Genomic DNA, 121,896 nt, shown 5'->3' on the forward strand with positions numbered 1-121,896 from the left:
AGTGAGCCAGAAAGACAGAGTGCCCAAGCAGGGCAGGGCGTGTGTGCATTTGATAAAAACGTAAAATTAAGGTCATGAATACCAACGAAATAAAATAGTATAAAAAAAGATTTAAAAAATAAAAAAGAATCAAATATTTATTGAAGTGTTCAATAAATACGAAATAAAAAAAGAATTTAAATAATTAATATAACAATAAAAATTTTGTCGTAATGACTCGGCAGTTTCAAATATTTGACAGCATTTCAAGTCAAAAAATATATAAAAATATGCTTGATCATTTTTCATATTTAAAAAAAAAAAAAGAACGCTGAACGTATAAATATGATTATAGAGCTGATTAGGCAGCAGACTCAGTTCTGGAGTCAGTGGAGTCTTTCAGAGAGACACACCAAGACCAACGTACACAACTACACCATACTTTTTTATTATCTTTACCTCAATCAACTCAAAATACAATCGTTTACATCTGCATCGAGAAACTTCAAACTTTAAATTCTTTATTTCCAAAAATTAAGAACTTTATCTCAAAACGAGCCAGGTTCGTATACAATTTGTAAACCATATTGTTAGCCATTTACATTATATGAAGTAGGAAGAGTTCTTATAGACGTTCTTATGTATAAAACAAAGAAGGGTTGTATATGTGTACACATGCATGAACTCAGCTTGCGAGACTCATTATTTACAAATAGTTATGCCTCAAGCTTTTACAAATAGTCGAGTATGAGTGACTCATAGATAAATTTATTTTATACTTTTTAGTACAATAGAAGCTAGTCCCTTAAAAAGTATTTTTTATTAAAATGTTTTTTAATTCGATATTTTTATTTATTTATATTGAAAAGAATAAATTAAAATAATGTAATTTAAAACATCAAACCCAAAGAACTTGATAATTTTGAATAAAAATATGAAAATTAGTGTAAGATAGATATTATAAGCTATAACTATGGTACAATTGCTTACGATGCGATGCGATGGCAATATATAAATAATTTTAGGGTCAATTAAAAATAAAAATGCCTCCAATTTTTATTAAATATTTCATTTAATCGCATCAATGCATTTAAAAATAACTTGTACTTGTATTATATACTTATACTTGTATAGCTGTAGTTATTTATAAACACATATATCTACCTACTGAGTGTGTCATATGTAACTATACACTGAATTTATTCTGTTATTCATATTCCATTGTCATTGTATTAAGGTTGGTTGAGTTGAGGTGCACTCAGCCTCTGAAATTGAGGAGCTGATAAATGAAATTATCAGTGGAAAGGTGATAAAACACATATATGGTATCACAAAGGTTCTCTATAGCCTAAGTGTGTCCTTCGTGGACAGCCAATATAACCTAACCTAACCTCGTACATTATGGACAAGAGTAACTAGCTTCTGTATAACCTGTAGTATTTACACTATATGAAGATAAGACAGAATTTATAAAGAACTGAAACACGCTGTAGATAGTAATTTGATGAAATAAAACAAAATTGAATGAAATAAATCTTTTGAATGTTGAATAGAATTCGTTTGATAGAGTTAAGTTGGGACGTGTCAGATCTCAGATGTAAATATGGGAGTTTAGTTTAGTTTGACTCAACTAAACAGTACAGTACATTAACAGTACAGTATTAACTATTACCACATTAATAAGATGAAATACAGTGAAACCTGGTTAAGTAAAACATCAAGGAATCTGCAAATTTATGTCATTTAATACACTCTTAGATAGCCACACACATTTGTATATGTGCACTTAATTTGTACCCTCGTGGGTAAATAGTATCTAATGTTTACGAAAAAATGTTTCAAACAAAAGTTGTTCATTTCTGTATAAGGAACATTTTTTACAGTTTAACTTTTGTTCTATCTCTAACGGTTCCGGACCCATGACCCAATTGACCAATGGTGCTCATTTACGAACTCAGCCTTACTTTTTACGACCTAAGCACGCTATTTTTGAGTTGTCGTGTTAACAGCCAGGCAGACAAACAATCGTATCTTTACCAAAATTTTGTTTATAGCATCAATATTTGTAAGCTCTTGTTACAAACTGCGGACTAAACTTAATATACATGGTATAATAACGATTTTTAAATATTTCGGTAACATATACATATGTGTATAATATGATAGCAAGTAAGTAATATGTATATCAGTGAGTTAGTGAGTACTTTTACAATCATTATTATTATTAATATTAATATTAATATAATATATGTATATTCAAAAATAATACATAATATCTGTTTTTATTATGATTCTAAGTGAAGTTCAATGACCCTATTGAGAGCAACCAAATCAAATCCAACGCTGCGCTGTACTGACACTACTGACAGTGACACTGGCTAATATCTTCTTTATTTTAATCAACTCGATTGTATTTCAAAAAAAAAAAAAAATTCTTGTATATTGAATAAGGATTCATGGGTATTGAATCCTTGATCCACGATCAGACACATAGAATTTGCGTATTTTAATTGTTTTTGGTAAAATATTCGATATATAAAAAGAACAGGCGGCTGGCAAGTGTTCTCGAAAAAAGGGTTTTTTCCATGGAAATTCTCTTCAAATCTCTGAAATGAGCCGGGTTAAATAATAAGAAATTCGGGATAGGTATACTTTGGCACTGGATTCTGGATGCTGAATTAACCACATCGGATTTGTGTGACTGGACTTTTTGAACGACTCCTACCCCCCTTAGTACTCTACGTAACATTTTCTACAGCCAACGTCACAATTTTTATTCCCTGTCTATAAATAGTCAAAAATTTACCTAGCTAGGCCAAAAAATAAAATGGAATTGGGAATGAGTCGAATGATAACATCGTTTCAATGTTGGGTGGCAGATATTGGCCCAAGTTTGGTTTACGGTTTTCGTCCAATCCTTGCTGTAAAAGAAAAATTTGATTCGAGTCGAGCATCCTTTGAGTATTCAAAATTTCTAAGGTATATGCATTGGTACTAGGTTTATCCATTTAATACGAGATTTCCATAAATGAAATTTGAACCACTAAAATACCATGGCTTGGCAAAATAATACTGGCAAGTTTTGATTTCTTAGCCAACACCCGGACAAAGGTTGGCAAAACAAGATTAAATTTATAATCCTTGGTTAAGGCTCGCTCCAAGTTGGCAAATCAATGCTGACCCAACCTAGATTCGATCGTCAGCATTAGCAAATTAAAGTTGAGTATATATATGGAAATTTTTTGGAGAATCGATAGACTTTGAAAGAACTTTTATAAAATATCTCTACCCAAAGAACCAAACATTCGCTACAAATTTAAAATGCCTAAAGTAAATTGTTGTGACGCATCTATCAAAGTTCAATAAATGTAAATGAATATAAAAAAAATAATTTTTTATGAAGAATATAATAATTGCCTAAACTAATCCCCTTCCATATGCTTGAAGTATTTATCTGTAATAAACAGTACCCGGTCCAGCTACAGATGGTACAGCTATACATATTTAAATCACTTAAATGCACTTTAAAACACAAAACTTACTTAATTAATTATATTAAGAATTTAAAAATAGACCAAAATTATAAAATATTAAAAAATATTAAATTTATTTTATATTTTATAATAAATTTAAATAATCATCATTTATTACTAAATACACGAACGACTTATACTCATACTTATACTCATGGAATACCAGAATACTGACTCTGACTGATCTGCTACATTATAACAATTTTATAGCTGAGTAAAATGTCTCAAAGTACTTACAACTTACAAGTAACCATTTAGTAGCATTTGGCAATGCTCACGCTTTTATTATGGTTTGACATGTTTTTTGTGATATACTAGCTTTAGTTGAAGCAAGGCTTATAAATGAATCCTGGGTTTGCCAAGTCTTGGATAAAACATATACACGGTGTTCTGTTATTGACTGCAGATCGTGAGCCTACAGAATAAGCTCATAAAGACGAACAAAAAAGTTATTTACCAATTTTGGATCTGAGCTCTAATTTGGGCGCTACAGGTATGACAAAAATTGATAAATTTGTTCATTCACTGAATATCATTCGATAACCAGCAGCCAATGATAATCCGTAGATATTAGTAAATTTCGTTTAAAAATATTCAACTTAAGAAGGAATATCAACTGATTCAAAGGTGATTTAATGGAGAGTGATGTTAGTTATGTTTCAAGTGCGAATTTAGGGTTTCGCAAACGAAAAAACTAAAAATTGACGATGATCTTCCAAATTGACTCAGTTTAGAAAAGGCTTTAAGGAAAAAGACAAGATATTAGCTGATGAAGCGGGTAGGTAACTGCTAGTTCGTAATAGTAATTTATTGATTTATTGACAAGTTAGGATGACTTAAGTATAGATTGCTCAGCTCTATGAATGATAAATGTATAATAGTAATATAATGTAATAGTAATAGTATATAAGTATAAAAAGTATATTTATGAAATAGATATATATGAATTTAAAACGAATAAAACAAAGATAAAAATAAATTTATTGTGTCGTTTTAAACATTTTTTTGACGTATAGAGTTTACTTTTTTTGAATTTCATCAAAAGATGGAATTTCATTTGAAGAATTTTAGGGTGTGTCGTCTTTGTCGACTATTTCTACTCACAAATATCTACATATTACAAAGTACACACATGCATCACAGTTTTTAGTTTTACATGCGAGAATATCTACTTTTTAACTTGTTTCCCCTTATTTTTTTTATTCAAAGTATACACAGGATTGTTTAATAATGTTTAAATCACAGCGGAAATACTTCCTGTACACTAGTTTTGATCGATATTAATTGAACTGTAACTCGAAGCATGTAAATGTTTTCGATCGTTTTAAATCATGCAACAAATCTTTGAGCTCTTAAAATTTGTAGTCCATTTAAATGACTGGCCAAAGAACTGTCTTCAAGTTCTTACTGAAATACTTGGTCTCAAAGCGTCATCGAGGTCAGCATTCCAAAGATGTACAAAGTCTCTCAGAAGGTTAATTATTGTCGTCTCTTCATATTTATGAAATAACTAGCTGACTCGACAGACGTTGTTCTGTCTTAACTATGAATATTGAATTCGATATCGATACCTCTAGATGACTCGTGGAACCTCGTTTCACCTACAATTCATTTAATTGTAACTATTGATAAGCGATTATTAATTTTAACTAATCTGCAGATCCAATTCATTAATAGCTATACTATGCTCAGTCCATCCGCTAAGGCAACCCGTAAGCCCGTCTTCTAACTCAAACTTTACTACTATCTCTTGAATAATTATAAATAATAACTCAATCCTATTCAAATACCTTCCTATTCATAATTCTAGATAAATATGGTGGGAGCGCAAATAAATACATTGTACATACTAACATCTAATATAATGCATTATTTATATGCGTTTCCACCATTAATATTGCGATGTATGTAAAAAAATATTTTCTCGCTTTCTTGTTGAAATTTTTCCTGAATTTTCTTTGCTATAAACCTCACGGAGCCCGAGACCTTTCCAACGAATGCAAAACCGTGGAAATCGGTTGGTGCGTTCTGGAGTTATAGCGTCAGGAAGGAAAACCCGACTTATTTTTATATAGTAGACATCAAGCTGAAATTTTTATAGCGTGCAGAGGACGTAAAAAGTAAGGTCGAGTTCGTAATGGAGAAACCATGATAACTTTGAGTTTTATATTAAATTAGGGTATCTTTAAGCTTACTTCTGTACCCAAAAAATCTAAAGACTAGATAACAAATTACATGCCTGCAAATATTGTAGTTTGAACAATAATAGTATGTGAAAATGAAAGTGTTAAGATATTTATGAATCAGTCTATTGATTCGAACATTTTAAGTCATTTTTTATTATGTATTTTTATTATAAAATTATAAATTTTTTTTCAATTTTTTAAACATCACATTGAATCATTTTTGTTTTTTTTTTTTTATTAATATAACGACGAACGCGTAACATATCATATGTGTGGGGTGTGTGGGGGGAGGGGGGCGGTGGCGGTGGCAAGGGTGTGCATGGAGTCTCTCAGCATCTATTAGAGTGCTTTATATTTATTATGTTATGATGGACAGATGAACAGACAGACAAACAGACCAACAGACTAATAAAACGGACGAACGATGTGTTTTATTTTTTAATTTTGTAGGACGTTTATTTTAATTTGAGTATCAGAGTTTTTAATTTATTGGATAAAAATATAATTTATGTTCTTCCAAAAATATGAAATCACTTGAAGGAATGTTTGTACCTTCAGTTTTTTTTTTGGGGGAAGATAATATTAATATATAACTGTTCTTAGGGGTACTCCTTCGAAAAAATCGAAAAATTAATAAAAAATTTTTTTAATTTTTCCAAATTTGATAAAACTCATTACATAAGGTAATTTTGGTCCAAAAATTTCAAAAATCGGGAACATTTAACATTTAGACAAATATTTTTCGATTTAACGTCAAAAATCGATCTAAGATAACGTTTTTCTCCGAAACTACTGCCGCAATCGCCAAATGAATGGGAATTTTGGATTTTATGGGTCAAAGTTATCTTATAAACTGAGTTTTATCAAATTCCGAAACAAAAAATTTTTTCATAATTTTTCGATTTTTTCGAAGGGGTAGGTACCCTTAGAAAAATTCCAAAAAATCGAAATTAATTTTTCGTTTCCAATTTCGATAAAACTCATTACATGAGGTACTTTTGGTCTAAAAATTTCAAAAATCGGGTACATTTAACATTTGGACAAATATTTTTCGATTTAACGTCAAAAATCGATCCAAGATAACGTTTTTCTCCGAAACTACTGCCGCAATCGCCAAATGAATGGGAATTTTGAATTTTATAGGTCAAAATTATCTTATAAACTGAGTTTTATCAAATTCCGAAACAAAAAATTTTTTCATAATTTTTCGATTTTTTCGTAGGGGTACCCTTAGAAAAATTCCAAAAAATCGAAATTAATTTTTCGTTTCCAATTTCGATAAAACTCATTACATGAGGTACTTTTGGTCTAAAAATTTCAAAAATCGGGTACATTTACCATTTGGAGGAATAGTTTTCAACATTAAACGCCAAAAATCAATAAATGCTCATAAGGCGAGTGTTGATGGGCTAGTAATTAATAAACAAAGTATCAGTAATGATCAGGCGGTAACACGTACTGTGGACTAAATTTAAATGACAGTGTTTGTAAATGCTGGTGTATTGTAAAGACAGACCTCAGCCTCATAGACTTATATATATAATATAATAAATATAATACTAAACACTAGCTCGACTCGTGAAGAATTCCGCTATCGAAGTTACCGTAACCCGTGTCTACACATTACCCGTGGCTAAAAACAAGAAACAACAAATTTCGTAGAAAAAAAGGTGAAAATCAAAGTTCCTTAATAGGATATTCCACTATTTTTGAAAAATTACTTCAAAATGTTGATTTTGCTAATAAAAAGCCACCAAAAATTTATTTCGGAACAATACACAAACTTTCTTGCCAAAAACTTAAATTTTAAACCTTTTTTAAACTGTCAAAAACGCGGGCATCCAATTTGATGACGTAATATGGGTATCATTATACGAAATAACACAAATAAGTTTGATAGATATATTCATAGACATCTGATTATAATAAATATAAATACTTATTATCTATGTATATATTATACCCAACTGTCTACACTGAACTAATTGATGGTCTATGACTCATACCGATATGACATCACAGCAAGGTTTACCCGCCTTTTAGAATACGTGATATACAGTTTAAAAATTACGATTTTAATTTTAATATTTTAAAAGAAAAATGTGCTTTTATGACTCGAAATCAAAATATTTAAGTATATTTTTACATAAATATGAAATATAAATTTGATAATAAGGTTGAATATGAGAAGTAAATCATGCAATTTCATAAAGGAATAAGGCAGATAAGGGTAGAACAGGAAAAAACTTGGTAGAGTACTAATATATAAGATTTACATACTGTAGTGTAATAATAAAGTCATGACAAAGATTAAATTACATAGATTAAAAATATTCATCTTAAAACGACTACAACTCACAGAAATCATATTTTTGACATATTTCTGTTTATTTATTTATTTATTTTAAATACAATTATTTAACTTAATACGTTACGCTAACGCTACGTGCAATACGAACCGATCCTACATATAATGCGTAATATGTAATGCGCATGTACATACCTATCTATATTTCATTTATTATAAGTCTATTATTTATTTAAACAAGACATCTTTATTTCACTTCGTTTACATTCTTACTTTGCCAAAACATATCTTACAATTGAGCAAAAGAATAATTACGACCCATTCGAGAATTTGCGCATTTGTCGCCCTATTAGTTCAGTTGGTTAAGGCGTAATCAATTCCGTCCGCGGTATGCTTAGGGTAGCGGGTGCGATTCTCGTCGTCGCAACGAAATTAATTTAATTAATAGTTGTTATGGGCTGGTGTAGTGCATGGTATATGCATGAAGGAGGTGCACTCAGCCTTTGAAATTGAGGAGCTGATAAATGAAATTATCAGCGGAAAGGTGGTTGTTTCGGACAGTTTGTTAAAAAACTAATGTAACAAAATGAATAACAAATATCTTGGGTCGTTGTCCAACTTATTACTGTGTGTCCGAAACAGTAATGAATCGTAATTGAAATGAAAAGGACAATTTCGGAATAATTAGATTCAATGCGGGATAATTTCAGTGACTGAACGGAATGAAAATGTTGTCAGATTCATAAAATATCTCGAAAATTATTCATTTAATGGTCAAATAAACACGATTTTTGTAATTTTCAGGTCAAAATTACCTTAGAAACTTAGTTTTATCGAAATCGGAAACAAAAACTTTTTTTACACTTTTTGCAATTTGTAAAAATCGAAAAAATCATAAAAAATTCAAAAAAACACAATTTTTGTAATTTTTGGTTGGGTTGGGTTGGGTTGGGTTGGGTTGGGTTAGGTTGGGTTAGGTTGGGTTAGGTTGGGTTAGGTTGGGTTGGGTTGAGTTGGGTTGGGTTGGGTTGGGTTGGGTTGGGTTGAGTGTGGGTGTCGGTGGTGGCGTTGGTGGTGGTGTCGGTGGTGGTGGTGGTGTCGGTGTCGGTGGTGGTGGTGGTGGTGGTGGTGGTGGTGGTGGTGGTGGTGTCTGTGGTGGTGTCGGTGGTGGTGGTGGTGTTGATGGTGGGTGTAGGTGGTGGTATGGGTGTGGGTGGTGGTGTGGGTGTGGGTGTGAGTTGAGTTGGGTTTTTTTACAATTTTATTGATCATTTATAATGAATTTTTCCATACAATCTCAGTTTTCGGAATAGCTCTGTTTTTACGATTATCGAGATTACTGTATATCATATTTTAAGGATTTCACGCTCCGGGTGGTTACCCGGCTCGCCCCCCCTCTCTGGATTATTTTGTAATATTAATAATTAAAACTTAATTTAATTAATAGTTGTGATGGACTGTTGTAGTACATGGTATATGCATGAAGGAGGTGCACTTAGCCTCTGAAATTGAGGAGCTGATAAATGAAATTATCAGCGGAAAGGTGGTAAAACACATATATGGTATCACAAAGGTTCTCTATAGCCTAAATGCGTCCTTTGTGGACAGCCAAAATAACCTAACCTAACCTAACCTATGTAGGTACTTGCTAATGGTATATAGCTAAGATCTCGGACGTGAATAGTTTTAGAGCGATCCAATGTAAACGAATATTGTTCTCAATAAATAAAAAAGTTTTTATTTATTTGAACATTTCATATAAATTTTAATAAAATACAACTCAACTCAACTCAGTTCAAACTTCAAACTTGTTGTTTATTTATTTAAAATAAAATTATTTTTTTAAAAACATCAACATTTAAAAATTAAAAAAGTATTAGGTATGTAATTTATTTTTAAATAAAACGACACAAAAATATGAAACATTAAAAATATTATTATTACATATCAGAGACCAGAGAGTTGAGACTGTGAGACAGTGATCAGATTCATACACATTCAATTCTGAGATCTGTCTTACACGTCATTTAATGCCACATGAAAACTTTAATTGATTTTTATATTATTTTATTAGTTTTAAATGTCAGTGGCACACAAACAAAAATTGTCGTCAAAATAAACACCTAAAATTTTCTTAAGACTAAACTTAGTATACCTTGATATATTACATGTATACATGGGATAAAAAGTAAGTCAAATATTTGTTTTATTGTTTAAAGAATTAAATATTAAAGCTACTTTAACTTTATACTTTATGAATTAATTGTAAATTTAGTTTAAAAAAGACATTCTTCTGATTTAGTAGTCAACCCAATATGTGCGTACATTACCCACAATTTGTTTGATCAAGATATTTATTATGACATAACATAAAATTTCCTTGTTCTTACTTTAAATTATGTTTATTATGCTTCTGATAACTCACAGCTCAAATAAAACAACTCAAAATATACTCAAAATTAATGGAAACCTGAATCGCTTGGAAAAGGTTTAGTTTCCTAGATAACAAACACATGGTCGGTTGCATTTTATTTTAGTTTTCCCTGCCAATCAGTAAACAAATCATAACATGCGATAGGGAAAATAGTTCCATAAGCAACATGTTTAGAAACTTGCAACTAGATGTTAAGTTAAGATGTTCATTGTCCAATGTTTAGTGTTCAGCTATCAGTCATCTCAAACTCAATAGGCAGTCATTTGATGGACAAATCTAAACATTTCATTACCATTACCGTTCCACATGTGAATGCCATGCCATGCCAGACCAGTATATGCACTGTGCGATGCTAATGGGCTGCGTTCATCACACCTTCTAACAATTACATCACATATAGAATAGTGATGGCACGAATGTTGCATTTTGTACGCGAATATAAACTTTTAAATTAAGCGCTCGCAACTTAACTTAACAGTCCATTAAAACACCCCGTATAAGTCCATTAAAAGCAAACTTCAGTTCTGTTCTTATCGTGTGTATACGTACAACATACAAAGCATCTATTGTTCAAAACAAACAATGAACTGACGGAAACAGAACAAAGTTTAGTTGTTACCCACCGATACCGAATGATTACTACTTTTTCGCATTACCAAATATAAATAATATAACGTAGTACGTATTACAAACAAAGCATCTATTTTTGGAACTGACTATAATCTGACGGACACAGCCCACTATACAACACTTAAGGAATAAACTATAATTTTAAAAAATATAACGGATATTCGTCACCTCACTTTTATCATCATTAGTCATAATTCCAGTGTGCTAAGGTCTACAGATTTGACCGGGAAACCCCTATAAATCGTGTAAATTCTTCCTACTATCGTTCAGTAAACAGAAGACTCTTTTTTCGATTATTTGTTTCATATTTGGGTAAATTCAATAGTTATGAATATGAGCAACTTTTGTTTGAAACTCGACAAAGAAACCTTTGCTTCACCGTCACAAAATATAACGGATGTTTACTATAAATTGAACACATGTACAACGAAAAATGTAATTAATAATATACATTTTATATTTACAGTAAAACTATCCATTACGATTTAAAATAATATTGTTACAGTTAAATTTAAGTTCAGTGCCAAGTAACCCTTAAAAATATTGATACTACAAACAAAATTTTGATATAGGTGTTTATAAAATCCATTTCCGGTGGTCTGTCTGAATGTCTATTTGTCCGTTTGTCTACTCGTCTGTCCGTAAACACGATAACTACGCGAATACAGATCTCAAGCTGACATTTTTATGTCGTACTCAAGACTTAAAAAGTGACGTTGAGTTCGTAAATTGTCCTATGAGCAACATAGGACAATTGACTCTTGGGTCCTTAGAATCCATCTTATAAACCATTAGAAAAAGAACAATAAACTGTGATTTAGTGAAAGTGTCACCTTTCTAGTGACATTTGTCCCAAAAAATAATTACACTTAATAGATAAAGCATAGTACATAAATGAGGCTTTATAAATGTACCATTGAATATAAGGGCCGTAATTTTTGGTGCCTTAGTGTCGTTATTAACAATTTGACTGTAGCTGTAGGTTTTGTTAATTTATATATAGGTTTTACTGTATCTTTATAAATAAAAAAATATATAAATATAGAATTGAATAATTTATTTAACATTTCGTAATATTTAACAAAATAATTAATTAATTGAAAACGAACAATAGCCATAAAAACCAAGCAACGGTTCTTCGTTCAAACATCAAGTTTGGTAAACAAATATTTTTATAAATTCAATCATCTATCAAAAAATTTATCATTATTTTTACATTTACAAAACTCTTACAATACAAGACAATCATTTTGGGTCAGCTCCATGAATCTTTTTGGAAATTTGTATGGGATCTCTTCAAGACTTGTATTCTGGTACCTAAAATTTTTATACCATGTATATGAAATATACCAAGGTATACTTAGTTTAGTCCCAAGTTTGTAACACTTAAAAATATTGATGCTATGAACAAAATTTTGGTATAGGTGTTGATAAAATCACCTAATTAGTTCATTTCCGGTTTTCTGTCTGTCTGTCGTCTGTCGTCTGTCTGTCCGTCTGTCAACACATCATTTTATAATCGCAAGTAATCAATTTATTTTTAATTGGCATTAAAAAATAATTTTATATAAAATTATGTAGAGGTTATGATTTACACAGTTAAAGAATATTTCACGCGAGTACTGACGAGTTAAATTAAATAAATATTACATCAAATACAGAAATTTGGTATATTTTACAATTTTATAAATGAATACAGAGTTTTTAACTAAAATATTCTGGCATTGTTTTTGAAAGTAAGATCGATGTGAGATTAAAGTGGGCGTGCGACAAAGATGAAAATAGAGCCTAATGTTTGATATGGTGCAATAAAAATGAAAAATAAATAAATAAATAAATATGATTAAAATAAAATAAAAATTAATATTATTTAAGAATAAAAAAAAAGAATCAAAGAACCTAAATCCAAGAAAATAAAACTAAAACGAGTAAAAAAATAAAATAAAATCTCTGCTGCCAGTGCCTTTTAAAATGTCAAATCATTCTTTTGTTCTGTTCATGTTTTTAATAACAAAATGCCACAAAATATAACATGAGTGAGTCTAAAAAGATATGTTTAATACCAAAGTTGTAATATTTTAACTTAAAGCTTCAAGTCAGCAAACTGAGATTCATCACTAACATCAGCGCAGCAGTTTTTAATTTACTGAATACCGCTTATATTAAAATAACGAAAGTACGCGAACACTCCCGAAAATTTCCGAGATGAATATTTTTTGCTTCCAACTTTACTCTCGTGATGAGAGAAATTCTCTCAATTTCTGATGGACTTGAAAAAAATATATTACAGAGAACAAAAGTGACGGAGTTGCTTACGTCCTAGATTGAATATCTAGAGAAAATGGGTTTGATCTCCGGATTTTGTGTAATTAGTTCGATTTTTTCCATTTGTATATGATAATGAGTACTAGAGTAATACCCACTCGCTTCGCTGGCTTTAAAAGTAAAGATTGCTCTCGCTTATCCCCTTTCTATAACACTCGAAATAATGGTAAGGCTTGTTTTACACAGGTAAAATATATGTATGGTTTTCTATTTTTTTAATCATTGAGTATATCAGAAAAGATGGCCGTGAAATATGTTATATTGACTCTTTTTACAGAAATCTGTAATTTATAGTAATGTCAAAATAAATTAATTAAAAAAAATTATATCTCATGTGTTATTCTGATATATCAGCTATATTACTGTATAGTTTCATTAAAAACCATTCGCTAGTTTTAGTTTGAAAGCGTAACAAACAAACAAACAAACAAACAAACATGCTTACTTTCGCATTTATAATATATAGAGATGAGTATGGATTTGGTTTAAAGACTTTGGTTTTATAAAACTCTAAACTGAGATACTCAACATCTATAGCAGATTCTTTCTTTATGAACTGATTAACAATATGTGTCTTTATTTGACATATATTAAAATAGTATATGATTATCTTTGTTTACTGTGTATGTATGTATGTAAAGGTGTAGTCGTAGTCGTGTATTTATGATTAATCACTTTTAGTATAAATAAAACTACATTCCATCATTTTAAAAAGATGTATTATTTCATTCCAAATTTTTATTTTTATTGCCATTTATTCATATTACTAAAGTCTCCATACAAACTTCAACTTAATGGACTTAGTCGAGGTGCCTGGAGGGGTTCCAGGGATTGTAATTTTCAAAATATCGAAAATTGAAAATTTTGTTTAATTATTTAGCTTTCGATATTTCGAAACCCAAGGCACATCGAAAAATTTTATTCTTATTTTTCGTCTACATTCATGAAGTTATAACAAAATTCATCATCAAAGTTGAAAATAAGATAAAAATAATTTCAACCCTTAATCTACCCTGCTCTTACATCCCTTATATGGACGGTGACACTTAGTTTTTTTCTTTTCTAATTCATTGCTGTTTTCATTCATTCCAAATGAAAATTATCAAAAACTTCCAAAATATGTCGTTTTTTGAGATTCCTCCATAAGAGCCAATGTATTTTATATCGATTTTTAATGACTTTTTTCTTAAAAATTTGCACGGATACCTAAGCTGAAATTTTAACCACATATTCTTTGAGTAAAAGACTACCTACAAACAAATTTTGAGCCTTTAAATCAAACATTGTTGTCATGCTCATACATCCTTAAGTTTGTCCGTTGATTGAATATTTTATAAATTTTTGATTCGTTTTTGGAGTTAAAAACATTAAAAATGCAGAATGGTTTGATATTAGTTGGTCGTTTATATTGCTTTGATATTGAGTTCAAATTATTGAGTTCTCAAAATTACATTTTGATGAAGGAACTTAAAAAAAAAAAAGAAATATTAAAAATAGAATGAGACACAAATATAAAGGTACCTAATACATAAACATATACTACATACCTTAATACCTACAAACACACACCAACTGCAACACCACACGTTTGGTTTCGATTTGGCTTCGAATCGAATCGAATCGAAACCAGTTCAATACTGAATTTAATATCATACAAAAATATTGTAAAAATTGACTTGTAAACTTAATAATTATTGTTCATTTCATATTCATTGAACTCATCAATCTATATAAACAAGTGGAATTTACAAAATTTAAAAAACCCCCGACAAATGCGATTTAGTCCTTGTTAAGCAATTTTTGGAAACTTAGCTATAAAATGTTCTCAATCAAGTCGATTCAACCGTTTTAGGGACTACGATGCCACTGAGAAACACACAGACGCACAGATAAACACTTTAAACTTATAACAATCCTTCTTAAATCAATATCAAAGTGATGGTCAAGGACATCAGATGAGATGAAAAGAATACTTAGAGAGCTACCTTTTTTTTGGGACAAATTTTTGGAAATATTTTAATTGAAATTGAAATATTTGAGTTGAGTGCTGCCTGGATTCGAACCCACAACCTAAGTCTAAATGGACAAACAGCCTAATACACACGCCTTAGACTGCTTGGTCATTTAGGATCTCTTGTTTCAATTTGAAAACTAAATCAGAATTCGAGTGTGTTTCAAGTTATATGAAATAAACCATAAAATTATTATAAAATCAATAAATATACATTTAAAGAAAAAAAAAATGGAAAACAAAAATAAATTTAAAACAAGAAGAAATAAAAAAAAAAAGAGAATCAAATCTTAACTCCACATTCACATTCACAATAACTTATTAAAAATATTTTTTTAAATATAAATTCATCGATATTTTTTAGGGTATTGGTATTGGTATTGATATTGTAGATGAGGAATGAAGACAGGTGCGGGCGGTGAAGTGCGGCAAGCGAGGGGTACTCATTCTTGATCAATGTATATTTGTAACTGAGAAAGAATTATTAAAAATACAATATATTGAAAAAGGGCTGCTTTTAGTTTTATTATTTATAAGTCTTTAGTTTTAGTCTACAGGTCTAAAATACATCGATTCACTTTTTATATAAATTATATCTTGAAATATGAAAAATTATGTAATTTGAGCATTTATCATATCTGATTGCACATCAAAAAATAAATAAAACCCGACTGCATTCAATAAAAAACAATAAAGAAAAAAAAAATTTAATAAAAAATAGTTTTTATTGTACTAAAAAGTAGAAAATAATTTTATGTATGAGTCACTTATACCCAACTATTTGTAAAAGCTTGAGGCGCTTAATATCAAGAATGAATCGAAAAATAATTAGGCATGTGGAGTAGATGAGACGTTCCGATTCAGTTTTGATATTTTAAATAGAACGCCTCAAGTTTTTACAAATAATCTGGAATGAGTGACTCATAGATTAAATTATTTTCTACTTTTTAGTACCAAATTCGATTAAATGAATTTAGTATTTTTTCAGAGAATTTCTTCGATTTCAATTGTAACGAACAGGAAATGAGTCACGCATGAAAACGATTAATTTGAATATAAATTAATTAATATCAAAAATGATTCATAATTATTTAATTTTTAAAAACTTATGAGTAGCAAAGCTCCATCACTAAGGTCATATTTCAACCCTCGTTAAATATTGAAAAAGTTTCTGTAATAGTGTCCCATTTTTGACCTCAAGAGGTAAAAATTTCAAAAAAACAACCAACTCCCCTATATAGTTGATAAACTCAACCCATCAAACTCGTAATTATAGCAATACTCCGGGTTTATATAATTTTCGGTCTATTTTTCCGGACCTATTTTATCCGAAAACCACCCTTCTTTTCCCTTTAAAGGTTTTCAACCCTTAAACTCAACTTGAACAAACTGTGTAGGTGCATAAAATCTTAAAAATTGAAGAAAAATTGTTGAAACAAAGCTCCATTTTAATTCAATTTCAACGCTAAGATGTCGGCATCGCGAGTAAAAAAAATGTAAACCATATTTTTAAGGACTCAGCTGATTTTTTCATTGAATAAAAAGGTAAAAGATACTTTATTATTATATATTTTAAAGTGTTGTACTTACACGTGTGTGGTATGTGCATATGGTTTACAAGATTGTAAACAAACATTTCCGTTAAATATTATGTATTTATGGACGTTGAAAACTATAGTTCTTTATTCTATCATATCGCTAGATAGAGTCTTTCTTAGTATAAAAATCCAATAATAAAGTCTGCCTAGTAAACAACACTAAACTCTAAATTACCAAATTTCAGCTCAATTGAACTAATGTTGAACTACTGAAATTTGCAACACATCCCCACTTGCTTCCATTGACCTTCGATACAGTACCAAAGTGCAGATTTTCGGAGGAAATAAGACTACAATGTTGAATATAAATAAAGTTTGTTTTCGAATCATTAGTCTATAAATCAGTATAGATCATCATCCTACACTCTTCAAATTAGTAATAAACTTACTGTAGTACAGTAAAAACTAGTTATAACGACATCGATTACCAATCACTAAATTGAAAGGTCTTAAAATCGATCGAATCCGTATGTAAACACATATTTGCGTAATATCAGATTAACAATTTTGGTGGTTATAACCGCGATTTGTGCATTTTTATATTGAAATGAAAGTATAAATATATTATTTATCAAAAATTAAAGTTTTTCCCAAAACATTGGAATCAGAACAAAAAAAAGCAAGCAAAGACGATGTAAAATGGGCATTAAAATTGGGCATTAAATAAGAGTAGGACAGTAACAAACTTGCTAAAGTAATAATAATATAAGACAGTTAGTTTGCAAAATTGATTACTTAATGAAATACGTATTAATTAACATTAAGATAAATTTAAAAAAAAAGAAATAAACTTACCAACATACCGGAAATCATATGAGATTCACAAAATCACTCAACACAAGAAATTAATGTTCACAAAATCACTTGATACAAGAATGAAAAAAGGGATTCAAATAAGGATTTCTTTGGGATTGATAAATTAATTTGGTTCACACAATAATTTCAATTATTATTTGAAAAGTTCTTTTTTATTAAGCAGTAAAAATACTATAATTTTCGCGGTGTAATCATATTTCACATTAAACATTTTCAGACCTTAGGCTTACTCTTTGCAAATTCTGATAATAATGTCTTTTTAAGTCACTGACGATAAGTTACCGTTCACGTATGTATTATATGGGAAATAAAGTTCCATGTTGCTATTTTACTTTCCTTACATGACGTAAAAAACAAACGATTCCGTAATCAAATCTGTCTATACATGGTATTTAAACAATTATCCCAATCAATTGTTTGTTTTCACTTGTTTTTCTGCTTTTTATACTAGCTAAATCGTTAAGTATTTTTCGACATTTAATCTTCCAGCGAGTTCACTATTTATAGCAAGTACCGATAAAACAAAAATACTTGATTATCTTTTTTAGCCATATAATTAATCCGACCCTGATTTAGTCTTGTAATTAATCCGAACTATCAAGCTTTGGATTATAAGGTAACATTTATTACAATATTTCTTTTTTACAAGAACAAAAATTTTGATTATCAATGCAAATAATTATAGTTCGTACGATCAAAGTTGCGTTTACACCATTAAGTTCGAGATTGAACACAGAGTATTTAAACAATTTATATATAGTTGGTAAATAAATATATTTCAAAATAATTTTATTTCTTAAAATATTATTTATTTTGATAAAAATTTGTCAAATTTGGTTGTTTTTGATGATTTTTACATCAAAATAATAAACTAGTTACAACAAATTTTGTTATGTAATTATTTTTTATTACTTTTATCAAATATCAAAAATAATTGTAAATCTATATCATCATATTATTTTTGTTTATTTATAAAATAAAAAAGTGTGAATATTAATAATAACAATTAAAAGAACTAATTGAATAAATACTATATTTTAATATACGAGTTAATAAGGCTAATAATATAGTTTATAAGGTTTAAAATATTGAAACGATGTTGTTTTAACATAAAACAAGTGAAAACAAACAATTGACTGAGTTAATTGTTGAAATACCATGTACAGTATAGACAGTATATCCAATTGTCATTGGAAATAGTAAACAAAATTCAAAAAATTTAATTTTATTCGAACACACCCAAATCATATCCAATTTTAATAAATCAAGTATGAAATTATACTAATTTTGGGCCATTTTTTTCAAATTTGTGAGCAAATTTAACCTACCTATCAAAGTATTGAAAATAGTGGGATCCTGGTGCAAATATTTCGCAAACAACTGAATGCTAGCTAAAAACTAACATCAAAAATGGAAAGCTTGACCCAAAATTAGTGGGTTTCAAAAAAAATTCCATTCCAATCGGATAAAATTTGTGTGTTATATGAAAAAAATCGATTTTTTGACCTTTATGACGTCATGAAAATCCAAAAAATTAAATTTTGCTCTAGCATATCCAAATTTGAACCAATTTTAATAAATCGAGCATGGAAATATACTAAATTTAGGCCATACTCTTCATATTTGTGGTCAAATTTAACCTACCTGTAAAAGTTTTGAAAATATCGCTCATAATGACTACCAGATAATCATAAATGTTGATTCCTACAATGTCGTCATAAGCAATTGCCTGTAGTTTGTATAGTCTGCGCTCTGTAGGCATCTAAACTTCGGAGTGAATGTTCTAAGCCATCTGCACTGTGCATAATGCACCCTGCGTTCGTTGTACAGTTTTAGTTTCAGAGTCAGCTTCTGATTCAATTTAAATTGAATGAAATGATAATGAAACTTATTTTATTTTCAAATATGATTTTTAAGTGGTTTCTATAAATATTTTTTAATTTTTTTGATAAAACGTCTCAAAAACATTCTTCATAAAAAAGATCAAAGCCATATTTTTATTCAATAGATCTGTTTTTAGGAAATATTTACTCACTTTACAAGGTATCACAAAAGTACAACGAATTCTATGATATTCAATTCAAATTCAGAGATTTTTTAGTAAGTTTTCGATTAATGAACAGAAATTATAAAACTTAGAAGGAATATAATTTATTTACAATGATTGGTAAACAGAATTTAAGTCAATTAAAATGTCTAATTTTAATTAATCTCAATTGAATACCATATTTAATACCAGAATCCATAAAACTATAAAACCATACACTTGTTCCATTCCACAATATAAATTGAATAAAACTTTTGAAATACCCGGTATAATGATATTAAAAATACATTAAAATTGTTTTTATTCACTACAAAAAATTAACTTAAAATTTGTATACCATTAATTTTAATAAAATCGTTTCAAAGGTCAAACGAATCATATTTTTAGTATTTGAATGTTTTATGTTCGAATTTAGGATCCTTTACATTTATATTTTTTGGGCTTCCGTATTTATCGCACAATTTATTCAAAATCAGTGGCGGATTTAAGCGATTGGCTAGGGTTTTCCAACAAAATATTTAAATTATTATACCATGTATATGAAATATACCAAGGTATACTAAGTTTAGTCCCAAGTTTGTAACGCTTAAAAATATTGATACTTTGATCAAAATTTTGGTATATGTGTTCCTAAAATCACCTAATTAGTTCATTTCCGGTTGTTTGTCTGTCTGTCGTCTGCCCGTCTGCCATCACGATTATTCAAAAACGAAAAGAGATATCAAGCTGAAATTTTTAAAGTGTGCTGAGGACGTGCAAAGTGAGGTCAAGTTCGTAAAAGAGCAACATAGGTCAATTGGGTCTTGGGTCCGTAGGACTCATCTTGTAAAGCTCCTAGTACTAAATCTATAAAAAGTCAATTTTTAACCTAAAGATATGACACCTTATAGAAATTGCCCTCTGGAGTTTTGTTCTTAAATCCGCCACTGTTCCAAATTAAAAACAAAAAGAATAGGAGATAATTATTGAAACGAGTTTTTAGACCAAACCCATATTGTTTAAAATTTTCAAATTAAATTCACATAATTCTTAGAAAAAGTAATAAGTATTGTGCAGGCAAGCATTTGTGAAGATTGGGGGCTGCAGAGTAATAAAACGTTGGTATTGGAAAAAAAACACAAGCAAATTGAAGTTTGTTTGTTTTGTGTGGCGTGTAGCAAAAATCCATCGATCTGTTTAATTCATTTTTAATGACATTTTGAGTAAATATCATGCTTAGTGCTTTCTTAAAAAATAATAAACATCTTAAGTGGGTTACACCTCGTCTGTCATTCATTCAAAAAAATTATTGTATATTACTTTTCGAAATCGGTCAAAAGTACAAAAATTTGTCGCAAACTTGTTGACATTTCGTTGATGAGTATTAGCAACCCGAAAATTGAAAAAATTGACCCAAAACTAAGAAGGTGTTTAAAAAAAAATCCGTTAGAGATAGAACAAAAGTTTAAATATAAAAAATTTTCCTTATAAAAAAATAAACATCTTTTGATTGAAACATTTTGTCGTAAACCTCACTATTTACCCGTGAGAGCGCAAATTTAGCAAGAGAGCGCAAATATGTATGAATTATAATGTGACAGAGTAATAAACACTTTCTATACATGATATTTCTACAATTAACTCTGACAATTGTTTGTTTTCACTTGTTTTAATGCAAAAATATGTTTTTATTGAATATATTGAGCTCAAAATGGATTCAATTTTTGATATTTACAAAATTAGCTTATGGTTAATGATTCGATGAACACCCGGTGTTGTTATTAAAAACAATTGAATGTCTTTGTAGGTAATTATAAGTGATTATTGACTAGGCTAGCTATGGCTACAGCTAGGATTGGACACACCTATCATATTCAAATTAAATTCAAATATATTCAATTATACAAATTCTAGAATTCATTATAAATTTAATATAAATTTGTATAAGCTTTTTGGATCAAGGAAGTGACTTTTGGGGAAGTAACTTTTCCAGGGATCTCCACCGAAATATCACATTAATAGTTCATAAAAATTTTTGTTCTGTTTCATTTGATGCAATGTTTAGCCTCATTTAAAAGAAAACAAAATATTGCTGCTGATGGAAATAAAATTGATTATAACTCATGTAGACAATTCTTTTTGCAAAATGATTGAGCATAACCCACAAGAACGAATAACCTGTAACCGATTTCAAGCTAAAATTCATATCATTTAATAGGCATAGTAAGTATGTGTTAATTACGAATTTAGGAAATAATAGACCCAAAAAAGTAGGTCGAAAAAAATTTCTGCTTTAGTGTCCCATTTTTGAATGCAAGGACTCAAACCTTCAAGGTTTTGCCTAGGGTGTGGGCCTGCTCGAATTTTCCCGGATATGCGGCTTATACCAATCCTAGGAACACCTTAAGGTCTAGCCTTGTGCCAAGTTTAATCGAAATCGTTAGAGCCATTTTTGAGAAAACCCCAAAAATCCTGTTTTGGTCTAGAGGGAAGTATCCTTGAAAAAAGGCCTAAGGAAAAAATGCAAAAATCATCTGGAATTATGACCAAACTGAACTTATGTACAGAGTTTGAGAAAAATCGGTTGAAAATTGAAGGCTCCAGCTTAGTAACAGACATACCGACATACCGACACACCGACGGACGCAACATTTTCAGGGACCTTCAAAACGTGTATTTCCGTTGAAACCCCGAAATCAGATTCTTTTGTCGATTGAAATCAATCGCTAAAACATGGCATCTCGCAACCACAGATCTAAGTTTGATGGATTCAATTACGATACCTCCTCGATACCTTGTAAGCAACCTTACTAAAATATAACGACGACTGAATTTAAAATTTGTGTACGATATATGGTTGTAGGACTCAGAGGGTACGATTCGATACATTACCGTGAACTAAACTAGCAAAATAAAGCTAAAAAAAAAACGATTGAGTAAAAGACAATTTATTTACTGTATAAATGAGTTAAATAAACATGCATTGTTAAAATGAGACAGTTAATTACATCCAACATTGAATTGAATAGTAGATAAAGATAGATACATGCACAAACATAGAACTACACTACCTTATGATCTTTGAGTGTTAGTTGAGTCAATGCAGTATCACTTGCAGCGAATACATTTCATTACCATCAGTGAGCATGCCATTCATTAGAACCGAACTTTATTTGGAATCATCACAATCATTTTGTTGAATATTTCTATAAACTAGGTCTTCATATCAATGTGGTCCATGGTCCGCGGTCCACACATTCAATTTCCTAGATGATGAACTTCCCATGACTGCCTAAAACAATACAATATTATTTTATTATAACAAAGATATGAGCTCAAATTGCGTGTGACAGATGCGGAGACAATTCAGAAGAAACATCGATCCACTTTCTCTGTTACTTCCCGGCGCTCATACAGCAGCGAAGGAAATGGTTTGGTCCGGCCATAGTCGAACCAGAATAAATTAGGAAACTCAGCGCTAGGCGAATCCTGGGTTTCAGTACATCAGTTGGTTATAATAGCCACTGAAAAGCGTAGCGGGGATAGAGTACAAGGGTCTATTTGGCTAAGTGCTCTGAACCATTGCTTCGAGGCGCGATGCTCGAGCATGGCCCGCTAACCTCCATATCATACCATACCAAGAGCTTAAATTCATTAAAAACGATTGGATAAGCGAGTCCCTATAACTGGAACTCATGCTAAAGTTTTAGAACTTTGGTACTGAATTACCTATGTTAGTGGGACTTAGCAAAACTTTATAGCTGTGATTTTATGACCTTTATCTATAACTGAGACAGCGAGTGAATTTCCTATGTATTAACATCTTGAGAACTGAGAACTGAGAACACATCGTCTTAATTGTTAACTTACTTATTCTTATTCTACCCGCAAATTCCACACTTAACTAATTTTGAGCTTCAATGCCGTTCAGTTTTAGTTTTGCTTTACTATCTTACAGATATTTATTTGAAAAATGCTGAAACGAAGACTCAAATCGTTATCAGTACATGAAAAACTAAATTTAATATTTGTTTATGAAAGTGGGAAAACACGCAATGAAGTCTATGTCCAATTTAATGTGATTTAAATCTATTCTTTGTAGAATAACTCCGAATAAAGATAAAAATTCAATGACAATGTTCTGAACGACAAGAAAAACTAAATCGTGTACGTTTATAAGGCGTTCCTGGAATTGAACAGTGTTTTTTAACATGGGTCAAGAAACTTCGTAGCAAAAACGTTCCGGTAAGTGGGTCGATGGTTAAAGAAAAGGCACAAGAGTTCGCGTGAAGGATCGGTAATCAAAATTTGAGATTTTAATAACGATTACAAGAAATTGGCTGTATTGAATAGCAAATGAATAATGAATATTTTGTGGCTTGCTTGACTGCAGTATAAGAATTATATATTTTAAATCAGATTTTAGCATACATAGAGTGCAACACAGCTCAGCATCAGCATCAGGATCAGCATAAGAGTGAACAGACTCACAGCACAGCATCAGTGACCACCTAGTGTGAACTTCTATGCAAAATAATACTGGATTTTTATCTGACTTAACTATATACGAACGAATACAAATACGAGCAGAGCGAACAGAACTAAACAGAACTAAATACGAAATACTGAATACTGAGAGTTTGACTCTTTGAATTCATTTTAATTCTGATCGTTTTTTTTGTTAATTTTATTTTGCAAAAAAATAACACAAATACTTAAAAAATACACAGCTTGGAATCAATCTGTTTGTTTCAAACTAAATATGTAACTTTAACTTCACCTCTTTAATTGAAACCTTTACGAGCATGCTTAAAGAGCTGGTATCTCCATTTTTATTTCAAAACTATGGAGGGTAGCCATAAGGAGAACTATCTTAAATAGGAGTTAAAGTAAAAAAGTGTCCATCTAAAAACACCAAATAACAGTTACAAAATTGACCAGACAACTTGTTTAAATCTTTATCTTATTCTCGTTACTTTGAGCACTTCTTTTAAAACTTACACTTTTGCTACAACAGCGCCACCCTTATTTGCTGCTTTTTTGCGATGGACACTTTTTATATATAGAGATAGTTCTCCTTATTTCTACCCTCCATATTAAAACTAACTAATAAATGAGACGACTAAACTTTTTATACCATGCATATGAAATATATCAAGGTATATTAAGTTTAGTCCCAAGTTTGTAACTAGAGCTTAGAAATATTGATGCTGCCAACAAAATTAGTAGGTATAGGTGTTCATAAAATCACTCAACTAGCCCGTTTCTGGTTGTCTGTTCGTCTGTCTGTCAACACGATAACTCAAAAACGAAAAGAGATATCAAGTTGAAATTTATATAGCGTGCTTAGGATGTAAAAAGTAAGGTTGAGTTCGTAAACGTAGAGATACAACAAAAGTTTAAAGATAAGAAATATTCCTTATAAAAAAGTAAACAGCTTTTGTTTGAAACATTTTTTTGTAAACATGACTGTTTACCCGCGACGGCGCAAATTAGGTGCAAATTTTGTAGTATATGTGGTTATCTAAAAGTGGATATCTTTCTTTATTTACAAAAAACAAACGATTGCGTCATCAGCACGGTTTATACATGGTATTCCAACAATTAACTCAATCAATACCTTTACTTCTAACTATTAAATGGTATTAAAATGATGTAACTTAAAAACTACCAGCTCTAAACCTTTCACATTGTTAAATATATATGTATTTAGGGTGCGTTCACTAGACACTATTCACATATAATTATAATCATTGATAACACTAAGGCAAACTTATTGCCATAATTGCTTTAAAAATGCTTTTAAAAAAAAGAAGTTAAAAAACAATGTTTTGTTTATATGATAGCTCTTTACTTTGATTCTGGTGAACGCATCCTATTTTATGAATAAAAATACAACTTAATAATTACCATTAATTAATTAATTATCATTTTATTTATCGAATGAGAACTGATACCACCTTCAGCTTCATTGTGTTTGTGTCCACTGTCTTCTAATTATCAATGCAAAACCATTCAGAAAGCTACAAAAAATCTTGTTTTTTTCGTAAACATTTTTTATTGTAATTTTTTTTTTGTTAATTCAAGGAACCTGTTAATATTCTGACTTTATAAAGGGTTTTTCATTTCAAATGATAGAAATTTTATTCGTCATTAAAAAAAAGGATGTGTATATACTATAAATATACTTTATCATTTATCTACCATTGTCTATAGTGAGTGATATTTCGTTTATCGAATAACTTTTAAGGGATAAAAATTCACGTTTCAACGAAGTTCACATAATGCTTGATGATAAACTGACACGGTTCATTAAAAATTTCTTATCAAATAATAAATAGTCGACTCATATTGATTATATTTGAGCCAATGAAAATCATGTAATGCTCGGTAAGTTACGGTAGCTACGGGAGCGAGCGGAATTGCGCCCGAATTGAGCTAGTTAACTATATTGCGCTGGCCAGCGAAGCTTTTAGTCACACGTATTCTTTCAAATACAAACAATATAAATTGCTTGAGTTGAAAGTTTTATCATTTTTAATGAAAAACATTTTACCATAAGCAATTTTCTGTAAAAATATTCTTACAGTCCTTTGACTCTGAAATTTTGATAGCGTGCTTTGGACGTAAAGTAAGTTCGTAAATGAGAAACATAGGTCAATTGAGTCTTGGGTCCGAAGAATCCGTCTTGTAAGTCGTTAGGGATAGAACTTAAGTTCAAATGTAAAAAAAATGTTCCTTAAAATAAAAAAAACAACTTTTATTTGAAACATTTTTTCGTAAACATCACTGTTAACCCGTGAGGACGCAAATTGTATAGAATGTATTCTATACATGGTATTTCAACAATTAACTCAGTCAATTGTTTGTTTTCACTTGTTTTTACTGAAATTACTTGTATTTATGATTTTATGCAATATTCCGAAAGAACATGGTGCGAGAAAAATTTAACTAGAAGCAAGAAAAATTTCTTGGCAAAATAAATTTATTTGTTGCTTTAAATTATTGGTTTCATTTCAACTTTCTTGAGTCAAGGAAATCGTTTTTTCTATTGACGGTCTTTTATTAATTAGGTTGATCTAATATTAAATCGAACAACAAAAATTTATGATAATTGAGTATCGTGTCGAAAGCTGCAGTTGTTTATAAAAAAAAAAAGATATATAATAATTTTTTTTTAGGAAATTAATAAAACACAATAACAAAGTTTTAAAAAAAAAATTAAGGTTGTGGTCGGAAATGATGTCGAAACAAAACGAAACAGAATAAAAAAAAAATTATAAAAAGCAATTGTTTTGAAAAAAAACTAGTTATTTAAAAAAGACAAAATAAAACAAAAACAAAAACCAACATTGAACAATAAAAAATGATTTTAACGGCGAAATCATTGAAAGTGACTAAAAAACTGCACCTATTTCCGGCAATTTTCTAGAAATACATATTGTTCTTCTGAATATATGTTAATTCTTTATAAGTTCAGTCAGTGTTCACCAAAATAGAGACACTCAACGACCTGTGTAAACGTTGGTGGCTCGTTCAAAACTCATGTCACACGATTCATCAAGATCATCAATCATCGAACGATAGATCCAATAATTAGACGTAGAAACGAAGCACAAAAAATGATCAAAGTTCGAAAAATTTGAGGAATTTGAATCATTCGATTCATTAGACCGTCAGGAAATTTTGTGACCTAGTTTGATTTATCCATGGTATCCCCGTCGCCTCTTGGAGTTTTCGAGAAATTTGTCATATAATCAGTCCAAACTCGTTACAAGTAGATTTTTGGGATCGCTGAACACTAATATCGTGACAGAATTGGTCTCAGAGGTACCTTATGCAACGGTATCTCGATTGCACCCTGGAGTTTTCGAGAAATTTGTCATATAAACAGTTCAAACTCGTTACTAGGGGGTTTGGGGATCGCTGAATACTAATTTCGTGATAGAATTGGTCTCAGAGGTATCTGGTGCAACGGTATCTCCGTCGCCCCCTGTAGTTTTCGATAAAAACGTCACATAAACAGTCCAAGCTCAAACTAATAACTTTATAAGCTTCTCTGAGGCTGAAACGGAAAATGGATGATCTTATGGTGTAATTAAAGAGATGATGAAGTTTGGCGACTCACATCTATAAATGCAAGTAAGTACATGAATGTAAATAAAAAGATAATAATGTTACGATGGTGCGCCGGCGCACAACTTAAATGAGGGATATTTTATGAACTTTGATTTTTTGATCCATTATTTAATAATTTAAAAGTACTCTTGTTTATAATAATTACGACTATTTGTGTACATGTGTTTTATTGAAATTCAACCACAGGCACTGTCTGCCTCGATTGCACTTTTAATATACCTGTTCAATATACACGATGTTTTATGAAAATTATACTCCAAAAAAACAAATTTTATTGGTTTCTAGGACAACTCAAATTTAATTTGATGAACGAAAGGTTAATTTCCATGATACTACTCCGAAATGATACCTCTTTTAAAGATTAAGCGATAAGAAAATTAGAAAAACATTCAGAAAAATTGTATTTTCAATTTTGATACAAGTTCGTACTTTTAACACAAACATTGCAGAAATACGTTCGGTCCGTTTGACGAATGGGCGAATAGTTTTTGAGATATTGTCTAAAATCGGTCCAGATATTGCGATATACTAAATATCCAAAAGGAAAAAATTAATGCATATTCGAAATTTTCCACAATTGCTTATTAGGTCGTAAAAAAAAAAAGTCTGGGACCAAGAAGTCCGGGTTCGAATTCTGGTTCGAGTGTATTTTTTTCAATTCTCTTTAATTAAGATTACTAGACAAGATATTTGTCAATATTTAGTTTACGCCTGTATGTAACATATTATATCAAAATATAGTCGAATAGACCATGATGTAAATATCGTATGCATGATTAAAAGTTAACAGCAACAATAAGTAGTAAAAGTTATTCCTTATAAAAAAAATTAACAACTTTTAGACCGTCACTGAGTATGTATTAATATTGACTGTACAAATGAAGGCCAATATTGATACATAGTAAGCACCCGGTATTTGTTAATAAGTATATAAATATAAAATGCGAGTTGATGTCGTATATCTGTATCTGTTGAGAAAGGTGTGGTCACATATCTAATATTAATAAAATGTTATTGTTTTGTGACGACTATAACTACGAGTACGACTTCACTATACAAACATATCAAACTTTAGAAGAAAAAACTCTATTCAATTCATACTTAACACTAGACAGACTCAACTTACTTCCATATTTACGTACTTTAAAGTTTTCTAACTGGATTTGTACCAATATTAGGAAAGACACACTCAATGAACATAAATAAAATCATGATCAATTGGTATAGACCAATTTTTCTCGATATCGCTCCATTGTGCAGTCGCGTAGCGAGTTTTTTAAAACCCCCTCCCATCTCATTCGAAAACGATATAATATACTCGCAAATTAATTAATTAATAAATAAAGTCATAGGCTCAAGCAAGGTTTTAAATTTGAGACAAAAAATGTACCTAGTTGAGAAAACAAGACTAAATTTTGAAATATTTATGATCATTTAGAATTAGTTCAAAAGATACCTATTATTTATCTCTAGCCAATTCTGCGGGCATTTTGCGGCGTCTTCTTATACGTATTGTTGTATCAATTTCCCATTTTTCACAAAGAGATTTCGCTTTTCTTATTGCCTCTCCTCAGAGCTTGTCTCGAATTTCGACTAATTCATTCGCTAATGATTCAAGAATATATTTCCTTTTTATTTACGAATTAACATTTATTATATTACGATGAATTAAAAGAAAACTTCCTTACGTTTGATCTAAATAGAGTATTTGATTATTATGATCCCATATCTATCATGTCTAGTCCATATGTGATTGAGACAACTTCATGAAGATTGTTATTACCAGTTAATAGAGAGTTTGAATTAAACATATTGATCATTTTTATAAGTTATACCATATTTTTTGTTATTAGGACACTTAGGACACTAAAATCAACAGTACCTAATCTATATGTCGCTAGTTCAAATCCGACTCGAAGAAATCTAATTTTTTTTTTTAAAAAGCCTATTAGCAAGTATAAACCTTTAATTTTTTTGTGGTTGTGACAATCACATCTGTATTTTTTCATACTATTAATATAATTCAAAACAACAATATTTGAAATTTGTTAGACAGTAAGTATATTACTTTCATACAAACACTTCATACGTTTTTGTCAACTTCATAATCTCGATATGAGGTTGAAACAATCTCATAAGAACTTTTTTGTTCAGTGTAGTTGCTTTAAGTTGAAATAACCTCACATCTAACATGTGTATTTAACATGGCATTATAGTATGGCAGTAAATAATTATAAGCACGCGTTTAAATCAAGTCAAAGTATAATTTTTTTTTTTTCAAAAATAATTTCAAACGCATATTTTATTAAAAATAATAATAATTGTACTTCAAGTCAGTTTCAGTAAAGTATAGGTAAGTAAATATCATTGTGTTGTTTACCTGTGTGTATCTATGTATATGTATGTATGCGCATGCGCTGCACACAGACACAATCATTTTATAAAATTAAGTAGATAGGTATTATAAATACTGTAAATCAAACACATAATTCACTGTCATTATAATAAAGTAATACTGTAATATTGTAATATTACAAATATTGTAATATTGTACTCAGTCATTGTTATTTAATTATTGTTTATAACATTTTATGGTATTTTAATTGTACAAATATTTTCACTTAGACTTAAGACATTATTATTTTATGAATACTTATTTTTTACGTTTTATATACGCATGCGTATTAGATAATATTTAACATTGTTCTTGTACTGCATATAAAATTATTTGTATCACTTTTTATGTGGATTTAATTCCAATTAAATATTACGTATATTTAACTCGCGGGGTAACGAAAAATTCGATTTCATGTAGAATCTTAGAAATTGAGGAATTATTCCCCTAATTGTCAAATGAACCCGATTTTTGTAATTTTTGGGTCAAAATTACTTTATCGGCAGAGTTTTATCGAAATCGGATAGAAATTTTTTTTTTCGAATTTTTCGATTTTTTCAAAGGGGTACCCCTTAAAAAAATTATGAAAAATCGAAAAAAAAATTTTCTATCCGATTTCGATAAAACTTGGTATATAAGGTAATTTTGACCCAATAAATTCAAAAATTGGATTAATTTACCGATTGAGATCATAATTTTTGAAATATCGCCTAAAATTACTACAAAATTCGTGATATCTCAAAAACTACTAACCTGATCATCAAATAAATACGATTTTTGTAATTTTTGGGTCAAAATTACCTTATATACCAAGTTTTATCGAAATCGGACAGATAAATTTATTTTCGATTTTTCGAAATTTTTTTAAGGGGTACCCCTTTGAAAAAATCGAAAAAATCGAAAAAAAAAAATTTTTATCCGATTTCGATAAAACTTGGTATATAGGGTAATTTTGACCCAAAAATTACAAAAATCGTATTCATTTGACGATCAGGTTAGTAGTTTTTGAGATATCGACTGAAATTACTGGGAAATTCGTAATATTTCAAAAACAATTAATCCGATCGCCAAATAAATCCGATTTTTGTAATTTTTGGACCAAAATTACCTTATTTACAGAGTTTTATCGAAATCAGACAGAATTTTTTGTTTTCGATTTTTTCAAAGGGGAACCCCCTTAAAAAATTATGAAAACTCGAAGAAAAAAAATTCTATCCGATTTCGATAAAACTTTATAAAGTAATATTGACCCAAAAAATTCAAAAATCAGATCCATTTGACGATTGGGCTAAAAAATTCTGAGATAAAGCTAATAGTCGTATACTTATATAGTGCAGTTCTCGGACTAATTTTATACCAAATCGCGGAAACTTGAACCGAGTTATCCTTCATTTACACTAGAAATTCATAAAATATATAGATATAAATTTCTTGTTGAGATTGTTAGTCATTTTTCAAGAAAAATCTCAAAAAATTAATATTCCTACGTACCTAATTGAAACAAGACCACGATACTCGCAATAAAATTGTCTATTAGGGACATGCGACATGTAAATCATGTTGTATAGGCTACCATACAAGTTTGCATATCTATTTATTTAAAAAAAGAATAGTGGCCAATGGACTACATTCCAATGATTGACGAACGATTTGTTGTTTGGCAAGGTAGGTAATCGTTAAATAATCGATACGATTAAGACATGACGAATTTTGTGTCGCATGAACACGAGCACGTGTTTCGCTACCACAAAAAAACTAAATCAAACATATGTTCTGTAACAAAAAAAATACACAAGTGGTAACCGTATTCAGTGTTACGTCAACTCACAGCGACAACGTGCGACAGAGACAACTACATTGTACGTACAACGTGTACAAGCGCAATGGAACGATCAATGAATTGAAATAATTTGAACGCAGCCTCGTCATGTGTTGGCTGTTCCACTACGTCCACAATGTAATTCTGTTGTGAATTCAACCAATGTGGACGCATTCAAATTCAAAGAAGGTGGAGTTCATCGAAGCAACGGTACCAATCAGAGAACTGTTTATAATTTACTATGTAATTCATTACATTTGATTCTAATTCTCTTTATTTAATTCATTTTCTAATTATTTTAATTTATAATATTTGAAGAATTTGGTCATTAGATTGGAACTCAAAAACTACCACTTATATCACTACCTAGCTCACATTCCTTATTTCTACTGATTCAGAATCTGTTATTTATTTTTCGACTTACAAATTTTAGAAAGACTATTGCTAATAATAGGGTAATCCACTATTTTTGAAAAAGTACTTAAAAATGTTGATTTTGCTAATAAAAAGTCACCAAAAATCTATTTCGGAAAAATACACAAACTTTCTTGCCAAAAACTTAAATTTTAAACCTTTTTTAAACTGTCAAAAACGCGGGCATTCAATTGGATGACGTAATATTTGTATCACTATACGAAATAACACAAATAAGTTTGACAGATATATTCATAGACATCTGATTATAATAAATATAAATACTTATTATCTATGGATATATTTTACCCAACTGTCTACACTGAACTAATTGATGGTCTATGACTCATACCGATATGACATCACAGCAGGGATTACCCGCGTTTTAGATTCACGTGATATACAGTTTAAAAATTACGATTTTAAATTTTAATATTTTAAAAGAAAAATGTGCTTTTATGATTCGAAATCAGAATATTTAAGAAAATTTTTACATAAATTTTAATTTTTTCAAATTTCGTAACTTATTTTTGACTAACGATAATACCCTATTGAAATTACTAATCTAAGATTTTAAGGGCGTTGTCTGCCCTTAAAAAACACACAAATACAATCGTTAAATGGTTATCGCAACCGATAACCATAAAAAATATTAGTTACATTTATTGATCGTTAAAGCTATATAAGGTGACATTGATTGGATCCGACCCATTGGACCCTTTCAACCCAAAATTAGAATAAAATTTTTGATTAAATCGCATATAATTCAAAATTGATTAATTCTTGATTCAAATGTAAATTTTTTATTTAAAATTTATTACAAATATCAATTTATGGATATAATTGTAATTGTATGAACTATTAAAATGCAAGGGTGAACGAGGCATGTACTTTTTTTGAAGCCACAAAATAAATGATCAAACTAATTTGCATATTTAATATTTATTGATTTTGATATGGGTTCCATTCATTTCGATATAAACGGTATTGTTAGCATTTAATTCACATAAACCGTTACATTTGTAATATGTCGAATGTCGTATGTCGTTTCGTAACGCGACCCGACCAATTTTTATTCGTCTAATTTGCATAATTTTTTTTTATTTGTATTGTAAGGGTACAGTTTTTTTAAAAATGCACTTTTTTGGATACCAACAAATTATTTATCACAAAATCTCTATATACTATAAATGCGAAAGTAAGCATGTTTGTTTGTTTGTTTGTTACGTTTTCAAACTAAAACGAGCGAATGGTTTTTAATGAAACTATATAGTAATATAGCTGATATATCAAAATAACACATGAACTATAATTTATATTGATATATTAATTAATTTAATTTGACATTACCATAAATTACAGATTTCTGTAAAAGTAGTCAATATAAAATATTTCACGGCCATCTTTTCTGATATACTCAATGAATAATTACTATTATACATTTAAAAAAAATAGAAAACCATACATATATTTTACATGTCTAAAAGAATCCTTACCATTATTTCGAGTGTTATAGAAAAGGGATAAGCGAGAGCAATCTTTATCAATCTCTTCTTTTAAACCCAGCGAAGCGGGTGGGTATCACTCTAGTATAAAAATATTTTGAAAATAAGAAAATTTGAAACTGACTGGAATTTTAATTTCCGGTTAAAAAAGGAAGAGATTATTAAATACAGGTTTTATTGAGCTGCAGCAGGGTCAATTTAAGCTGTCTAAAAACTAAAATTATTAACGAAGAGTTTAGTTTTCTTTTCGATCGATAGAAAAAGCGGTGACACCCTGTAGTGGAACTCTGTAGTGGCCACCCTTAGGTGGCCACTTCGATCGCCCCCTTAAAGTGAGCACTGGTTGTAACTGTAGCCACAGGGTTCTAGTATTCAGTATCAATATGATTTGTTATTGGGGAATCAGTTTTACTTGGTAGTTGACGGGTCTGTAGGAGCCCTTCAAATTGACCTTCTTGTGTTTTAGATTGTTTTTTAACAATCAAGAACGTAATATTTTCTTGATTAGGTGACATAAACGTGACAATTTATTTCATCGAATATTAAAAAAATAAGTTTATAAATTAATTATAAATTTCTAAGAATTTACAACAATTTCTAAAATAAACATTTAAATACTAAAATCAAATAAAAATAATAAAATTAAGAAAGAAGGGGGGAAGGGGTAAGAGAGAGAAGGTGGGAGGAGGAGGGGTACTGTGAGATAAAAAAATATGAGAATATGATTATATGTAAATAATATTTAAAATTATTATGGAAACATTGATATTAATTATGAAATATTATTTTAAATTCTAAGTGAGTTTTCTATTCTATGACTAATAGCTATAAAGCGTAATATTTATTGTATACAGGTGATTTTAAAATCATCATCCTAAAGATATAGAATCTGCCAATGATGAGCTTAAATGGCCGAGCGGTCTAAGGCGTTAGTCTTTGCACGTTGGACTATTTAGACTTGGGTTGTGGGTTCGAATCCAGGCAGCGGCAGTGTGAACAATTTATAATTAATGGGAGTACAGAAGTGATCACATTGTCGTCGCTTGGATAAGAACGAAGTAACCGATTCCACCCACATCAAAAATGTAAATATAAAATAAATAAAGATTAACGAATAATGATGTGGGTGGCCTCTGTGATAAGGCGTATGTCGTGAAATCGGAGGTTAAACCCCCATTATTATTATTAATATATGCTCTCCTAAAGTGGAACGAACTTTTAAGCAACGACCTTTCATACTACCCAGAAGATTGGCAATTATTTGTAAAATTGTGTTTCTCGGCTAATCTACAAAGCACCACTGGTTGTAGGCTTTCAGTTTTAAGTTCATGCATATTTTCCTTGAGGGAGAGGGGTCTAGAAACCCCCAGTACCACTCAGAGAATTAGAAAATCCTGATAAAAGCCAACGATGACATCATGAAAATAGTAAATTACAATTTTCTGAATTGCAGTGAAAAAATTGCCATATAGTTCTGGTCGTAAATATTTTAGACACATCGTTTATATAAAAATTTCCGCTGTATAAAAATATATAATTTACCTACCTACGCGATATATAATTTGCAATCTTTAGATTGTTTTAGAAAAATATGTTATTTTTTTTTGCTGAACTCATCAAAATAACAAAAATAATTCATTTTTTTACTCATGATTTTACAGTAAAAATGCCATTATTGTTAGGCGTGGGAGGAATTTGAAATAGGAGACTTTAAGAATAAACAATTATTAATAAAAGTATACCACAACTACAGTTACAGGTCTTAAAGATTTTTAAGGATGAATCATAAGAATTGTGATATAAATAAGTTTTATTGTACAGAGAGATTATTGCTGTTGTATAACTACTTGAAACTACCGATAGTAACGATTAATCCGAACCAACTGATATTACAGACTTTTTGGCACGAGATTGGTGGGTAAATGGTAGAAATCGTCACGTAAGCATGTGAGATATGTTGTGTATGTGTGTCATATCCATGACAACCACTATATGTTCACCTACTCGACACTAATCAAATTCATTACTATTCTGTAAGCTGTCAAACGAAAACAATTTATAAACGTTAATTATTAATTAAAAACAAATTCTTTGTATTATACAGATTTAGAAAATTAAGTTTATGATAAAAGTATTTATTTAACGTTTACATGTTTTGAACTGGATCTAATTTTTTTGTTTTACAGACCATTTGGCGTCCTTTGTGACTAGCGCCGGGGGCATAATACACCCCCTTTGCCCCCTAGCTACGCCACTGCCCTCAGACGATTACTATCGATATTGGCTTCATAAACATGATTTTTGGTCAAAGAGCCAAAGTAATTACTAGTGATAATTATAACCATAATAATTCAGTAGCGAAAAAGATGTTTTGGTAATTTATGGGCGGCGAATATATAAAGACTCGATGGCATTAGTATAATGCATTCTTTATACAAATTTAGTCACTTATCGATCATTTTGAAAGTGTGCGACTAACAAGAGAAACAAAAACCGCTTTGCGTCTTTAAAATCAAAATTAAATTATAATTTTTGCTGTTGTTTATTTTTACACAGGAAATATGCGAATTGTATTTTTAATTCTCCAACAAAAATAATTGATAAAATAAAAATATATACTTAAAATAATCTTATAATTGCTTCTTAGAAATCATTTTCTAACTTCCATTCAAGTAACTTCCATAATGGGGTTCAGAGAATACACGATATTTTTTTCATATTTAGTCCAATCTTACAATCCAAAAGGTACTTCCCTGGTATTAACTGAACCGACACCATTATTCGCCCTCAAGAATCCCTCGAATTTGATTTTTTAGGTATATTTCACATAGTTTAACTTTAAATTAAATCTAGATCCATCATTCTGACACCCTGAACCCTTGACCCACTGGCTAGCAATTGGAATACTGTGATAAGAAAGTTTTTCAATGATGCCTTAAGTTCGATTCTTTTTGGAGTTTTATGGAACAAACAGTTAAAAATATGTATATGGAAGTAAAACGCGATGTGAGTGAAGTTAAATAAAAAAAAGTGAAAACAAACAATTGACTGAGTTGATTATTGAAATACCATTACACATACATACATGTCACATATACATAACTGATATTCCCATATAATACATACTATACAATTTACGCCTAATTTGCGCCCTGACGGGTGATGATTACGAAAAAATGTTTCAAACAAAAGTTGTTTACACTTAAACTTTTGTTATATCTCTAACAGTTTACAAGATTGTTGGGTTGAGTTGGGTTGGGTTGGGTTGGCTTTGACTTATGTTGGTCATTTTCGAACTCGACCTCATTTTGTATGTCCTTAGTACGGTGTTGCAGCTTGATATCTCTTTTCGTTTTTGAATTATCGTGTTGTCAGAAAGACAGACGGGCAGACGACAGACAGACAGACAGACAGACAAATGGAAATGGACTAATTAGATTGATTTTATGGACACCTTTACCAAAATTTTGTTCGTAGCATTAATATTTTTAAACATTACAAACTTAGGACTAAATTTAGTATACCTTGAAATATTTTATATACATGGTATAAAAAGGTTTATATATTAATATAATTAAATAATTTTAATGTTTATAATACATTTCAATTTTTAAAATGGTTGTATGTAATTATTTATTTATTTATTTACTTTTGAATAAACAAATAATTATAAATTATTCATATTTAAACATAAACATATTATCTTAAAGCGGCATATTTTTAATCGCTTACTCCTTTTTTTTATTTGCGCGCTAACACTTTAGTTTAGATTTAGATTCATTATTCATAATATTTTTAATTATTTATTATTATTCAAAATAAATATTTATTATTTAACTTTTGAAAACAATATTACTTTTTAGTTATTATATTAGAGACGTCTTTATTAATTATTTAGCTTTATTAATTACTAGAGTGATACCCACCCGCTTCGCTGATTTTAAATGTAAAGATTGATAAAGATTGCTCTCGCTTATCCCTTTTCTATAACACTCGAAATAATAGTAAGGATTGTTTTACACAGGTAAAATATATGTATGGTTTTCTATGTTTTTAAATGTATAATAATAGAAATAACACATTGGGTGTGTATCGAAATTTCCCAGAATTCACAGAATCAAATAATTATGGTATTGTATGTAACACCTTGAAAAAAATTAACTGAAGTATGTTTTCGAATTAAAAATTTATGTTTGCAGGCATAAAATATTTCGTCATTTCACTTAATGGCCAAACAAATTTAGACATTAAGTTAATTTTTTCATCCACTTAAGTAAAATGTTAATTAGGTTCCATGGAAATTCCAAAATGGTTCTTTTTAATCGACTTTAGTGACTTAATGAGTTAAAGCGTTGAAATTTGTTAGACAGTATATTACTTTCATACAAACAACTCATGCGATTGTGTCAACTTCACCACTCAACGTACGGTAGTTGTATATCACATTCGTGGCCCAATTCGTGGTTGAGACAACTTCATTACCTGCCTAACCTTTAACTAATTAAAAATCTATTGATAGGAAAGTTAGCATTAATCAAAATGACCGATTTACGACGCGATTGCTTCCAAAAAAAGATATTTTGTAATAATCAATAAAAATTTTACACATAAAAATGTTTCATTAAAAAGAAAAAACAATAATATACGTCATAATTAACAAACGATTAATTATGTGCGAAGAATATTAATTAGTTAACAAATATTTTAAATTCATAATTTATTAAAATAATAAATTTATAATTTATAAAATTATTAAGTACCTCAATCAATAATTGTTTTGTACTGAAATGAAATCGTACCGTACTACTTCTATGTAGGTTAAACTATTTGTGAAAATTCTCCCTTCTGAACCTGCTTCTCGTTTGTCGAGGTTTCCCGCTAAACCAGATCTTTGTCAGAACATATGATTTTTCCGGGTGATTGAAAAACTAAAAATAAAAAAGTAATTCACAGAATGGTTATAAATTAAACCTTTTTACATTTGCTTCAAATTTTTCAAAAAATAACTAAGAAATAAAAGACTCTGAAAGTCATACATTTACTGGTTTTTCCCATAAGTTACTTGACAGGTATGCATAAGTTTTGTTTTACAAATTCAGCTGCAGACAAATTTCAGGAAATTAAAAATATGAATTTGAAACTAATTGAATAGTTGTGGGAATTTAAATCAAGAGAAACACCTGTTAACAAATAAATCCTTAAGTGCAGTTGAACTGAACACTGTATGCATTCGTTTTTAAGTTGGTACACTTAACGTGCAACTGTCTTTTAAGGAAGTACAAGCGCCAAGGTAAGTTTAGATTTGTGGTTGAAATTATCTGTACCTTATTTTTAAAAGCACATTTTTCTTTTATAATTTTAAAATTACAAATCGTAATTTTTAAACTGTATATCACGTGACCTAAAACGTGGGTAAGTCCTGCTGTGATGTCATACCGGTATAAGTCATAGACCATCAGTTAGTTTAGTGTAGACAGCTGGGTATAATATATCCATAGCTAATAAGCATTTATATTTATTATAATAAGATGTCTATGAATATATCTGTCAAATTTATTTGTGTTATTTTGTGTAGTGATACAAATATTACATCATCAAATTGGATGCTCGCGTTTTTGACAGTTTAAAAAAGGTTTAAAATTTAAATTTTTGGCAAGAAAGTTTGTGTATTTTTCCGAAATAAATTTTTTGTGGCTTTTTATTAACAAAATCAACATTTAGAAGTACTTTTTCAAAAATAGTGGAATTGCTTTAATTTTTTCGTTTAGTGTGTAATAAAGTAAACGAAAGTGTGAATCAATTTCAAAACGTTTAAATACTTTTTTTAATTTTTTTTTATTTAAATTTAAAATAAAAATAAAAAGAATTTAAAAAGAATAAAAAATGAATTAAATAAATATTTGATTACAAAAGTGAGCTGAGTGAGCTGAGTTGAGCTTAAAAAATATAATTTTAACACCTTTTTTAGAATACACGTGACACTCTACTCAATCACTGACTTAACTCACTTAACTTCACTCATGTCAAGAATGTCTGTGTGTAAGACAAAGATAACAATACAATATATATATATATTTCCGGATGTGACTTATTTTGATGTCTTGAATACAAATTAGTAAGTACGTTCAATTTTATATGTAGTTCAGACGATTGAGGCCGAAAAATTGAATCTTTATGGATTCTTAGCTACCTAGACATCATGCGCATCGATTGTAGTATTTTATTGTATCAAAAAATTTGCAACTTATTTGAAAGTTGAAAGTTTTAAACAAAGTAATCTTGACCCAAAATCACAAAAATCGGACTTTTTTTTGAATTGGGCGAATAGAATTTTGAGATATCCATTAAAATCTCATTACCAAGGCTGATATTTTTGGCATTCTTTTAGATATAACCGAAATAGATACCAGTAGATTCATAAAAATTTTGGCAACTTTTTATAGAAAACTAGAGTAATACCCACTCGTTTCGCAGGGTTTAAAAGTAAAGATTGATAAAGTAACACTCGAAATAATGGTAAGGATTGTTTTACACAGGTAAAATATATGTATGGTTTTCTATTTTTTTTTAAATGTATAATAGTCGGAATTATTCATTGAGTATATCAGAAAAGATGGCCGTGAAATATTTTATATTGTCTATTTTTACAGAAATCTGTAATTTATGGTAATGTCAAATTAAATTAATTTTTCTTTTTTTTTATTAATATATCTTTATAAATTATATCTCATGTGTTATTCTGAAGTATGAGCTATATTGCTGTACAGTTTCATTAAAAACCATTCTCTAGTTTTAGTTTGAAAGCGTAACAAACAAACAAACAAACAAACATGCTTACTTTCGCATTTATAATATTTAAAGATTAGAAAAATAGAGTAAAATTATTATCAAAAAACTTTTCTCCAATATATGTATTTTCAAATTTTAATAAGTAGAACAGGATAGTGCCTGCCATTTGATGGCAGGTTATCTTTTTCTATTAATAACAACAAGTTCTGTACACAATTTTCAGTTACAGTGAGCAGATCTGTTGGCGCTGTCACGTGGACATCAACTTTGAAGGAAACAGTCTCAGATATTCAATGTTTTATATTTGTACTGTTGTTAAGCTATTTTTTGGCATGTAGCGACTGAATTAAATCAAATATTTATTGTTTCTATTTATTGAATTCATAAACAGAAATATTTAAAAAAAAAAAGAAATAAATAAATAAAATTTATTGTAAGAAGTCACAGCCCAGAAGAATACGTACATTGTAACACTTCCTTAATGCTGTCAATGCTTGCAGTCATGTTTTTTAAACGGAACCCAAACTTAAACGAATACAATTCACTTTTTTTTAGCCAAATTTCATCCGAACTATTGGGATGACCTTATACAAATATTCAAATGATCGAAGATATCCAAAGGCAGCTTCAAAATGATGGGGTACTTTCGGTAGTGGCAAATAAATTATGAAATTTGATAAAATTAAACTTAAATATTCTGATTTTAAGGCATAAAAGCACATTATTGTTTTTTTATATTAAAATTAAAAGTCGTTATTTTTAAACGGCATATCACGTGACCTAAAACACGAGCCTCCATGATGTGGTGTCATACCTAGGCAAAAATAATATACATTAATTACTAATTTGTTGATAGCTTTCATAGTAATTGTAGGGTATGTTACTATTAACTTTATTTATACATATAATAATTACATACACGACTGTTATTTTTACCAATATTACGTCACCAAAATGGCTGACTACGTTTTTGCGGGATTAAAAAAGATTTAAAATTTAATTTAATTTTATGGCAAGCGTGTTTATTTTGTCGGAATATATTTTTGATGGACTTTTTATTGAGATAATTAACATTTTTAAGCCCCGAACTAAAAAAAAAGGATCAAATAAGTTTGACCGCTGTGTGTGTGTGTCTATCTGCCTGTGGAATCGTAGCGCCTAAACGGATGAATCGATTTGGATTTTTTTGGTTTAGTTTGAAAGATTTTTAAAAGGAGTGTTCTTAGAAAGGAGTGCGAGCTTAAGATTCCGTACTCGATAATTTTGTCGGGGCTTTTATAAATTTTGTAAGTACTTTTTCAAAAATAGAATACCCTATTGTCAAGTTTCGACTAAAATAATGTAGTCATTCTCAGTATAAATTGTTATTATTTTCCAAAACTCGTTGCTAATTGGTTTCACTTTATTCATGCATTACAGAATCGGGAAAAATGAAAGTGTAAAAGAAAAACTGTCTACGATCCGATTCCTTAATGTTCCAGTATAATTTTTCAATTGGGGGTTGGCTTTCCCCAGTTTTTTCACTGTTTATCCAATCATGTTTACCCAATCCAACGCATGATGTAATTTTGGATTTAAAATAATTTCTTTTATTGACGAATTTTCCACAATATTTATCGAAAACATGGTAAATGTGATATTGAGATTTTATGACAGGTTTATGCATGCTTTTTTTTTTGTTATTATGTGGAGAAACATTGAACATTTAACAGCTAACATTTAACAGCTAACAGCTAACAGCTAACAACTAACAAGAACAGGAAATAAAATTATAATAATGCAATCATTAAATAATGTTTGTTTTGGTACAAAATAGTTTTTCACATTTTCAATTTCAATATCATTAAACAAACTTTGATAATGTTGCATTTGACATAAATTTATGTAAATTTTCTGAATATCTTTGCAAAATAAATTGTTTTGTGGCTAAAACTTTTATCATAATCGTATCGTTCGTTCGTTAACAACACACCACACAATCCAAAAACAACTCTCTCAACGTAAATACTTAACTATACATGTTAACCATAACCCATAGACTATTTACTTTTTAGTATAGACTTCACAATTATATGATACACTTGAATCTAAGGAGGTTAATAGAATATAAGGGGGTTTTTGCGGTCGCTGATCTCGTATATTCAGTCAAAATGTTTAATTTTAACCTCCCTCCTCTCTGTTAGCCCTCCGAAATAAAAAATATCTTTGCTGATGTCGAATTTGTGATCAACTTATATAAATAGATTCCCGAAAATTCAGCTTTTTAAGGTATGTTAATGGTATAATTTATTTAGGAGACTACTTATGTAAGTTAAAAGAGGAAAGGGTGAGATTAGGTTAGGTTAGGTTAAATTGGCTATCCACGAAGGACACACTGAGGCTATAGAAAACCTTTGTGATACCATATACATATGTGTTTTACCACCTTTCCGCTGATAATTTCATTTATCAGCTCTTCAATTATTTTCAGAAGCTGAGTGCATCTCTTTCATGCATATATCATGCACTACGCCAGCCCATCACAACTATTAGTTAAATTTGACGGTGGGAATCGAACTCTAGGCATAATTCGAACGGAATTGGTTTCACCTCAACTAGGAGGGAATGAAAATTGAATTAATTTGATTATAAATTCGAGATCAACGACTTAAAAAACTCTTACAGGCCTTAAAAAGAGTGAAAGTTTCAAAAAAATGGTATTCTTTATTTCTGGGGTCTACTTATGTAAAGTAAAAGAGAGGTAAGGGGTGAAAATTGAATCAATTGGATCATGAATTCGAGATCAGATCCTGAAAAAATTCCCTTATGATCAAATCAGGTTTAAATTTTCAAAAAAATGGACTTTTTTATTTCAGTGGTCTACTTATATGAGCTTTTTAATTTTTTTAATTCTGGGGTTGAATTTATTACCCCCTCCCTTCTTTAAGCTCATATAAATAGACCACTGAAATAGCTTATGAGCTTAAAGAGGGGAGGGAGTAACAAATTCAACCCGAAGCCAGCCAATAAAGTGAAAAGAAAATCTTCAATTTGGGGATGTTGAGTTTTGGATCGTTGGATCGGTAGACTTTGAGATCTATACCGATATGAAATATTTTTAGATGTGATGTATTATTAGCAGAGTTCGTAGCAGGTACTTAACAAAAAATCATAAATGTATAATTTAGCAATTTAATTTGTTGGAAAATGTTTTTTGAACATTTACTGAAATGATACAAAAATTTTTTTTATGATTAGTACACAATGATGGTAAATTGAACACAATGAAGTAATGATGTAATCATTGTAAGTGATAAGTGGTAAATGGTAAATGGTAAATGGTAAGTACTTTGTAATATTTTCATCTTTTCCAACGGATCGGTAACGTTGAATGTTTACCACTAAACGGTTTACTAAACTAAACGGTAAACTTTTCATAATATTTTGAAACAATAAACAATTAATCTTGATGTCTGATGCAGTCGTTGGTGACGATAAACGTTTAAATAGCGCACACGCCCACCCCATGTTCAAATATGCTAATTAAACATAAAAACTTTCATAATTACGATATTATACACACAAATATTAAATGTTACATCACTTTAATACTTACACTCCCTCAGCATCATCATCACCAGCACCCTACATCCCACTTTATCCCGAATCTGATATAATGTTATCTTCCTTCTCAACAATCACTAAAACAAACCTTCCTCGTATAATTTCAACAATTTTGGTATTTTTTTTTAAACCGATACACAGTGGAGTATTTTTACCAAATTTTCGGAAGCAAAATAACCTCCGTTTTTATATCATACGCCTTATCACAGAGGCCATCCACATCATTATTTGTTAATCTTTATTTATTAAATTACATTCATATTTACAATTACATTTTTGATGTGGGTGGAATCGGTTACTTCGTTCTTATCCAAGCGACGACAATGTGCTCAATTCTGCACTCTCATTAATTATAAATTGTTCACACTGCCGCTGCCTGGATTCGAACCCACAACCTAAGTCTAAATAGTCCAACGTTGCCCTGTTACAAATAATTTTACCGGGCAAAAGGGGGAACATAAACAAAAAGCTTTGAGTTTGATAAAAATGAAAAAAAAGTAAGTAAATTTGTTAAACCAATCCTGAACCAATCTCGTTTCCATGATCGAGATCTTAGGTATCGGAGCGTTAATGCCCAGTCTATATAATAATTATAAATATATAGACTAAACAATATAATTTTTAATATTCTGATGACAAGTTTGAAATTAATAAATTATTTATTTTTATTTTTTTAATTGTTTTAATAAAATATTACGTCACAAAGATTCAAAAAATTAATGGTTAAACATAAATAAATTAAAACCTTTATTTTGTTTGTTTATTTAAACAAAAAAAAAAGAACTAAGTATTTGAAACTTTTAAAAATAATCACTTTTGAACTTGTGTTTATTTTATCAAATTTATAGATCGATGTTTATTATGGCACGCTCCAATAATGCGTCGATGTCAAAGTATTGGCGCTCCAACACTCGTCTTCTTCAAAAATCAGTTTTTTTGTTGATACTGTTTCCAATTAATAAACTTGCAAGTACCTTTTTGTTTTGCACTTTCTAAATGCAACACTTTTAATTCGTTATCTACACGGAACATGGGTGTATGACGCTACTTTTCAGGTTTAGGGTAATTAGTTTCTTGTAAATGCGTTTTTTTCTCACGACACTGTTTGCATATCTGTGCATTGGTAATTTTGAAAATTTAGTATTAATTTAAGAAGTCAAATACTTGTTTTATTGTTTAAAGAATTAAATATTAAAGCTACTTGAACTTTATACTTTATGAATTAATTGTCATATTAGTTTAAAAAAGACATATGAAAATGTCGGCTCTACTGTCAGATTCATAAAATATCTCGAAAATTACTCATCTAATGGTCAAAAAAACACGATTTTTGTAATTTTCGGGTCAAAATTACCTTATAAACTTAGTTTTATCGAAATCGGAAACAAAAACTTTTTTTACACTTTTTGCAATTTGTAAAAATCGAAAAAATCATAAAAAATTCAAAAAAACACAATTTTTGTAATTTTTGGTTGGGTTGGGTTGGGTTGGGTTGGGTTGGGTTGGGTTAGGTTGGGTTAGGTTGGGTTAGGTTGGGTTAGGTTGGGTTAGGTTGGGTTAGGTTGGGTTAGGTTGGGTTGGGTTGGGTTGGGTTGGGTTGGGTTGGGTTGGGTTGGGTTGGGTTTGGTTGAGTGTGGGTGTGGGTGTGTTAGTGGGAGTGGGTGTGGGTGTGGGTGTGGGAGTGGGAGTGGGAGTGGGAGTGGGAGTGGGAGTGGGAGTGGGAGTGGGAGTGGGCGTGGGAGTGGACGTGGGAGTGGGAGTGGGAGTGGGAGTGGGAGTATGAGTGGGAGTGGGAGTGGGAGTGGGAGTGGGAGTGGGAGTGGGAGTGGGAGTGGGAGTGGGAGTGGGAGTGGGAGTGGGAGTGGGAGTGGGGGTGGGAGTGGGAGTGGGAGTGGGAGTGGGAGTGGGAGTGGGAGTGGGAGTGGATGTGGGAGTGGGAGTAAGAGTGGGAGTGGGAGTGGGAGTGGGAGTGGGAGTGGGAGTGGGAGTGGGAGTGGGAGTGGGAGTGGGAGTGGGAGTGGGCAAAATTTATGGCAAGCTGAATCGATTAAAAAAGTTTTAGTTTCCTAAGTAACACATCGTTGAATTTTGGGGTTGTTGCACATTTTTTAGTTTTACCTTCCAATCAGCAAACGAATTATAACGTGCGATTAGGACCATATTCATAGTGAAACCATTTCGAATGGGAGATCAACTGTCCTGATCCACCTTCTCTTTAGTACATCCATAGTGATTAGGTATATCTATGAATAATTTTGTTAAACAATTAATTGCATACTTTTGAATCACTTGGTATATTATTGATATTAATAATAAACATATTTATTGAAAAATTGAAAAAGAATTTTTTAAAATTAATAATCAATTCTGATCACATGATTACACCGTTTTCTAATTTATATAAAAATAATATATTTAAAAAAATTTTTTCGCCACGTTTTATTAAAAGTTATTGTTGTGTTAAGTCATACAATATTATTTATTATATATCATATGATTATAAAGTAACTAGACTTATAATAAATTTTAAAGTATTCACGTAAAAATGTGATAATTTTACAAGCTTTTATTTAGTTTAACAAGTCCCGTTGTCTATCTGTAATCAAATGTTGCAAGTCAAATTTGATCCACTTCCCGGTTTCCGATTGAGCTGAAATTTTACATGCAAGTTTAGTTTGGATAACAATGTATGGTAAGGTTGTGGCTTTCTGATTTTCCCATCGTTTCCACCATATTTGTAAAAGCTTGAGACCTTCAATTTAAAATATCAAAAATGAATTTGAACACCTCATCTGCCTCATTAGTTGTGGAGCATGCGTGTTTAATGCGTATATTTAAAAATTAAGGTTAGGTATTGTAAGTTGTATATGTAGGTATGATAAATAAATAGTTAAGTTTAAGTTGTAAAGTAATTAAGTTGCCCCTGTAAATTGTAAATTGTAAATTGTAAATAAGTAAAGTGGGTATTTCGTCATTTCCTGTATAAAAAATCAAATAAATAAATAATAAGTGTTCTTATATTCATATTCCTTGAACAATAAAAGAAAAAAAAATTATGATTTGCATTTAAATATATAATTTTTGTAGATATTTCAAATAAAGGTTCATAAGTATAAAAGTACGTATTCAATTATCTACAGGTAAAATCATTTATAAAGACGCAACATCGAAACGAAACGATTATTATGATCAATTCGCTGAATATCCTAACTGAACCCAAACATAAACATACAGCAGTAAATTAAGCTTATCAAGACAAATGGAAAAGCTATGAATCATATTCCGATCTCAGGCCTAATTCGAAAGATGTGACTATGGGAAAAAAAAAGATTTGTGCAATCACAGACCTGTCAAACTCATTGATTCTATAGGTTTATGAATGCATAAATCTTTCTATTTTTCCCATAGTCATATCTCCCGAAGTAGGCCTCGGATCGAAATTTTGTAAAGAACTTTTCCATTTGTCTTGATAAGCTTAATTTAATGGTATAATTTTCTGTCAACAATAATAGAACACCCCATATAAGGGGTAGTAGTAATAATCATAGCACTTTACAAAATCGATTTTATGACAATTTTCACGATGTTTTTAAGTGATAGCTGCTTTGAATATCGCTATAGGTGATTTAGACTGTAGTTATTAAAAGTATGTGCGAGTCCGTAAGTATTAAGTATTAAGTATTTTATTTATAAAAAATAAACAATATTATATATTATATATTTATATTTTATTTTTTAATAATTCAATTCGCTTTTTATAATTTTGATGTTAAATACGTTTATTGCATTCATTAATTATTCTATTATTGTTTTAATATTTATATATACAGTTAAACTGTTTCTCATCTTCATCATTCTAATCTGTATATTACTTTCTTGACTGTTCACTGTACTAAAACAAATTCACATACTCAAAAATTTTGTACTTGTACAAAAATCAAATAGTGACGATCGTATAAAGCGCCAATATATCCATAGATAATAAGTATTTATATTTATTATAATCAGATGTCTATGAATATATCTGTCAAACTTATTTGTGTTATTTCATATAATGATACCCATATTACGTCATCAAATTGGATTCCCGCGTTTTTGACAGTTTAAAATTTAAGTTTTTGGCAAGAAAGTTTGTGTAGTTTTCCCAAATAAATTTTTTGTGGCTTTTTATTAGCAAAGTCAACATTTTGAAGTACTTTTTAAGAAATAGTGGAATACCCTATTCAATCAAATCATTTTTTTACTGGTGAAGGTATTTCTAGTTAAACGTGACTGAAAGAAGTTTGACTGTAAAAAAATAATATTGAATGCGTAACAATTTTTAATTTACATCACATCCGATAAACATTCCTATTTATAGGAATCTAATAAAAAATTTGCCTACGTTTTTGTCACCATGAAAAACTATTAAGTATTTAAAAAAAAATCAATAATCATTAATAATACAATCAATAACTTGGATATTTTAATGAAAACGGGAATTTTTAAAACCATTTATGGTACTGTGAAGGTTCTTTTTTTGAAATTTTTTTAGTAGAGAGAAGATTCATTACTCAATTCGAAGCAACACATTCTGAAGGTCTTTTTTTAGTAGCACTTAAAAATGTTTTACAAACCAAAAGAAATCTATAAAAAAAATAATATTAAAAAACGAACCAATCAGTAATTGTTAAAATTTTTATGAGTTTCAGGTGAAACCAAAATATCTTATTGCCGAAATCGTATTATTATTGCTGCATACCAAATACCACTAAATATATATGGCACTCAATTTTTTCGGTTTTTTTTTTGTTGTGACCGACATATAGCTTTGACAAAACATTAATTTTCAAAAAATTTGTTTTTATAATTTCGAATTTTATGTGATTGAAAGAATTGGGTATTATCGTTAGCCAAAAATAAATTATGAAATTTAAAAAAAGTAACATATAAATCTTTAAGGATGTATGAGCATGGTACAAAATTCATCATCAAAGTTGAAAATAAGATAAAAATAATTTCAACCCTTAATCTACCCTGCTCTTACATCCCTTATATGGACGGTGACACTTAGTTTTTTTCTTTTCTAATTCATTGCTAATATGTTTACTTTCTATTAAAAAGTTTTTTTTTAATTTGTTTTCATTCATTCCAAATGAAAATTATCAAAAACTTCCAAAATATGTCGTTTTTTGAGATTCCTGCATAAGAGCCAATGTATTTTATATCGATTTTTAATGACTTTTTTCTTAAAAATTTGCACGGATACCTAAGCTGAAATTTTAACCACATATTCTTTGAGTAAAAGACTACCGACAAACAAATTTTGAGCCTTTAAATCAAACATTGTTTTCATGCTCATACATCCTTAATGTGACCTAAAACGCCGGTAGTCCCTGCTGTGATGTTATATCGGTATAAGCCATAGACCATCAGTTAGTTCAGTGTAGACAGCTGGGTATAATATATACATAGATAATCAAACGTTAGCATATCTTTAAATATATTATAATAGTAATAAATCCATTTTGATGACATTAGATCCATTATTGACGAGACAAAGTATATTTGAACATAATTACAGTATTCTGTACGCTGTATATTATGTCTAGGTAATTTAAATATTAGTTTTTAAACAAAATATGGATTAAAATTATTTGAAAAAACTAATTTACATTGATTTTTTAATATATTAAATATTTTTCATAATAAAAACCTGTTTTTTGATGTAATTTTTGTGGTATGATATGTTTTGGAGCACTTCTAACTATACACGTCTAGATGATTTTATTTTAAGTGTCACATTATGCAAATTTTTTCAAAATTATTTAGATCAATTAGATGAGTTTTTGATTATAAAAAAAAATTATTATAACTTGTAATTTTATTTAAGAAAAAAAAAATTATTTAAATTCTTAAAAATTTAATTAAACATTTTTAAGAAAACATTCCAGTCACTAACTTTTAATATCTTTTTTTTTTTTTTGTTAAATTTGTTAATCTAGTACAGAGGCCCTATTTAAGGGAAGCGAAACTTTTAACTTACAAGGATCTCTAAACTATAGGTAATTATAACTTTTTCGAAATTTTTTTCGATAAACGATCATAAATATTAATTAAAAAGAATTGAAAAAAATACACTCAAACAAGGACACGAACCTGGACTTCTTGGATTCATGTCAAGCGCCCTTACAATTAGACTATTTGAGTTCTAGACTGGTCTAATCTTTGAGTACCTTTGTCTCTTAAATCTAGGACAAAACTTGGACAAGGACTGACATAAAAACGTTTGGCAAACCAATGTTGGTCCATCGTTGGGTAAGGGACGACAAACCAAGCCTTGGCTTATTACTCTTGTCCAAGATCAGTATTGGCATAAAAAACAACCAACGTGCTTTACAAAAAAAATGGTCACCAAATTTTTTATTTCAAAAAGACTGGCACATTGGAATCATAATCTATTTAGGCGTGTACTTAATAAGGGGAGGGGTGATAGGCTCATAAGTTTTATATTATTAGCATTATCGGTAAAATCTGACTTCTGAAAAGAATGTTTTAGAATTTGGAGACGATTATATAATTTTGAATTAGAAGCATTGTAGTGACACCGTTTCTTGTAGGAGGTCTCCTCTAGCCATAACAATGTCAAAGTAAAATATATTTAAAATAAAAAAATCCAAAAGTTTCTATCAACAAGAAACTAAAAATATGGAAAAAATGTAAAAAATTCTGCACAAAAAATCGTTTCGATTGCAGCCACAACATTCGATAATTAAAATCAACTAAAAATTGATAAAAATATGTAAAAATGTTTTTGAATTGTTTTTTTTTTTTGGTTTTTTAAAAATGTATTCGTCCACAAACTGATGTTTGGAAGTTTGGATGTTTGGATCCTTATCGAAACACATGAGTGCAATAAAGAGACGATGAATACATGTGTTGTTGATGAGGTATTCGGTATATTTGGTGGTAGCCAGTGGTGGATTGTTTTTAATGGTTTTTTATTGTTTGTAACTCTTTGGTGAATTTTTAAAAACCAGTCTGTGCTGTGAATGTGACTCTGACTTTGACTCTATACTTTACTATATTCTGATCTGACTCTGAGCAGAGCGAGAGTGTACAAAACTGAACCCAAATGTACGCTTGTATGTTCCCTTTTATTTGACGATCAACTTCGTATCATAATATTGTATTTTTGGTTACCAGAACATTCAAAATAATCGAACCAAGAACCTCCATTGTCGAAGTTTCTCACAAAACCAGTTTTACACTTATACATCTACAGAAGTGGGAAATTTCAGTGACTGAACGGAATGAAAATGTTGGCTCTACTGTCAGATTCATAAAATATCTCGAAAATTACTCATCTAATGGTCAAATAAACACGATTTTTGTAATTTTCGGGTCAAAATTACCTTATAAACTTAGTTTTATCGAAATCGGAAACAAAAACTTTTTTTACATTTTTTGAAATTTGTAAAAATCGAAAAAATCATAAAAAATTCAAAAAAACACAATTTTTGTAATTTTTGGTTGGGTTGGGTTGGGTTGGGTTAGGTTGGGTTAGGTTGGGTTGGGTTGGGTTGGGTTGGGTTAGGTTGGGTTAGGTTGGGTTAGGTTGGGTTAGGTTGGGTTAGGTTGGGTTAGGTTGGGTTAGATTGGGTTAGGTTGGGTTGGGTTGAGTGTGGGTGTGGGAGTGGGTGTGGGAGTGGGAGTGGGTGTGGGAGTGGGTGTGGGTGTGGGTGTGGGTGTGGGTGTGGGTGTGGGAGTGGGAGTGGGAGTGGGAGTGGGAGTGAGAGTGGGAGTGGGAGTGGGAGTGGGGGTGGGAGTGGGAATGGGAGTGGAAGTGGGAGTGGGAGTGGGAGTGGGAGTGGGAGTGGGAGTGGGAGTGGGAGTGGGAGTGGGAGTGGGAGTGGGAGTGGGAGTGGGAGTGGGAGTGGGAGTGGGAGTGAGTTGAGTTGGGTTTTTTTTTCAATTTTATTGATCATTTATAATGAATTTTTCATACAATCTCAGTTTTCGGAATAGCTCTGTTTTTACGATTATCGAGATTACTGTATCTCATAATTGGTAAAACACATATATGGTATCACAAAGATTCTCTATAGCCTAAGTGTGCCCTTCGTGGATAGCCAATATAACCTAACCTATATTGTTCCATTAAATTGGCGTTAAATACGTTTATAGAAATACAGCAAGCATCAGATTCACGAAGGAAAAAAGATTCTATATTCCTGTTTCTCACTTTTATATGTTTTAGAGGGTGAAAATGACGTAAATGTTTTTTCGCTTACCCAGGTCTTAGTCATCCAGGTTTGACTGAATTTTTTGATTCAATTCAAAGAGTTCCTTGAAGGAACTTAATGATTGATATTTTTCTAATATTATAATAATTTCTTAACAGAGAATTTCCATAAGAAAACCTTGTTTTTCTTCTCCAATTTGGTTTATTTTATTATTATGCGATTTATCATTTTCAAGATTACAGAAAACGATAATCGCACAATATTTCAAAAAATTTGTAGCCAAGCAATCCTCTTAATTGTACAAAAAGGGTTCTTGTAAAAAATACACAAGTTTTTCAGACCAGAAGAAACCCAAAATTTGCTTTGTAAAAAGAGAGTGAGTGGTGGTAAACTTGTATGGTAAAATAAAAGGTGGCGAGATAATTTTTGAATACATTGTAATTGAGTGTTTGTGTATGTTTGTGAATACTGAATACTGAATACAGAATACACAGATTTTTGCAGTTGTGGTAGTTAAGTTATCCGTATAGTTTTGCTATAAAAATGTTGTAGTATTCGAATTTCAGCTCTGTAAAAATTCTCAGACAAAATAAATCATAAAACTTGTTATGGGCAGAAGCAAAGAAGTTCAAATATATTATTTTGGTTTTTAGCTTTGTTTAGTAATCATTCTTTAAGGCCATCATATTATGCCATACCATACCATACCATACCAAATATCAACGATTTACTTCAACCAAGATCGACTTCACTCCAACTACTGCTTGGATCCAAACACCCAAGTAATTAAACTAATTTGGGACTATTCATCAAATACGTCATGTAAACAGCGAGACCACGTGTGACATGCGACTATGGGAGGGAGATTGGTCTTCAAAGGAACTGGACTTTTGCAATTCGTTGCTAATTTCATTTTCATACTTACGGCTGGAAAAAAGTGTCGATTATGGAAAAGTAAGGAAACAACACAGATTTTAATGAAACTATTTGTAACGTGTTTATAGGGCCCCAAAAAACATTCACCAGCTTAACCGAGTTTAGGGGGCAAAGAGACCATGCGAAGGGCTTATGTAACCCAAAATTTTTTTAAATATAGGTATTTAGTTCCTGGAAACTATGCTAAGGAAAAAATTTAATTTTTAGCTACTGTCAAAAAAGGCACGATTTTTGGAAGCTGTGACAGAATCCGTGTTATCTGAAATTGGATTCGTAGCATATGCTCCCGTATGACTGAGTTATATTGGCTGAATTGGGGTCCTATAAACACGTTACAAAAAGTTTCAAAATCGATTCTGTTTCTCAACTTTTCCAATTCATCCCCGGCTTATTTATAGGAGGGGTGGGCTAGAACTTGTAGCGTTATAACTACAGGAAAGATGGAAGAAATTTGACGTAGCGTGATGACGGGGAAAGATGGGAGTTTTTAAAAAAAGCGAAAAATTTTGTTGATCACTTTTAAGTTATCAAAATTCACGTTTCAACGAAGATCACATACGTATCTCGACAAACAACCCGTGTTTTCGGCTCGGGGATAAAATAAAACTATTTTTTCCATATGTAAATGTACAACCATTGATTATGATTTGTTCTTGTGGCTATAACTAAAAATGCAGATCTTTTAGTAAGAAGTCTATAATGAAAGCATGACATTAACGAATAATGGTATATACGAAAAATAGATTAAATAGTTTGATTAATTTTTTCGAAATAATTATTTTTTGTTAATTAATTTACACAAAAATAAAAAGCCAAAAATAAAAGTAACCAAAAAAAAGAACACAAAATATTTATTTGTGGAAACATTTAAACATTTTGTGGAACAATAAATATAAAAATGTTGATAATAATTTTTGACAAATTTTTGGAATAAAAATTTTTTGATAAAAATTCATTTGTTCACTAAAGTGCATTGTACTCAGGTCCGTATGTCTGTTGTATCTGTCTGTCCGTCTGTCCACCACCAGTTTGCACACATTTGATTTTAATAGCAGACAAAAATATATATATTGAGGGGAGGTCATATTTATTATATATTACACACAAGCCAAACACACTCGCACTGGATGCGGACGCAGATCGTTTGGGTCGGACGGGCGGAACGGGCTCTGAACGGATCGCTCGAGACGAACGTTGTAAGTTGGACGTTAATAATAATAAAAAAAAAAATGTTGAAATTGTTTTTAAAAAACTGATGAAATATTTTTGAAATTTGTTTTTTGAATCGGCATTCTGTTTTTAAACATAAAAATAACAAATGCAATTGGTTTCGCTTTAATCTTTTATATGACGCGACGCGTCTGGATCTCTATTTTTTTAGAGACAATCCTTTAAGAGAACACTGTTCTTGTGTTTCTTGTCTATAATTTTTAAAGTGTATATCACGTGACCTAAAACGCGGGTAATCTCTGCTGTGATGTCATATCGATATGAGTCATAGACCATCAATTAGTTCAGTGTAGACAGTTGGGTATAATATATCCATAGATAATAAGTATTTATATTTATTATAATCAGATGTCTATGAATATATCTGTCAACCTTATTTGTGTTATTTCGCATAGTAATACAAATATTACGTCATCAAATTAGATGCCAGCGTTTTTGACAGTTTAAAAAAGGTTTAAAATTTAAGTTTTTGGCAAAAGAGTTTGTGTATTTTTCCGAAATAAATTTTTGGTGGCTTTTTATTAGCAAAATCAACATTCTGAAATACTTTTTCAAAAATAGTGGAATCCCCTATTGTGATTTAAAAGAAATTAAGAATATGCAATTTGCATAATCAATATGCAAATGATTCAAAACTTGTTACTCGGAGGTTTTTGGAGTCGCTGAACACGAACCAAGAAGAACGGTACCAAGTGCTCAAAGTACCTCTGGTACTCCAGGTACCCCGGGAAAAGGTATTGCTTAGTGTGACGATTAATGTTATCAGTTCGAACAATGTGAGAACATACATGAGAGAGAGTAGAAAAGGGTGAAAGAGTGAAGGGATGGGTAAAAAAATGCGCAAATAAATGAAACATAATTGATGAGCAGATGAGAATGCTTTACAACAAATACATATTTAAATAAATAATTTGTATTGAATAGGAATTACTGGATCTAAATAAAATGTATTACTCAAAAATCCAAAAAACAATTGAATAATACATTTTTACAAATGAAGGAATGTGGTCGAACAACCACGAACCACGAACAACGAACAAGCATACAAATATAATTAATAATGCCATCTTTCTTTAACATTCACTACGCTACGCCACAAGTACGGACTGCGGACTATCTTTATATTAAATCATACGTTCAAGTCCACTAAATAGATTCATTTTAAATTACAGAATGATACAAATTAATTACCAAAGATCTCATTTTCTGAAACCCTCATAATTTCTAGAAGTATAGAGAAAAATTTAAATAAAATTTACAAAGCCCCCTTGTAAGCGCTAGAGCCCTACAGGGGATCGGTAAGGCTAATTTGGATAGAACAAATCTAATCGAATAAGACTGATATAACAGTGCATTGAAAAATAATTGATTCTCGAAGTGAACGGTAGTTGAAATAAGTTTAAAACCCTCTGCTCTAAGCAATACCCCCCCCCGCTCAGTTTTGCGTGGCGTAAAAATAACCTTTTGTATCTTTTTTCCAGCCAGAATAATTATCAAGCAGAAAAAAATATTACTAGAACAGGAACATTTTTTACCTTAAACTTTTGTTCTTTCTCTAACGCACGCTGTAATAGCTTTCAGCTAGATATCTCTTTTGGTTTTTGAGTTATCAGAGTCCGTGTTGGCAGACGGCAGACAGCCGAAAATGGACTAGCATCAATATTTTTAAGCGTTACAAACTTGTACCTAACGTAATCCAGTGTAGGTAGTTTTAGTACCTATAACTGATTTTTACTATTTCGAAAATTTTCTAAGCACGATTTTTAAGAAAAACAAAATTGAATTAAATTAAAACGATAAAAAAGATGAATAGGTAAATGATATTGTGATTGGCAGAAATGATTGACCCAATTTAAAAAATGTACATTAAAAATTGGCAACCAGTCGCTTAAAACAAAACGATTTATAAGTGAACTTGTTTTTTAAATGCACGCAGAGACGCAATGCAGTCATAGTCATCCAACTGACGAATCAAGTACCTAAAATAATCGCGTATTACCTTCATCGCTATATCAATATCAAGGTAGAATGAAGATATCCACCAAGAAGGCACTTCAACAATTTTCTTAGCATTTTCACTTGTTCCTTATATGTTCCTTAAATCCAGAAAATCAGGTTATAATCATTAACAAATTAACGGATAAAATATATCGACCAACCCTATTTTATTGAAATTGAATAAAAAAAAATTTTTTAATATGAAATTCCCATCGATTTCATTGATCGTACGAACGACCCGACCCTTCAATAACAAAAAAAAAGTATCGATTTAAAAAAATATATCATAAATTTTATTTTTTGACCTAAAAAAAACATACTATTTTTTTAAAGGTCTTTTTTAGGATCCCTTTTTTCTTATGTTAATTAAGTTTTTTTTTTTTATTTAAAAAAAGTAAGGAATATATTATTTTGAAATCGATAACTTCTATTGTTATGTAAGTACTGGCACGAAAGTGACCTTCTAAGGGGTATGAAATCTATATGATATCAATAAGATATATTTTGCATATCGGTGCGGTAAGTTCTGGCTTCAAATCTAATGACTTCATAATGTAATTATACTTTGTCGCCAAAATTTGTGGAAATATAACAACGAAAAAAAGAGAACTCAATAAATATTTTCTAGAAATTAGAATTTCCACAGTAGAAAAAATATTCTTGAAGCAAGAAGAAATGGTATCAAGAAAAATTTTTTACCTACTTTCAAGCAAGTTTTCGTATTCATTTGAGTATTTTTGAGCCATGAAAATCAAACTTTCTAATCAGTTTTGCTGATAGAAATTAGAGTTAGACCAGAATGTGGAGTTAAAAATACGCTTTGTTGACATATGAACTTATTAGAGTGATACCCACCCGCTTCGCTGGGTTTAAAAGTAAAGATTGATAAAGATTGCTCTCGCTTATCCCCTTTCTATAATACTCGAAATAATGGTAAGGATTGTTTTACACAGGTAAAATATATGTATGGTTTTCTATTTTTTTAAACGTATAATAGTCATAATTAGTCATTGAGTATATCAGAGAAGATGGCCGTGAAAATATTTTATATTGACTATTTTTACAGAAATCTGTAATTTACGGTAATGTAAAATTAAATTAATTTTTAAATTTTTTATATTTTTTTATTAATATATCTTTATAAATTATATCTCATGTGTTATTCTGATATATCAGCTATATTGCTGTACAGTTTCATTAAAAACCATTCGCTAGTTTTAGTTTGAAAGCGTAACAAACAAACAAACAAACATGCTTACTTTCGCATTTATAATATATAGAGATAAGTACAAAATAATTTTAGAAGACCACTTTAATCTTATTGAGCATTTTACATCAAAAAAAATTTATTTTGAACTTTTTAGTTAATAAAGCGAGTTTTCTTAATAAGTTAATAATAATTTTGAAGAGTTGATTTGTGATTTGTGAGAAAGAATTTGATAAAATTGACCATAAAATGTAAATGGAAGATTACCTATACCGGTGTGCCAGTTCGTTGATGTGTTGGCGGGTTGGGGTGGGGTAAGGAATTAATATACTTTTTTTTATTTTTTTTTGGATGTATATTTTTATTTGTTTCATTTCATCACAAACTGTAAAGATTTATTTTCGATAAATGATTGATTCAGTTTTGTGTACGATCCTAGCATTAACATTTAGTCCCCAATGCTACATCCACATAACAAGAGTTCATTAGACCCAATAAAATAATAAAGTTTTTAACTAGCATTATAAAAATTTATTTATGTTTCGAGTCAATTTTGATGACTTTTTAACTTTTTTTTTTTTCTTTCATTTTTGATTGGTTGCCATCACTGTTTACTGTTCAACGTTCACTAATTCTATTTTTATTTTCAATCAATTTATTACACAGAAATTTTGTAAATTTAGAAATCATGATTTACCTATTATTGAATAATTAGAAAAAAAACAAATAATTGACTGAGTTAATTGTTGAAATAACATGTATAGACTGATAACATGTATGAATGCTAAAATATAATTATTAAACAAAATAAATTACATATTTTTCTGTATTAAAATTTCTAAATTGTTTGGTAAAATTACAATACATATTACAATTTAGATAACTGTCTGAGATTACCACAATAATCTTGTGAAAAGTTGAAAACAAGCTAAAAATAATTTTAAACCTAAATCCAGCTTGTATGTTTACTTTCTTTTCAAGAGTTCTTTTTTATTTGTTTTCATTCGTTCCAAGTGAAAATTATCAAAAACTTTCAAAATAATAGTTTGCGATTTTCAATGATGTTTTATACCTAAACTGAAATTTTAATTCTTTGAGTTAGAGTCCTATAAAAAAGTTTTGAGCCTTCAGATTAAACATTGTTGTCATGCTCAAACATCCTTAAGTTGAAAGAATTATATTTTCATGAAGAAGTTAATTTTAGAATGGGTCTGAAGTGGTGTCGACAGGACTATATGGATCGATCATCGACATGAATCTGTTTAAGGACTATATTGGTTTTTTTGTCAATAAAACACTTACCATTGGACCTTTTAACGTATATTTTAAAATAATTTATTGATTTCTATTCAAATCGGGTTTTTGCATAAATTTACGTAAAAAAAAGCATATAAAAAAAGTATCAACGATCGATTAGAGTGTTAATTTATTTATTTTTTTCAATCAAAAATAGGGTCTACTTCAAAAATAACTTTATCAGTTTTTTAAGAGGCATTAGAATATTTTAATTTGGATTGTAAGGGATGCAATTTTCAAAAAAACGTGTTTTTTTTGTAAATTTCCTAAAAAAAGAGAAATTATCTTACCAGTTATATTTTCAGGTACAATTTTTTTTTAAATTTTACATTTTTACAAGCTTTTATTTAGTTTCACCTGTCCCGATGTCTGTCTGTAATCAAATCTTCCCGGTTTGCGATTAAACCAAAATTTTCCATGCAAGCTTAGTTTGTATAACAATGCATCGTAAGGTTGTAGCGTCCTGATTTTCCCATCGCTTCCACCATATTTGATATATATACAGTTTTTTAGTCTTAAATTAAAAATTTTAATAAAAAATACTTTTTAAGGGACAAGCTTTTATTGTACTAAAAAGTAGAAAAAAAGTTTTATCTATGTCACAAATACCTGACTATTTTTAAAAGCTTGAGGCGCTTAATATCAAGAATAAATCAAAAACAATTCGGCATGTGGAGTAGTTGATGCGTTCCGATTCATTAAGCTTTTACCAATAGTCCAGTATTAGTGACTTATAGATAAAATTATTTTCTACTTTTTAGTACAATAACAGTTTGTTCCTTAAAAAGTATTTTTTATGAAAATGTTCTAAAATTGATAGCTTTCCTTGTATTAAAAGCTTTTCTCTGTCTTTTAAAATGAATATTTCTAACTTGTTCTAAGATATTAAAAAGTTTAAGGCCCGTATTAAGAGATAAGAATTTGTAAATATATCTTTTGAAGAGGGCATTAAAATATTATATTTTTATATTTGAATAAATTTTTCACTTAATAATTGAATATATTACACTGCAGTCACCACTTGATAAGGTCTGAATGACCCATATTAGAGTAGGTTACACCCAGATTATAAACAAATTAGTGAGTTTACAAAAGAATCTATATTTTGACTTTTTATTGACATATTGGAATATATTTATTTTGGTCCATTTAACAATAGGCTATTGTAGGTATAATAAAGATGACCAGGATATAGAGATGATCTCCATCTGATCCTTTTTAAATAAACTCACCCTTAAAGACATATCACATTTTTATTGTCCATTCAAATGGTCCAATTATCCTCACACTAAGCAGCTACAATGGTCAACAATGTTCACACGAGCGTAAACACAAATTATATTAAAAAAATTCTTTCAAAAGATTTTTTTAAGGAACAAAAAAAATTATTGTGATTTTAATAATTTTAAGTAAAAAATACTTTTCAAAATCTTTGCTTTTATTGTACTCAAATGGAAATTGATTTTTTTTTTTAAATTCGCCAATAAAAAAAAACTTGAGACGCTCAATAAATATGTTTTGTCTTAAACAAGACATGACTAAAATTTCGTCATGGAAATTTCTTGAATTTTGAAATTCTGTCATATCCAAGTTCACAAGATTTTCCAAGTAACATTTCACCCTGGAAAATCTTTCTCAAAAACGCACCCAACCTTTTTGGTTTTCCAGTTCAGCTTTTGATAATCGGATTTTCTTTTTCCATTCTAGTTTACTGATTTTTAATCAAAAAGTCACAACTTTTCTCTCTGAAGAAAAATTGCTGAGATGTTAATTCATACTGATGAGGACTACTTTGTAAGTCGAAATATTCAAGGTATATTGCAGTTACTACTTTTTCAAGGAGGTTTTTTTAAATTTTACATTTTTACCCACTTCCCGACAATCTGAATTATCTGAAACCTTATGGATGTATTAAGATGCAACAAGCACGTAGCCAGAAATTCCATTCTGGGCGGGGAGGAGGGTTGTTGGACTGAAATGATTCTTACTTCATTCATCAAAATCCAAAATTTAAGCTTTCAACAACTATTCTTTGGGTTGATTTCCTTGAATTCCCTAGAATTTCGGAGGGAGGGGGTCTTCAGGACTCTCAGCCGAATAAGACAAATTTAATTGGTGAAGGTTTCGGGAAAAACAATTTTTTGAACATGAACAGCAATTTTTAATCCTATTGTGATATTTTGACTCAAATATAAGATTCCAATATTGCATGGTTTTCCGGGGTTTTCCAGGGTGATCTTGTCCATGGATCCAATTATCAGCGGTCAAGATTGTTCACACGAGCGTAAACAGCAAAATGATTTTAATAAAAATTTTGAAAAGAACCTTTTTTTATAAATTTTTTTCTACAGGTATTTAAAAAAAAATGATATTTAGGGAATAAGAATAAAAAAAAGAGCGGCTTCCCAAGGCAGTAGCAAGTGAGACAGCAATATGATATTATAATTGTTAACAATAAAGATATAGGATAATTTTTTGTATTATTTTGAAATGATTGTTAAAAAGTGGGGATTGTTAAAATGTTCAGTTTGAATCTAATGCTGTTCAAGTATTTATTAAATGAATATGATTCAGTACGGACTCGACACGCTTGTCGACAATTTCCGTTTTATTTGAATGAGAGACTAACTACGAGTTCAGAGTCAGAGTGTTCAAGCGACGATCTCATTTTTAAACAATTATTTTAACGAAAGACAACAATTGAATGTTTAATATTCACGCGCTCAACGTCTAATTTTTTATTTACGGTGTGCTCGAGTGAAATCATTTTCTGTTCTTGGATCTTTTATGTTTTGGGTTTTTGAAATGTGACTTGTACAGTGATTTTTTGGTTTTTTTTTTGTTTTTTTTTTGATTTTTAATTGTTTTTTATTTGATAGTGAAGTGTAAATTTTTTGTTGTGGTTTTCGGTTTTATAACAATGCAAAAGGTTTGTTCTGCCTTAAATAATTTTTCTTTAAAAAAAAAAACGGATGTTTATGATAAAATTTTACTGAGCCGTAAACTCCTTAAAAAATATTTGACGTGTTTGAAATTGTGTAAAATTTTTTTGCACTACGCACGCAAAAAATTTTTTTATTTTTGCGTATGTTAAGAATTTGTGCAAAATATACAAAAAAAATATGCGATTTAGATATAACAGGTGTTTAATTAATATTCCACCAATAAAATTTTTTAAAACACTTGGAAATTTTGCTGAGATTAACAGAAAAATTTTATGTTAAAAATTTAAATTCAAAAATATTTCAAATAATAGGTGAATGCTCGAATTTCACCTGAATATTGCAAAAAAAAACAAAAAATTGTCAAGGAACTCTATATATGAATTTAATTTTAATAATTTTTCATAAATTCATTGAATTTTTAAGTGATATTACGGTGTGCGTATGACAGGAAGTTCATTGTACTCCTCGACAATACATAAACATTTTTCGATATTTTATTTTTACAAAAATTAATATTATTTTGACATTCGTATATTGACAAAAATTGTGCGAAGATATTGTGATTAAAGTTAAGCGCTTTGTTTTAAAATAATCGATAACCCTGATTAGAATAGCCTAAAATAAGCGCACGAACAAATTTCATGAACCAAAAGTTGATTTGATTATTAATTAATCAATTTTTATCCCACATATCAGTACTGGGAAAAAACCATTAAATGTTTCAGATTTGTTCAAATATTCACTTTTCTGATTTAATCAAGTTGTCCCTCGTTCGAACTCTAAATTAACATTCTATGACAAACATGATCTTGAAATTCGATAAAGAATCCTTAATAGAATTATTATTGATTACTAATCAAAGCTAATTTATACTGATCAGCATTGCGTTTTAAATGAAATACGCATTCTTAATTATTATTGATTAATTGAAATTGGAAAATATAATTTCCCTTCTGAAATAATTTTCGTTTCGAGACTTGAGATAATATGTTTCCGCATCTCAAAAAAAGAACACTTTGATCCAAAATTTCTATTGAATTTTGATGCGATAAGCTAATCTTTTTTACATATAAAAATTTTGAGACGATTTGAGAAAATTCGATTAAAACATTTTCTGCTTTCGATAATTTTTTAAAAATTATACTTATGATGACTACTTTGTATTCGAAATATATAATGAGCGCGTAATAATATTTGATTTATGATACAAGTAAATAGTATTTTATTACAAACTCGTAACGACGGCTCTGCTAAAACACAGTGAAATTTAATCTATATGGAAGTAACTTGAAATTTTGCGTTAGTAAGTTATGATTTGTTTTTCAATTTTTCTATATAATTTTTTTCACACTTGTATTAAAGCTATTTTCACACTTTTTACTAAATGCAACAAACAAAATTAATATTTGTCGAATATAAATATAACGTTACCTCATATTATTTTTGTAATTCAAAAATTTTTAAATCAAGCTTGAAATTATATTTAAATTATAAAATAACTTTCTGATTATGATAAATTTAGTTTCAGAAAATAGTTTGATACATATAAAATTGTTACCAAAACTTTGTCTTAAATTTAACAATCGAAGAATTCTCTCAAATTGTTAGATTAGGAGTAAACACAAAATTTGAAATTTCTCAATAATTTATATTTATAAATTATAAACAAATTTAAAAAAAAAACTTTTTAAGGGACAAGCTTTTATTGTACTAAAAAGTAGAAAATAATTTTATCTATGAGTCACTCATACCCGACTATTTGTAAAAGCTTGAAGCGCTTAATATCAAGAATGAATCGAAATGCCTAATTAATTCATTCTTGATATTGAGCGCTTCACGCTTTTATAAATAGTCGGGTATGAGAGACTCATAGATAAAATTATTTTCTACTTTTTAGTACAATCTTGTCCCTTAATTATATTAAGCAAAAATATAAATTTGAAACAATTAAATTGAATTATTATGTCCGAAAACACACTTTAAAGTTCAAAAAGTTGGTCTCGATAAAACAACTCAAGTATACGTGTCAGCGGAAAAACTCGCCTAACCATTGAAAATACACTCCTGGTGATTTTCACATCTTGAAATTATTTTATCAACAAAATTTTGGCGGAAAAACTTTTTCAAATATAGTCTCAACTATGAAAATGTTTCAACTATAATTTCAGCTGAGAATTATTGATTTTGATGACGTAAAGTAGGTTTGGAATCGATTGATGTATAAGATCTCACGTATAGACGTAACTGTAGTATTATAAATATAACTAATTTTGTACGTAACATATAATTAATGCCCCATTTATAATGCAGCGTTGAATTCAGTCTTTAAGTCTTGTATGCAGTTTTTTTAGAATGCACCTACTTGCAGATACTTCTGCCTAAGAATGATATCATGTTTTAAATATCGATATTACCTTTCAACAGTAGCTTATTTATATTTGTAATACTTTACCTATTGTGCGGTACGCTCGCTTCACACCTTTTTTTATACCTACACGATTACATACAATTATCGTGTTCGATAAACAAATCTGAAAAAAAAACAATCGATTTCTTTAATTCCATTATTTTTCTTCTAAAATTAGTTTTTCAATTATGAATAAATGTAAAATTTTCAAATCATTAATACTTTCAAGATGTTAACAGCTCGGTCTATGTCCTGGAATAGTCCTGGAAACGTCCTTAAAAATTCATAAATTCTTTAAATTTAATTTTTTTCGAATTCGTACTTTCCCATTTTCAAGAAAAGTGAATCTACCAGGGAATTACATACATAAGAAAAATTTATTTTTAATGATGATGATTTATCCTTAATTTATATCCTGAAATATTCCTGGAATAAAAAGTATAATATATATTTTTTAGAAATGAAATGTAATAAATGAATCTTAATCTGTCATCTTAGTCCCTCAGAAATTGTAAGAATTTCTCTCATCACAAAAGTAAAGATGTAAGCAAAAAAAATATTAAATTTTTAAAATTTCGGACTTTCGTTAGTTTAATATAAGTTAAACTCAGTAAATTATAAAAAAATTGTGATAGAAATATGTTAAAATTAGTTAAAATGAAATCAAACTATTTTTAATTAACTAGTACATTAAAAAATAAATTTATATAAAAATATGTAGAGGTTATGATTTACAAAGTAAAATAATATTTACTGCGTGAAATATTTGGCTCATGTGTAAAACGTGTGAGCAAATCTCTCATCACGCGATAAAAGATGACTGAATGGTTGACGGGTTAAAAAAATCGATCATTTTTTGAATTTTTGCTATAATCACAGATAATCAAAGAATTTTTCATCTGAAGAAGTTAAAGCCTAATTGAAAGGATCAAAATAAAAATGAATTCGACATAAAACCGTTTAGAATAGTATTTTAACGTCAACTATTTGAACTTTTCATCGTAAAAGTTTAAGCACTACCACTAAAGTCGATTTGTAGTATGGTTGCGGCATAACTTCAAGTCTAAGAGTTTCTATGATTCGTAAGTGCGGTAGGTAATTGATTTTCAAACAAAAGTTGTAGGTTAATCAATTTGTTTAATTATAGGACTGGTTTCAATTATAAACATAAAAAAAATCGATAATACAAGAAAATGATTGAAACATTATTATAAAACAATTGACTTAATGTAATTCACATAATTTTTTTATACCTATAGATGTCAGTCTCAGTCAGATCAGTCTTACTTAAGTAAGAAGTTCTTTCTTTTATTGACGGCACGTATCCGCAGTCCACTCCGCACGCAGCTCAGCACAAACTCGAAATGCATCTTTTTTTATTTTTTTTTTAAACGTACATTTATCTAATTATACGCAGCAAAAAAAATTGTTATCTTGAATCGTTGTTATTTTTTTTTGTTTTACTAAGGATGAATTTTTATGACACAATCTGTATTAATTAATGTGTAAAATTAATTAAATTAAATTAATTAAGAGATAATTTTTAATCAGTATACAGCTACAATGTAGTTGAAATACTTGAAATTATTTTCAAAGAGAGTACCCAACAGATTTATCTTGTAATTAAAATTATTTAACTTTTTTTTTTATAATCTTTTTTAACCGACCTGAAAAGAAGAGCATGTGATTTTTTGTTTGCTCTATTTTTTAATGTTCTTATCCGTAAAATTGAAATTTTTGATTTTACATTGTAATTTTACCAAAAAATATTAGAAGCTGTAAGCTGTAACAAACAATTATTTAGTGAAAAATACAATGGTTTGTAATTTTATCAAACTTTTTTTGTTACAAAAAGTTAGGAGCTAAAAATATTTTACATTACTGTTTGTAAAATTACAAAACTTGTATTTTGTAATATTACTAAAAAATATAGTAATTTTTTTGAATTTATGTCGCAGAATTCAAAAATTGGAAATCTTATAAGAGATATCTTATTTTCCTTATTTCTTTATCAAATTCCATGATTAACCCCTCATTTTCAAGCCTATTATGGCTAAGTTTGGCGAAAAATATACTCACAAACTAAAAATGTTCCGCTTAGGAAAGAATCCGCTGGACAAATAATTTGATAGCAACGAGTAACATAAGAGTAACTACGATTAGCTTTATTCATACTGATGATGACTACTTGGTAGTCGAAATTCAAAAAAAATCGAAATTTAATACCTACTGAGTCGCAAAAATAAATTACCCTAAAATTAACACCTACGTATATAAAATTTGAATTTAAGAAGAAAAAATAAATACGTCTTATCTTTAAAAAAGATAAATTCTCAAAAAATTGTAATTAGGTCATATAAAATTAATTTTAATATTTATTTAATTATTTCAAATATTTTTTTACCGAAAAGATCAAAAAACCGCTTACAAAATTGTGCGATGCCGGTAAATATTTACCATAACAACGTAATAAAATGGATTCGAGATCTCAAATAGAGCAGCGGTTTCGATTTAATTTTATATTTGATAAATAAACTAAGCTATAAATAATATTTTTTTATTATAAATGTAATTAACATATTTTTTGTCATAATTTCAAATCCGGTCATACAACAAACGCTTACTTACTTGACGTTCGCTATACTTAGTTTTTTTTTTAATATTATTTATCCGAGGGTTCGATATTTTTCACAGATGGCTTCAATCGAAAATATGCAAATTTTCTTTACATACATTACAAAATCATAAAACATTCCTCCCAAAAAATATATCACCCTTTTTTTAAAAATTTTATATTTACCGGGTGATCTAGGTCAAATTGTATACTGTTTTTATACTGTATTATACATATATGTAATATATATCAAGGTATACAAAGGTTAATCCCAAGTTTATAAAACGCTTAAAAATATTGAAAATTTTGGTATAGATGTTCATAAAATCACCTAATTAGTCCATTTGCGGTTGTCTGTCCGCCTATCATCATGAAAACTCAAAAACGAAATAAAATATCAAGCTGAAATTTTTATAGCGTGCTTAGGACGTAAAAAGTGAGGCTAAGTTCGTAAATGAGCACCATAGGTTAATTGAGTCTTGGGTCCTGCTGTCTTCATCAATATAAATTTACGTATTCAAACACAAAAAAATGGTATTTTTCATTCAAAAATGAATTTTAAAAGTAAGCAAACATTTTCTTATCGCTTGTAGTATCCGAAGGTTGTTTAAATACTCGAAAACGTGAGATTTTTACAAGCTTTTATTTAGTTTCACCTGTCCGTTGTCTATCTGTAATTAAATCTTGCAAGTCAAATTTGACCCTTTTGTCGGTTTCCAATTGAGCTAAAATTTTACATTCACATTTAGTTTGGATGACAATGCATGGTAAGGTTGTGGCGTCCTGATTTTCCCATTGCTTCCACCATTTTTGATATATATATTATTTAGTCTTAAATTAAAAATTTTAAGAAAAAGTACTTTAGGAGGCTTTAAATGAAACATTGTTATGATGCTCATACATCTAGTTTAATAATAAAATTAAAGAAATTGTAGATCGTAAATCTTGAAACATTCAGTAATTTTATTAAAAATAAAAATATATACAAAAAACTACCACCCTCTTATAATTTTTATTTTAAAAATAATTCGAAATACAAATAAAGCGATTTTTTAAAATAGATAAAAAGTTTATATGCAGTGTCCTTTGTTCAAATTTGATTGCATGACTCATATAAAAATAATCACACAAAGGGGGAAGCATCATCAACAGAGAACTGAGAAACAGAAACAGCTTCTTTTTTATACCATGTATATATGAAATATATCATAGTATATTAAGTTTAGTCCCAAGTTTGTAACGCTTAAACATAATGATGCTAGGAAAAAAATTTTGTCATAGCTGTTCATAAAATCAATCTAATTAGTCCATTTCCTGTTGTCCGTCCGTCCGTCAGTCTGTGGACACGATAACTCAAAAACGAAAAAAGATATCGAGCTGAAATTTTTACAGCGTACTCAGGACGTAAAAGGTGAGGTCAAGTTCGTAAATGAGCATCATAGGTCAATTGGGTCTTGAGTCCGTAGGACCCATCTTGTAAACCGTAGGAAATAGAACAAAAGTTTAAATGTAAAAAATGTTCCTTATCAAAAATTAAACAACTTTTGTTTGAAACATTTTTTCGTAAACATCACTGTTTACCCGTGAGGGCGCCAATTAGCCGTAAATTTTATAATATGTACTATACTTGATTATTAAGTTATGTATGTGTCACATGTATGTATGTGTAATGTGATAAAGAAATCAACACTGACTATACATGGTATTCCAACAATTAACTCAGTCAATTGTTTGTTTTCACTTGTTCTACATTCTATTTAATTCTAAATTCTCTGCTCTCTGCTACAGCTCAGCTCAACTCTTATTTTGTTTAAAATGTTGCATTTTTCAATTATATGTATTAGACAAAGACAAAGTGCGTGTTACATATATACTCGTTTCTTTCTTTTTTTCATAATTTCTTTAATGTTCATTTACATATTTTAAAAAATAAAAAATTATTATTTAAATTTAGGGGAAACTGCCATCAGACATGTTTCATTTTTTAAAGTTTTTTTTTTTAATGTGACGGTTAATTAAATCGATAGCGCATTGTCCAAAATCGAAACTTTATTTTTAATAAAATTTAATTTATCTCAAAAAGTGATTCAGTTCGATTCAAGACGAAGTCGATAGCTAGAAATTTGTTAATAATATAGGACTTCGGAGTATATCATAGAAATTCATAGCACAGAGTTTTATCAAAATCTAAAAAATTTTATTGATTTTTTCGATTTTTTTCTAAAGGAAAATTTTGTTGTTTCCAATTTAGATAAAACTTATATGAGGTAATTTTGACCCAAAAATTATAAAAATCGGGTTTATTTGACGATTGAATGAGTAATTTTCGAGCTATCGCATGGAATCGCTTTGAAATGAGCGATATCTTAAAAACTATTCGCCCTATCGTAAATTAACCCGATTTTTGAATTTTTTGGATCAAATTAGCCTTATAAACTGAGTTTTATCAAAATCTGAAACATAGAATTTTTTTTTATTTTTTCGATTTTTTTCTAAGGGGTACCCCTTAAGAAAATTTCATAAATCGTAAAAATTTTATTTGTTTCCGATTTGGATAAAACTTAGTTTATAAGGTAATTTCGACCCAAAAAATTCAAAAATCGGGTTTATTTTACGATTGAGTTAGTAGTTTTCGAAATATCGCATGACATCGCTTTGAAATGAGCAATATCTTAAAAACTATTCGCCCTATCGTAAATTAAACCCGATTTTTGAATTTTTTGGGTCAAATTAGCCTTATAAACTGAGTTTTATCAAAATCTGAAACATAAAATTTTTTTTGATTTTTTCGATTTTTTGCAAAGGGGTACCCCTTAAGAAAATTGCAAAAAATCGTGAAAATTTTGTTGTCTCCGATTTCGATAAAACTTAGTTTATAAGGTAATTTTGACCCAAAAATTACAATGGTCATGTTTATTTGACTATTGAATGAATAGTTTTCGAGATATCGCATAAAATTGCTTTGAAATTAGCGATATCTCAAAAACTACTCGCCTTATCATCAAATACACATGTTTTTTGAACTTTTCGGATCAAATTAGCCTTATAAACTGAATTTTATCAAAATCTTAAACATAGAATTTTTTTTTATTTTTTCGATTTTTTTTAAGGGGTACCCTTAAAAAAATTGCATAAAATCGTGAAAATTTATACGATGAAAACCAATTTTGGTGTGATTATTTATAAAAACGACGCCAGTGGTAGAATAACCTTAATAATAGTTCATTTTTAGATTTGAGTTTTCAAAAAAAAATTTCTTGATTCTTCTAATGTTAAATTTTAATTATGGACAACGTAAAAATTATCCAAAACGACTGTACACTGTACACTGTACACATGTACAGTATGAAAGGGGTGAAACTATCCCCTATTTTTTAATTTTATTTTTTTTAAATATATAATTTTAATAAATTTGGGATTAAAATTTTTAGTATAAAATTCATTTATATAAATCAGATCACTCATATGGAGTCCTCTGAATCCGAAATATCAGATGCGTTCGTAATATTTATAGAAAAGAATGAAAAATAAATAAAAATCAGTCGTCAGGCATTTGATTAAATTTAATGCAAAAAAAGGGGTAGGTTTTTAAAACCCCCTTTTAAATTGTAAAACTTTATTTAAAAATTATTATTATTAAAAACTTTTTTGTATAGAAAAATATTATTAATCATTTCTCTTTTTTTTTCTAAACCCGTCATACAAATACGTACAAACACACCCGGTAATTATTAACATGTTTGTTACGCTTAGAAATAATTATTTAAGAGATAATCAAAAACTATAAAAGATGGTTAGTTGAAAATTTGTAGATTGATTCTAATTTCATACTAAACTCATCTGATTACTGAAATTTTAAATTCAGTAAAATTTTGCGAGCAAACTCTAGAGTGGGACACCGGCCTCTTCCTGCATCCACTTTGGCGACGCCCATGTTTTCTGGGTCTAGAATTGCCGTTGAAATACTGTTGAATTTATGAAATGTTCAGGTCAAATATTTTTGATTTGAGCGATATCCACAAAGAACTGGTATTATAAGGCTCAATGCACGTATTTGACATATATTAGGGATTAAGGTTTATCCAAAATTAATCCAAATTTGATTCAGAATTTGATACAACTAAAGTTCTTTTTATCTGCAAGTCAAAAAATGTTTAACTTTGATTTTTGATTTAATTTTGATTTAATAAAATTTGTTTTTCGCCAGAAAGTCCGAATTATTTTTTAAAATACGTAAAAAAATGTTTTGATTTAAAAAACATATCACACTTGTTAGCATGTTTTACTTAGCGCGGTACAAACAATACGCGATGCGATACAAGAACGCGAATGAAGTTAAAACATATAACGTAGTCTAAACGCAACGCCAAAGTATATGATTGTCTTGCACACCTTAGATACACGTGTGACGTGACGTGATCATGAGTGGATCTTTGTAGTCCGTGGCTGCGTGCATGTTGCAGGTCCAATAACACGCATGTAATTCTGTCATTTAGGACCCGTTTCAATCACTTAATTATAGCTGAACTGAATTGAAGTTAAAAGTTAAATAAATAAATAAATAACTACAACCTACTGTTTAATTTTTTTTTTTTCAACTCCACACAAATTGAATACTAATTAGGTAAAGAACGCAACGCAACGCTACTATCGTATGGTTTATGTACCCTTTGTAAATATTTGTGTACCTACACGGACGCTACCCATTAGGTACCTACTACCTACCATAATCATTATCGTTACCTACCTATTATGATTATTACTCAATTCATTTGATAATTCTTATCTTTTAAATGTTTCTTTAAATACTCAAACAAGATTTCTTTAATCATACCGTCACCGTCACCGTCGGGTCAATCTTTACATCTTTATATCCCTATATATTATAAATGCTAAAGTAAGCATGTTTGTTTGTTTATTTGTTTGTTACGCTTTCATACTAAAACTAGCGAATGATTTTTTTTTTACAATTGAAAATTTCATTTACTTTCGAAAATCGAATATTCGAGTAATACATATAGATTTTAATTTTCTACGATTATAATCCTTTTTATATTATGCTACTAACGATTCAGTAACAAAAATCTTAATTTCAGAGTAACAACGAAGATATTTTAATCTAAAAAATAAAAATAATCCTCGCAAACATGTTAGTTTTAATAAGATGGTGGAAGCGCAAATAAATTTAAATTACACAGTAAGGATGGATATGTTACATAACTTAATTGCGCTTCCACCATCTATTTACTATATCTTTAAAAATATACATTATTATACATTACTTAATTATAATTTGCAACGCATTAACAACTAACAAAATAATTATTAAAATACCCTACATATGCTGGAAATTTCATTGTTTGAACTGTTTGTATTTAATATAAAACACGGCGAATTACACAATATACGCCGTGCAAAAGGCAATAGAAAAAAACGTGAGAAACAAAATTGAACTTGGTTTTTAATGAAACTGTACAACAATATAGCTGATATATCAGAATAACACATGAGATATAATTTATAAAGATATAATAATAAAAAAATTTAAAAAGATATTAAGCTGAAATTTTTATATCGGGTGTAGGATTTAAAAAGTGAGGTCGAGTTCGTAAATGAGCAACAAAGGTTAATTGGATTTTGAGTGGGCAGGACCCATTTTTTAAACCGTTAGAGATAGAACAAAAGTTTAAATGTAAAAAATATTAACAACTTTTGTTTGAAACATTTTTTTGTGTTAGTTAATCGGGTCTAGGTACAAATATTTAAAAGAAATGTGTATTATTTATATAGGTAGGTAACGACTTGTTAACGATTACAGAACTACATACCTAGGTATATCTGTTCTGAGTTTCAACAATACAACCATGAAAGAATATTTTTAACAATGAAATGCAGCTATTGTAGTTGTAAAACTGAAATGAAATTTTGAGCCTTAAAATCTAACATTGTTGTCATGCTCAAACATCCTTAATGCAAAAAGGCATCTTGTGATTTGTTCGTAAATATTATGTCTTCAATTTATATAGATATTGTTTGAGAAATGTTAAGAACGGTCATTTTGAACATTGAAATACCGAATAATATAATTTTTAAGCTTGCCAAAATCCTAAAATTATCTTTGAACATCTTTTGACAAAATTTAAGTAATTACCAATTATTTCATTCTAACGCCTTAATTTTTAATTGTTCAAAATACACAGAGAAAACAAGGATTTCTTAATTCAAGAATACTTGAGCCAACAATATTTATTTTTGAAAATATTCTTTGAACAAGAAAAAATGTATTTTAGACTAGAAAAATTGAAATTTTGTTCTTGTTTCAAGCAAACTTTCAGTTTCCTTTTAATATTCGTTAACCCAGAAAAACCTTCTTTTTAGATGTTTTAAAAAAGGCGAATGTTTAAAAATTTTGAATGAAATGAACTAAAACATAGCCTGTACTTGTTGCTTCATTTTAAAGAATTTGTTAAGACATCGCAGTCTTTACGTGCGTAGCAAAGTTTTATTATTATTATTTTTATTTTCAAAAAAAAAAACATTTGTATGAAATAATATTTTTTAAAAGTTTTATGTAAATTTGAATAAAATATTTATTCATATTTGAATAAATATAATAAGATTTTAAAGACTTAGAGGTTCGTTCATTTTTATTTTTATTTTTATTTCATTTTTTATAAATACAAAATACAAATACACAAAACAACATATTAAAATTACATTCAACAAAGACAATTATTATGCATTTATCTCATTTTAATAATTGTATTCAAAACGATTTTTATTTTTTTTTTTAAATATCCAAAGATTTCATCCACCACATATTGCTCCAAAGCTATACCTTGTGTCTATTGTTTTAAATTTAGAATTCTTGTAAAAATTATTTTTAATTCCGTACATAAAATGTTCCTAAACTGTACAAAATTTCTTACCAAAAAGTATTAGAAGCTGTAACTTTTTAAGAGAAAAGCTTTTATTGTACTAGGTTAGGTTAGAGTGGCTGTCCATGAACCATTTGGAACTGTTTAAGAACAGCAGGAAGGCTTTGACGTCGACTGACTTTAGGTCGGAGAGGTCGTCAAAGAGAGGCTAGCTCAAGTAAGTCCATCTCCTCATGACAAGAGCTGGATAGTGACAGAGAAGATGAGACATTGTCCTCACCACTATGACAGCTCCTGCAGTAGCCGTGATACACTGCCAGGACTAAGTGTTCAGCATGCTTGTCGCCCAGCATAGTGCCCTGTGATAGCCGCAACAACTTTGGGTACAGAGGCCCTTGGAAGTGATATTCGGAACGCCTGCGATTGTACTCAGACCATATCTGTCTTGTAGTACCACAAGTACGTTCCCTCCATTTATTGTACTAAAAAGTAGAAAATAATTTTATATATGAGTCACTCATACTCGACTATATGTAAAAGCTTGAGGTGCTCAATTTAAGATATCAAATATGAATCAGAACACTTCATCTACACCACATGCCTAATTATTTTTCGATTCATTCTTGATATTAAGCGCTTCAAACTTTGTGTTGTGTGGTGTATGGAACCTTTAATGTATCGTGTATGATACACACTTAACAATATTTATTAATGTTGTTTAAAATAGTTTGCAAGCAAAAAGGTTTATTTGCAATTCAAAATAGATATCAATAAATTATTATGTAATGCTTAGGAATAATTGTTTACGAAAAAATAAATATTGTTTTGAATAATTTTATTTGGTTGAACATTTTTGTGGAAGATAATATACTAAGTATATAAGTATAATGTCTGTGCTGACTGCTGAGTGCTCAAAGATCAAATTCTTATGTAATTGTCTGAATATTTATCTACGATATTACCTACTAGTACATAGAGTTACCAGACAGGTCAAACAAGAAGAATTTTAAAGCGAAGTAGGCGGGTATGATGCTAGTAGGTAAATATAGTAAAGTGAACTTTAATGAGACATTCTTGATTTTGAAACATATGGTAAGGTATGACATTTGTCACACCTTATGAAACAATTGAAATTCATCACATATACATATTGAGTTTCATTTCAGCACTGAACATTAACATTACTTATTACTTATTTATTGAGACGTAATCACTGAGGCTTTAGAGGGGGCAGCGGCAGAGAATACATGGGGGACAACTCAAACGACAACTTTAAAGAGAGGGGATACATTACTATTATTATTATTATATATATATTGATTAGGGTATTTAATATTATTAATTATTATTAATAATAAAATAATACAAAATACGTAGATTATGAGAGATATATGATTTTTTTAAACAAAAATATTTTTCAAATTACACTATAATTTAATGTTTTTAATGCGGTCAGTGGAGGATCCACCCATATTGACGTAATGTGCATGTCCTGCACTTAAATAGACCTTAAATCGCTCAGACAATGAATCGCTTCAATTAGTTTTTAGAAAAATTTTTGAATCGTATAAGTTATCCTTTTCTATTGGATATTTCTATATCCAAAAATCTAAAGAGTGTGATAAAAAACTATCTAAAATATTTAGACAATCTTGTAGTTTATAAAAATACTATCAAAATATAAGGTTATCGATGATATCAAAACAAAATTTTAATTTAATTATGAGTTCATCGAAGATCCATCATTTGATGAACAGAGACGACTATAGTTAGAGTATTCATGATTAAAGAGAGATATCTATATTATCAAATTTATAAGTATCATTTGCACACAATATATTATATATTTTTGTAGTTAATTACCGGTATATTACAATTGTTAGTTTGAGAGGGCTAACTTCATAAAACTTGAATAATAATTACTTGAAATCGTGAAATAAAAATGCATTTACCTTCTTGTAAGAACAATTAAAAATAATTATTAAATTAAAATAACAAAAACTTAATTAATTAACCTAAAATTGTACAAATTTTCCCTAATTAATGAACAAAATTTATAGAAATCGAATTAATTAACTAACACATTGTTTACAGATAAGTGAAGCGACCGTTATAGGTATATAATTTTGTTTAAATTCTCACAATTCTACTAAAAAAATTATTAATTTAAAAAAAAAATATAATTCATGAAATTATTTATGATTATTCAAGAAATTCAACTAAAAATTATTTTTAAAAAAATTAAAACCGTTTTTCCTTTAAAAAAATTCAATATGCTGATCAGGAAAGACAGTTAACCTGCTGTTTCCCTAAAATCGATTCAGCCGGACAACAGTCCGAAAAGGTAGAAATATTGTACCCTGTATATAGTATGAGATCGTACCCTGAATCGATTTTACAATATAGAAAAAGAAAACTTGAAAGGAAATCGAATTATTAGAATGATTATTTTCATTGACTATAAAAAATTAACATTTGTTAGAATTAAAAAAAAAATAAGGTAAAGAGTTCACGTAAGAACAATGCAGTTGAAGGAGGCAATTTAATTGAAAGAAAACGCGACACTCATATTTTTTGGGCACAAAAGAATGCGTTCACTCTACAAGCTACATACTCTAGGAGCCATACTCGATCCATATTCGATGGATGTTCATGGCTATGGTGCCAAAAATTATAATAAATAAATACAAAAATTTATAGATACCTAAACTGAAATTTTAAGCACATACGCCCAATAATATAATTTTTAAGTTTGCCAAAATCCTATATTATCTTTGAACATCTTTTGACAAAATTCTGATAAGTAATTGACCAATTATTTCATTCTAACGCCTTAATTTAAGCAGAAAAAACAAAAATTTCTTAATTCAAGAATACTCGAGACAACAATATTTATTCTTGAAAAAGCATTTAAGAGAAAGATACTTTACTATTTGAGCAAGAAAAAATGTTGCTAGGAAAATTGCAACTTTGTTATTGTCTCAAGCAAATTTTCATTTCCTTTTAATATTATTGAACAAAAGAAAACCTTTTTTTATTATCTTATCTCTATATATTATAAATGCGAAAGTAAGCATGTTTGTTTGTTTGTTTGTTACGCTTTCACGCTAAAACTAGAGAATGGTTTTTTATGAAGCTGTACAGCAATATATCTGATATATCAGAATAACACATGAGATATAATTAATAAAAATATATTAATAAAAAAAATTTAAAAATTAATTTAATTTGACATTACCATAAATTACAGATTTCTGTAAAAATAGTCAATATAAAATATTTCACGGCCATCTTATCTGATATACTCAATGATTAATTACTATTATACATTTTAAAAAATAGAAAACCATACATATATTTTACCTGTGTAAAACAATCCAAACCATTATTTCGAGTGTTCTAGAAAAGGGATAAGCGAGAGCAAACTTTACTTTTATACCCATCGAAGCGGGTGGGTATCACTCTAGTTTTAATATAAAAATAAATAAAAGCTAGATGCAACCATGAACATCCATCGGCTATGAATAGTGGCTGGGCTCCTAGACTAACAGTGGCTGTGCTATGATAATAAAAAAAAATGCTGCTTAAATACTTGAACTTTAATAAGACATTAGTCGAACAAAAAATAAAAAAAATTTTATAGCAAATAAAATATCCCCAAAGGGCAGATTCTGAACAAGATGTATAAAATAAAAATGTATAGACTTATAGGTTTATACGTACGTTTGAAACGACCTGGTTTCAATTTTAACAAAAAATAATTTTAATTTTTATATTTTTTGTAATAAGTAATCTGGTAAGATTTCTCTATTAAATTTTGAATCAAAGTGTGAGCCGTTTTCTCAAAGTAAATCACAATTAAAACAATAACAATGCAACCTAATGTGATTTAATTCAAACCGGAAATAAATAAACGGTTACTCCTAAAAATAATTTCAATTAGTTTTATTTTAAAAAATCTGTATTTTTATGATAATTCTTACATCAAAAAAATGAATTATTTTTTTTAATTTTTGATGAGAAATTCTCATTCGAATTGTGTTATTGTAACAGCTAGAGCGCAGTTAATAACAGCTGGGCCATAATCTTAAACGCAACGCATGTGTTTTAAAAAAGAGTCGGTCTGTCTTTCTGTCTGCTGGTGTCTTTAAACTGTAAATTCAATTAAAATTTTGTAAATTTTTTAAAATTAATGAAACATTACAATTTATTGTTGGTTTATGACACAAAAAACAAATGAAATTGTTGAAATTTTTTATTTTATGAATTTATTTTAGAGATTCTGGAATTGAAATTATTCCAATATTGCGACTCCTTCTTTTGTTTCGATCATCAGTGTCGAATTAAAGCGATCGGCAAGGAATCAATTTCCCCCCAATGCTCTACCTTTTTTATACGATGTATATATGAAATATATCAGAGTATACTAAGTTTAACACTTAAAAATATTGACAGTCCAATGTGACAAAATTTTGGTATAGGTGTTCATTAAATCACCTAATTCGCCCCTGTCTGTCAGTTTGTAAGCACGATAACTCAAAAACGAAAGAAAGTTATCAAGTTCAAACTTTTAAAGCCTGCCCAGGACGTAAAAAGTGAAATAGAGTTCGTAAATGAGTAACGTAGGTCAATTGATTCTTGGATCTGTAAGACCCATCGTTTTAAATGTAAAAAATGTTCCTTATAAAAAATAAACAACTTTTGTTTAAAACATATTTTTGTAAATCGGACTGTTTATCCGTGAGAGCGAAAATTAGGTTAGAAACATTCATAAGTCATGTGTGTGTGAGACCACAGGCGTGTTATGTATACACAACTGTGGCTATCAAAGAGTGACTATTTTTCTTTACTTACTTAACGTTAAAAAAACAAACGATTCCGTAATCAACACTGAATCTATACATGGTATTTAAACAATTAACTCAGTCAATTGTTTGTTTTAATTTTTATTATTACTTTTGTTTAAATCTATGTATAGATAATTGTAGGTTTCTGTATTAAGTCACTGGGAGCTAATTTAGTGATTCTATGCACTTAAATCATTTTTCTGCTAGGAGAAATGAAAGCTTCATCGCCAAGACTAGCTGGAACATTAAAAGGTCGGGTTTCCAAGAAAGTAGATTTTTAATCATTGTTACCAGATTAGCTCCTTGCGGTATTTCACTCTGAAAGGCGATTATTTCAATTTTTCTTAAAACATTTTTGCTCTGAAAATTGGGCGTTCTAAATAAAGCTATTTTTTCTGTTACAGTAAAAAGCGAAAAAATAAAATCAAAATAAGCAAAAGCATAGCTGTAATCCAAAGTACAAAAAACCTTAAAAGGACAAAACAAAATTGTAGACTGATGTCTTTTGGAAATGTCGACATACGTTAGTAATGCTCCCCAAAATGAACTACACACCTCCGAATACAATAATGGACCGCCAGAACCGACCATATGTCTGGTGACCACAAGTGTAACGACACAATCCACTGGACAACATTCGGGACTTAGTTCCACACCCACAAAACGTAACAAACGTAAAAATTTTAAACCACGATGTTCAAATGTTCCTGACGATGAAGCCGATGCCGAAGAAGAAAACGCTCAAAATGAGGCGAAGCGACCGCGTAACGATGCTAGTGAATTCGATAACGACAATGAATTTAACAGTGATAGCGAAAACAGTGAAACAGACGTCCAAAACACGACATCGAATAACAATCATTTAAAATGTGTTCGGCGTCGAAAAACCACACATATAACGCGTCGCGTGTTTTCCAATTATTACGATAAAAATTCATCAGCGTTAAATTTATCATCGAAAAGTGATAACGACGATTGTTCTGATAACGATGAATTATCAACGGATAAATCCTCACGTTCTCAATTCACTAGTATCGATCATCTATCCAAATCGGCATCCGCAACTCAGCGTCCACATTCAATATGGCCACTAGTTGAACATTCCAGAATGTATGACGAGTCTCATGACAACGCCACGCCACATTTACAAATTCGACCACCACCGCCAAATTCTAATAATGCTACCGAATTTCGTGATTTTGCTGTGAAAACTGTTCGAGAATTGCTTGGAATTTATGATCTCACTTCGGAAGCGGAATGGATTTCCAAGCAATTACCAATTGGTGTTTTTCAAGGTAAGTCATTTTTCAAACTTTTCTTTTCTTAATACATTCAAATTCATCAAAAATTTTACTTCATATAACCGTAGAAAATTTCTAGGTCAAAATAGGAGAGAATAGTCGGGTATAAGTGACTCATAGATAAATTTTTTTTTTACTTTTTAGTACAAAGTAAGTTTAGTTAAAAGTAGTCTTTTAAAAAGTATTTTTATACCATGTATATATGGAATTTACATAGTATACTAAGATTAGTCTCAAGTTTGTAACGCTTAAAAATAATGATGCTAGGAAAAAAATTTTGTCATAGGTGTTCATAAAATCACCTAATTAGTCCATTTCCGGTTGTCCGTCCGTCTGTGGACACGATAACTCAAGAACGAAAAAAGATATGGAACTGAAATTTAAACAGCGAACTCAGGACGTAAAAAGTCAAAAAGAGGTCAAGTTCGTAAATGAGCATCATAGGTCAATTGGGTCTTGGGTCCGTAGTACCCATCTTGTAAGCCGTTAGAGATAGAACAAAAGTTTAAATGTAAAAAATGTCCCTTATTAAAAATTAAACAACTTTCTTTTGAAACATTTTTTCGTAAACATCACTGTTTACCCGTGACGGCGCCAATTAGGCGGAAATTTTATAATATGTACTTGATTATCAGTTATGTGTGTGTCACATGTTTGTATGTGTAATGTGATAAAGAAATCAACACTGACTATGCATAATATTAACAATTAACTCAGTCAATTGTTTGTTTTCACTTGTTTTTTGATAAAAATAACGGAAAGATAGTCGATTTATATTTCTGTAAAAATTATTGAAATAGCTGCGACGGCTGAGTTTGCACTTATACAAAAATTCGTTAAGTAGGATATAAAATTACAAAAGCCCCTCGATAAAGAAAAGGCTTAAGCCGTATGAGAACGTAACATGATGCCAATGTCAGAAGTTCACAGTAAAAAACGTAAAATTAGATCATATATATCTGTACCTGTATATTCTAAACGTCTAAACAATTGCATACCACGTTAACCCTGTGAAATCGTCGGTGAAAAATTGTGCAATTTTTTGTAAAAAAGTAGGGGATTTGAAATATCAATTACATAAAATACACCATCTTCATCTCAATTGGAATGAAATGGATAACAGAGACCATCCAATTCTATTCTCTTATGGTGCATCCTAATAAGGGCACGACCCCTCTTTTAAATAAATCTACTCATTTTACCCCAAAATACGAAAAAAATTACTATCGATGACAAAAGAGTGTTAAGTTAATATCTCTGTAAATCTATTGTCGAATTTAACCTTTTTAGGTTAAATACTTTTTTTTTGGGTTTTATACTAAATTTCACACGGTCTTGACAGGTAGTTTTTTTTTTTACCAAATTTACCCGTTTATGTAAAAAAACACAGCAGAGTCTTCTTTTTATCAACCCCTGCCTTTCGTAAGAGAGTAATAGTTTATTAGGGGAGATCAAATTTCATACAATCATACAATACACTCCAATTTTTTTTTTTTTGAAAAAAATTATTTTTTTTAATAAACCTGTGATTCCTTTTTTTTTATAAAAATAAAAAAAAGGAAATTTTAAAGAGTTGATTGATTTGTGTTCAATTTTGTAACGGTCTTTTTTATTGTTGTAAATTATTGGAAACGTGACCAGCGAACGTGAAAATTCGATCTCTTCGAATTTGTGTAAATTGTATATAATTATTTAAGGATGTATGAGCATTTAGTCAGAGAATTTGTGGTTAAAATTTCAACTTAGGTCCATGAATCTTAATCTCTCATCTATATCTATCCTTATCTATTGTGGGTGACATTTCGTTCATTTACTAACTTCAAGGTGTTAAACAATTTGAAAAAAGTTAAAATTTATGTAAAAATATATTAAAATATTTTGATTTCGAGTCATAAAAGCACAAAATCGTAATTTTGTAGCTGCCGTACTAAATGAATGAATATTTTCATGTAAAATGTGAAAGTTCCCAAAAAAACAATTGACATAAAATTTTTAATGATTATTCAAAAAGAATTTGTTGATTGTTATAAAAATTCATTAATGCTAACTGTTGATTTGTGTTGATTACGACTTAACGATTACGAGGTCGATCGATCAGTGATCAGATGCTGTGAGTATTCAGTGTTCAGTGTTCAGATGTCGGTATCAGTTGGTGTCAAAAACGGAACTTAATTAATTGGCAAAATTATTTTGTTTATTCAATCAACTGAGTGAGAAGTGACGGTTCGATTCCGTTGCAAAAATATTAAATTTAATAATCATATACTTAGGCAATGTGTAATTGTATATGTAAATGAATCGATCGTAGCACAGGTCATTCAACTGTTTTGATGGGTCCATTGTTTTAATAAACAAAAATTAATATTAAAATTTTTGTTCCAATTCGTGTTTTTATTTTATATTTTTATAAACATCAATAATTTATGTGGGAAATCTGGGTTTTTTGGTCACCTTCATTTCATTTCAATCTATTCGAACAATTATTAAGATATATTAAGTTTAATCCTAAGTTTGTAACGCTTAAAAATATAGATGCTACGAAAAAAATTTTGGTATAGGTGTTCATAAAATCTTCGAATTAGTCCATTTTCGATTGTCCGTCCGTCCGTCTGTCAACACAATAACTCAAAAACGAAAAATTATATCAAGCTTAAATTTTTACAGCGTGCGTAGGACCCATCTTAGGTCCGTTGGACCCATCTTGTAAACCGTTAGAGCTAGAACAAAAGTTTTAATGTAAAAAGTGTCCCTTATAAAAAAATAAACAACTTTTGTTTGAAACATTTTTTCGTAAACATCACTGTTTACCCGTGAGAACGTAAATTAGGCGCAAATTATATGGGAATACCTGTTACGTATGTGTGACATGTATGTATGTGTAATGTGAGAGTGTAATTAACACAATCTATACATGGTATTTCAACAAATAACTCATTCAATTGTTGTTTTTCACTTGTGTTCTTTTCAAATTATATTTAAAATTTTATTTAACAGTGTAGTTTGTAATTTTATTTAAAATGTTCAAAACTATCAATAAAGAAAGAGCCAGTGACAGACTTACTAGCACTAACGAGTAGTGACTAGTGAATAGTGAATAGTGAATAGTGGTTAGCACTAGCAGTGACTTAAAAATGATTTAAAATCTTGAATAAGATGAACGTCTTCACTTCACTAATATTTTAAAACATCATAAAAATATTTTTTTAAAACCGCTTCATCAATAAAACATATTTTTATTTCTTGACTGCCATATGTCTCACATATAACTCTGTGAAGATTTATATTTCAATTATTTTTTTAAAATCTTCATTTAATCGCTTATTATTGACAAGCTTTTATTATACTAAAAAGTAGAAAATAATTTTATCTATGAGTCACTTATATCCGATTATATGTAAAAGCTTGAAGCGCTTAATATCAAGAATGAATCGAATAATAATTAGGCATGTGGAGTAGATGAGATTCTCGACATTTTTCGCTTATTTTGACAAAAAATTTCAGCAGTATGACCTGAAAGCGAATACGATTTCGATGAAAAACATAGACTTATATGCATTCCTACAAAAAATTCTTGATAGTTATAAATAAATCATATGAAAGTATATGTGAAGTATTGCGTCGATGAAGATTCGATCTACATATTTTTAAAGACTGCAGTGTGTTAAACGTGTATTCATCTTAATAACGTATGAACAGTTTTACTGTACAGTGTACAGTGAACAGTGAACACCCCGCTGATATAACAAATTTTAATTACATATATAAAAATTTATTAACAAATATTATTGATTTTTTAATTAAAAATTAAAGATTTTTTTTTTTTCAAATTTTTATATATTATTGTCTTTGTTCCAAAAAAATTAATCAGTTTTTTTTTTGTATAATTATTTTTTTCATATCCGTTTATCGATCAAAAACAAAAATTTTTTTTATCATTGTTATTACGATTGGAACATGATTACTTCTTTATTCAGGAAATTTTTATACCATGTAATGAAATATACATAGTATATTAAGTTTAGTCCCAAGTCTGTAACGCTTAAAAATATTGATGCTACCAACAAAATTTGGGTATAGGTGGTCATAAAATTATCTAATTAGTTTATTTCTGGTTGGCTGTCCGTCTGTCTGCCAACACGATAACTCAAAAACGAAAAGTGATATTAAGATGAAATTTTTATAGCGTACTCAGGACTTAGAAAGTGAGGTCGAGTTCGTAAACGAGCAATATAGGTCAATTTTACTACTTAATCAGAAGTATGTCTTTTTTAAACTAATACTACAAGTAATTCAAGCATTACAAACTAAAAGGAGCGCTATATTTATAATGTATCAAGATACGAAAGAAATATAGTTCCTACTGGGTGTCCCATGACACTTTTTGATGTTTTTTCTTGGCTTGAAATTATAAAAGGATAAACGAAAGTTTCCTTGAAAGATTCTTACATCAAGAAATTTTTCGTACTTCAAGTAAATTTCTTCTTACTTCAAAAATATTTTTTCTTTCTTGAAATTTTAAAGTCAAATTGAATTTTAAGCATCTGTCTAAAAATAAATCATAATATAATCCAAAATTTGTTGTAAAAGGTATTTACGTAATTTCAAAGTAAATAATATGTATAAAAAGTTTTTTATGTAAAAAAAATTGGAATATTTAAAACGATCTATTCCGGTTCGGACTACCACCGTATGTGTATTGCAAAAAAAAAATAAAAAAATAAATAAATAGAAACCCTCGTTTTTTGTCTAAATTATATAATTTTTTACCTGTAAGTATTTCTGTTTTATTGAATAACAAAGGGCAAAAATCGGTTAATATGCGGTAAAAGGGTCTAATAATCTTTTTTTACACAATTCTTAAATATCACAACACAACCCCTTACTCAGAACCCCTTCGTGTCTATTTAAAATGTATGTGCTATGTGCTCGTATATCGTACGACTCACAAGCTTCTGATCCTCAATAACATTTGATATTTCTCATAGATTCTTTTATTTCCGGCTTTCTTAAAAAACAATGCACATATATACTTTTTATTTTTTTTTTTAAAGTTTTTGGGGAGGAATCGCTCGATTTGAATTTATGTAAAAAGGGTGAGTTTTAATCTTAAAAAAAAATCAGAAATAAAGTTAAGAGCGATTACAATTTTTGTAAATGTACCCTCTTAGAAAATATCTGGAAAACCTACAGAAACAATTTTTTTCAAAGTTCTGCAAAACTAATTTTTTAATTTTTAACGTATTTCTTTACTCAAGTAAAATTTACAAAATTTCAAAAACCCCCGACAAATGCGATTTATTCCTTGTAAACCGATTTTTGTAAACTTAGCTATAAAATGTTCTCGTTCGAGTCGGTTCGACCGTTTATGGGCTACGATGCCACTGAGAAACACACAGGAGCACTGATAAACACTTTTAACTTATCACTTTCTATACATGGTATTTCATCAATAAACTGAGTCAATTGTTCGTTTTCACTTGTTTTAAATACAAATTGAAAGTATACAAATATTTTTACATTTTTTTCAAAATTAATGGCAAGCTGAATCGATTGAAAAAGTTTTAGTATCCTAGGTAAGCTAAAAGTCAGTTTTTGGTGTCGCATTTTTTGTTGGTCTTTTTTGGTTTTATCTCCCAACCGACAAGGCAAAGAGAATGGAATTTCTAAAATGATAAATCAAATTCGATATAATTCGAATGATAGTAATCTTTGATCTAGAATGAAATGAATTGGTTATGGATGTGTTATCGCTGTTTATATCTAAATCGAAAAATAAGAATTATGAATTCCAAAACTTAATGAAATTAAAAATTAAAATTATAATTACAGATGTAAATAAGAAGTTTGTTCTCTTTAATATTAAACACATGTTGCGTTTTTTTTAAACACACACAAATCGCAGCTCAAATAAACAATTCATTTACCACCGGGTGTCACTCATCCAGCATCATCTCATGTTATTCAGATTCTATTAGCCCGAGGAACGAATGAAGTTCGCTGAATTCGAGCAATAAGTTGGATTTGAATGCGGTTTTCGGCATTCGATTCGTTAGAGCGTCAGGAATTGTGATTTAGCATAAATAATTATTATAAATTAGCATAATTCGGTTAATAGTGATGAAAAAGATTTCAAACTCGTTACACGGAGGTTTTTTTGGTCGCTGAACACGAATATTGCGATAAAATTGATCTCCGAGGTACCTGGTACACAGAATGAGCGTCATCTCCATCATTCATAATAAAATCAATCCAAACTCGTTACTCGGGAGTTTTTGGGGTAGTTGAACAAGAATATCGTGACGGAATTGGTCGCAGAGGTACCTGGTGCAACGGTATTCCCATCGCATCCTGGAGTTTTCGAGAAATTCATCATATAATCAGTCCAAACTAGACACTCGGGGTTTTTTGGGGTCGCTGAACACGAATATCGAGACAAAAATGGTATCAAAGTTACCTGAAGTCCAGGTGAACGGTATCTCCATCACCTCCGGGAGTTTTCGATAAATTCGATATATAATCTTTTAATTTCCTGTATTTTGTGAGATTTGAGGTGTGTGTGACACTCAATATAAATTTTTCTGTCTCTATCACTAAAATGAAATGCTTATTTTACTGGAATTATGATTATTAAACTATGAAACGTATATTATGGATTGATGATGATCAAACTGACAGACACACTGACATATAATAGTGTGTTGTTGTGTTTGTGTTTGTGTGAGGGGGCGTGGGGGCGGGGGTGCGACTAGTATGACTCTCATATTATGTATTAAAATATACGTACATATGAGAGAATGAGACTCAGAGATCGTCAGAAATGTTTTTATTAATATTGAGCTAAGCCACGCATGCGTTCTTCATTTTATGAATGTTTTAATGATGATAGACAGTTTTATAGCCACTTTTTTTTTTTTTTTAAATAAATTGTTTTTTGTCTTGTTTTTGATTCAATTAAAATTATGAATATTACTTATTTATTTAGTTTTTTTTTTAAGGAAAAATCCAAAAAAAAAGTCGTTTTCATTGAATTAAGCGGACAAAATAATGTAATCACTAATCAATATTTCTCTTTATAAATGTTTATTTGTTAAACAAATTTTAATAAAAAATACTTTTTAAGGGACAAGCTTTTATTGCACTAAAAAGTAGAAAATAATTTTATCTATGAGTCACTAATACCCGATTATTTGTAAAAGCTTGAGGCGTTCAATATCAAGAATTAATCGGAACGCCTCATCTACTCCACATGCTGAATTATTTTTCGATTCATTCTTGATATTAAGCTCCTCAAGCTTTTACAAATAGTCGAGTATGAGTGAGTCATAGATAAAGTTAGTTTCTACTTTGGGGCCATCCATACATTACGTCACACACATTTCAGGACTTTTTAACCCCTCCCCACGTCCAATCGAAAAAACACTGATATTCAACACTGGAATATATAAGGTATTTCAACAATTAACTCAGTCAATTGTTAATTTTTCACTTATATTCCTTCGTTTTAAATTCTTAGCCAAAACAAAAATCATGATTTAAGAAAAACTGTGTGAATAAAGTTTTTCTCTACAATAAGCTTATTGATTTTGATCTAGACATTGGAGTTAAAAATGTAAAAATTAATTTTATAACTACATATTAAAAATGAGAAATGAAATAAACGACAAATTAAAAAGAGACAACAAGACAATATTTTTATGTGTGGAATAAATATATTTTTATTTTTTTATATTCTTTTAAAATTGATTAATCACTCTTAGTAAGTTAATTTAAACATTTCTGGATGAATGTATTGAAGTGAGATGGATATAGAATACATCTATTGAATGGTCACAAAGACAAGACAAAGAACACGAATCAAAAATATAATATAAGACATATTTAGTACTATAAGTGGATTTGTATACGTTCATTTAGTTTAGACGCTCAAACGATAAATCTGTGTGCGAGTCCAGCGCAGCGCAGTGCAGCGCAGTGCGATTCATGCAGTTTATAATAAAACAATTGAATGCAGCAACAGACCTGCGAAGCTTATGCTGAAGAACTAACTAAAGTCTGAGACGAACCTAGTAATTTGTCTTCGTAAATCATACTCAGAGGGGTCACTAAATAACATTTATCATAAAACAATACTCAATTAAAAATCGCTGCAATTATTTTTCTTGTCTTTTTTTAAAAATTTTTTTCATAAAACTTTAAAAAATATTTTGCAAATTTTAATAATTTTTTCCGCGAAATCTTTCCCTAATTAAGAATGTTGCATCTTTAATTATTCAATTGTAATATTTTTAATATATTTTTGGTATGACTGTAATGCCCATCGAGAATCAAACGCACTGGTGATGCTTCTGTTGATTTTACAAATTCTAAGTGTTGAAGCCAAACAATGAAATTTCCAGCATATGTAGAGTGTTTTAATAATTATTTTGTTAGTTGTTAATGCGTGGCAAATTATAATTAAGTAATGTATAATGTATATTTTTAAAGATATAGTAAATAGATGGTGGAAGCGCAATTAAGTTATGTAACATATCCATCCTTACTGTGTAATTTAAATTTATTTGCGCTCCCACCAGTTTATTAAAACTAACATGTTTGCGAGGGTTATTTTTATTTTTTAAGTTAAAATATCTTCGTGATGTATCAGCTATATTGCTGTACAGTTTCATTAAAAATCATTCGCTAGTTTTAGCGTGAAAGCGTAACAAACAAACAAACATGCTTACTTTTGCATTTATAATATATAGAGATAAAAAAAGGTTGGTGCCTAATATTTCAAACCAGGATTTTCACTTAACAAATGTGCATTACAGCTTGAGTTTCCAGAGAGAAAATTTCCATAAAAATATTAAGAATTAATTCTTAACCTACAAAAAAGCGACAAATATTGAAAAAGAACGATTTGAATTGAAACAATATAGGACAAAATTTGTGACTATCTAATTAAAGAAACGATAATGATTATATTTAAAATTATAAGCGTTTAATGTTAGTCAGACGGTCAGATGGTATTAGTATGGTATCCCCACCCCATAACTAAAATAAAGTTGACGCCTCTGTCCAAATCCATGGTATTATATTATTAAATAATTGATACAGATCTAAAAATGATTTTTTGAAGAATTTGAACAACTTTACTAAGAAATAAATTAATTTTTAATAAAAAAAATAATAATATTATTATTAAATAGACCATGCGCGTTGTACGATGCGCGCTATTAATAAAACGGTTGTTTAATTTTTTTTTTTTTTTTTTGATAAAAAATTTTATAATTAAACGCAGCAGGTAAAAATATGATTATTTAAAAACAATAACAAAATTTTTTTTATTCTTGTATTAATAAAAAAAAAATGTACGTGTTTACAAATTAAAACAGGTCTCAGAAACTAAAGAATTCACTTTGAAATCCGACCACAAATTGGAACCGTACATCAAAATATTTCTATATATTTCGGCCCAGATTTAAAAAAAAAATTATTTTTTGACCTTAAATATTATTCAATCCATTACATAATATATTATAAAACAAACCTTAATTTGCATATAAGATTATTTCTTGAGATAATTAAGGATGGGAAGGCACATGTGGTCAAAATTTCAGATTAGGTCCATGCAAATTTTTAAGAAAAAACTCGATATAAAATTGCTATTATGGAGAAATTTCAAAAAATGTTGAATCTAAAAAGTTTTGTTGATTTTCACTTGGCACAAATAAAACAACGAGGAGTGTCGTGGGACACTCGGTAGGAACTCTATTCCTTTCATACCTTGGTACATTGGAAATGTAGCGCTTACTTTTTTTTATTTACAATATATTTATCTGAACATTTAATGTATTTATTTTAGAAGTCAAATACTTGTTTGATTCTTTAAAGAATTAAATTTTATAGCTACTTGAATTACTTGTAGTATTAGTTTAAAAAAGACATACTTCTGATTTAGTAGCCAACCCAATATGTGCGTACATTACGTTTGGTTTGATCAGGATATTTATTACAACATAACATAAAATTTCATTGTACTTATTTTAAATTATCTCTGTTATCTTTAACTTCTGATAACTTTCTTAACGAAATTTTTTTAAATGATAAAACATAAAATTGACAGATAAAAATATTTTTGCATTTTCTCAAAATTCATGACAAACTGAACTACTGTTGCTTGACCAACCAGGAAAACTCCTTATAAATAAAGTAACTAAATCTTTTGTTCCTTAACGAGACTTGAACGCTCGATAAAATATCAAACGATTATTAATCGAGATTAACGATTATTAAAATGTTGACATAAAATTGAAATCAAGTTCAGTGTTTTTCTTTTTATTTTTTGAGAAATAAAAGACGCTTTTGATATTATATTATATTTATTATATTAGTTGTGTAAACTGTAATTAATGGCATTTTTTAAATATTTGACACATGTTTGATTTGTGATCCTTGTCTGTTCGCCTTCTAAGACACAATCAAAATAAGGAGAACAATACAAATATTATTGAAATAGATAGACATACCATACCATAAAACGAGTACCAGAACAGGGCTGTCTTAAAACTTATTTCACGTCCTCACATCAAATCAGAAACTTTTATCTTATTTATTTTTTCGAACTAATATATATCAAGGTATACTAAATTTAGTCCCAAGTCCCAAGAAAGGTAATTTAACGAGCTTAGGCTTCCGTACCCGAAAAAATTGGCGTTGATAATCAAAATCGATTCAGTTTGGAAAAAGCATGACATATAATTTTCACATAAATAATTACTATGGAAATGAATGGTCAAATAAACCTGGCTCAATTGAACAAAGTCAACTCAAATATTTCAATTTCAATTAAAATATTTCCAAAAATTTGTCCCAAAAAATGATAGCTCTCTAAGTATTCTTTTCATCTCATCTGATGTCCTTGACCATCACTTTGATATTGATTTAAGAAGGATTGTTATAAGTTAAAAGTGTTTATCTGTGCGTCTGTTTGTTTCTCAGTGGCATTGTAGCCCATAAACAATCGAACCGACTTGATCGAGAACATTTTATAGCTAAGTTTTCAAAAATTAGTTTACAAGATAGCATTTGTCCGGGGGTTTTTGGAGGGTCACTTGTGAGCATAAAAATGCCTTGATTAAATTTTGTGAGGGGTATAAATACTGCACTGTGCTCTGCTCTGTATCAAAGTACCACAATCCACAATCCACAATCCACATATTAAAAACAAGTAATAAAACAAGCTAACTATATAACTATACATATATTATTAAATCATATTTGATATCGCTATTTCTGTTTAACACATGTGTATGTGTATATTGATGTATGTGTTTTATACTCCAGTCAAAGTGCTATAGAGTAAAAAATGATTAATTATTTGTATTTATTTGAATGTTGCCATAATAATACAAACGTATTGTTATCTTTGTCTAAATTCGAATTATTTCAATCGAATTTGATACTAAACTAATTTCTGCTTGAGTATGATTAATGCTTTTTAAGAATCGTACACTACGAAGTCGAAGTCGAAGTCTTTTTATTTTTAAGATAAAGATAGGATTATTTTTTTGTTTTTTTTACCAAACAATTTAAATATTGTCTATTTCTTTTTAATCGATATCTTGTTTTTTTTAAATACAGTCCAGTCAAGTCCATGCGTTGCATTGCGCTGTTTTTTTTAATGATTTATATGGATGAATCATGGCTGCAATTAGTAAGAGGGGGGTCAAACACTCGGGAATCATGGGAATCCTTTTTATTATCTTTCAAACTTGCCTCAATCAAAAATTTAATTGAACTCAAAATTAATTAAATCATGTTTCTTCATAGTAAATATTGGTTGCTATAACCCATATGCCGTTTTATTAGAAAAATTAAAATCGGTTCATCCGTTCAGGCGTTACAATGCCACAGACAGACACACACACACACACATAGCGGTCAAACTTAGAACATCTCTTTTTTTAGTTCGGGAGTTAAAAAAAAACATAATTGGGGATGAAATCTGTGATTGAAAAAGACCTGAATGATATTATTTGATGTAGTTTGTGAAGTGCCCTCATTGCTCATGATATAGACTACGCTCCTGTGTATGATGTGTATATGTGTATGGTGTGTGTGTGTGAGACAGACATATGTATAACATTATTGAATGTTTCTTTTTAATTTATATTCATATTGTTATAAGTTTTTAATATTTTTTTAATTAATAATTTTATTTTATTTATTTATTTTTGTTCTTTTCTTAACTTGATTAATAAATAAAGTATTTTTGTGAGCGAGGGCACCGCAACGCAACGCAACGCAATGCTTTTTTAGTCATGTTTTCTCATAAAATATAGACTTATGCACTGGTATCGAAGATCAACTTGCAGGAATAGAGCTGTATATAATTAATCCGTATTAAGAACTCGAGAATTTAGGAATATCTGATTCATATTCCCCTCCCGCAGAACTTTCTCTGTGGCATCTTTTTTAAATTCAAATAAGCTGAAATTCGATAAAAAATTGCTTACAAAATGGATTGATTTCGAGGGGGATGCCCTGGTTGTGGAGTCTTGATTTTACAATCGCTTCCACTATATTTGATATATATACATTTTTTTAGTCTCTAATAAAAAATCCTTTTTAAGGGACAAGCTTTTATTGTACTAAAAAGTAGAAAATACTTTTATCGATCTGTCATACACACCCAACTATTTGTAAAAGCTTAAGGCGTTCAATTTTAAATGATATTTGAAATGCGTTCGGTATAAAATAGTTCGTAAATAACCGAAAACTCTTCAAATAATTTTTTTTAAAATAAATATAACTGAAATTGATACAAAAATCTTTAATTCCTGTGTAAAGACTTATATTATATTTAAGGGGAAATGAGAACTTCCCCTTTTTAATAGTATTTTTTTATAAAAAACCCCTTTTTGTCAACTTTTTTTAAGAAAAAACAACCCTTAAATTGATTTTGTGTATTTTTTTGTTACAGGAAATGTATTGGAAACAGCAAATTTAACGAATCGAGCAACACTTCCTTACCCTCTAGGTGGAGCATCGTTACACCATCCGCGTGTAGTGCGTACAAACAGTCCTCTATCACAACCCCCTACCCCACCACGTACCCCTTACAGTCCTGATAACAAATCAATATGTTTAGATCATAACACAGAACAATCTGACATTGCTCAATTGAGATTAAGTTCAACATCTCCGGCACGTGATTCAAGCACTTCAATCACAAGCGATTACCCAAATCACACGTCGACATCGAACAACAACGTATTAAGTGGCAGTGGCTCTGTGATTACGTCCGCTACACAAAAACCGCAAAAACCGTCATTTCAAAGTGAATTTGAGAAAGTTTATACACAAAAGTTAAATAGTCAAGTGCGTAATTGTACATCACCTGCGTCAAACGCATCGTCTGTGTCAGCGTCAGCGTCAGCATCAGCATCCGCATCGCTTGTACAAAACACACCACAAAATTTAATAGTGACTAAACAAACAATTCAAAACCAAAATCAACAATCAAAAACATTTTTAAACAATAACAATACGATTAATCATTCGCAACAATCGTCTTCGAATAATGTGTCCTTAATACAATGTTACAGTGCCGAAAATTCTAATTCTAATTTGGAAATGGAACAAATACGACAAAAATTAGCTGATTTAAAAACGCCACGGGTAAGTCACATCATTTTATTTTCTTATATCGTAGCGTAGGAACTGCGTTAGCTAAGCTAATTCCGAAATAGCTTAAGTTAATTCAGAAATTGAAACACAACGCCATCTATTGAATACTTACACAAAATAAAAATAAGATTGCTTGAGAGTGTAATTGTATAACTCAGCGCCATCTATTGAAAATTTATGGAACTTAGAAATTAATTCAACCCCACGAACATATATATATATTAAGGACATGAAACCTCTTATGAAGAGCTATAAGCTCCTGTGGGTGGGGTCTTGTCATCGTTCGTTGCGTACTTTGTACTGCTCATCAGGCTGCCGAAGTGATTGAAAACAAAAGCAACCTCATTCAGATCAAGCCGACTCGTCCAGATAGCCTGATGAGCAGTGCCTCTCCACTTTATAATTTCAATAAAATAGTGGAAGCGATGGGAATGTGAAAATCAAGAAAAAATTTATGGTGGAAGAAATTTGTTCTTATCTCAAGCGTTGTTAAAAACATTTTTCTGTGCATGTAGAAGTCACAAGGGACCCGGAGAAACCTTAAAAATGTAGAATTCAAAAAATTTTTAAGATTTCATGATCTTTTTAAGATTTAGCTAATGGAATAGCTTTAAACTGAATTTGAAGCTGTGTGTAAACGCAAATTAGTACACAGTAATTAAAAATGAAATAAAAAAATATTTTTTATAGATTAAACCAGTAATAATAATAAAATAAAAAAATTCATAGCTTAGGTACGGTTAAAAGCTATTATAAGCTATATTAAAAATAAAAAAACACTGAAACTGAACAAATGTATGTGTATTTTTTAAAGATTTAGATCTGTTCAAATAAACTCATAATTTTAACCTTAAAATTGTCGCCGCAGGCAATCATTCTTATTACACGTTTTTTTTTTTAAATAATGTAGTGGACGAATTGATTTGTTTAAATGCTGTTTGCGGGCTGCTCACTGCTAAGACTGCTCAGTGCTCAGTGCTTAGTGCTTAGTGCTCAGCTTACAGTGAGCTGAGTTGTCTGCTTAACATACAAGCATTCTACGCATGTCACTGTCTTTCATCTAATATCGCTTTGTTTCAAAAAAAAAAAAAATATTTTTTAACTGAATTTAATGGGTGTTTCCAATAAATGTTAATAAATCTAAGTGTTTATGAAAAGAACTCTTTTTTCAGTTTGGAATTTCAAAATTTACAATAGGTTTTAAATCATTCAAAACAAGATGGTTCACAAAAATTGTCCTCATATTATTTTAAATTTAGCGAGATAATTCTACTGATAGCTAATTCATACTTAAAATGTTGTTTCAAAAAGACTGGCGTCTCAGATCTTAAGTTTTTTAAAGGTAGACTTTTACTCCAAGAATATATGGTTAAAACTTTTTAAGCATCCATTCAAATTTTTAGGTATCCATGCAAAATTTTTAACAAAACAAGTGAAGAAAAAACAATTGACTGAGGTAATGTTGAAATACCATGTATAGACAGTGTTGATTACTCTGTCACATTACACATACATAACAGATATTCCCATATAATACATACTATACAATTTACGCCTAATTTGAGCCCTCACGTGTAAACAGTGATGTTTACGAAAAAATGTTTCAAACAAAAGGGTCCCACAGACCCAAGATCCAATTGACCTAAGTTGCTCATTTACAAACTTGACCTCGTTTTTTACGTCCTCAGTGCGCTATAAAAATTTCAGCTAGATATTTCTTCATATAAGGGGTTTACTATCAGGATAGTTTTAGGGTTAAAATTATTTTTATCTTATTTTCAACTAAATCGACTTTACAGCTGATATTATTGCGTTTTTCAATCTACTCATTCAAAATTAAGAAATATATCTATTTTAAAAACTTTGAAATCAATTGAAACACGCTTTCAACTCTCAGTACTGTGGCTTAGGCAGTCCTGTTGTTAAGGTTGTACTGACGAACAAGTTAAATTAAATTAAATGTTAAATAGTGGACAATTTTTACGAACCATTCGATTGTTCTCAAGTCAATTTTACAACCCAAAATGTTATGATAAACTGGTTTAAATATTTTTTAAAAAATAAATAAATAAATAAAATATATATGTTACCGTCAATATGTTTAATGGTATTTTTTAAATGACGACTAAAAAGGTGCAGGCCATTTATTTCACACTGAATGCTAAACACCAAAATCAAAAAACTAAGAAAATTAAAATCGGTTTATCCGTTTAGACACTACGATGCCACAGACAGACACGCACATAACGGTCAAACTTATAACACTCCTTTTTTTAGTTCGGGGATTAAAAATTATCCTTCCTCAAAACAAAATAAAACAATAAAAGAGCGGGTAGGCCCAAAATACAAATCCCTTTATTATATACTTTAACGGTAACATATATATTCATATATTCTCTATCTTTGTTTTCATATTTTTTCTTTAATTTTTATTATTCAGATTTTTTGATTTGCCTTGCAGCCAAATAAATTTTTATAAAGTACTTAGTTTTTGTTTAATATTTCAAATGTCAATTTTTTTTTTTTTATAAAAAAATGTTTTGATATCAACAAAGGACCATGAATTTATTTTTTTGAAATATTTATTATCAAATACATTGAATTTTTTTTAAATACATCACACATGCTACTTCCATATTTATTTAATATTAGGGTGGAGTTTGGAGGTATCATACATTTTGTAGATGTTGAAAGCTGAAATTTCTAAAAAACCGGGTCTTGGATCCCTAGGACCAATCTTGTAATCAGTTAGAGATAGACCAAAAGTTTAAATGTAAAAAATGTTCTTTATAAAAAAATAAACAACTTTTGTTTGAAACATTTTTTCGTAAACATCACTGTTTACCCGTTCGAGCGAAAATTATGCGCAAATTATATAGTATGTATTATATGGGAATATTAGTTATATATGTGTAACATGTATGTATGTGTATCTAATGTGACAGAGTAATCAATATTTTCTATACATGGTATTTCAACAATTAACTCAGTCAATTGTTTGTTTTCACTTGTTTTTGTTTTGTTATTTCGGCTATGAAAAAATTGAAATAATTTTGGTATTTTAAAAATAAAATTTTCTTTGATACATAAAATTTTAAAAAGTATCGCTCTTATTGAAAGACCTTATATAATGTTGGTCGCAAAACATCCACATTTGTGGATGTTAGGATGGAAGTGCAAAATTACCAATTGTTCAATGCTAAATTTATTAATATTCATTTAATTTTTATTTATGAATAAATGTAGATTTAAAATTAATTCCAATTTCCTTTACTTGGAAGGCATGTAGGTCCAAAAATTTGAACCTTCCCCATTTTCTTATTTTTCACATAAGTTTTTTCGATTCGAGAAATTCGATATCTCCATTTTCGATAAATTTGACCTAAAAATTACAAAAATCGAGATATATGAATTCAAAATTTCTGAAAAATCATCCAAAATCGATAATTTCTTGGGAAATATTAGTCTAATAATCGAATAAACTGGATTTCCATGATTTTTGGATCCTTGAGACAAAATTTTCTTAAAGATTTTTTAAGTTTTCCGATTAAATCGAAAAAAATCAATTTTAAGGGTACCCAAAACACGCGACCATTTATCCGTTTAACGTAGATGTGTATTCCGAACCATTTTCGTGTTGTTAAGAGTGCATGCTTAATTAATAAAATTATTTTTTTATAAAAAAATTTTAATTATAAAAACGGACTTTATCGATTGATTCACTTGTATTTTTTTTTTGTTTTAAATTAATTTCTATGTTATGGCATTTTAGCTTCTGGGAAACGATCATACAATCGTATTCCACAATTGAATATAATTTTTATAGTTTCTAACTATAATAATCGCGAAGAATATCGAATTTCACTACTTCCGTAAACTTTACAAAATGTACCTAATACTTTTTATCAATTTTTTTCTTCTTGGAAATACAAGCTAAATCGTTTAAGAGGCCTAAAATTAAAGTAGAAAACCGAAAAAAATTTTTAGAGGCGTCGTGGGACACCTGGTTGGAACTATGTTCCTAACGTATCTTCGTTTTAATTTTTTACTCAGATTTGTTTTAATTTTTTTGCTTGTTTGAATGATTGATTACGTACATGTTCAATTTTGTAAGATAATTTATTTCTTCTGTCTACTTTTTAAATATTCAGTGTGATTTGTAGTCTATTTGCTATAAAACCGAGCAAACAAATCATAACGTGCGACAAGAATTAAAGAAGAATTTTTTCTTAAATCCGCCATTTGGAGTGAACTTTTTTTTTACAGTGTAGGTAGACGTTTTAATTGTAATCTAAAAGTCTATTATAAAATATATCAATCGTTAATAAATAAAAAATATTTATGGATACTTGTAAACGTAATTGTAATCGATAATCAATAATAGAGATTGATAATTCATTATACAAATATAATACGCTTGTTTATCTCATTCGCACTCTTTTAAAACGTGAATATGATTGTTCTTTGTTCAAATATATGAATGTATAATTATCATTTTTTAACGATATCGTAATTAGTCGATAAATCAATTTGTTTTTTTGGTATCAAAATAAAAATGCCACCAAATTTGATTGATTAATCAGTGTTTGGTTTCTGTTGCAGGGAATTTATCCATCTTCAACTAATTCTACGGAAATTCTTATTGCCACAAATCCATCACAATCGAATTCACCGATCCAGGATAACAAATATGGTAAGTCCTTTATACCTTATTTATAAACTAACCTCTGTATATCACGTGTTCTAAAACGCGGGCAAGCCTTGCTGTGATGTCATATCGGTAAGAGCCATAGACCTCAATTAGTTCAGTGTACACAGCTGGGTATAATATATCCATAGATAATGTCTATGAATATATCTGTCAAACTTATTTGTGTTATTTCGTGTAATGATACCGATATTACGTCATCAAATTGAATGCCTACGTTTTTGACAGTTTAAAAAAGGTTTAAAATTTAAGTTTTTGGCAAGAAAGTTTGTGTATTTTTTCGAAATACATTTTTGGTGTCTTTTTGTTAGCAAAATCAACATTTTGAAGTACTTTTTCAAAAATAGTAAAATACCCTATTAAAAAGTAAAATTTTTATGGTACTGATACACCTTGTACACGTAAATAAAAACAGGACTTGATAAGAATAGAAGTAGGTGAAACGTTCAAAATGAAAAAATGTTTTAAAAAAATATTTGAAAAGTTGGAATTGATTTACTTTTGAACGGAATTTTTATTTTCTTTTGTCAATCAAATATCTCCGATAATAACAAACAAATCAACAACATCATTCGATTTGAGTTTTTTATTTTTTTATTTATTTGATAAGAGGCCAAACTTTAAACGAAAATTTAATTTTTATTTATTTTTAAATTAGCACGAAATTTATTAAATCGTTACTAATTCACCAATGCATTGCATTTACTGATTGACGTAAACAGTACACCATACGTCCCGAAATGTTTCAATTTTCTAATGCGCTATAATCAAATCGATAATTATCGATCTCTAAAAAAAAAAATATTATAAAAATATCTTTATTTTCTTCAGAAGATTAAATTCCTTACATTCATGAATAAAAAGCTTGTAAAGTTTTAAATCATCGCCAAATTATAATCTAATTTTAATAACAGTCAAAAACCGTTGGTCGTTATATACAATAGTCGTAATAAGCGATAAGCGATAAATAAGATAACTTAAATCAAGAATAAACAAAATGATTGAAATTTCAATTGAGATCACTTAATTATGTTCGTGGGAATTTTATAATTTTTCATAAACAAAAATTTAAATCATATTTATTAAATTCACTTACGATGTACGCATGCGTATTATATGTGACATTATATAGGGTCTTTCAATAAGAGTGAAACAAAAATTTTGTTTTATTTTGTAGCTTAGACATATTGAAGTTTGATTTGTGAACAAATTTGATTTTGAACTTGAATGGGGAGAAACTATACGATTTCTAAAATCTTTCGATCAAATCCGAAGAGATGATAATCTTAGATTGTTTTTGTATTGAAAAAATTGTAGTAATTTGGCAATTTTCCTTAAATTTGTATGAAAATTGAATAATTTATAAACAATTAGTGAAAACTTTTAAAAAACGCCATCTGTGAACATTAATCAGAAGTTACCATAGATCAGAATCATTTAGTCAATAGTTAATTGCGTAGTTTTAATTATTATTACATAGGTGTCATTTTTTCGATTGAAGAAGTTATTGTTTCCTAGGTTTCGGTGTAATATCTGTAGCTATATTCATAGCATGTTGATGACGCAAAACTATAAAATTTTACCCTACTAAATATTATACAGAAAATTTTCACTTCAAAAACTATTATAAACATTCTTAAGATATTTTATTCCCAACAAAACTTGAAAGCCTAAGCTTCAAAATAAAGCACAGCGTTTTCGTATTTTAAAGAGTCTTATTGAAAGACCCTGTGTAATGGTGTATAAAAATAATTGAATAAAAAAAATAAAAAATGATATTCATATTCGTATAAATCAAATAAATTTATTTCAAGTTAAAGTATGTATTAGTGAGCTGAGCTAACTATATTTAAGTATATTAATGTAAGTAAATATGAGTACTGAGTACTGAGTACTGAGTTATATTAAGTAAAAAAAGAAAGAACGCGGGCGAAATGAAATTGAATGAATCTGTGTATATTAAAATATTAAAATTAAAATGATGTTACAAATGAAGCAAGAACCATCAACTATGATAAAATCTCACGGCTATTTGAATCAATTGATGCTGTTAGCTAGTTAATTGAGTAGCTCTACTAAACTATGACTATACTATACTATACTATACTATATACTACTATAGCCAATGAAGTAAATGTTTTATTTTATTATTTTTTTTATTCATATCTGTGTAGAAGCTACCGTTGCTCTGTTTACTGTACATGAGCTTACTTACTATACACGGTGTTCCATTATTGATAGCAGAAAATTATACCAGTAAATTAAGCTTATCAAGACAAATGGAAAAGCTATGAACCAATTTTCGATCTGAGGCCTAATTCGGGAGATGTGGCTATAGGAAAAGTAGAAAGATTTATGAATTTACAGACCTATCCAATTAATTAAATTAGTAGGTTTCACTTGAGAATATAGAGGGGACTATATAAATTGATTTAAATGGATGGCGAATACTAAAAAAAAATATTTTGTTGTCTTTATAAAGAAAACAAAAAAATACATATTTATCAAATTATTTCACCAATAAAGAGACACAAATTATATGTTTATATAGGTACGAGGGAATAATTTAAAAATAATTACATTCATTTTAACTAATTTTACCATATTTCTATTACAAATTTGACTTATATTAAACTAACGAAAGCCTACACCTTGCTTACACCTTTACTTTCGTAATGAGTGAAATTCTCGCAATTTCTGAACTGTAGATAGGTTGATTTCGAAAATATATAAAATAATATGAAAATAGAAAATAAGATTGACCATTATCCCAACCCCATGTGCATCGACACGCCACCGTTTGGACGCGCATGACTTTGATGTTGTGTGTGTTTACTCTTTACCGTGTGGTAAAGAGTAAAAGAGTAAAGAGCAGTTATTATACTGATTCTGATTAGTGTATTTTATTTATTGTACCTACTTAGTAATAACGTTTAATATTGCTCAACCAATTCCAATAAAATTAATTTAAATAAATATGGAACTACACTCTCAATAAAATTTAACTCAACTCAACTCGGTAAACTCCACCTCAAAAGACTTCACATATTACATTCAACACTGAACATGCATGCAATAAATATTCCGTTCGAATTACATCAAATATCACTGATTCTCTGAATTTAAAAATAACAATAAAATCATGGAGATTATCGACGGAAATGAAAACTTTGAAAAAACTTTTTTTTTTAATTAATTATATTACGTATAATTAAAATTACATAATTTGTAAATTGATATTATTAATTTTTGTATAAAAAACTATTATAAATAATACTTTTTTTTAAATGTCATCTATGAACAGTAATCAGAAGTTATCAAAGATCAGAATCACTAACTTAATACTATATTACACATCTTTAATTATTATTACATAGGTGTCGATTGAAGAAAAATTTTAGAGTCTTAGGTTACGATGTAATATTTGTCGCTGTATTCATAGGGCAACGTTGGATAAAAGGCTTGATTTTTTTTATATGAAGTTGTTTAAATCTGGAGTAATTTCCAAAATATCGAAAATTGAAAATTTTGTATAAATATTAAGCTTTCCATATTTCGAAAACTAAGGCAGATATGGAAAAGTTGTATTCTTATTTTTGGTGTACATTCATGAAGTTATAAGCAAGGCTAAACTTGCGTTTCGCTCGTACTACCTTAAGAGTGTAAGTGTAAGTGTAAGTGTAAAACATTCACACTTACACAGTCACAGTCACAGTGACAGTCACAGTTACAGAAGACAGAGTATTTGTTAGTGTTAGTTAGTTGATAAATAATCGTCAATTATTCAATATTTTAAAAATAATATTAATAAATAAATTAAATTCATGTAAATTGTTAAAATGAGTTTTGTTGAGTTGAGTTGAAATGAGTTGAATTTAGAGTTGAGTTAGAGTTGATTACTAGTTTCCTTATAAATAAATTCATATTATAATACATATAAACATATCGCAATGATTTTTTTAAATAGACATTTGAACCCGTACACTTCAATTATTTAATCATTTACATTTAACTATACAAGTATAGTACTTCACTTCACACTACAGTCGAAATCACTTATAATGACACTCACATCATTACTTATAACGACTAATCGATTATTACGTTCAATTCGTAGGCTACAATTCGTGGCCGAGCTTTGCTCGTTATTTATTTTAAATGAAACCAAGCTAGATGGATTTTTCGTCCCAAAAACGCCAACTATTGAATCCTAGCTTTTATGTTTCAGTTTCGGTAAAGCAGTTAGTTGCTCGTCAATAGATGGCAGTAAGAGTCACACTTTTCAATTTGTTTCAACCAAGTTAGATCGATTTTTCGCCCCGAAAAAACCATCGCATACTAATTTTCATGAAAATCGTTGGAACTCTTTCCGAGATTGATGATCATCATTTTCCAATAACTGTCTTGGTTTTCGAAATATCGAAAGCTAAATATTTTAAACAAAATTTTCAATATTTTGAAAATTACTCTTTGATTTTTAGTGTTCTTGTCTTCAAATGAACTCCTAATGACATCCCCAGGGATATAATTAATGGGTATCGTTAAAAATGATTTTGACTATACTTCAACAATATTAAAATTTGTTTTTTAAATATTTTATTCTTTTACTCTCTTTATTTTTATTTCAACACATAATATTCACATATTAGAAAGAGATAGATATACAACTTCAATCATTCAGTTTAATAATAAATAAACTTTTAATATAATTTGTATAAATAATCGCAGTCGCAGTTATAGTCAATATACCTTCAAAGCCCCATACCCAGTACTCACTGTACTCAGTCAGTTCGTCTGTTAGTCCGTCAGTCAGTCCTACTATTATATCAACTCTCAAGCTAAATTACTAACAAATTATTTTAAATTTACTCAATTGACTTGATTTAGTATCAAAATCGAAAAACAACTTCTAATATTCAAAACATTTTATTTTTTGTCTCAATTTAAAATCTTATATCTACTGATTATCATTGGCTACTGGTTATCGAATGATAGTCAGTGAATAATCAAATTTATCCATTTTTGTCATACCTGTAGCTCCCAAATTAGGGCTCAGATCCAAATTTGTAAAAGAGTTTTTTTGTTGCTCTTGATGAGCTTATTTTGGGAAGTTAGGTTTCTGAAGTTAATAACAGAACACGTTGTATACAGGGTAGAACAATTCTATAAATCGAAGTGGTTATCAATTTTGATAAAAAATCGAAATTTTCTCTGTTTTGGAGACAAAAAAGTCATTCTCATTTTTCGAATCGTATGAATTCTTGGATATAATTAGTAACCTGTTTCAAAATCGTGTCCAATGTTGAATTTTTCTGGTTTAAAGTAAAAATAGGTCGGTTATATTTATAAGCATTTTAAGTAATGGATGTTGCGATTTGACGTACGGGTACCTGATAAAGACCATAAAAAATGTGACGTCAATAAACAGGAAAAAAATATGTTATCAAAAATAAATACAAATTATTATTATTTATAAAAATTAACAAAAAAAAAAATGATAAAAATTGCAGTTATGTAAAAATTTAGCATCAAAAAGATGACCTTAAAACATGAAATTTTTGTACTAATTCACAGAAAAATTACATGCAAAAAATTATGAACATAAACGCCACCATGCGTCCGTGCGTCCGTGCAGGTCCGTGCTCCTTTTCTAATGTCACTAAAGGCTATCATTTTTTTTTTCCAAAATTATTAGTTTTTTTATTTTTATTTCATATAAAAAAACGGTGTCATTTTATCTCAAAATGTGCAAATTTCCTTGCAAGATTAAACTATCAAAAATTATTTATTTTTTTATTCTATATTTTTAAAAAGTTTAATTTTATTAAAAAGTAAATTTTTTTTTAATTTTTACCAATTTAAATTAACAAATTACGAGCGATAGAGCCTAAATGGTCGAGAAGTCTAGGGCGTCGTCTTAGAACGTTGGACTATTTAGACTTAGGTTGTGGGTTCGAATCCAGGCCGCGGCAGTGTGAACAATTTATAATTAATGGGAGTGCAGAATTGATCACATTGTCGTCGCTTGGATAAGAACGAAGAACCGACTCCACCCACATCAAAAATGTAATTGTAAATATGTTTGTAATTAAAATAAATAAAGATTAACAAATAATGATGTGGATGGCCTCTGTGATAAGGCATATGTCACAAATACGGAGGTTAAACCCCCATTATTATTATTATTATTATTATTATTATTAATAAAAAATACTTTTTAAGGGACAAGCTTTTATTGTACTAAAAAGTAGAAAATAATTTTATGTATGAGTTACTCATATCCGACTATTTGTAAAAGCTTGAGGCGCTTAATATAAAGAATGCATCGAAAAATAATTAGGCGTGTGTAGTAGATGAGGCGTTCCGATTTATTCTTGATATTGAACGCCTCAAGCTTTTACAAATAGTCGAATATGAGTAACTCATAGATAAAAATTTTTTTCTACTTTTTAGTACAATAAAAGCTTGTCCTTTAAAAATTATTTTTTGTTAAAATTTTTATTTTAAAATGTGTATCTTCCTCAAAATTGAAAATTACGCAATAAAATGATCGAAAAAAATAAAAAACAAGTTTTTAACAACAACAAAAATTATGAAAGGGTTGTAAGTATGGCACAGCCTCTATTAATTCAAGGGAATATAAAAACATACGCGCGGGTGAATCACTGTTTATTTGGACGCGGTTGAAGTGAATGGTTGAATGGGAAAGGTGAGGGGGTTTGCAGGGGAATGCATCATCAGTTAATATATCACAACATAAACGTAATAAATCTAAGGGTTCCGTAAATCAAATATATCATTCAAAATAATTAAAAATTTTAATCAAAAATACTTCTTAAGAGACAAGCTTTTATTGTACTAAAAAGTAGAAAATAATTTTATCTTTTAGTCACTCATACCTGACTACCTATTTGTACAAGCTTACGGAACGCCTCATGCCTAATTATTTTGCGATTTATTATTGATATTAAGCGCCTCAAGCTTTTACGGATAGTTAGGTATGAGTGACTCATAGATAAAATTATTTTCTACTTTTTAGTACAATAAAAGCTTGTCTCTTAAACAACGATTCGTTTATCCTAATTCCCAGATTAATTTTCTCATCTAGATTACTTCGAAACAAAAACAAAAAAAATTCTATGAGTACATTTTTGAACTAATTTTTTTAGTACTCAAATATTTCGTACGGAATCCCATATTCTCAATCAACGTGTTGATTGACCCTTTCCTTTATAAATAAAAAAAATTAAAAAATTAAAATTTGTTTTTTTGTTAAAATGTCGAGGGCTTTAAAAAAAATCCACAGCTGTTAAAATTGTATTTTTCATACCCAATAATTTTTTGATCACATGGACTTAAAATTAACAAAAAAAAAAAAATTAAAAAAACAAGGACACCTAGCATGATCGCATCTCATAATAAATAAAATGTTTTTCAATATATATATACATTACAGTAAAACTACTTTGAGGTGATGACAATTTTCCTAATTTATTTCTATTAAATGTAAAACAGTTGTCACATACATAAATAATGTATTTTATACAGTGAAACTTGTAAGTCTAAAAATATTTATGTTTGCTCCTTAAATACTTCTTATCGATTCAACTTATTAAAATACAGTTAAACCCCTTCTATATTTATGCGCCACAGCTTCGAATACTTTTTCGGAAATGTACTATTTTTCTTTTATCAGTTCCATTATATTAGAATTAGTTGTATTTGTAGACTATTTGGCACAATCAGTTGAGAAAAAAAAAACGAGAGGTGTTGTGGGACACACGATTGGAACTATGTTCCTATCGTATCTTCGTATATTATAAATGTAACGCTTACTTTTTTACTAAGATTTGAAAATCAAAAAAATTTTTCAGAATGTTTCAGAATTCGATAAAACTTAGTTCATATGGTAATTTTGACCCAAAAAATTCAAAAATCGAGTTCATTTGACGATTGGGCTGGTAGATTTTGAAAAAATCGAGTCCTAGGATCGATTTTTGGCGATATCTCAAAAATTACCCGTTCAATCGTTAAATGAACCCGATTTTCAAACAAAAAGTCAAAAAACAATGATTGTTGAACTGAGTGAGTGATTCATAAATAAAAGAATGATTTAGAGTGGTTGAACTGTAATAATAATGTAATAATAATTTTAAAATGTAGAAAATAATTTTGTGTATAAGAAAATAAAATAGTTTGAGTTCTCTTGTAAAAACAAAAAAAGAGGTATCGTTATATATTTTTGATTTATTTCACCAGACCGAGTCGAAGATGTTTATTATACATTATATACATCGCGATCGAATGAAATGAGAATGAGGTGGTGTACGTCTACAGTCTGTACGTCTGTGTGTAAGTCTGTAAGTCTGTCTGTCGTCTAATAGACTTATAGACTAACTATAGTTGTGTAGTTTGTCCAATATAGGTATAGTACAAGTGAAAACAAACAATTGACTGAGTTAATTGTTGAAATACCATGCATAGTCAGTGTTGATTTCTTTATCACATAACACATACATACATGTGACACATACATAACTGATAATCAAGTATGGTACATATTATAAAATTTACGGCTAATTGGCGCCCTCACAGGTAAACAGTGATGTTTACGAAAAAATGTTTCAAACAAAAGTTGTTTAATTTTTGATAAGGAACATTTTTTATATTTAAACTTTTGTTCTATCTTTATCGGTTTACAAAATGGGTCCTACGGACCCAAGACCCAATTGACCTATGATGCTTATTTACAAACTTGACCTCACTTTTTACGTCCTGAGCACGCTGTAAAAATTTCAGTTCGATGTCTTTTTTCGTTTTTGAGTTATCGTGTCCACAGACGGACTAATGGACTAATTAGGTGATTTTATGAACAGCTATGACAAAATTTTTTTCCTAGCATCATTATTTTTAAGCTTGGGACTAAACTTAATATACCATGTATATATTTCATATATACATGGTATATTAAGTATAATAGTTAGTACAACACATGTACAGATTTGATACTGATTTACATGAGTTTTGTTTAGGTGTGTTTTAAAAGTGCAATAGCTCACTTCACTTCAAGTAAAGTCACAAACTGAATAAAATGGAATGATTACAAATAAAATTGTGCACATATTCTCGTTAAAAACGACACAAACGACCGTATATTTTCGATACGTGCTTTTGCTTTTGTCGTATTTATAATTAGTGAATCGTTATAACGTACGTTTTGTGAAACTTTCAAGATATTTCATTTGTGAGCCAAGAATTGACTGTAAATGTGATTTTTTCACTTCGAAATGCCAAATTTTTGGCTCGATTTTGTTTGCTACACTTTATAAATTCCGTATAATGGTCAACATTAAACAACAAATTTCTAATAATTTTTTTTTTTCTTTCACTCGATTATAATACATGACTAATTCCAATTATTTTTATTTACGAAAAATAGACAAAACTATAGTTTAACTAGTTTTAACTATTACACTAATTTATATAGTGAAACCTCATTAACTCCATTTATTTATTCCTATGCAATGCATTCTGTTACACTTCCATTCGGGCTCACAGTTATCCTTAAAATACATCCCACATCGTTAGGCTAAAGCCGAGCTTGTTAAGACGTCTTACCTTGCTTAGACTTTTAGTAGAAAGGTTGCGTTTTCGAATCCAGGCAGCAGCAGAGTGAGCAAAAAAACAAGTTAGCCTCTGTTGTAGACATGATCTGAGAAACGAAGGTTAAACCATATTTATTCTCAAAATTTGAGAAAGACAAATTTGACTTATGTATAATTTGTTAAAATTTGATTGAGAGTTTGAAAGGTTGTCCAAATAATCTTGAATTAATGAAAGATTAATCGAAGGCCTTAATTTTGATTTCTCAAATCAATTTATAAAGATTTTGTTTCTCTCAAGATTAATAAAAATCTAATTTTGAAAATGACTCAATTAGACCCAGTTATTAGTTAATTCTTTTTTTCTAAATTTTATGACTTTGAAGGTTATTCAAATATTTTTTTCGTAATCAAAAATTTGATAATGATTATTATTTTTTTAACCAAAAAATTTCCTTATCTTATTTGCAAAAATTAATGACTTTTATAAATTTTTTATTGAAATAAGTATCACAAAATAAAAATCTATTTTAATTCGCATGCATTAGCACTTTAAACTTTGTGTGTTGATGTGGTCACTTATTTTGAGACATTTGGTACGTAGGTACTGTAGCTGTGTAGTGTGTACACAGAACAGGCAGGCATGGTATAAAAAACACTGAGCTATTGTTTATGAATAATTCACTGTATAATTAATAATTTTACGACCTTAATTATTCAAAATGGAAAATCATAAAATTTCATACAGCAATTAATTGATTTCTTTTTATTAATACCACAATTCAAACTTACACACACACACACACACATACAACAAAGCAATACAGGCTCAGTTTAACTCAAGTACTTAGTTTCATTAAACCTACAGGGTGAGCCAGCCATTTCTTAACACATTTTTAAAATTAACCTACATCAAAATGGATCAAATTTATATCTACCCTAATTATATAAAGAGAAAAGATTTAATTGTTTGTTTTTTTACTGGACCGATTTTTTAAAATTGGCATTCCTTACGAAAATTGCAATAATTTAGCCGAAGGTATCAAAAATTTTCCCATAAAAGTAATTATAATGGATAAATTCAACTATTAAAGTGACTAATCAACTAGACAATTAGGCAATTTGCATGACGTAAATGTAAGAGTATGCTGTAAAATTATCGTAAACTAGGCAATTTGTGTTACGTAAATATAAAAAAATGATATAAAAATATCGAAAAAGCGTGAAAAAGCAAAGTTTTTTTATGTTTTTTTTTTACTGCAAAACTGTGTTTATTGTGATCAAGGGACTTTACCGCCAAAAAAATGAACAGTCACCGTACTTTTTCAAACAGCCGAACCAATTTAAGTGATTATACCTTGAAAATTTGCAAAAAAAAGTATAGGTTTAACTTACATAGGTATATGATACTGATACACTGACTGTAAGTACTGATTGTGAGTCTACATACATGTACATGAATCAAATTGTTCGATATATGCTCAATTTTATACAATTTAAGTTTGTTCTACTCAACTATTTATAAAATTCAATACAATTTCACTCAAAGACGGTCTGCGGAAAAATGTTTCAAACAGTGTTCGTCTATCGATTATCCGTTATGAAGTAGAGTGAGCTTTTCATTGAGCTTGAAAACCTAGCTCAAGTTTAATGTCTGCATCAGATGTGTACCTACACACCTAAAATTTTTCGCTTGAAGTTATTTTTCAAGTTTTAAGAACATGTCAACTTGAAAAAGACATGCTATGTAATCGAGAATAATCAGTGCATATTGCCGAAAAAATAAAAGGCAATACCATAGGTAGAAAACACTTGGAAAACTATCAATCCTTGAATATTTAGGACTCAAAAATAAAAAATAAAAATAAAGTTTGATGAAACTAGTCATAAAAAATAATTTTGGCCCAAAAAACCCACCTACTTACAGAGCACTTTTTCTATTTTAAACAATTTCTTAGAAAACACTTCCTTGTCTAAATCTAATTAAAGCGCTACTTTTAAAACCTAAATTATTTAAAAAAAAAATAAGTATTTGGACTTTTAAAAGCAGCAGAACAGAACAAACTTAATGTTTAAATTGAATAGGTACAATTTTTTTTACTAAAAGCGAACACAATATCGGATTTGTATAAACAAATATTATATAATTGCATATGATTTGATTTTTTATTTCACTAAACGTTGTGCTATGTACTCATATCACCTCCATATACTTATAAACAATTATAACTCATTTATCCAGACAAGCATAAGTAAATTAACGTATTTAACCCGCCAGCACACGCGCCGATCGTTTGGTAATCTTAAGTCACGTAATGAGATATTTGCTCATGCCTCGAATATTTCGCACGTTAAATATTCTTTGCAAATAGTTTAATTACTTGATTATTGAATGATGTTTGAGAGTGAAAATTTCGAAGTCTATATTTTGTTGCTTACGCCTTTACTCTCGTGATGAGACAAATTCTTACGACTTGAAAAAAATATATTTAAAAAATATATTTTTTTATAAAGAGCGATGCTCATAACGCGAGTGTTTATGGATTAAAAAGAGGGAAGGGATTGGTAAGTAATAACCTTTAAAAGGTACATTGTTGACGCTAATCCTATCTATCTACCTACCAATTTTCAAACCTAGCTCAATCTGAAAAGGATTTGTAAGCACGCAAAGTCTTAAAAACGTTGAAAAAAGTACTATTAGAACTATGAATAAAAAAAAAAAGCTTATTCTAAAAGTTCTCTATCGAAAAATAATAAATCAAAGAAGAAGTACATTAGATGGTGCCATCTATTGAGTAAATAAGTGAACTATTACAATAAGAAACAAGTTTGGTTTGCGTGGTTGACGTACATGTGAAAATAAATCGAAAATAGAGATAGTTGGCGCTGTGCGACTGCTATTGTTAACGTTTTAAGGTTCTTTTATTCAACAAAGACGATACTTCAGCATCATTCAATTATTTAAAATTATTTATAAAGAAAAACAAGATCACAACTAACTAAGTTAATTATTTAAATATCCTACATATACTTGAGTTATTAACATTTCGGTTATATTTTGAACATGATTTGCCTAACATGAAATCGTTTCCAATTTATTTCGAACCTCATTAACAGTGAAACCTGAAACAAAAGCTAAGGTACTTAATTTCGTTAACTGCAATAAACACCAAAAGATGTCAGAAAGAGTCGTATTTTTCAGTTAACGCATCCGACCGGAAAGAGTGCTGATACCTCATGTATTAAAGATAAAAATTTAAATACAAAAATACTTTTTCAAGAATAAGCTTTTATTGTTCTAAAAAGTAGAAAATAATTTTGTAGAAGTCACTCATACATGACTATTTGTAAAAGCTTGAGGCGCTTAATATAAAAATTAAGTTGCAAGATTTTAACAAAGTTAAAATAAAAGCTTGTAAAAAAAAGATTTATAGAGGTTTGACTGTAATTAAAAAGAATAAATAAATAGAAATAGTGATGTGAGCTAGCATCTAGCATCTAGCTGGCTGTAGATGTAAATGTAGATGTATATGTACAAAGGTGCTAAATTATTAATAAACAATAAATGCGAACAGTTATATTGAATTTTTGACCGCAATTAATTACTACAAGCATAAAAAAATTAAATACACTCAAAATCAAATCTACAATTGAATGATTTTTTTTAGAAATAAATGAAGCCATAAAATCTATCATTCATTGGGACAAACACCCAATAAATAAGCCAAACCTTTTCAATATTAATTGAAATATTTATATTCGACATCTCTCTCTAAAAATATTTTAAAAATTCATTGTCTTTGTATTATGTAGGTGTAATATTTTTAAAAATTACAATATTTTATTTTCTTTTATTTATTTTTTAATGAATTCAATTGAACGAAACCTATTGGAGTCTTTGTCAACTCATAATAAATGCAGGTGAACAAAAAATTACATGATTTCTTAACGAAGTTTATGCTATATGTATTACATTTGTGTCATGTTCTTTGCCTATGTTGTATATAAAAATGATTTTAAAATAAGCAACTTTAATTCCTGTAATGTAACTACACTCGTTTTGGACGAATTTTTTTCGATTTCAATTTTTCAATATCCGGCGTAATTTTTCAAAATATTGAAAATTGAAAATTTTCTTTAATTATTCAGCTTTCCATGTTTCGAAAATCAAGGCAGATATCGAAAAGTTTTATTCTTATTTTTGATCTACATTCATCAAAATTGAATTTCAACCCTAAATCTAGCCTGCTGCTAAATCTAGAAGTCTAAGGGACTTCTGTAAGTCCTGTTTGCTTAATAATTGAACGTAATTTAGAGTCCTTCCTGAATTATAAAACTGATTTTAAAAAGTAGTTTTAATATCTAGGTAATAAAAGTAATGAAGGTCAAATAAATTGGATCTATTCATTTTTTGGTTCAATTAATCAAAATAAAAATGGCCTGAGGGTTGTAAATTAAAACTCTAGGAAATATCATAAAATTTATTAAAAATTTTATTTCAAAATTGATTTTAATGAATAGTTTCCATGATTTCAATAAAAAAAAAATTATAAAAATACGCCTTCTCAAAAATTATTGCACATGAAAAAATTTGAGAGTCTACGGACAAATAAAAAAATCTACAAGTGTGCAATGGTCCAAGGTCGTCTTCATTTTGACAAATGTTCATTTTTATTGAATTCTTTGTTTAGATGTCATAACTATTTTTGATTAATTCTTTTTAAAAATTTATTTATCAATTTTTATTTCCCCAAATCTAAAAAAATCCACAATTTTTTTACCTAATTTCATTTTTTGGAATCGATATATGTTTTGAAACCTATTATTAACCAGCAAAATTTTGAAAATGGAAACTTATGTTTTTCCCTTACTTGGGCTCTCAGGGATAGATAAAGATAATTACGAAAAATTGTTTCAAACAAAAGTTGTTTATTTTTTTTATAATAAACATTTTTTATGCTTCTGTGCTATCTCTAAAGGTTTACAAGATGGATTTTAGGGACCCAAAACCTACCATTGGTCTAGTTACAAACTTGGGACTAAACTGAATATACTCTGATATATTTCATATATAGGGTATAGAAATTGTATCTAAACTAATGATGCGTTTTATGATTTTTTGCAGTACAACAAAGCAATTCCCAAAATAATCGTGACTCATTCTCGAATCATGGTTCACCATCGAATATGTCAACGGGTGGTCAAAAATCATCGTCTTCACAAAATCTACAAAATTTAGATTATTCCCGTTACGTTAAAAAATATGGGACCAGCATGGAATGTGGTAATATTTATTGTAAGGAATTAAATTTACGGGAACATTTTCACTGTTTGGATTGTGTGGAAAGTGATCACATGAATTCTGGCAGTAAAGTATTCGCAAAAAAGGAAGAAATGATTCGACATTGGAAATGGCATAAAAAACGTGAGGAATCCTTACAACATGGTTTTATGAGGTACTATTTTACTTTCAAAGTTTTTCACCTTCATCAGTTTTACTAATTCGAAATTTTCGTGTGCAGATATTCACCGCTAGACGATTGCAGTGTAAGTTACGCAAGTTGCCAACATAATCGTCGCCAAACACACTACCACTGTATTCACAACAAGTGCGATAAAGTTTACATATCAACCAGTGACGTACAAATGCATGCAAATTATCATCGTAAAGATTCCGCGATTATCCAAGAAGGTTTTCAACGATTTCGCGCCACCGAGGATTGTGATGCCCCGTTTTGTGTATTTTTTGGACAACGTACAACTCATTTCCATTGTCGACGAGATGGATGTCGATATACGTTCAAAAATAAAGCGGATATGGGTAAGTCATCAAACTCGTATTGTATCTGGGTAGTCCAGTAATTTTTGGAGACCCTGTATAATGTAAAATGTACAGTATGTTTCATAAAATGTTTCTTTATTTTTAAAACAGAAAAACACAAATCGTATCACATCAAAGATGAACAATTGAGTCGTGATGGTTTCAAAAAATTTATGAAAGCTGAAGCATGTCCCTTCGAACATTGCCGTTTCAGCAAAGTCTGCAATCATATCCATTGCATACGAGCACAATGCACGTACGTGTTACACAGTTCTGGTCAATTGTACAGCCATAAACGTAAACATGAACGTAAAGATAGCGAATTAGCATATCGTAAATTTAAATTAGCACAAAGCATGTTAAAAAACTTTACGGGCTTACAAGCGGCTAATTTAACTGAAAATTTACCACAACAAATTCAAGATATACTCAAGAATTACGCTCAATCAAACACCCAAGATATTTTACCCTCAAATATTCACGACATCATCAGCTACTATCAAAATAATGGCGACTGTCCAATGCCTACCCATATTCAAGAATTGATCAAGGCACATCAAAACTATGAAGCAGCTGCCCAGAATTTATCTCGAACCGATCCAGAATTATTTCGATCGTATGAGCAATCCTTAGACACATCGAATGCAGCATCTCCATCCAATAATTTGGATACGTTACAATCGTATGCAAATAGTGTGGAAATTTTAGGTCAATATATTCAAGAGTTAATGAAATCCTACGGGAATAATTTTGATAGTATGCCGACGCATGTCCAGGAACTGATCAAAAAATACCAAAGTATGTTACAAATGAGCTCAAATGATGGCACTGGATCTGCGCAGGAGCAATTTAATAATTATGCAGAAACTCAACAAATGTTTGAAATGATTTCAAATCGTTCCGATTCAACTCCCTTGAATTTATCCGAACAAAACACACCGTTAACTTTTAACGATACCATTAAAATTTATCAAGATAATCTAATCATGAAACAAGAACGTCGTAATCGAGCAAGTGCCGATTCACCAATTCCAGCATGCTCGCAAAGTCCAACTCCAAAAAACAAGGACTCTGATGTGAGACAGTTAAAATTAACGGAAGATCAAATTGAACAAATCGAGCACTTAAAACGTTTGGGTATCAATTTAACGATTGATCAAATTAACGGTCATTTAGATAAACAGAAGAAATCGCTTTTGCCAAACACAAATTTAACGGTCAGTGAAGCGAAAATGGAAAATGATGATAAGGAAACAATGTCGATGTCATACAACAACGATTTCTCTGACGACGAATCAAATCATTCAACGGATAGTAACTCGTTGGCGATTGATTTATCTGGTGCACATTCGAATGGTCCAAATATGGAAACGGCACCAAATGATGAAATGTTTGTGGATGACGATCCAAAAATGGATGCAGACATTGATTTAACAAAGAAAATTAATGAAAATGCTGTTGATTGGAACAATGAAGATTTTTGGTTGAAGTATGGAAAATTTGTAACTAGTCGTGATGTGAATTGTCCCCGAGATAATAACATGAAATGCGAATTATCTGGAAAAGATCATTATCATTGTTTAGTGGAAAATTGTGGAATGATTTTTAAGTAAGTATTTGGAACTTTTAATATCCAGGTTTACGGAACCTTTTACGGCTTAATTTGAACCATTATTTCTTTTTAGTTGCAAAGACGGTGTACGAGAACATGCCAGAAATCATGAACAGGAAAACCAAGTGTCCGAACATTATTACACATGTATCAAGGAAAATGAAAGCTGTCCAATCGAAAATTGCGCATACGATACCAAAGAACGACATTACCATTGTAATTGGGATAATTGTCGTGAAGTGATTCTTTTGTCAGATAAAATATTTCGACGATTGGAACACTTTAAAATGCACGAATATTCGAGGAAGTTATCATTAACGAAAGACCCATTAACAATGACACATTTGGCTACGTCAATTGAAGGAATGTTTCGTCGTAAACGTGGCCGACCTCCAAAGAATCGGGTTATCGAAGTTTGGAATGATTATGTAAGTTACTTTTTAAAGTTTTCTTCGAACATGTTATGACCTTAGTGTTTTTGAATTTCTAGACACCAGTTGGAAGTTCCAGTTTTATGGATAGTCCACAAGCAATTTTCACAAGTTTTAAATTACCAAAACCATCGACAAGTGTGATTACAAATACGAACACGAGCCAAACAGCTGCAACAAAATTGGATCCACAGGATCGAATGGATCAAGTAACATCACCAGAACGTTCGGCATCCAGCAGTCCTGTTTCAATCACAGCCCAAGATATTATTCCAAACGATTATCGATTTCAAGGATTTGACGTGTACGATGAAAATGATGCATGTTCCGATCAATACTGTATGTTTGCTTCGGAGAAAATTCATTTTCATTGCAACAAACCACGTTGCTATTATTCGACAAATACTCCTGATTTGTTGTTGATGCATTCAAAGGATTTCCACGATAATATTGAAATTTTGGAAGGTTTTGTGTTCTTTGATCGTAATGTGGATTGTCGTTTACCAGAATGTTTGAGGTAAGTTTGTTTCAAGAGAGATTTAAGAGTCCACCTCAAAAAACAAGCGTTTTTAGAGGTCCTCTCTTTCAAAAGATCCCAAAATATACCACAAGTATTGTATAGTGTGGTTATTATGTGGTCCGTCAGGTTATTGTCAGTTTCAAACAATAGATGCTTTGTCAACGGTACACAAGTATACATGTTATACACACGCATTATTTTGTAATGAATTTTAATCAAAGGGATATCCATTTGCGAAAATTTGAGGATCTCTAAACATACAATTTTTGGGGTGACTCTGTGAAGCTTCACGATAAAACGGAGTATTCACTTTTTGGGAGCGTTTTTTTTATACACTCCAGTAATCGACTTCTACGATTGGATTCGATAAATGGAGTGAATTTTAGCTTGAATTTAGTAATTGATTAAATTTTTGAATTTTCTTTTATGAACAGTAACAAAGTAAATCGTCATTTTCACTGCGTGAGACCTGGCTGTAAATACACGTTTGTGCGTTACTCAGCGATGAGCGCTCATTACGAAAAACATATTCATCCTGAATCTCAATCAACTACGATCCAGAATCAAAATCCTCAAATTGTGAGCGTATCAAACGAAGTACAAACTCTATCAACAACTGCATCTGAACTTTTAACAACAACGCAAAAAGCTCAAATCAATTCTAGCAGTGGCGTTGGCGTTGGTGGAAGCGCTAGCGCTAGTCTAGCCTATACAATCAACGTGAAAAAAGAATTCCAGAATGAAGATATTAGTTGTCATTCCAGAGAATCGCACAGTCCAAAAGGTGTTTCTGGTAAGTAATTCAGAATTCTGGATTTTTATTATTTTATTTAGTTTAGTCATAGTTTTTTTGGTTTTTTATTTTTGTTGGTATTTTGGTGATTATTTCAGTTGGGTTCAGTTTTTAAATATTTTTATTCAATTTTATGGCATGTTGTAAATATTTTGGAATCAAAAACATTCTTTAGAAATATCAATTCCGTGGTCAGTGCCGGATTTAACCTTGATTTAGCGGGATCTGCTAACTTTTGAAAAGAAAATAAGGAACTAGATATGAAGTCTTCTTTTGTGGGGGCCTAAAGTTATAATATCCTTTAGCTAAATCCGGCACTATCCGTGGTCGAGCGAGCCCATTTTTATAAATTTGTTTTGTAGAGAAGTAAATTTTCAAAATAGATTTGAAGAATACGAGTAGAAGAGTCACAGCGGTTTTGGGTCAGTTGGTACACAAAAAGGAAGCACAAGAATGTAAGCTTGGTGATGTGAGGAAATGAGGGAAGTTTTATGATACAACAGGGCAATCTGGAAACCTTGTAAGCTTATAGGCGTGATGGGGCGACGGGATTATGAAATGTTTCCGTTTAAACTGACTTGAAGTTTAAACTGACCTAGAACTACTGTGACTTTTCTGCTATTACGTTTAGAGTAGGTACATTTTAAGATACTTGAACACCCTGTAAACAGCAGCCTGTAGTCCCCTGTATTATGTATTTATGATGTATGTAATTGTAAGTGTTTGTAAATATGTTTTTTGGGTGTTTTATTTATAGTGGTGAAGGCTTCCGGTACTTTTTACCCGTTGTCTGCTCTACCTTCCAGTAAAACTACGACTACGCATGAGTCAAACACTGTTACTGTCACTAGTAAAAGACTTCAATTTCCAGGTAAAATTCCAAATACAATTCAATCAAAATCACCAGTGGCGTATTTATTATTTTTGATATCCGCTACACACCCAATCTGCATTCTTTTTGAACCCTTTGAATCGTTTCCTAGCCATCCTGTGTCTGGCTCTAGTAATAAATTCGTCACTGATATTGTTTATGCATGCAAGTTTTTAATTTTGGAATGTTTGAAACAATTTGTTTTTTTAATGATTACGATCAGATTTAAAAATATGGACTTTTTTCAGAAAATACGACAGATAATTTACCATCTGCACCCATAACACCCACAACTGCAGTAACAAATGATTCTCAACATATTTTATACGGACCAGATTTATCATGCAGTCGACCATTTTGTAAATTAAAACGAAAACACCATTACCATTGTAACGTTTGTAATCAGGTATGTTTACCCCCACTCCTCTTTTACCCCCACTGTAAATCTTGATCAAATATTAACTTGATTGTTTCTTTATTTAGGCATTCTCTGAATTAGACCGACTGGTAACTCACATATCGAAACATAGCAGTGGAGTTTTAAACGCCCAAATAAACCCACAATTAGAAAACAACAACATCCCAACAACTCCAACAAGTTCAATCGGAACGGTTGAACGTAAGAGTCCAATTATAACTGTAACACCAATTCAAAACTTACAAAATCCAAATTTTGTATCGCCATTTACGTCAACGGGAGGTTCATCCAGTGGTGTAATAACATCCACCTCAAATGCAACCCCATCTAACGACTTGAGTCAACAAATAAAAACGAGCACACATGGAGGTAGTTCCCCAGGTGCTCCAATACCCAGTCCAACATCGAGTAGTTACGCTGATTATGTAGCAGCTCATCATGCAACACTCACCGCTCAATTGATTTCTCAACAATCGGGGATTCCCCTACAATATTTGTATCATAATCCATCGTTGATTTATCAAATTCATCAACATGGACTACAAATTATGCAACAACAATCAGCGATGACATCACCAACCGTCGTTGCTCCACATCAAGGTAAAAATTCACATAATTACAATTTAATTTTAGTTTTAAGGATGTACGAGCGCCACCGCAATTTTGGATAAGAGGCTTATATATAAATTAAATTTTTTTTTAATGTATCTTTTTTAAATTATAGCTCATGTGTTATTCTGATATATGAGCTATATTGTTGTACAGTTTCATTCAAATCCATTTAGTAGTTATTGCATGAAAGCGTAACAAACAAACAGTATAATATATAGGGATATTTTGTTGTAGGTTTAAACATATCAAGTGCAAGCGCATATCAAAGTGCTGGAGAACTAAGTGGACCAAATGCATCTTCACCAACATCAACAACTGGCAGCTTAACACCATTAGCATTAATGGCTGCAAATTTAACAAAACGTGCAATAACGGATTCATCCGATAACTTATCAACGGATTCATCCGAACAAAAGAAAGCTCGAATACAAAATTCAATGCGTATTCTAAAAGATGAGCCCGTACCTGAAGGATATTTACGATTTAGGTGAGTATTGTACAACTATCACTTTGTTTATAGTCCTGGAGCCCGTCACGAATTGAATAACATTTTGATTTGCAGATTTAATGAAGATTGTCAATATCCTCATTGTGGATATCGAGAACATCAAACACACTTCCATTGTCAACGACAAGATTGTGGCTACAGTTTCTGTGATAAAACACGATTTGTTCAACATACAGCACGCCATGAACGTTTGGACACACTCATGGGGGGTGACTTTCAACAATATCGAGCTAACTTCCAATGTCGACGTCCAGATTGTGCCTACACCAACACATTAGGTATGTCTATCTCTCCAAAATTTTGCAATATCTGTGAACCTGTTACATTTCTAAATTCTAATATTTTCTAATTTGTTTTTCAGGGCATACTCAAAATAAAGCAAGTCATTTTCATTGCCTAAAATGTGATTATGTATGCACGGACACAAATAAAGTGGTCGCACATCGACGACATCATCAAAAATTGGACACAATCCAAGCAGCTGGTTTTGAAAAGTTCACACCGTCTCAGCAATGTTCGGGTGCGTCCTCTGGCTGTCAACACAGTGGCCGTCAAACGCATTACCATTGTTTAAGTTGTCAATATGCAGTATTAGGTCTAGCGCAAATGTCCGCTCACAAATATCGACATTTAGAGGGTTGAGAGGGCCCCCTAGCCATAGCCGTAGAATACTACTCAAAACCGTGTAGCATTCCACAACATATAGCTCTAGATCTGAACTTGCTTCTGTGGATATGGACAATTTTCTTCGAAAATATGTTAAAGGTGGCCTAATAAGTATTTTTTTTAACTTGGGCGACCTAAAAACACAGAATCGTATCCAGATTCTGATTGAAATGACTCAAAAATTTTATTTAGAAAAAAAAAACGAATTATTTTACTTTTAATTTACAATAGCAATTTAAATTTAGGGACTAAATGAGACACATTTTTATCTTAAAATCTCAAACAGTATTCTGAGCTAGTCATCAATTATTGAGCGCTTTTTTTTTTGAGAATTTTTGAGTCATAATATGTACGTACTACAAAACATTTACAGGTAAAATCGATTATAACCACATTTAAGGAACCTACAGGTACAATTATGGTCCTTATATCCGATATTACATTTTGAGCTATGTAAAATAATAATCTTCCAGAGAGAAATGTCACTAGGAGCAAATTTGATAACATTTAATAACACCAAAAATCATTTTAGAGACCAAAGATTGGGCTCTATTGGATTGAATTGAAATTCAATCGGAATGAATTGGAAATTTGAATCGGAATTCAATCGAACTTTTTTATCAAGGACTTGACTTAATACACTCGTCAAAAGACAAACTGAAATATCAAAAAATCGACTTGGAGTTCAAACGGCTGGACGGAATGGGATCATTTTTAGTGTTCTAGTCACCAAATTAGCTTCTAGTGAAATTTCATTCTGAAATCGAATTTTAACGACCACGATTTTACGGTACGGTGTTTTCAATGTCGTTATAAACAATTTTAACTGCATTTGAAACAGAGAGATAGAGAGAGAGAAATCTTTTTATAAAAACAATTTTTAAAAATACTTTGTGTACCCCTCCCTTTTAAAATTGCATGATTCCATCACAACGTATTCTTAAAAATGTTGTAAATTACAATTATATGAATTATATTAGAAAAAGATAGTAAATAGTATTATTAATTGTGTAAAGTGAATACGAAATATTTATTTAAAAAAAAAAAAAGACATTGTTAATATATAATAATTATATATATATTAAAATTAAAATTTAAAATAAAACAAATTTTTAGTTTTGTAGGGGTTTTTTAGAGTACAACAAATTTTTCTAAATACTAACAGTTTTTTTTTAAATGAAAAATAAACTTTAATCTAAAGCGTGTCACACCAAAAACTCGAAATTGTCTTGTCATGGGATATCGCTTCGAAATTATAGGGACTTTAAT

At 29.5% G+C, this 121,896-nt stretch overlaps 1 protein-coding gene across 1 annotated transcript; it reads left to right on the plus strand.

The window, feature by feature from the left end:
- Positions 1-62,306: 62,306 nt before the first annotated feature.
- On the plus strand, positions 62,307-121,555 carry LOC123302149. The gene is made up of 16 exons (XM_044884960.1): positions 62,307-62,331; positions 79,498-80,388; positions 93,359-94,056; positions 98,668-98,758; positions 113,501-113,831; positions 113,898-114,196; positions 114,308-115,805; positions 115,882-116,236; positions 116,299-116,756; positions 117,194-117,552; positions 118,310-118,423; positions 118,672-118,829; positions 118,907-119,441; positions 119,688-119,940; positions 120,016-120,239; positions 120,323-121,555. Exons 2-16 carry the CDS (start codon positions 79,605-79,607, stop codon positions 120,601-120,603), a joined length of 6,438 nt encoding a protein of 2,145 aa, XP_044740895.1. The 5' UTR covers positions 62,307-62,331; positions 79,498-79,604; the 3' UTR covers positions 120,604-121,555.
- Positions 121,556-121,896: the final 341 nt, after the last annotated feature.

This window comes from Chrysoperla carnea, chromosome X (genome assembly GCF_905475395.1).
Source record: "Chrysoperla carnea chromosome X, inChrCarn1.1, whole genome shotgun sequence".
Classification (NCBI taxonomy): Eukaryota; Metazoa; Arthropoda; class Insecta; order Neuroptera; family Chrysopidae; genus Chrysoperla; species Chrysoperla carnea.

Coding starts and splice junctions, on each gene's coding strand:
- LOC123302149 (XM_044884960.1), top strand. CDS start 79,605: ATGTCGACATACGTTAGTAATGCTCCCCAAAATGAACTACACACCTCC. Junction 98,759..113,500: donor GATCCAGGATAACAAATATG/GTAAGTCCTTTA, acceptor GATTTTTTGCAG/TACAACAAAGCAATTCCCAA. Junction 119,941..120,015: donor GAAGGATATTTACGATTTAG/GTGAGTATTGTA, acceptor TTTGATTTGCAG/ATTTAATGAAGATTGTCAAT.